Source organism: Peromyscus leucopus, chromosome 6 (assembly GCF_004664715.2).
Source record: "Peromyscus leucopus breed LL Stock chromosome 6, UCI_PerLeu_2.1, whole genome shotgun sequence".
NCBI classification, from domain to species: Eukaryota; Metazoa; Chordata; class Mammalia; order Rodentia; family Cricetidae; genus Peromyscus; species Peromyscus leucopus.
The window spans coordinates 76,670,402-76,814,580 of NC_051068.1; the positions used below are offsets into that span (position 1 = coordinate 76,670,402).

The 144,179-nt window shown below is 45.5% G+C and overlaps 1 protein-coding gene and 1 long non-coding RNA gene across 2 annotated transcripts; both read left to right on the forward strand.

Annotated features, from left to right (window-relative positions):
* The first annotated feature begins 17,895 nt into the window (after positions 1-17,895).
* Positions 17,896-24,107, forward strand: LOC119088207. Its single transcript, XR_005091819.1, has 3 exons — positions 17,896-18,493; positions 20,090-20,146; positions 20,672-24,107. It is a non-coding gene; the product is annotated as an uncharacterized LOC119088207 (long non-coding RNA).
* Positions 24,108-39,869: 15,762 nt separating this feature from the next.
* On the forward strand, positions 39,870-92,868 carry Ngf (nerve growth factor). Its single transcript, XM_028877310.2, has 3 exons — positions 39,870-39,939; positions 85,905-86,028; positions 91,968-92,868. The coding sequence occupies exon 3, from the start codon at positions 91,980-91,982 to the stop codon at positions 92,703-92,705; it is 726 nt and encodes a 241-aa protein (XP_028733143.1). The 5' UTR covers positions 39,870-39,939; positions 85,905-86,028; positions 91,968-91,979; the 3' UTR covers positions 92,706-92,868.
* The last annotated feature ends 51,311 nt before the right edge of the window (positions 92,869-144,179 follow it).

Genomic DNA, 144,179 nt, shown 5'->3' on the forward strand with positions numbered 1-144,179 from the left:
CAAAATGTAGATCTTTGCATTTGAATTCTGCCTCACTTCTTCCTTCATATTCGTAGGCCCAGGACTGGCTTTTTAAGGTATCATCAGCAATCATCTTAGCCCTCTCTCTCTTCAAGCTTGATTTTAGATGCAAAGCTGAAAACTGTGTTTTTCATGTCACCATTTAAGCCATGAGTGAAAACGTGGAGTAGAATGAGGCTCCGTGGGGAATTTCTTGACATACCATTGATAACTCCTAGCCAGATTTATGTTGCTTGGTTAATGGACAACATTCAGTTTCTATGTTAAATGCCCCCTCAACTATTTGTTGATAGTATTTGGAGGTGGAGTCTACAGGAGGCAGTTAGTGTTGGATGTGGCCATGAAGGCAGAACCAGTCCCTGGGGGACTCAAATGTATAGAAAAACTGAGGATCGCACACCCTGCCTCTTAATCTTTGCAGTGCTGTGAACAAGCAAGACTGTCACCTGACACTATTGTGGGAGTCTCTCTGGAATACAAACTCCGACACCCATGAGTAGAAAAGAGGAGATGTCACGGCAGGGAGTGGGGAGTGTGGGGCGGGAGGGATGAAGCCAGGATAATGCCTAGAGACTTGGATGCCAGGCTCAGTTTCTATTCTCATTTTATACTCTAAAACCACAAGGTGGGGCGGGCAAGCAAGCAAGATTTTACAGAAGTTTATGTGGCAGTCAGGAGGTTGTTAAGGGCAATGACCCATTGCTTGAACTATTTCTCCAGGTCACTCTGTTCCAGGTAGCAAGTGAAGTCATGCTTGGTAAATGGCGGTACAAACAGCGCTTTAAGTAAATCACTAATAAATCAGTATCTAACAGTTGATCTTTTCTATCTTACCAATCTCCAGACCCATAGGATGAATAAAATTCTATTGTCTATCATTCACCCAGTCTCAGATATTCTGTTCAGTAACAAGAAATGGACCAACATACCCTTTATTCGTCTGTCTATGGATAAATTTATTTTTTCTATGTGAAAATTTATTACATGCTTTACTCAAATTATGCTATGTCAAAACAGAACTTTCTTGGCCTGAAATTTAAAAACTCAATCAAAGGTGAATTAGATGTCCCACCTAAGTGTGCCAATAACAAAGTACACTCACGTTTGTTATCACAATTAGTATGTTGCATTATAATGATCTACGTCTTTGACCCAATTAGGCTGTGGGCTCTTTGATGATGGGAGCTAACTTGCTTACTCACAACTGTATGCTATAATGCACACTGGTGTGATCTAACAGTTATTAGGCACTCAACAGATATGAATTTAATTCATAAAGCCAGAGTGCACTGATTGAAGACAGCAGAACAAGAGTTTTAGAAGAACATGGAGCCTGAAGTACGTGTGTGTGAGTCATGAGTAGGGTTGATCTTTCTGGATTCACCCACAATTCTCCTCTTCAAGAAGAGGTCATCATTGATTGTATGCCACAGAGTATATAGAGTCAACCTGCCACTCCTCACTTACCAAGAGGGCTTCATACCCTATTTTCTTCTTATTATCCTACCCTAGGATTATCTCAATATCTGCAAAACACTGATATACAAAGATCAGTACCATAGCCCCCCTTAACCACACTGGGCAATGGTACTTACAGGGTTGAAATTTAGAAGGGAGAGTTTGCACAACAACATGGATTTTAGAATAGTCAGAGTAATGAAGGAAATTAAAAGCAAAATAATGAAAGAGGTTTTTTAGGGAGACTGTGTTGAACAAGAAAAAGGAAGCAATATGGCATATGAAATAAATAAAAAAAAAAACAGAATGCTTGCAGTTAAACTGACTGGATATAGTAACTTCTGTCACTTTTCTTCGGCAAGGAAGAACTACATGGGCTTTATATGGAAAGCTGCTTCTGTCAAGATGGGAACCCACCACCCTCTGATTGGACTTAAGTTCCAGTCCATGAGATGAAATCCTTACCTGGCATCATTGTCAGGCCAAGAATCTATGTCTAGACAGGTCATGGGCCCCAGGGGAGAGCCTCCCCCTACTACTCTGCTGAATGAGTATAGTATTAAGCAAACTCCTAATGACATCATTATAATACTGTATCAATGTATGTTTCCATCCTTCTCAGAGAAACTTCGATTTGCAGTAGATGGTGTTCAGCACAGAGACGCACAGCTGGCACAGGGACAGAGAACGGGAGACTGAGAACTGCTCAGTCTTACATGGGACGTCTTTACCACATTCCCTCCTCCCAAGACTCAAGGATCACTGCAGAGGGGGCAGAAAGACTCTAAGAGCCAAAGGTGATGGATGACCACAACCAAACAGATACCACGGGGCAGCTGAGAATATGAGCTCACAGCAATTGTGACAGCATGCCCACCCTTCCTCATGTGAGCTCAAGCCAGCCCAAATCTCAGCGTGGAGTAGGCAGGGAGCGACTCCTGAAGTCTCAGGCCTAGCTGAGGAGCTACTGTAATTGATGGATGCTGGGAAAGGGCAAGTCGGTTTTCTTTAAGAATGTTTCCCCTAGTCAGCTGATCATCCTCCAGTAGGCCACACATCCAAGAACAGATAGTAGTAGTACAAGTTAGACTTGAGGGGTTAGAAAGAGAGGGGTGGAAATGACACAAAGGTGGTCAGGCAGGGAAGAAGGGTGGATCTGGGAGGAGCTAGGGAAGGTGAATATGATCAAAACACATTTATGGAATTGTTAAAGAACTAATAAAACAAAAAGATCGAGCAGATGCCAAGGAGAGAGGCCATCCTGGGAGACCCTCTACAATGAGGCCCCTGGGCCAGCAGGACACTCAGCTAACCCTGCCATCCTTGAGAGTCTAAGCCAGTGAAAATCCTAGACCCACTGACCACACAGGGAACTCAAGCTGACTTGGCTCAGACCAGTGATTGCTAATGTATGTAAGTGACAATTGTGGCCTATGGACTACGCAGAGGAGAGCCGTAGGCAGGACTCCTGAGCTCTGAAGAGCTCACGGATGCAAGAGAAAACTGCCCACTAAGACGCCTATGCAAAACAAACAAAAGCAGGTGAGAATACAAAAACCCAAACATAGAAGAGTGTGCCCACACATACCAACAAAGACAGACAGACTGACAGAAAAACCACCACCAAGAAAAACCCTCCAAAAGTTCATAATTCTTAAACCCAAGCCAAAGTTAATGAAGTGGTTGAAATGCCAGCCATTCAAAACATATTTTTTTTAAAAAAAGTGATCAATGACTTGGAAGAGGATTCAAGCAAGCAGATGGATGGAGTAAAAAAACTTCAGAATCTGTATAAAAAAATCTATAGCATGAATGAAAAATTTGATAATAAGGAAGAGAGCAAAAAAAAGTTCAAAGTTATGAAAATAAAAACAGACAGAAATGCTGGAAATGACTGAATAAATTAAATATGATATACAGTGAAGAGCATCACCAATAAATTCGACCAAACCAAAGAATATCAATAATCAAGGACAATGTCAAGGAAATAATACATTCAGAAGACAATAAAGAAAAAGACCTAGCCAAGCACACTGGGTCATGATCAAGAGAACAAACCTCATAAGTAGCAGTTAAGACACAGTCTAAAAAATCATAGAAACACTCAATGAGATTATATCAGAAAAAATTCCAAATATAAAGAAAGATGGAAACATGAAAACAGAGGAGGCATCTAATTCCAATTAGACAATTTCACAGAGCTTCTCCAAAATGTTTTGTAGCTGAAATGCCAATGCCAAAGGACCAAAAAAATCTTAAATATTACAAGAAAAAAATTCCAATTTGTATCCAAAGATAAACACATCAGAATAACATCAGATCTCTAAGCAGAAACCCAAAAATCTCAGAAAGAAAATATGTAGTTCAAGCCCTGAAATTAATTATCCATTGGCAAAGATTATGTCTGTCTGACCAAGTACTCTTTTTAAGCAGATGGAGATTAAAAAAAAAAAAGTCTGAGACGAGTACAAACTGAAGCAATTCCTGACCACCTAGTCAATATGATAGAAGATAATAAAGGAATCTCACATACCGAGGAAGAAGGCAGACGTTCAACACACACAAGAGTTCCAGAAAGAGTAAGTTTCATGAGAGGAGCAGAGGAGCAAATGATCACTAGCAAAGAATCAACTCAGGAAATTGGCAAAATCCCAAGACAGATAAGGAAGAAAAAAACCAAATAGCATTGAGTCAACCATGAAATCAAACAAAATCACAAAAATAAGTAAATACCTGTCTCTGTTATTTTGCTTGTTATTTATTTTTTTGCTTGAAAATGTATATGCATATATATATTTGAGGGTATCAGTGTGTAGCTCTGGTTGACCTAAAATTTGCTATGTCGACCATTCTGCCCTTTAACTCACAGAGATCTACCTGCCTCTGCCTCTTAAGTGCTGGGATTAATGTGTGTGCCACCATGCTCAGCAAAATAAACAAGTATCTCTTAGTAATAGCCTTAAATGATAGCTGCTTCAACTCTCCAATGCAAGAAAAATTCTCAGAAGCAAGTTTAGAGATATGATGTACATCAAACAGTCAGTGATATCCCTAACAAATGACCTAGTAATGAACCTTTCCCAGGGGCTTAGAAACACAAGAACAGAACAGTTCAAACATGAAGCAGAGAGGGGAGGGTTGTTATCAAATTCATTCCATGAAGCCAGGATAACCGTGGTGTCAAAACTGGCTGAGTGCACAACAAAAACAGAAAACACAGCCAATTGCCCCAATAGACACAGACCTGCAATTCTGGAAGAAAATGCTTGCAAACAAAACCCAACACACAACACATTTAAAAAGTTACTGTGACAAAGTTAGCTTCATCTTAGGAATGCAAAGGTGGTATAAAAAAATAAAAGTGTAGTATCACAAAAAAATAGAGCCAAGAACAAAAATTATATCACCATCCCACAAGATGCAGCAAACAGCATTAACAGTGCTGGTGAAAAGGATTAGTAGATACAAGCACTTGCTTGTGGCCTCGTAAACTGAGTTCAATCCCCAAATTCTACAAGATTGCAGGAGAGAGAACTGGTTCTTGGGAGTTGTCCTCTGACTTCCATGTGTGCACTGTAGAAGTCTCTCTCTCTCTCTCTCTCTCTCTCTCTCTCTCTCTCTCTCTCTCCACACACACACACACACACACACACACACACACACACACAAATTAAATGACGAAAATAAAAACTCTTCAATAAAGTTCAGTATTCTTTTATGATAAATCCTGAGAAACTAGGAATAGAAGGAACATATCACAACATATCACAACATAAGTGGGCCATATGTGCTAAATGAGAAAAACCTAAAGCATTTCTTCTAAAATCAGGAATAAGACAAAGATATTCACACTCTCATCTCTTATTCAGTATTTGAAGTCACAGCCAAAGTAATAAGACAAGGAAAAAAATAAGAACACAAATAGAAAAGGAAGAGGTGAGATAAGTTATCCCTATTCGTAAACAATATATTTCTGCACTTAAAATATCGCCCCAAAGACTCCACCAGAAAACTCTTAAACCTGAGCAACCCCATCAGCAAGACCTCAAAACACAAATCAACAGAAAGATGAGTATCGTTCGTATGCACCAGAATTGTTTGTGCTAAGAATTCAGGAAAACAGCCCCACTAGAAATAGTCTAAAAACATAGTCTAGGGCAAATGTGACAAACAAGGGAACAGCCGGTACAAAGAAAACTTCAGAACCAAAGAAAGAAGCCAAAGAGGACACTGGAAAAGGCATCTCTCCTGTGTGCTGATTGGCAGCATACTGTGAAAACGGCTACATTACTAAAGGTGATCTACAGAGTCAATGCAACTTTTATCAAAATTTTAACAGCACTATCAGAAATGGAAAAGAGACAATTGTGAAATCCACATGGAAGCACAAAGCACCCTGAACATCCAAAGCAACCTTGAGCTAAAAGAGAAACATTGGGTATCACATTATTTCAAATTACACTACAAATCCAAGTAATAAAAACATCATTGTACTGATTCTGAACCAAACACAAACATCAATGGAATAGAATAGAGGATACAGAAATAAACCCAGTCGTTACAGCCATCTGATTTTTGACCAAGGTGCCCCAAACATTATCCAGTGGACAGTCTTTTCAACAAATAGCACCAGGGAAACTGGATCTCCAAAGTCAAAAGCCACAGCAAGACCTCTGTCTCTCACCCTCTAAAAACAATTAAAGATGGATCAAAGGCTGCAATGCATGACCTGACATGGAAAATGCTGGAAAGAAACACTTAGAGATGCAAAAATAAACCAGCACTCTCGAAAGTGATTCCAACAGCCGAGGAGACAGTATAGCAAGAATTGAAAAGTGGGATTGCACAGGACAGGTAGGGACCTGGCAGAGGTTAATATGGTCAGACTCCATGATACATTCATATAAAAATCTCAAAAAAATGATGTTTATTTTATACAATTAGTACAGTCTAAAAAAAAGTATCAGAAAAGCTAGAGCAGAAGGAGTGAAGAGACAGCACACATGGATGGAGTCTCTCGGTGACTGACTGCAGAGAAGATGTGCAGAGCCTACAAGGAAAGGAGTTTCTTGGCTTGTTTTTGAGGCAAGGTTCCACATACACCTGTTCTGAGCTGGGGAGATGGAAGCCATTTGGGAAGAAAAGATTCCAGCATCACAGAAAACAAGGGCCTAATTAGGTAAGAACAGAGTCCAAGAACAGAAAAGAGATGGAAGAGGGCTCAGAAGAAACCAAGGGAGGCACTCTCCTGCTCAATGGTCCATCCATCTCTCAGATGAAAAAGGCAATATGGTACTAACCCAGGTGCTAATCTTTGTACAAGTGGATAAACGTCTGGCCTTTTATAACACGGAGAGTGAAGTATAGTATGATCGGATATTCGGTAGTAAGGAAAGCAGGCTGATAAATTTTACTTTCTGTGGTATCAGAAATGGCTGACATCTTGTCAGAAAGAAGACCTGAGGTTAAGTAAGGAACTTGAAGGGAACAATCGACAGCAAACCCAGAGGGATCAACCCAGTGTACGGATAACTGGTGGGAATGAGACGGTGGATTATTCAAAACCCAGCCTGCTCTCATAGCATCTTCTACGAGCCAGACCATGTTCTGAGTGCTGATGATGTCTTAGTGAATGAGTCAGACACCTTCCTCCCTTTCTGGAGTCCCCGCTGCAGTGGGAAGACAGGCCACTGAGGAACCACAAGTCATTGCAGCAGCGTAAGTATTAAGAAGGATGGTGAGTTAATGTGGTACCCAAGGACAAAAGGCAGGGGGTTAGGGATGTCATTCTTTATTTAGGGTAGTCAAAAAAATCTTTACTGAAAAAGTAACATTTGAATGCAATCCTGGAGCTGGGAGAAAAGCACATATTAACTCTGTAGGACCTATAGAGATTGTTTGCAACACACACTGAGAGAATGTTCCAGGCCACAGGAGAACAGATAAACAGGCACTACAGCAGGAAACTCAGTGCCTAAAACCAGGGAAAAGGCTGTGAAGCAGAGGGTTTGTAGAGCCAGAGAAGGGACCAAGTTCTCCATGTGAAGACTTGGATCTTACTTTTCAAGACACAGGACGAGTTCTGGTTCACATCGAGAGATGATTCTCATTGTTGGGGGAATGGGCTGGAACAGGGCAAGAATAGAAACATGCAGGCAGTGAAAAACTGTGAAAGTTGTCCAAGTAGGAATTACGATGACAGAGTGAAGATGAAAGGAGGTGGATAAATTTGGGAACTTGATTTGGAAGCAGAAAATAGGACTTGCTGGTGGATGGGATGCGCTGGTTCAGGAAGGGGACACCAAAGAAGGGTTCCAAGGTTTTATCTCCACTGACAAGCAAGTTTATGATGTCATTTACTGAGACACTCAGGAGTGGAGGGAGAAGAGAACTGGGTTTTGGAAATTAATTTGAGATGCATATTAGGCATCCAAGTAAAAATGTCAAGTAAGCATCTGGATATATGAATTGGGAGCTGAGGAGAAAATATACATTTGCATATCATTTCCATAAACGATGACAGTTGAATGGTAGACCAGTTGGAATTACTGCCAGGGTATTGATTGAGAAGAACTAAAGCATTCACTAGTCAGCAGAAAAGGAGCACTCAGAGGGGAAAGCAGGCAGCGTGGCTGTGGGAAAGAAGCACACAGGTCATGGTATGGCCACAGAAAACTGAAGAAGTGGCTCCTGAAGGACGAAGTAGATGGTGTGGGGATACTGCTCAAAGGCCACGTTCCAGGCAGGTGGAGCAATGCAGGAGGGATCTTAAGAAGAGACATCTGAGACCCTGATAATGTAGAATGATTCAGGGTACATGGTGGTTTGAATAAAAATGAGCCCATAGCCTCATATAATTGAATGCTTAGTCATCAGGGAGTGAAACTCTGATAAGATTAGAAGGATAAGGAGGTGTGACCTTGTTGGAGGAAGTGATCACTGGGAGTGGGCTTTGAGGTTTCCAAAGTCCATGCCAGGCCCAGTCTTTTTGCCCCTCTGTCTACAAATCAGGGTAGCTCTCAGCTGCTGCTCCAGTATCATGAGTGATGTCATGCTCTCATCCTGCTCCCACCATGATAATAATGGACTATCTCTCTGAAACTGTAAGTGAGCCCCAATTAAATGCTTTCTTTTATGAGAGTTTCCTTGGTCATGGTGTCTCTTCACAGCAATAGATCAGTGACTAAGACAGAGTCATGCTACCATTCTGATATGGGACAGGGAGAGCTGACCCCTTCCCAAAGTTGAGTCTCCTCAGGAGAAGCTGGTGTGATGGGTGAGGAAAGAAAGCAGGCATCCATCGGGCTTCTCTGTTCACCCACTCATTAGCTGTGCAATTCTAAACACCAAGGAGCCTCTCCAGACTTCCCATCCCTGATGAGATGCAAGCCTCCCAAGTTCTGTTTATTTATTTGCCCATTCAGCAAATAAGTATCAAATTGCTACGCTATGCCACGTCCCGAGTTAGAAAAAGACCAGAACCCTGCTCTGAATCCCTCCCTCTGACTCACTGAACCTTTCGCGTGTACCTGTAAGGATGCTCTTGATGAGATAGGGGAGTGGGGCTCCTGATCCTGTCTCCTTCCCAGTGCAGTGCTGGGCACAGACTACATTTTATACTGGGGCCATGAGCACAGAGGTGTGCTATTAAAATCAGCATGGCTTAGTCTCTGGTTTATGTACAAATCTTGATTCTGCTCCTCAGTGCTTGAGCAAGTTGACTAACTTTTCTGTGCCTTGTTTTCCTTGACTGCAAAGTAGACCTGATGACAGCACCTGCATCATAATGCATTGGGAGAAAAAAGATGTGTGCCTGGCAGCTAGAGGGCCGCTATTCTTAACTTTGCACGCTGATGGTAAAATAGTCAGAAAACTGTCAGGATTTATGAGGGAGTAATTAAATTCATGTATTACTCCACAGCTAGAGGTAGTGATTGCCAACATGTTGATGAATATTCTCCTTCTCTCCACGTGATGCAAAAAGTCATATCCTGAAGTCAAGGTGTTCAAGTGGCAGGTGTAACATTGCCTCTTCTTGGAACTACTGTGCAGATTCCTTAGATTATGCCTTTCCTTGCATGAGAAGTGCTGTAGAGTTGGATTACTACATGATAATATAATATAATATAAATAATAAAAAATATAATATAATATAATATAATATAATATAATATAATGTTGGAGGGAATAAAAACCATTTGTTCATTGGGTGTTTTGTTATTAATTCTAGGCATTCTCTATACAATATTGTATTGACTTATCATAATACCCTTTGTGGTAGATTTTCTCTCCATCTTATTCTTGAGAAAAATGAGGGTCAGAGAAGGTGGCATTAGCATTATGCCCCAGTAGCAAGCTTTTTTTTCTGTCTCTATTCACATAGAAGTATTTACTCTCTATCATATTGGTATTAGCTATGGTCATACAAATTGAGGCCAAGGAAATGTGAGCCGAAGGAACACAGGTCATTTCAGGTTTGGTTCTGCTGCTTAACTCTCCATTTGAACTCCCTCCCCTCCCTCCCCTGCCCCCCCCCCCCCCCCCAGCACCATAATGATCCTGGCAAACAAGGCAGATATGGAGAGCGGGACTGAGCCCTCAGGAGCATAACTGCTGAGCTGGCAAGTCCCCAGATCTGTATCAGACAATGCTTGAATGGATGGGTTGAAGTCACTGAAAGGTTGGGGTTACCTGTTGCTACAGCATAACCTTGCCTATATGGACTGAAGCAGTTCACCTGAAAAGACCACCCTAGGCACAGGCTCACCAGTGTCATAAGCAGGATTTGGAACCTGGGTGCATTGGTCAACAGCATATGTAAGAAAGGTCACGTGAAGATCCCGTGAGAAGTGGAGAATATGTTAACCATGACAGCTGCCACCATATCACCAGCTTTCTTAATCCACCTTGACTATGGCCCCAATCACATTATCTTTGAAGTCACATGGTATTTCTCCAGATCTGCACATGTTGGTGGAAAGATGATCAAAACAGGATCATCATACTCAGCAATGTGTGTACTAGACATATGAGAATTGAAAGAGATCACAATAAACACAGAAGGCACAAGAAAGGTAAGTAGAAAGGATTGAGAAAGGGAAGCACTAAATAGAATAAGTTCAAACACCTTTTCCTAGAAAAGACTTCCAGCAATAAATACTTCAGAGCAATCTGTGGGAGGCAAATCCTAGGGTTGATGGGACACAGAGGTGATAAAATGTGTAAGCCAAGTGGCCGAATGGAAGGCTTTAAGTGCCTAATTATGGACACCCAGGCATGCTGAGCAGTTAAAGAGGGTAACCAACAGAACACAGAAAACACGGTCTGCAGATTACAACAGACAGAACTGCACAAAACCCTGAACTTCAGGAAGAGGACCAGGAGGAAGTCACTACTGTAGGAAAGTCTGGACCACCTGCATCTCTCCCCCACCGTGTGTGTGTGTGTGTGTGTGTGTGTGTGTGTGTGTGTGTGTGTGTGTGTATGTGTACATGTGGGTACATGCCCATGTGGGTATGTATGCACCTGCATGCATGTGTGTGTGGAGGCCAGAGGTCAACATTAGGTATCTTCCACAATCACTCACAACCTTATTTTTTGAGACAGGGTCTCTTGCTGAACCTGAAGCCACCAATTTGGCAAAAACAGGCCAGCAAGCTCCAGAGATCCACATATGCCTATCCTCCAGTACTGGAGTACAATGTACTCTGCTACCCTGATATTTTTATGGAGGTATCTGGGGAGGGGAGAGCATCTATCCTAGTTTGCTTTCTATCACTGTGATAAAGACAATGACCAATAGAAACCTGGGGAGGATTGATTTCATTTTATAGCTTATGGTTCATTCCAAAGAGAAGTCAGGGCCAGAACCTGAGGCGGGAGCTGAGGCAGAGACCATGGAATAACACTGTCTACTGGCTTATTCCCCATGACTTACTCAGTCTGCTTTCTTGCACCTAGAACTATGTGATTAAGGGTGGCATCACACAGAGAACTGGGCCTCCCACATCAACCATCAATCAAGAAAATGCCCCACAGGCTTGCCTACAGACCAATCTGATGGGGACATATTTTTAGTTGAGGTTCCTTCTTCCCAGATGACCTAAGCTTGTGTTCCGTTGACAAAAAAAAACTAACCAGCACAGATCCAAACATCAGATCCTCAGAACCACACTGACTGAGCCACTCCCCAACCCTCTTTTGGGTGAATATTTGTAAAACTAGAAAAACTTGCAATAGACACTTATGCCTACTTCTATTGATTTCTTCCTTCATGACAGAGGATCTGGTGACACTTACTATGACTCCCAAATTACTCAGAGAAGTCAAAGACAGCATCTTCTAAACCACTGCTAACCCATCACCACAATCTCATAAGCTTAGGCATTTCTTAAAACCAAAACATTGAGTAAGAAGGCAAGGTCTCTCTTTTAGGCCAACAGAGATAGAAATGGCTACAATGAAGCCGGGTCGCACTAATCAGCATCGGGAGAGAGCGATCTTTGGTTCGAGCAGCCTCTACAAGTGAGCTCCAGAAAGCAAAGCTAACAGAAAAGTGAAAAAAAAAAAAAAAAAAAAAAAAAAGAAATGGCTACAATGGCCTACTTCCTCCATCCCAGGCACTCTCCCTTAGGAATAGATGTGATGGATGACAAATGAGGTGTTAATGGGTCCCACTAGACCAGAGTTCATATGCTTGTAGGACTCAGCCAAGGCTCTTGTCTGGGGAGAACTGTAGGGAGTGGCCTGGGCCCTGGAGCATTATCTAAACAGAGTTGTGGAGCAGCAACCACTGTGACCATGGGCCCTGGCCAGGCTCCAGCATCTTCTAAGGTTCCCTCCAGACTCCATTCCTGAGAATTAGGCTCCCCCTCACAGGATCACGCCTACCATGGCTTCTTCTATCCTGCCTTAATTGCTTCATCTAAGATACTTGTAATTAACAAATCATTCATATGGTCAAGTCATACTGAGCAATATAATTCTTTCTCTTATTTCCTGATATCTCAAATCAATTCTCAAATGCTAAATCTTAGTACACTCAAAATAATGTCCACTGTACCTTTTCCCTGTGGAAAATCATCATATTAGAAAAGTCATTTGTCTTAGTTAGGATTTCTATTGCTGTGAAGAGACACCATGACCATGGTGACTCTTACAAAGGAAAACATTTAATTTGGGTGGCTTACAGTTCAGAGATTGAGTCCATTGTCATCATGATAGACAACATGGTGGCATGCAGGCAAATGTGGTGCCAGAGAAGGAGCTGAGAGTCCTACATCTTGATCCACAGGCAGCAGAAGGAGACTCCACACTAAGCCTAGCTTGAACACATAAGATCTCAAAGCCCGCACATACAGTGACACACTTCCTCCAACAAGGCCGCACCTACTCCAACAAGGTCACACTTTCTAATAGTGCCACTCTCTATGGGCCGAGCATATGAGTCTATGGGGGCCATACCTGTTCAAACCACCGCAGCATTCTTTACAATACGGATGTGTTTTGTTATTTTGTTGGTGTCACTTATAAAAGTATTTTTCTTTTATCACCCTCACTCAGGTATAATAAAGAGAGGCTTGTGTATATAAAAGTTTGGTTATAATTCTATCTTGGTGACAGCTTTAGTTTCCAAGGACACTATGTAGGCCACTGAGCAAAAACTGAATGGCATCAATTATCCCCAGTTAAAAGTCAAGTCTTCCATAAAAGCTCTTGTATTTCTCACTCAAATCTCAGAATCTCTCTGATTTTCTTACAAAAGGAAAACACCCACTTCTATGTTGGAAGGAAGTATATAAATAACCCATGTTGCCCTTCTGACACTTGCCAAATGCTGAGTGTTGGCCTTGTGCTAAGTAGTAAGGACTCTAACTCAACCATGCTTCCTTCCAAGGAGGAAGATCAACTTGGACTTGGACAGAATATGCTTAGAACTTTGACTCAAATGTTACTAGAAGCTTAACCTCCCTAAACTTGTGTTCTCTTATTTCTAAAATGCAGACAAGAGCACCTATCTAATGAGGCACGTGTAAATATTTAATGAGTTAACATGAGTTAGATTGGTGATTGGCACTCACTAAGATCACAACACATGCTCACTCTTCATGTTCATCTTTATGGGGAAAGTGAGATTGAGGAATTTGCTGGTAAAAAAAAAAACAGAGCTATAACGTAAACTAAGTCTATAAAAAAATCATGCTACATTTTCCTGAGAGGCATCGATGTCTTGGAAGGTCCACCCATTTGTCTAGCAATTTCACCATCCACAATGATTGTTTCTTCTAAGTCTGTCTACAACATGGCTGCAGAATGGCCGCTGTGGAAGTCAGGCCCTCGTGTTCTTTGGTTCTTGTCTACTTGGAGAAAAAGATCAACCCACTGAAAAGAAGAAACTGTCTCGGGAAACCTCTGCTTTCCTTCTGATCAAAGCTGGGTCACACAATCATTGAACTACTTAGTCATCTGTAAGGGAAACGGAAAGACTCTTGGAGCTGGGGGCCACTGAAAGTTTTCTGCTACCTCCCTTACCTATGCCCTCCCTCCAGCCCTCCCTCTGTTTCTCACCCCCCACTCCCTCCCTCCTCCCTCCCTCCCTCCCTCCCTCCCTCCCTCCCTTCCTTTCTTTCTTCCTTCTCATTCATTAAAACCTTCAGGATTGAAGAGAATCAAATATTTTTAACATTACATGTCTCCAGCTGATTAGTGGTTATAAGAGAAAGATGATAGAAGTGGATGTCACGAAGAAGGAGGCAGGAACCAGAGCTCAGATAAGGAGCGCTGGCCCAGGGAAGGGACACAAGAAGGAGCAAGTAGGTCCCAGGCTCCTTCCAGAAGCCAGTCACTGCCCTCTGCTAGCCACCTGGGTTTCTGAGGAGCTATTTCTCTGCCTTCTAGGCTTTCACTGGGCTCCACCAGAAGAAGCCATTGAAGAATGTGTCCTTACCTGCAGAACTTAACATTCCTAGCTGGATGTTTTAAAAAAAAAAAAAACAGCTAAGGGTTGACATTGGAGAACGCGTGAGAATCAAGTTTCCTCATAAGCAATTCTTCTTGTCTCTTCATGATAAGCCCTAGCTAGGCTGTGCTAGAGGAGTCCATAGATTGAGCCACAGGCTCTAGTGAGAACACTCCATAGTTCTGAACATTCTATGAAGGAAAGCAGCTTCCCCTCCCATGAGTTCATTACAAAGGGGGAAATAATATTGTTATAGCAGGGGGAAAAATCAACTACCAAACACCAATTGTGATGGCTAGTGTTGATTGTCAACTAGACAGGATCTGGAACCATTCAGAAGACAAGCCTCAGGCACACCTGTGAGGGATCATTCAGCCTCTGGGCAGCCGACAACACACACAGATACAGATACTCAGGGTTCCCATGGAAATTGATGAAATCTGAGCAAGGTGCTTGTGTCGCTGTGCCACAGATGTCCCAGTTATGGCCTTCTGTAGTTTTGAAAGATTCTACCACTGGGTGCAATTAGAGGAAGAGTGTGGGATGTTTCTGTATGTACATCTACAGTTATCTCAAACTTAAAGTTTTTAAAGCATCCTAAGAGGACTAGGGAGACAGCTCAGTTGATACAGTGCCTGCTGAACAAGCCTGAGGACCTACCTGAGCTCGACTCTCCAGAAGCCGTGGAGAAAGCCCAGAATACCAGTGCACATCTGTAACCAGACTGGGAAGCAGAGACTAGAAGATGCTTGGCGTCCACTGGCCAGCCAGTTTAGTCAACTGATGAGTGCCGGTTGAGATTCTGTCTCAAATTAAATAAATGACACGGACAGCTATCGATGAAGACAACTGATAGCAACATCTACACTCTACGTGCATATATACATGTTGCGTGACATTGTTTCTGGCGAGACATCAACAAATGTTTACTCACTCCAAGACAGGGAACTGAGGACAAACCAAAATACGGATACCAGCCCAGGCCAGCTTAGGAAACCAAAGAGTTTGCTTGGGGCTACTTGCAGGAATATGGGTGAGGAGTTACTTACAAGAGCAGAAATGACTCAAAGATAGCTGCATCACCAAAGCCCACCCCAGGAGAGGTGACAGCTCACAAAGCTGGGAACCTGGAGCACACTGCACAGCCTTCAGGCAGATCAGCAGGTTGGAGGGTGCCCACCCTTCCAGGTGGCTCAGTTGTTCTGGGCCTCTTTCACGCAGCTCAGCTGGTCTTCGCTTCTCCCAGGTGACTGGGCTTGTCTGGGAGTCTTTTCTCAGCAGTCTTTACTATTTATATACTCTTGGGAAGGACCAGACTTATGAATCTGGTTAGTTTCAGGGACTTCCTGAAGCTATTTTGAGTTGTTTATTTCCTGTCTTAATGAGCTTCCCTGCAATATTTTATACCCCCTCCTCCAACTTAGAACATCCTGTTGTTTTACCTCCCTGTAAACATCTATTTTAAGAACATTTCCTCAAGATGGGATGTTTTAGTCTCAGAGGAAACTGCTACACAGCTATACACATGTGTGTGTACCACATGAACACATATGCATACCATATACACACACTGAAATAAAAATATATGTTGAGGCTCTAAAAGTTAATTAGGAATAATTCCACACTTACAGACTAAGGTGCTACAATAACTCAGTGTAACTTGGGATCCTGGACACCAGTGGGATGGAGTCTGTAGTTTATTTCATAGTATTGCACCCATGTTCGTTTCTTGGCTTTGATTAAATGTATTATTATTGCTGTGGTTTTGCGGAGAAATGTGCCCCAAGGCCCATGTGTTTGAACACCTGGTCTCCAGCTGGAAGTGCTTTTGGAAGGTTGTGGAAGGTTGTGAATCACTGGGCGTGGACCTTGGGTTTTACAGCATGCTTCTCCTCCCTGGCTGCCCTCTGCTCTCTAAGCAGGAGTGCTGTGTGAGCATCCACTTCACGATATTGCTGCCACACCTTCCCTAACGTGATGGACCAGATCCCTTTGGTAACCCTGAGCCCAAGGAAACCCGTCCACCCTGAAGTCACTTCTTATCAGGAATCTTGCCACTTGACACAATTGTGTTTGATGGTAACACTGGAGAGAAGTAGTGGAAGGAAAGATAGGACTCTCGATACCATTTCTGACACCTTTGCTATGCTCAAACCAAAAAAATCGAAAGAAATTTCTGTAAACGAAGTTTTCCTTTATGCTAATTACTTAGAAATAGCTTTAAACCTCAACTGGAAAGGTAGAAAATCAGTCAGCAAAATTTAAAACAGAGGAAAACAAAGGCCACATAGAATCTCTCACTGTTCTTTTCTACCTGTGTCTCCAAGTTCAGGACCACCCACACAGCTGGAAGACAAATCCCTGGAGTTTAAAAGTTGAGTCAGTGCTCTTCCGTACCAGAGCCTCTCCGAGCCTCTCTGCGCTCCCCCAATCTGGTGCTTGTTTTTGGCAGTGACAGCCTTTCCCCGTCCTGTGCTGTGAGAAAGCCATCTCCTGCCCTGACCTGCGCTTAAGTGAGGAAACCAGCTGGGGGTGGTGGCACAAATCTGCAGTCCCAGCACTCAAAAGGCTGAGGCAGGAGGATCATGATTTCATGGCCAACTTGGGCTATATAGTGAGTCTGAGGCTAGTCTGGGTTACATAGTAAGAACCAATCTTAAAAGAAAAAAATCCAAGTTTGATTTTTTTTTTAAAAAAAGAGAGAGAAGAAACTCAAGTTGGCATGTAACCTCTTTGGCCAGTCTCAGTGAACACATCTTGGCTCTATCATGTAGCCTAGATGGATGGGTAGGCATGACTCTCAAAATATCTTTCAAATAGTGGTTGAAATCTTGTGCATATGATTCTCCTCACATCATGCATATGAAATAGATTTCTTCACACACATGGTGGAGGTGTCACACTTCAGTCCAGGAAGCTCAGAAGCGGCAATGGATTTCCACCGGGCAGCATCAACTGTGCGAGCATGTTCTGGGGCTCTCTCTGCTGTGTTCATAGACCAGGTCCTTCTGAAGAAGCCAGATTTTGTTATGTAAAGTTTTCCCCCTTTCCTTTAAATGAGTATTTTTCCAAGCATGGAATTCAGAGGAGAGGTCACTTTCTGCCTGGGAATCTGTCTGCTTTCTTTTTATGGCCATTTCTATATTGAGAAGGTCCTGGGTCCAGTCGGCCATGAAGTATCCTGATAAAACTTCCCTGAGCAAGTGTCCCCATAGTCACTTGCTGGTTGTCACCTCAACTGTCCTTCAGAAGCCACGCCCTTCTAGCTCTCTTCAATCCCTGATAGTTCTGCTGGAGTGGAAAAATATCTAATGATAAACTATTTGTTTCTTCTTTGAGTTCTTATCTATGCAACTCCAGTCCAGGCTCAACTGATCTGGTTTCCATCCATCTAACTGGAGAGGTTACAGCAGGATGGACAGAAGTTTGGACATAACAGTCTGGGAAAGCTTCTCCCATAAACCTGACTTGATACATCTGTCCTGCTGGCAGCCGGCGGCCACCAGGATTCCAGCTGGCTCTTTGCCTCTTCTGAGAGACTCAGTCAGACAAGGAGCTCCCAAAGCCCTTCACTCACACTGAAGAAGGCATCCTGCCCAAGTCAGCCACAGAGAAGTTGGCAGACAGTAGGCCCAAGTTCGATATTCCAGGTGCCCAAGGAAGACACACACATCCAACAATGAGAACAAGATCGGAGAGAGCAGATTCCCTGAGCCCTAGCTCTTCAGAATACCGTTCTCCTACAACCACGTGCAACAAAGTCTTCACTTTCATCCTGATCTGCTTCTGCTAGCCGAGATGATACAACATAAATCTAAGTTGCTGATCTCCAGATTCCAGAATAATATGTTCATTTTTTTTTTTTTTTTTTTTTTTTTGCATGGGAGATCCAGCCTAGAACATCCTGTACCTCCCTTTCTAGCTGAAGCACTTTAGCATCACCGACTTTAAAGGAAGTTCACCAGCATCCAGGAGTATGGACCCCTCACCCTGTTCTCAGCCCCTGCACTCAGTTCAGGCTGCTGACCATGTGGAAGGAGTTCAAACCACCTCTGGGTAAGATTTCAGGCTTCTTCAAGGGTCTTTGTCATGTGGGTGAGGCTGCTGTACTGAGGAGGTTTCAGGGACTCACGAGGGGTGCAGCATATTCTCTCGGTGGACTTTTGACCCTCGACGGAGGGTGCCTAATGACCATTGCACAGTTTTAACTTCTGTGTTTCCTGGTCCTGCAGCGTGTGTGTGTGTGTGTGTGTGTGTGTGTGTGTGTGTGTGTGTGTGAGAGAGAGAGAGAGAGAGAGAGAGACAGAGAGAGACAGAGAGAGAGAGAGAGAGAGACAGACAGACAGACAGACACAGAGAAAGAGAGACAGAGACAGAGACAGAGAGTGCCCAGAAAGGGCTGTGAGTCTTAACTTGCCTCTCTCTATAACATGTCTGGAAGGTTCTGGAAGATGCTGGGAGGAGGGGCTGCAGAACCCTGGCTGCCATAGCACTGGCCTCTACTTGATGAGGGGAATAATCCATGGAACTTGGTGACATTTTCTTTCTATTTATTCTTTATATTTTAATGGAATTCTGTGGTCCAGACTTGGTTTCAGGCTCTCTGCTCTCGGAGTCAGCTAAAGTACAAGGGGGAAAGAAAGTAGTGGGGGGAATTAGATTCTTGATTTGTGTCCAGATGGTCCTAGCCGAAAATAGACTCAGAGATTCTCACTGCAGACTTGCCTCTGGTATGAAACTCCCCACCCCCTTCATTTGAGGTCTTCTTGGTAAGAGCGGGAATGGGAAGGCACTGGGAACATTCATTTCTCTTTTTCCCAGCCATGTATTAAAAGGCCTGCACAGGTTCCAGTCCAGGGCTTCTGTGGAACACCAGGAGCTGCACCACACACAGTGATGTGATTTTAACCAACTTGGCCTGACGGCCATCCCAAGTGTGTGTGGCAGCAAGGACGCATGTGTGTGACATGCTGGGAAGCATGGCAGCGGCTGGCCCTCAGTAAAGGGTTCATTCAAGCCTGCCACCAGCACAGTGGCCTGCCCACACTCCCCTGGCACCATGTCCAGGAAACTTAAACAAGGAGACAGACAGGGCTAGCCTGTGCTCTCCTGTTGCAGCCATGTTCCAGAGGCATTCACTACCTGCTTTCCCCAAGGAGAGGTGTCCAGGCTTCCTTGTCCCCTGCCCAAAGGTCAGCTTAGAGGTGAGGGGATGAGGGTCATCTGTGAGGGCAGTGCAGAGAGGACATTCATCCATTAGAAATAGAAAAATTGAGATTTCATGGCTCACCTCAGATTCTACAAGGCATGGGCTTGATACCAAAAGCCAACCTGACCTAGAGTCTAGCACCAGCCAGCTAGAGGCCACATACCATTTTGGACAACCATCCCAAATACTATCACAGAATTCCCGTCATTTCTTGGTGTCTGTTCATTGGGAACCGTATCCATGCTAGACACTACACAAGGTTGATGTCTGTCATAAAGTCCAGGACACCCTCCTCTGGCAGGCAGCATAGTGATTGTCTTTTGGATGCTGGTAAAATGAACAGTGATCAGGTGGGAAGAGCTTTCAAAAGAGACAGGAAGAAAGAAAAGAAAGAAATCCCATGAGTCTTTCTCAATTAGATTTCCTTTTTAATGTCTGAACAGCCTCAGAGGTGGTCCTCTCAGAGAAGAGCACACCAATTGGTTGCCCAGTGCCAAAAGGTCAGTCCTGAAAACACACACATGTAAGTAATGTTATATGGACTCAATATGTTATATTTAGAAATATATATGTATATACATACATACATACCCATACATATGTGCAGGGAATAACAATAATGAAAGAAGAGGTCATGAATTTGAAGGAGTGGGGAGAAAGTATGGTAGGGTTTGGAGGGAGGTAAGGAAAGGGAGAAATTTTGTAATTAAATTAGAAAGGGACCTCTAATGCTGACCTCTGACCTCCACATACACATATACAGATGAGTATATCACACACATGTGTACTCACACATACAACATACATACTCACAAGAAGAGATTTGGAGAGAGAGAGAGAATAAGTAAAAATATGCCCTTTAGAGAAAACGAATGCATTTCTGAATTCTACCTACAAATGAGTGGTTTTGTCCAAGTTTCTGAACTTTATTTTTGTCATCTACAAAACAAGGATAACGATGTTGCTTCTATTTTCATGTTGGAAAACAACAACAACACCAAACCCGGATTTGTTCGGCATCACAGATGTGAGGAAAGGAGCCGTGGTTGGAATTGGCACCACTGATTTCCAGGCTGCCGATCGTCCTAATGTGTAATGGAGAAGGCAAAGGCAAACTCTTTCTGGGTGTCCCTGTAGGGCACTGCTTAGAAAAGGCAAACACATTAGACCATTTACTCCAGAGTGCTATCATGGTTCTCACATGATAGACGCCGAAATGAGATCTTTTGGAATCAGAGTGACATGCCCAAGCTTCCTCAGTTGAGTTGGAATTGGAGCTCAGGTTCGACTTCACCACCTGTTGCATCTTCGTATTGACTCACACCAAGTCCAAGGTCAGAAGCCTCCCGTGATCTCCATCTGCCCTGGAAACAGACTGGCAGTGCCTGCCAGAGGGTCTAGTCCTGAACTGGCACCATTGCCACAGTTTGAACAATTGACTGACACATACAAATGACCCTGCAGAGTTGGACTAGCTGGATGCAAAACATGGCTTCCCAGGAACACATTCTAGGCCATCAAATGCTCTCGATTGTCCTTTTCTGTCTTCTTCTTCTTCTTCTTCTTTCAAATTCCAGACAGTCTGAAAGCCAGCGAGTCATGGCACCCTTTGTGAGACAAACCCCTTGGAATTGTTTATGACCCAAAATAAACTCGAAGTATATGAAGAGCTGTTATGAAAGGCACTGTGTAGGAAGATCTGGGGGAAATGAAAACAGCTTACTCTAAGTCTTTCCCTAGCTTTCTCTTACAGTAATTGGTGGAGTTACCTTCTAGCAAAGAAGCAAGTGTACAAAGCTACTTAAGACTCTGATTCAGAATGTCCCGATGTGGGGCACACCTGTGCTCGGGAGGGAGGGAAGGCAGGGGGTGGAAGAGAAAGAAAGAGCTCTCAAGCCGGAACAAATGGAAGCTCTTCATGGGTGGGGCTCAAAATGCTGGTCTCCAAGATAGATATCTCTGTAAGCTAAGGCTCAGCTATGAGAGAACGAAGGACCCAGCCTAAATTAGTCTAAAGCAAAATATTAATGCATGGATCCTGTAATTCACAAGCCTAAAAAGGAGTTGTTGAAACTTGAATGTTTGTATCTTCTTCAAATTGCTGTTGAAAGCCTACCCCACAATGTGACAGCATTTGGATGTGTGGTCTTGGGGAGATAGTTAGGATTTAGATGAGGGTATGAGGTGAGAGTCCCGCGGTGGGCGTAGTATTCTTTGCCTTTATAGGAAGAAGTCAAGGCTTCCTCTCTGCCTCTGTTTCCTGTCCTCTCTACATCTTCGTCTTCTTTTTTTCCCTTCAACCCCTTTCCCATCTGATGACGTTGTTGGAAGGCAGCTATCTGCTGAGCAGGAACCACCAGAACCCGTCCTTACTGGCACACTGATCTCGGGCTTTTTAGACTTCAGAATCATGATAAATAACTATCTGTGGATTAAGCTACCAGATTTATGAGATATTTTGTTATAGAAACCCAAGCAGATCTAACTTTATCTTAGTTTAGGCACGACTGACCAGGGGGCTTCTAAGCTTACTGTTGGATAATGTTGTGCCCCATCAAACCAAATAGTTCTGGGGTACATTGCCTCAAATCCAGACTAGAAGAGTAGTTAGTCTAGGCAGAGGCATTTCCTCATGTCTCAGAATTTGCAGAGACATCTCACTGGCCGCATGGGGTCATTGCCATCACGAACTAATCAGTGCCCAGGGAGTGTGATGTATTGATTGTCCTATGCCCAGACCACACACTTCACCTGATATGAATGAGGTGAGTGGATTAAATCCCCAGGTGACGGTGGTGAAAGCGGGCGCTTGAGGCAGAAAAGAAATCATGACTCCAGACATTCCACAGAGCTTGAGCCAGGGTCAGGCTACATCTCAAATCTAGTCCCCAGAGCTAAGCGTTCTGCAGGATAAACAGAGGGACACCGGCAAGTAGCAGGCTGATGTGGCCAATCGCTGGGAAGCCGAGTTTGTGATCAAGGCTTGAAACATTTGACACCAAACCCTAAGTTGGAAGGAAGGGTATTAGATGAAAATTCCTTCCTTATGTCTCTTAGCTCCAAGTCCAGTGCCTCAGGATCTGCAAATGTTGCTTTCTCCCCTAGACCTGCTTCCTAATGAAATAGCTTGCAGGTGGCTCTCTCTTTACACTGTGCATCCAGTCCTCAAACACTGTGTGTGAACCGAGTTGAGGAGTTTGTTGTTGCCATTGTTTGTTTTTCCAGACTTGTGGCACAGAAAGGCATTCCAGAATCTGTCTGTGGTATGAGAAAGAAAACTTTATTTTCTCTTTCAGTCTGAGTTGTGGCCTAGTGTTTTAGTTTTGTTTGTGTAAAGTGGATTGTGTTAGGATCCTTACACACACACACACACACACACACACACACACACGCGCGCGCGCGCGCGCGCAAATCTACCGCCACCTTTATCGATTTTTTTTTTCCTGTCTGAGTTCACACTTGTGGGAGTGAACCTCCTTAAGTTCACTTCCCCTGACTGTTCCTCTGACAACAAATTCCATAAACAAATGGCCTTCCAGCAACTCCACAGCAGAAAGATGCCGGCAGCCAACAGGCCCTGAGAAAACAAACAAAATTCTTCTCAATGTCTGTTTTCACTTGATCAAAGTTTGGCCTCCTGACCAGATCAGTGGTAGCAAAGTCCTGCTCAGTGAGGCAGATTTCAGCCTGGATCCTAAAGCGTTCTGGCCAAGGGACTCCTTTCCTGCGCCTGTCCTGAAGTATTGATTGGGAATGGTTTTTGAATCTGTTGTTGAAAGCTGGTGTTCAGCTCAGACTAACAGGAGGAACTTTCCAGTCTCCTGTCCCTTCCTGTGCCTCTTTGACTAGTTACAGCTGGAGCTTCCTGGCATGGGGCAAAGCCAGGCAGTCTTACTTTGCCTCATGACCTGGAAGCCATCACCCAGTGTGGAGGTAGGAACCACTCCCCTCCTTACCACCATTCAAATGAGTGTTGATTTGGAAATGGCCACTGTGTGTCACACCCAAAGGGAAGTGTCTTGGCTGTCACCTTGACAGTGTCTAGAAGCAACTAAAACATCATCTGCTGGGGCCCTCATGTGAGGGATTTTCTTGGTCAGGTTGTTAGGAGCCGGTAGACCCACCCCGAATGTGGCAGCAGCCTAGCTTGAAGGACGTGAAGAAGAAACTTGGTCTTTGTCTGTTTGTCCCCACTCTTGCTGGGAAGTTCATGTGTCCTGTTGCTGTGTTCTTTCTTCATCAATATTCCTACCATCCTCTTCCGGATTCCAGCGGAGACTGCAGACCAGGTGGTCTCCACGAAGTCTCCAGTCTTTCAGGGCTGGATCAAGACGGCTGAGACATATAGCCCTGTGGATTGAACACACTAGATTCTTGGCCTCTCCAGTGTGAGGCAGTCATGGCTGGTCTAGCTGGACTGCATCATATAAGCCAGTCTAATAAATCCTCTTTTGATATATATATTTAATGTTGATATTCAATCAGTATAGGCCTGAAGTTGTGCTTGTTAGGAATTCAGCAGCAGGCTGGGAACTCAGAATGTCTGTCAGTTAGGAAGATGCATGCAACCTCTTGAGAACAGAGTCCACCCACTGAACTTCTGGGCTCCTGACTGTGACCATGACATAAACTCCTCAAAGCAGGGTGACAAAGTTGGATGCTCAATCTATGTGGGAAAGGGAGAGGGCACATTGTTAAGGACATGCTAACCTGTATTTCCCTTCTCCAACTGTTCTTTCATGAAATGGACAGTCTTTCCTGGAAGGAGCAGGACTCTCTATGTGCTTCAAGGGATGTAAACCTCAAATACAACGGATCTCCCTAACTACCTGCTGGATGCCAAAGCTCTTCCCACAGAGTCACATGGCACTGACCCTAAGAAAGCCAGCATGGATGCCAGACTCTTTCCTGAAAGACATTATCAGGCACTAGACATTCATTACAGAACTCTCTCATCTCATGTTCCAAGTAGATTTATGGATATAAATGCTATTTTGATGTCCACACTACTAGCACATGTTGGTTGTATATACTAATGGACTGTGCATTTGTCCCAGCACCTAGTAACTACTTCTCAGGTTTCTCCCCCATTCCTCTTGGTTTCCACATTCAGCACATGAATGGATGTAGAAGATAGGACTCATATGCAACAGCATATTTTCATCCATGAGAAAATGTGAAATCTTTCCATTTGCAGCAAGATGGATAGAACTTGAGGACATTGTGTTAAGCAAAATAAACCAGGCACAGAAAAACAGGTATCAATCTCATGCTCTATTGCATTGTGGGAACTGTTTCCACCATGCCTGGACTAATTTATACCCCAACCCTTTTCTCCATATATTATTTTAAACAAGCAATTGCTTTTCTGTTTTGTTTTGTTTCTTTAATTATGGCCGTTGTAATTGGAGTGAGATGGCACCTAATTGCATAACAAATTTGCATTTCCCTAACGGCTTATGCTATCGACTTGTTGTATTTCTTGTTTTGAGAAGTGACTCTTTGGATTATTTGCCCGCATTTAGTTGGAGCCTCTATTTTTATTACGCTTTTTGAGCTCTTTATATATTCTGGATAGTAGTCCTCTGTCCAGTGACGAGCTGGCACAGGTTGGCTCTCATTCTGTGGGCTGGGTCCTCACAATGCTGACTGACTCTGCTGCTGTAGGACATGTTTGCTGGGATCCTGTTTTTCCAGTTCTGCTTTGTTTCCTATGCATTTGGCATTCTGTCCACAGCCATTGCTCATAACAATGCCTTGAAGAACTTCCCCTACGACTTCTTAGTTTCCTGTTAAAGTTTGAGTTTTACACGCTACCATCCATACAGTATTTTAAAGACAAGAAAACTGGCCCGCAAACATTGCCTGGGTCAAACAGGGTTTGAAGGTGCAAAGAGCTTGGGAAAGGAGCAGAAAAGTGTGTGAATAGGTAATTCACACGCTTAGGCCTCATGATGGTTATGAGGCCTAAGCTCCAGAACAAGTCACAAGCATAACCATCTGTGTGTGAGCATTTGTTTTTAAGGAGAAAAAGGGGGCCCAAATGGCATGGGGTGGGGTTGGGTGGAGGGTTCCCAACTAGTGAGGTACCAGCTCTGCACCCATATGAGTAAGCAAGACAAGGAGCATTTTCCCACGCCAGGTTCCAAGGAGAAAAGGGAAGCAACCATATGACCCTCCCTTCTTGCCTCCTGTCAATCATGCTGTGAGTCCATCCTAGAGATCTTTTACATTGAAGCCCTAAAGGTTGAGTAGCCACAAACAGGAAGGTGATACCCCCGTGGGCCTTGCACAGAACCTAAGATTAGCAAACAAAATCAAATCCAGATCTGAGAGTTAAGGTACCTGATACTCTCCCTGGCTCTCTTCTTACCCCTGCTCACCTGAGGGACTGCCATATGTAGTGTATTTAAAAGTATGAAACACCACACAACCTTACTGTCAGGAATTTCCTATGGTATCTGTGCATTGCTTTGTAATCTTAAACCGGTTTCACAATTGGAAGCTCCAGCCAGCTTAGTTGGGACCAATCAGGAAGTTGCTGAACTCATCGAGGTCCCCCAGGCAGCTGGTCCACCTGTGAAGGTCTCATGCTGTCTGCACAGCATCACGAGGTCCCAGAATCACAGAGGCTCCTTATTAACACATTTCATGTCTGTGATATTAAAAATGAATTTGTCCAACTGCAAGAGGGAAAAGGGTCTCGGATAATCAGCTCTCTTTGCAGTTTCCCATCCTACAGGAGATGAAAATTCCTTTCAACATAGTCGAAGGGGTCTGTGCTAGTTGACTTCTATTTGATAGGCTTCTAAAAAGCCATCAGTGCGGCCATTTGACAAGCAGCTGCTGTGTGCCTGACCCAGCGGAGACTGCCGGGCTCTCATGCTCCCCACGGGGGACAGATCCCAGACAAATCCCAACGTTAGCAATCGTCCACTTTGCAGTGGAAACAGAGATACGTGATGATGCCACAGGAGCAGATCACAGTTCCAAGGCCGAAACTGAGGCTGAGCAGCCAACGAGGTACTTGTCACTGCAGAGCACTCTGCTTCCCCCGGCTCTCTGGGGTCCATTTTGGACTCAGATTGAAAGTGCAGCCGCATGGATGCTTCCTGCTAGGACAGAACCATGCCACCTATCATGCACTGTTACGTCAGGGGAAGTCCTCCAGCAGGTGTTTCAGGGACTCTGTGCAGTCTGGCCTGACAAGAGATCTGTCTTCTCTGCAGTCCTTCCCCACTAAGGCCTGGAGACATTGTGGGGGGCGGGGGGAGGGGGGAGCCGGAGCAGAGCACATACTGGCCAGTTTGTCCGACACAGCTATCACTCAACCAGTCACTCACCCATTCATGCGGTAAGTAGGTGCTCCCGCAGTCCGTTGTAGACTGGACACTGCTCTGGGGATTCGTGCTGAAAAGATCAGAAATCGTTGCCTCGTAGAACTCAGATCCCAGTGTGGTGGTGATTCAGATGACAAAGCAGAACAGCAAACATTATCACAGTCACGAGGTGCTTCCTGTTCCCCAGGCTCTATGCATTTCACCTTCACCACCGTGCTGGAAGGTAGGCACCGTCATTAACCCCGCTTTATAGACAAGGTAACTGAGGAAGAGAGAAAGGAAGTGGCCTCCCTAAGGTTGCCTGCTAGGAAGCAGAGTCGTGGGTTTGCACGTCAGAGACATGGGAAACATGGGAAACAAGCAGGAGGGGGGCTGTGGGAGTGCGCAGGGGAGAGGGCAGCATTCAGATCTAGTTCTGGTGGTGAAGGAAGTCCTCACAATGGGACACTGAGCAGGGACTCTAGGAAGGAATGGATGGAGCTATGCAAACAGCTGGAGGGAGAGCATCCAGTGTCGGGGACAGCAAATGTAAATGTCCTGAGGACGGAGGGTGCAGTGAGTCCAGAGAGGCAGCGGCTGAAGGGCCCCATCATGCAGGATCCTAGGGCAGCCTCAGCGCGTGGCGTGTCTTCTAAGGGAAGCACAAGACTTCCGGTTGTCATCGTGATGGTTTCTGTGAAGTATTTCCAATCCCCATGCCGTATGATAAGATCGTCCTGCCTGGCCCCCATCGAAAGACACGTGACTTGTTCTCCCAACAGAATAGAAGCATGGATAGTTGGTTTCTTTCCCCTCAGAGTTTTAAAACCATGGTGTGTGGATTGCCTTGTCTTTGTCCCTCTTTGGGTGATTGAGGGAGGCTCTCTCAGGCCAGACACCCGGTGACCACCATGAACAGAGTCCCTCCAGCCAGTCCCACTGGACCACGCAGTTTGAAGGAGAAGTAAGTAGGTTTTGTTGGGTTAAGCTGCCGAGGCTGTGTTGCTGCAACCTTGATATGCTCCAGCCCCAGTTGACTAACATGGAGTCCAAGAATGGGTTGGGGAAAGGGGCGCATTAGAAGCATTTGTTCTGGAAGCTGCTGCCGTAATCTAGGGACAGGCAGCAGCCATGGCGGTAACAAGAGTCGAGCACATTCTACACGTGAGAAGGATCAACAAGGGTTCGAGAACTTCCATGGTGGGTGGAGAAGAAAGGAGACAGAGATGACCCCCAGAGCTTTCCTGGAAGATGAAAAGCCCTCAGCTCTCCGAGCCGTACCCCTCCACGCCTGCCCTCCACTGGGGAAAAAAAAGAAAGGAAAAAAGACAACCTTTGATGTGGCAAGCAAAATGACCCAAATTTCACCACCAAAGAGTTATTCCCCTTGGCTCAGCTCTGCCATTCTCAGATGTTTTATTTTGAAATAAAAAGACCCAGGATAGAGGGATTGCCCTCATAAGGACCAATTTATTTTAGCCACTTGCACTTCCAAGAAACCCTTGTCCACATCTCTTGTTTAATTTGGAGAAGCCATGGTCCACAGAAGCAAGCGAGCCTGTACAAGGTCAGGTAGAAACATGACTGAGTTCCAGAGAGGAAGGAGAGCCCTGACTCAGCAGCCTGCCTTCCTTCCTACACCATGCCCGGCCTGGATGAGGGTGCCCTGGGCTGGGTATGAGCTTCCCCAGGAACACACAAGGGGGACGCACTTAGGGGCCACTGCCTTACTGTTTTATGTAGATCAGTCTCAAACCGAACTTGGAGAGCACATTCAGCTACACTACCTTTGAGTTCACTGGTTCTGATCCAATGACCAAACCAGAGCAGAAAAATTATTATAAAAGGAATTGGGGGGAAAAAAATCCATCCTGCCTTTTTGGCGTGTTTCTGACATCAAAAGGCTCGGGGCACATTCGGGTCCCTTCTTCAGTCTGTCCTGGGTGGTGTTTTCCTTCATGGCAGCTTTGTGCCGTTCTTTTTGCAAAGCATCCTCTGTACTGCTCCCCATGGGTCGGGCACAGCTAAAAACAGACAGTGGCAGCCGCCTCTCCGTCTCCTAGCATACTGTCTCCTAGCACACCAACTAGAATCATTTGGTTATGCATCGCTGTGTCATACTTCAAATCTGAAAAGTGCCCGACTGTGATTTTTATTGGAGTTTTATTATTCGTTGTACCTTTTAAAACATCAATTTGAAATCATTAAATTGGAAACCTACTCTGATGTTTTGCAAACTTCAGGCAATGCCCATGTCCAGTCACTTTTGTTTGTCATAGACCTGTTCTGGAGTCCAGGGGAGCCAAACTACCATTTTAGGTAGATTGGCAATGGCCCAGGGTGGCAGAGTGGGGAACGGGAAGCTTAGATCACAATCTCTTCTGGGATGCTGGCAAAAGAATCACTTGAAGAGAAAAGCACAGCCCCAGAGATTCACAGCCTTGGAGGCCAAGTAGCCACCTCAGAGCCATCAGCACTGGAGGGACAGTTTGCAAAGTGGACTGGCCCCAGTGTTTGAAAAAACTGTGCAGGATAAACTAAAACTGTGTTAACTTTCTCCTCTGAAGCTTAAGCAAATATCTGCATTACATAAAAAAGCCGAAAAGTGCATGGAAGTCTATAAAAATGTTAACTATGGCAGGGTGTTTCCAGTGAATCTGCTTTCATTGGAAAAGAGATGTCCCCATAAAAAGGCATGCTCTGTGCTCCATTCCTCTGCAAATACTGAACTCGATGTGCTGGCTAAGCCTCCCTTTCTTCCAATGCAATTTTGTCTTTCCATGCACACGTGCAAGGAGTGTGGAAAGATCTCTAAAGCCACACTTGGAACCGTGCGACAGTGGGCTGTTCCTGGACACACGGCCTGTTTCATATATTAACTGCATGCTAAACTCCGTTAATGGCAAAGCCATATGTGCCGTCTTCGGTCGCGCCCCCCGCCTCCATTTATACCTTTATTCCAGCCTAACTGGTCCCAGCTGTTATTAAAGAACACAGTTTAAGCCCCCGTTACAACAAAGACTTCTCTACAATGAATGGTCTAAACAATGGCCCGTTCCTTCAAATAATTTTACTCAGTTCAATTTTAATGACTATTTTTGAAGACAATTCTTCCAACTCCTGTCTTTGGTTCTGCTGATGCAGACATGAAAAGAGCTGAGTCCTCGGTCTCAGAAGGCTTGGTATTTGAAATGACAAAATCCCGGCACAACAAAGAACTGTGGTTATCCCTTGAACTCTGCTCAGACGGGACCTAATGTAGGGTGGCAAGTGGGGATGGTGGTTTCACCCATAGGAATCTGAGAACATTATTATTCTCTTCTTAGTTTTGCAGCTCTTGGTTGGGCCAGTGGCTCCGAGGTTCTAGCAGCAGGTTAGAAGTCCTTTACCTCTAGCCTGTCTTCTGCATTATAATAGGCTCTTTCAAGAACAGAAAAAAAAAAAACATTTTCCGGTCACTCTAATCTACCAGTCAGGTCTCGCCATATGACATGGACACTGACATCATCAAATAAATCAGGACTGATCTGCACCGAAGTGTACGTGACATATAAACTTTATTCCAGGTCTCTGCCCTGTTTGGGTAGCAAAATAACTTCATCTCTGTCCAGTATACATACATCACATGTGGGAGCATTCCTTTTGGGGACCTCTTACGCAAACATATTTTCCTTCACCACAGAATGTTTCTCTTAAAAAAAAAAAAAAAAGAATGAACCTGTGGCTCCAACTACTTGGTATCTGGCTCTGGGTGCAGAGCTTGAGGGTAAAATGGTGAAGTTGTAATGTGTTTCTGGGTTTTGTGGTTTCAAAGTGATTCCTCTTTTCAAAATTAGGTGGCCCTCTGCAAAATGTGGCACAGTCGACCTCTTCCCATCATGGGACTTCTCTTTGGGCACCTCTGGCTTGTCTGAGCGGAAGGCAATGCATCAAGTTAGAACTGAGTAAGTGTTCTGCTGAACACTCACTGTGTGTCAAGAACCGTCTTGACTGACTCACATAATGGTCTTGGTTAAAGCGTTCAGCATCCTATGTGAATCATCATGGGCATCTTCCTTCTCTGAGAAGGTGATGCCCAAAGATGTTCAGTAATTTGTCTAAAGACATAAAGCTCGCAAATGGCTGAGGCTGGGTGAATTCAGGCCTTAGATAAAGCAGAAGACCATGGACTCAACCAGTGTCCCTTAATGTCCCACAAAAACGCCAGCCACATTTTTTAAATCACAAAGACATGCTATCTATTTTAAAGACAAAGAAGAAACACTGTTGGAAAGCACATAAGTCAACTTCAATGAGTTATTCACATTCAGGAGGCTGCCTCACAGCACCCCAGGACCCACTTCCTCCCTGGTGCTGTGCTAGAGACAACAGGATGGCAAGCAGCGAGCATACACCTGCTTGGTGGGCCCAGAGAAGCCTGTCTGTCAGGAAAATGCCTTCCCCTAATGCACTTCCTTCTTAATTAAAACAACATTTTTGAAAGGAAGATTATGCAGTATGTAGCATAAACAGCACAACAATAGCTGTGATTGATCTGTCAGGGATTGTATAATGGGATGCTAATAGGGAGAAATGAACTCCTGATGACGATCAAAGTCATCTCTGCACATGGGGAACTTTTAAAATTAGAATGATGATAAATGAATCTCCATCCTGAACAACAACAACAACAACAACAACAAAAATACCCACCCCTTTAGGCTTGCAGAATGAGGGCAAAAAGAAGCCTGAGGACATCCACAGCCCAGGAGCTGGGAGCTGGGGAAGAGGAGCTCAGGCCTGGGTCCTCGCCTTCTGCTCTTCCCGAGCACCTGGGGCCCACTTGCCCACTTGGGATGGTGACTCAAGTCCATCTCCACCTGCCCAAGCCCACTGGACGCAGCCTATGACAGGACACGGGTACGTGGGGAGGGACAGTGTATGCAGGGGTTATGTGTGCCTGGGAATTCAAGAGGAGAGGGAAGGCACCTGCCTCTATGCAGCAACCTCTAAGCAAACTCCCCCACAGGCCTTGGGAGCAGGTTTGGCTTTAATTGACAGGTACTGGGCTCTGCAAGTTTCCTGGTTCTAAGGTCTGGACTTTCTGTCTTCTCTCGGTAAGTTATATGATAAGAAGAAAGTCTGATCGTGACATTTTCTCACACAGACACCAAAAATTCAAGATGGAACTGGAGAGGATGCATGTCAACAGACAGTTCTGCTGCAGCTAAGAATGGAGAACCTACTGTGTCCAGGCATGCAGCTACTATGTGCAGGCATGGTGCTGGGATTGTGGACAGCATGCACAGGGGAACTTGCTGGAGTTTGGGAGGAGAGAAGGAACAGAGAAAGCACATGGGACTTTATAATAGAGTCTGGAATACTGTGGCGGTCTCATCTAAGGAATGTGGTCTCACAGACAGAGGACCCCTAACCGAGACCAAGGCAGCTGGTCTACCGACTTGCAGGTTGTGGTCTGCCTAGGGGTGAGGCAGAGCTGAAGGAGGCCCAGAAAAGAGGGGGTGGCCCAGGAGGAGGGGAGGACATGTACAGAGGCATAGGAGAGAGGGGGAGGGGAGTCAACGCAGTCTTCCTGTGAGCAATTTTCCAGTGTATACAGATTGATTTTAGTGTTCTACTCCTGAACCTTGTGATGCCCAAACCGCCCACTCAATTCATATGTCAGATCTTTTGAAGTTAGCGCTGACCCCTATCCCCTGAAATATGATTGCCCTGAGAAACCAATGGACGGTCCATTGAGAGTAGAGTTAATTGAGACTCTGTGGTGCAGTGTGGCTGAGGTTCCCTGGACCAAGGGAGTTTCTGCCAGATTTAGAACCAGGCAGAAGGTGAAGTTCTGTTTGAACCGGGCCTCTTGTTACCTACGGGGAGAATATGTGTCTGCCATCTGCAGTACAGCAGCTAACCTCGCAACTTTGCACCAAGGAGACATGCTGCCAGTACCTTAGAGGAGCCCCAGGAATGCCCCAGGTCCCAAGCTGCTGCCTACTGCTGCTACTGAGAATAAAGACAGCCCTGGACAAGTGGGACTTAGAGGGGGGCCTTTCTCTATTTCTACCATGCTGGCAAAACCTGATTTGAGCCACCTGACTCTTGCCTGGTTCTATAAGAATCTCCCCAAATATTAGTTAGTAAGGGACAGTGTCAAGAGCAACCTATGGGCTGTGGAGACCAACAGCATAGGCCTTGATGGTTTGCTGGTGTATTTTAAGGTACTCAGTCAACCTGGTGAACACCATTCATTCTTTCCTAGAATGTGTACTTGCTGAAGATGTATAACACTCCAGGTGTTATGATGGCTCCCAGGAGTTTGAAGTTCTTAAGGGTTTTAGAGTTTAGTGGAGAACGTATTCTGCTGCTCGGCCTGGTGGCTTGTTCTTGTAATCTCATCACTTGGGAAGCTTGGGAAAGAAGACTCTTGTGAGTTCAAAGCCACCCTGGGTTGTAGGGGGAGAGCATGGCTCAAAAAGAAAAAAAAAGGAAAGGAGAGAGAGAGAGAGAGAGAGAGAGGGAGAGAGAGAGAGAGAGAGCCTGTTGCCTACTGTGTGGACATAATGAGATGGACGTATATTCTCTCTTACTTTTCCCAGCCTGTGATCTGCCGTCATTCTTCCAGAAGCATGTGGTTTTCATAGACTGCTTTTAGGATTGCTGCAGTTAGAACACAGAAAAAGAGCCAATATTCATCTTTCCACAGCAAGAATAAAATTTCTGAGTCCACAGCAAGACAATGTTTTTGAAAACCAAGCATTCACAAGTAAAAAGAAAAACAAGTTTTCTGAATTCCTTTAGCTCCCATAAAGTATTAAGAATGAAGCTTGAACCTTGGTGGTGGAGCATGCCTTTAATCCCAGCACTCTGTGAGTTCGAGGCCAGCCTGGTCTACAGCATGAGTTCCAGGACAGCCAGAGCTACACAGAGAAACTCCATCTCAAAAAGCCAAAAAAAAAAGGTGAGGCTTGGAGGATTTGATCACAGAGTCTTACTGTAAACTTGGGGGTAGAGAGAGCTCACGGTGTGATTTAAGAGGGTTCTGGTTTCAAAGAACAGGAGAAAGAACTTCCTGTGAGCCCAGAGAGAAGTCTAGGATGGGAAGGATGGGACAGGTGAGGTGCTCGCCTGCCAGGGTCTTCATTTTCCCTGTCTTTGGCATACACCCCTGTGCGTGGTTGAGCATTCCAGGAATAACCAGGCAGGAGAGAAGCAGAGAACTCTTGAGCAAGTGATCTGTTTCCCTGAGCTCTGGCCTCTGACCTCTGGGAGGATACCCCATAGTTGGCTTGGCACTGACATGGTGGGTGGGGGACAGTGTAGCTCCGTCAGGAGGTGAGCCTTCAACATAGATAGATTGGAAGACGGTGTTGAGGCTGCCTACTTCAGCCTGTGTGCAGTATGCAGAGACTGCAAGTCTTGGCATTGCTCATAAATCTCTCACTTTTCTTATGTCACGCATTTTTATGTCGCACATGCCCCACAAAACTCCAAAGACCTTTGCTTCCCAGACCACCACTGCATGAGCTCCCTCTCATGCCCCTTCTCCACAGCTGGTACTACCATTTACCTAGTCAGACAAACTAAGAATACAAGGACATCCATGAGACCCTAGCCTCTCGATCACTGCCATTTCCTATTGCCGAAATCAATTTACACCCTAAATTTATCTCGAATGAGTGATGGTAATGATCAGCTCCCAGTGCCTGGGTCAGGCAGGCATCATTGTGGATCTCAACTGTCACTACAGGAGCCAGGGAGTTTACCCATATTTGGTTTTACCACCATATCCCAGGCCTCCCCGGCCCTTACACTCACACCCCTGAAGCCACCTCATGCCCCATCAATTCTAGACTGGTTTTGACCCCTGGTTCCAAGACATTCTTTCTGTCTCACGTGGCGCCCTTCCCAGAATTCTTTTAATTCTTACTCATGCATCAAAGCACAGACAGTATCTCATTTGCAAACGTGCATTAAGTGTGTGCCCTTAGGCATACAGACTATTATAGAGTCTTCTAGAAAGAGTGTCAGTCTTGACTTGGGGGATCAGAGAAACCTTCCAATCAGAAGTGGATGAAGAGTCTAAGAAATGTGTCTCAGAAGAGGAGGAATGAGCTAGAAGAAGAAGGGATCAGGGCAATGGTCTTTGAAGCCTTATGAACCTATTTAAAGGCCAGAGGTAGTACCGTTACTTGGGAAATTAACCAGAAAGAAAATTCCCAAGGCCAGAGCTAGACAAATTAAGTGGCGAAGAGGAGGCTGTAGGGACAGGTGACACAGAGTCTCTTTAAAGAATGTGGGATTTAGGCTAAGGACAGCTAGGACAAGAATGAAAGTTCCTTGAAACTAGAAGGTGGTCAAATTCTGTCTCCTCTGAGTGTCCACATCTTTCCCTGCAGGTTTCCCATTCATTTATGGGTCTGTTTTTGCAATGCTTAGTGGATACTTAGATGGCAAGAACATTCCTTCTTGACCTCTGTTTCTTTTCCTGTAAGTCCTGCTCCAGAACAAGATTTTATGAAATATATTGAGCTGTATTTCTAAGGTTGTAACATTAGGTCCTGTTCTAATGCGCCTCTTTGGTGGCCCCACAAGAATTTCCCCACCCAGGACCTGGATAGAGGTATATTTGTTTGGACCACAGACTCCTAAAAGACTTGAAGACCTGCTATAGAGGCTGAGGCCTCTGAAGACAGTACCAGGGGCATCATCATCTGATCTAGGTGGTCCAAGTGGTAGCCATGAGTCACTAGGGACCTTGGGGGGGGGGCAGAGTCGATCAAGACTGAGAAGGTCCCCGGGCAGTGGTGGCACACGCCTTTAATTCCAGCACACAGGAGGCAGAGCCAGATCTCTGTGAGTTCGAGGCCAGCCTGGTCTACAAAGCGAGTTCCAGGAAAGGCACAAAGCTACACAGAGAAACCCTGTCTCGGGGGAAAAAAAAAAAAAAAAAAAAAAAAGACCAAGAAGGTGGAGGCTCACAGTGGTCAGGGACAGGATTTGATTCCCCAGGGACACACTTAACTCTCCTGTGCCTGGGGAGACTGTGGGGGCTTCTGTGTCATCTGAACTGCCATCCTCTCTTGGCGACCTGCTTTGCTTTGCTCTAGCTCTGGCCTTGGGAGTTTTCTTTTCCAGTTCATTTCACAAATAATGGTACTCCCTCTAACACGACTGCCTGTCTTCTCTTACGCTCTCCTGACTTACAATGTACATTCAATAATTTACATTATCAAATATTAAATAGATGATGGGAATTTTTAGAGCTTAAATTCCATGTGTCTAGAGGGACTTTATTCCCTGGCCAAAACTTCAGTGCCTAGAATGGAACTGGGCAGAGCAGGAGCTCAAAAATTACTTATTTAATACATTTAATCAATATAATTATAGTTTTATAGTGATTATTAATCACTACAAGCATTGATTCTCAACCAGTGTGTCACAGCCCCCACAGGGATCACATGTCAGATATTTACATTATAATGTATAACAGTAGCAAAGTTACAGTTATGAAGTAGCAGAGAAGTAATTTTATGGCTGAGGGTCACCACAACATGAGGAACTATATTAAAGGGTTGCAGCATTAGAAAGGTTCAGAAAGAACCACTTGGATTATAACTATTACGGCCCTAACAGGTTAGATCTTTCTCCCAGGTCCCATCAATGGGCCAAAGCTTGCCTAATCTCAAAGTGATGGTTTTCTGAGCCACAGTGCCCCTACAGGACAAGAGCGGAACTGCCCTGTCGCCAGCCCAGGAGCATCCCATGATGAGACCTGCAGGAATGAGGGACAAGGGATGCAGAGCGCTTGCCTAGCATGCATGAGGTCCTGGGTTTGATCTCCAGCATTGCATAAACTGGGTTGGAGGGTACATACCTATAAGCCTGGCACGGAGGAGACAGAGGCAGGAGAATCAGAAATCTAAGGTCATCCTCAGCTACGTAGTGAATGTGGGACCAGCCTGGCTGACATGAGACCCTAGCTTAAAAAAACAAAACAACAAAAACAGTAGAAGAAAGAAAAGAGCAAGAAGGACTGTGGATGGAGGGTTTGAGAGTCAGAGCTGAGAAATTAGTCCTTGCCAGTGTCCATGCAGGTGGCTAAGACAGAAAACTAGTGAGCACTGTACATATAATGGACACTGGTGACCAAGGGAGTGTGTCTGAGAGGTCAGTGATGAGAATCTGACTGGGATCTAGAAATCAGGCCAGGACACTGGAAGAACGAGTGTGGCAGCGAGGCAGAGGCAGAACAGGAGGTCTGTGCCAGGCTGTGTTGCTGTTGATGAGGCTCTCAATGGATGCAGACTTCTGCATCCTCAGAAATAACAACAATTACTGTACACACCACAAGCTGTCCTCCAAGTCAGCAAATGCATCAGCTGCTGGTTATTTTGATACCCTGGATAAAAAGCTCTTTCGAGAAAATCTAGTACATCAAAACATTCTTATTCTCTGCCTGCCGGCACCATGCCTTCTGGCCACTGCCCTCTCAGTTGGTTTTCATGCCTATAAATGTAACTGGTCCAGACCTTAAGGTCCTTCTCTCAGTGACCCACGAGGATACTTCTGTTGGAGTCCTTCTTGAAAGTGAAAAAAAAGCAAAAGGAGAAGGCACCTGACCGCGGTCATTAGAACGGAGGCTGACCTATTATGAAAGCTGCTGGAAACCAGCCCAGTATGGATGAACTACTTGATACCCACACATGGCTCTCACCGTTTTTGGATCCAACATGCACATCAGGTCCCTATGCTAGGTCCTGGGGAGACTAATAGTGTGATCAGGGTCTAATAATCCAGCCATCATGGGGACAACTATGGGAGCAGTGTCCCGGTCACCTCCTGGTACATAGCACAGAGTAAACCATTGTTTGTGTTTACCTATTCTTATTTACTCAAGGGCCTTCAAATTCGGGGACATAAGCAGATCTAGTTAGAGCTGGCAAAACAAAATAAACAAACAAACAAAAAACCCACCTCTCATTAAACCAGAGAATGTCTGAAGAATAAGATCGACAATTTGGGGGCAGGACAGCTGGGCTTAGATTTTACTTTGTTTTTAAATTTCCCCTTGAAAAAGAACCACAAGTACCTCAAATTCTTTTGTCCTTCAAGGTTACATACAAAAGCCCCACATTTAATAACCAAATTGAGCTATTCTGTAATTTTTCATTTCACCCCTAAATTCGCAGGCAGTTATTACATGGAGTTGGTGCTTAAACAGCGGAGTTATATATGAAATGGTTAATGGATAAATGTATTGTATGGTCTGGAAATGGTTAGTTGTTTAATTAACAACGGTAAGTTTTCTAATAGACCACCACGACCATGAGGCCACTTCTGGTGTCCCCTGGCCTCTCACCGCCACTCCTAAAATGTGTTGACCTACCAGACTGTGTCAGGACCACACAGAACACGCTCAGCGAAGTGAAAAAGTTCACTTCCAAAGCCAGTCCTTTCTTCTTCCTTCATCCCGCTGGGTGTCTAGAAATGAAATGAAGGTAGATGTGGGTGGGGACCGAGACGAAGACGAAAGGGAGTCGAGATCCAGATGGCTGGAAGTTCCTTGGCAGATCCTCTCCTTATCCAGGTATCTCCCATGGGGATGAAGGACCACTTCTCATTGTTACTGGAAGCCTGTGCCTAACTCCATCCCAGGTGCATGGAGCATGATTCTGGCCTGGGCAGTATTGGCAAGGCGTCCCCAGCAATGGGGAGACTCAGTACTCCACCCTCTCTCCTTCACTGTCCTGCATCCATTCCTTCCTGTGGCATTCATCAGGATGTAAGTGGGGTGGGGGCATACAGCATGCTTTTTTCAAAGAAAGAAAAGTCATTTCACAAGTTCAACCAGCAAAAAGGTGTGTGTGTGTGTGTGTGTTTCAGAAGACCTTTATTGCATTGTTCATGCACATTTGGTGAGAAATCTGACTTTAGGTGTATTTCTGCCTTATTGGTTTGAGGCTGAGATGAGGTGGAAATCTACCAGGGAAAGGGGAGGTCTGAGTCAGGCCTCTACCAGCTCCTGAATATATCAGATCCAAGAAATTTTGGAGGGCCAGCTGGAAGACCCCCTTAAGTAAGTAGAGAAAAGGGATCAAAGGGAATTGGGGTGAGGTCTGGGGGTGGAGCAGCAGGCTTGGCCTTCTACTGAGTATGTGCTCACCAACTCTTAAAATCTGATGAAAGCCGTTGACCCCCTCATCTAGAAAAATGGAGACAGCACACACAGATACAATTCTATCTACAAATATTGGAGGGATTTGAGCTCCTGCGAGGCTCCTGGGATCCCAGGCCTTAAGACTGACTGTGGAAGGGAGATATCTGGACACCTAAGGCCCTCTTCCCTGTGACTGCAGGCAGATACACCCCTGTCTGGACAGTCTAGTTAACTCGGCTTCGGCCTGGTTTCAGAGAACCCCCTAGCACTTTCCAGTTCTTGGGAGCTTCCTGGGTGTTCCCTTCAGCTCTCAGATTTGCAGGGAGAGGAACACCTGATGTCCAGCCCCCAAAGGAGACCTAAGCCAACCCAGAAGGCTAGTAAGGCGGTGAGTCAGGGCAGAAGGTGAAGGCCCTGCTCAGTCTGTCTGCTCATTGGTGGCCAGGGCCAGCTACCCTGCCTGGTGCCCTAGAAAATCTCCCTCTGCCACTGCGAACCCGACGCATTTTCATTTGACCTCAGAAGGTTTGAATCCTTCCCTGGCTGTCTTTTCCTGACTAGGTCTCACCAGCCCTCCTGGAGCTATCCATCCCTTGTCCCCCAGGACCCCTGCAGTCTGACACCTTGGGTCCAGTCACAGCAGGTGCGGGGCTGGGAGTGGGGGTGGGGCAGGGAGGGAGGGGTGGGGTAGGTGGGGGGCAGGATTTGGAGAGGGTGTGACTCGAGCGAGGGAGGAGGGGCTAAATACATTCACGAAGCCTGTTACAGCAGCTCTGTGCTCTAGCGCGGCAGAGAGCGCCGGGAGCCGGAGGGGAGCGCATCGGTGAGTCAGGCTGCATTGAGCCGAACCCCGGCAAGGGTGCAGCGCGGTGCGGCGGGCGGGGGTTACTGGTCTTCTTGGGATGGTATGCGCGGATCCCTGTCTGGCGAGATGTTGTGGGTTGAAACGCAGCCCTGAAAGAAGTGTCCGGAATAGAGGCAGGGACGCGAGCTCATGGGCAAGCAAGGGAGGCGAAAGGAGCGAGGGTCTCTCTGGTCGTGAAATTCCCTGTCCCAGGATATGTCCAGAAGTCCCAAAGTCAACACTGGCGCCTGCAGAAACAGCACTGCCTTGCCTGAGCTCTCGGCTTAGAAGGGGACAGCGCTCAAGAGAGCCTGGAGAGAGGGATGCGCACGCTGCTAGCGCGCTGGGGTGGCGGAGCAGTAGCCCGCGCGGTGGAGGGCGAGTGCAGAGTGCGCCGGCTGGGGAGTGCGCAGAGTCCCGAGAGTGCCACGCTGCCCTTAGGTAAGAGGGCCAGCCGCCCAGGGCGCGCTAGGCTTGGTGCTTATCGCGGGGCTCAGAACATAGATTGTGGGTGCCTGGGGTTGATTCAGGGAGCTTGGGTTTCAAGTGCTGAGGTCCCGAGCGCCAGGGCCCTCAGTGGGGCCTGCTATGTATCTCAGAGGCATAACCCCGCTGTTTGGGTCACCCAGTACATTCAGCTGTCTGCTGCCAGGTGTGGCAGAGGCTGGCACCCGGCATTGGGAAGGGCAGCGGGCGCTCTTGGGTTCAGACGGAGAAGCTGCAGGGGAGGGAGAGAGAGGACTCTGGGGTCAGGGTGTTGCAACTTGAAGCCAACGTAAACATGAGGTTTGGTTAGCTCCGTTTGATTACAATGTTCTAGCTTTCCTAAAACTTTCTGAGATTCTTAAGGAAGGTGTTTTGGGTTTGACCTTTCTCGTCAGGTTTACTTCAGAGATTCAAGAAGCGCCTGCTTGCTAGGCTGGTTTTTCCAAGTTGTTCCAGGCTGGAAATTGTAGCAGTTTGAAGGATAATTTATGGGTGTTTCGTGCATTAAAGTGTATTACAGCAAAGTCTTTTGGTTGCTGTGGGTATTAAGGAAAACTCAGTGCACGTTCCCAGCTGCAAACCAAAATACTGCTCTCCTGGGTGCCGCTGCCCCATCTGTCATGGGAGGCCAGTGGAAACCTTGGAGAAAAGGCACTTGATGTATTGCCCTGCATCCATCCTCCTGGTATTGCTCTCTCTGCCCGTGCCATCCGCTCTCCCCATAGACATGACCGCCTGAACTTTGCAAAAGCAGCTGGCCTGGAGGGCCCCCCATTAACTTCTCCCCAGGGTCCCGAACTTCCGAAACTGTGTTATATCGGTTGAAAATGTCTGTTTCTCCCTCTCCAAGCAGTACAGAGGTAGTACAGGTGGCCCGTGCCACCCTCCTTCACTGGTGTTACAGTTTCCCACCAAATGAAACTTTCCCTCCGCAGAGTCACACTCCACATTAAGCCCGATGGGTTTCATCTGTTGAGTAAGGCATGCGTCAGCCTGGCCATGTGAATACTAATTCATCATAGATAGTATTCCCAGAGGTTGACAGGGGACAAGCAGCTGGAGGAGAGCATGGCCGGGAGGATGAGGCCAGCATGGCTGGTGCTGACATACAGAAGACTTGAACTCGGTAGTGGAAGGAGGATAGAGTTAATGCCATATTCTTCTGTCCCTTCCCTCATCATTTCCCCGGATGTAGACAGGTGGGGGAAGAAGAAGCCTCCAAGAGAAAATGTTAAGGGGTACCACACATAGCAAGTCGGGGTCTCTGGGGCACGGGGCACACGGTTTGACGGAGCCATAGGAGTGAGTCAGAGGGTTTTAGAGCCAGCTGAGACCACTGCCATCCCTGCAGTCACCCGAAGCAGGCCAGAGCCATCAGAAAGTCATCCTGAGGCTGGTGGCCCTCAATTCTCTGCTCTCAACCTTTAGCAAGGAATGGGTTTTTCCTTTCTCCTCACACCCACCTCACAACCCCCGCGCCCCGAGGACAGTGAGTGGAAAGGATGAGGCCCCACACTCCATTCTCCTCCAGGGAGAGCTCTGTGCCCAGACCAGAAAGGGGGCCCCAGCTGCCAACATCAGCATGGAGACTAGGGCAGGGCAGGGCAGGGCTGGAGCCCCAGGGAAGTTTCTCATCCTTACTGAGATTCAGCTGATGAGAAAATCACACACTTCTAACCGAGTGCGGAGCCTGACAGCTGCTCACTTGAGGAGCACGGGGTCTCGGAGCTACCGGGAAAACACAGAGAATATAGTTACTGATCTTTTTTGCTAGGAATGTAACCGAGCTGTGCCTAGACGCCACACAGCCGTAACGGACAGAGCCAGAGACCTGGCCACTTGCCCTCTCCTAATAAGAACTCCAGGCACCTCAGTGTCCGGAGCAGGCTTCCACAGTCAGGAAGCAGTAGGTGTGCTGAGGGTATGCACCAAGTCTCTGGTTATCTGAGAAGCAAAGGACCCGTGTTTCTAGAAAGTGTCTCTTTTCTTTCTTCGACTGGCACCTTTTTGTCTTACACACCGTGGCTCTCAAGCTTAGCCAGTTCTAAGATTAACTCTGAGGGAATTAGTGTTGTGTCATAGTGATGTCAGGCAGATAAATCAAGAGGAAAGAAAACTCCTTCCTGACCGGTTCCTGGATGTTTGCTAATTGACAGGGGGATATGGTTATGATTCCTGATTCCAAATAGTGAGACTAAGATGACTCTGAGACCAATGCATAAAACACAGAAAATGAGGCTTTGGGATCACTGGCCTTCCAATGGGGTGTGCATAAGGTAGAGATGTTCTTATTTGAGCTAAAGGGAATAGACCTTCAGTCACAAATTTTAGACGGGACTGGAAAAATGAGGACCCATCACAGAGGACAGTTGCTTGGGGGCTATTGTGTTTTCTCTGCTCTTCTGTGGACAATACAATGCTTTTGGGGGAATCTCTGTAGATTGTTGGCCTTAGACTGTGAGATAGGGAGAATCAAATTTAAATGTTGAGATGGTCTCTTGATTAATTTCTCCTGTATTTTGAGTAATCTTCCAATGGTGGTTTTTCAGTTGTAAGAAAGGAAAGGCAGCAGCCGCCTGTGGCTGTGAGCAAGTCATTAACCTCATGAAATCTGAGTAGTGAATTGCATGATGCCATTTGTCAATGGAGCCATTGACACATCAGGGCAGTCCTTGGTTAAGTGTGGCCACGCCATACACACAGGAAGTTGAGTGTCCCTGCCTTACCTACTAAATGTCGGAAGTCATGACGGCAGCTGAGATTGCCTCCATGTGTAAATGGTGCTTCCAGTGAAGAATTCCCTTGGGAATGGAATAAAGGTCATTCTTCCAGGCCCTTCTGTTAAGGCATCTATGAGGCAGTCATAGAATTGGGACTTCAGAAGCCCTAGTCCTCTGAGTATCAGCATATCAGACTTAGTGCCTCCATCAAAAGGGACCTCAGTGTTAGGATCCTGCCAGGTGTCACCTTCTGCCTTCAGTGGCTGGAATTTCACTGCAAATGGCCCATAGGAGAAGAAAAGCAGAAAGAGGGGGGGGGGGGGGGGGATCAGAACCGGGCACCTTCTTCCTCAGCCACATGCTGTTGAGAGCACAGGCAGACCACCTGCTCAGGGAGACCCCAGCACTGAAGAAAACCTTCCTTTCCTTGTTAAAGGGATGATGGCTTTGGCAGTAGGGGGTGCCGTCCCTAAGGCAGGAAGCCTCAGGGTCCCCTCACCCCTGGCACTGACTTTAATACAACATGGGCACATGTTGATAGTCAAGGGATACGACTAGGCAAGCCGTGAGGGTCAATGGGAATCAATAATGCTCCATTTCAAAGAATAAGCTAGCCAGGCTCCGTGGAAGGGATGCTCCCGGAGGCACTGTTGACGTTCTCCAACAGAACAGCTCGGTTATCCTCACCTGTTGCCCCAAGACTTCCCTTGGGGACAAAATAAAAATAGAACCTCTTGCTTATTTATAGTTCAGATGTATAAAAAGAATGTTTTTGGAGGGTGTACTGGAACATACATTTGTTACTTACCCCAAACTTAGTAGAAATAGAAGAGAAAGTTAATGTGGAGGTACTTGGATTTCAGAGTCAATTCTGAATGAGATCAAAAGAAAAAAGGAGAAGGACCGGGAGATGGGTGGTTCAGCTGACCAAGTGCCTGCTCTGCAAGCGTGTGGACCCAAGTTCAAATCCCCAGCACCCATCTAAAAAAACCAGGTGAGGTGTCAGGAGCCTGGAGTTCTGGTACCAGGGAGGCAGAAGCAAGTGAATCCTGGCAACTTTCTGGTTGGTTTAGTCTCGCCAAATAGGTGACCTCCAGGTTCAGTGAGACACCCTGTTTCAGAAAATAAGGTGAAGAGGGAAGAGGAAAACTACACACACACACACACACACACACACACACACACACACACACACACACACACACACGCACACGGTGTTTGTGTGGGGTATGGGATATTTAAAGGATGATAAATGAGGCTAATCCGATGACAAAAATCTGTCAGGTAGGGCTAGCTACAACGCTTCCTGAGTTGCCCAAGAGTTTGGCAAACCTTTTGCACGTGCAGCAAGTCTTTTTATTGGTAGGGGTGTGAGTCAGAGTCAGACAGTCGGGACTTATGTGAAAAGCTAGCAGCTTGAGAAGCTTTGGCACGGCCTGGGTGCCTTGTGCAGGTGGAATCCCAATGAGTGACTGAATCTGGCTATGATTGACTGGAATGCACAGGCCGAGTTTGGCCCAGAAGCTATCCCATGCTGGGCAGTTACAACCCACTGCTACTGGAATAGTTTCCCAGTAACCACAAGGTATTTGCTCTCTTGGAGGATATTAAAGAAGCATACCCTCACTGCTCACCCCTAAGTCACTACATGGGAGGGAGCCTTCCTGCACGGCCAAGGCCGATTTCTCCTGTTTCTTTTGGCTGTTCCTTCAGTAGTGAGGGTTGGCCCTCTACATGTTGTTCCTAAGAAAGCTCAGAGACAACAGTCCCTCCTGGTAGAGGCAAGAACTCAGCTTGCCCGTGGTAGAGTAGGGGAAAGTGTCACATCAGTCCCGTGGTTTACAGCCAGCTCTGTGGTTTAAGCATCATTACTCATGAAGTGACTTGCAACTCTTCCCTGCTCAGTCTGGTGAAATGATAGCCCATTTTTGGATATGAGTAGACCTAGCTTAGAGGTCAGCCAATGGAGATACTATCTCATCACTGTGAATAACCATGTATTAAATCTTCTGGGGCAAGTGGGAGATCCCAGGATCCCAGGAGGGACAGGTTCCCTCTGCATTATGATCACGAGTTCGACAAAACACACACACACACACACACACACACACACACACACACACACACATATGCGCGCGCGCGCGTGCGCATTGCCTGAAAATGCTCAGCTAATTAATCAGAGAAGGAGGTAGTACTCTATGGAGCGCAGAGGCCCAAAGGACCAGTTTCCTCCCATGTGTACAAGGTTCACATCACTGAGCTCCACCTGCTGAGTCCTGCTGGATGGTGTGGCTGGAACACCTAAAGAGCCTGGCACAACAGGATCCTCCCTCCCTAAAGCTTTTGCTCTGTGTGGAGGGTGAAGAGAGCCTGGACTTTAGGGAGACTGCCCCCCCCCCTTTGTAGTGCCTTCATTTTGAGTAGGACAGCATCACCTCTGAGCTTCATGTGTCTCCATATATATAAAACAATTTTATATATATATATATATATATATATATATATATATATATATATATATATATATATATATATGGGGAGGGGGAAGAAATCTTTTGATGGCCTTGAAGCCTTCTCTAGGAATTTACTCATTTGTATCGTTGGGTTTGAAGGGACGTTGTGTAATTAACATTCTCACTTTGATGGAATTTCAGCCAAACAGTTCATCTTCTGAATTCTGTCTTCCTCATCATATCTGGGCAAAAAGAGGCTGGTGGGTATTTGTCTGGAATTCTCTCTTGGAGCCAAACTTCTCCTCAGACTTTGCTGTCAGAAAATGTTAGACTGTTCTCTCGAAATAAAGCATTTTTTGAGAATTGCCATGTTTTCCGGCAGTTTTGGTTCCCTTCACTGCATAGCAACTCCTCTGCATGTTTACAATCGTAAGTGTCTTGTCACAGTTACAGGGGACGAAGGATATGGCAGCTGAGCACATGCTCCCAGATGTAGGCCAGGGCAGGCAGCTGCTGCCTCCACAGTTACCATTTGGTTTCCTCCTCTCAGCTCGCCTTTTTGATAATATGCTCCTCACAGCAGGGCACTGTGGGAGACGTGTGACAGGCACATGATTCTGTAACAAGGAGCAAGAGGAAACTTGCTCCCGGGGCTCACCAGGCCATACACAGGAGTCAGGCCATAAAGGACTAGGAACCACAGAAAGTTAAAAGCAATATGCTCCACTGTGAGGGGACAGGCCACCTACTATTTTGCGGGATTGTAGGTCCAGTGCAGCCAAAATTTGCAACTGGTTGAATAATCAAAACTTGGAGTCTGAATGTATTATTTTCTCTTCGTCTAAATGTCCCCACAAGGCTGCTGGGTTCATTACATTTCTGTTGCTGTGATAAAACACCATGATCGCGGTAACTTATAGAAGAGTTTATTTGGCTTCTGGTTCCAGGGGGCTGAGTCCATCATGATAGCGGCAGCAGGCAGCAGGCATGGCGATGGCAGCCGGAGAGCTCGAGTCTCCAAGGAGGAAACAGAGAGAGTGAACTGGGATTGGCCTGTGGCTCTTTAAACCTCAAAACCCATCCCCAGTGACATATTTCTTCCAGCAAGGCCATATCTTCTAAACCGACCCACACAGCACCACCAACTGGGGACTCAGTAAACAAACATCTGAGCCAATGGGGGACATTCTCATTCCAACCACCACTCTGGGCCTGGTGGCATCAGCCTGTCATTTCAGCTCTTTGGGAGGCTGAAAAAGAAAGGCCTGCCTGGGCTACGGAGTGAACTTAAGGCCAGCCTGGGCAACTTAAAATGACTTGAAATTTGGCAGGCCTTAGGTTCAGTCTCGAGGCCTAGGGGGTAAAATAAATCCCGGTGGCTCAAACAAAATCCGTGAGAAGGCTCTTATCTTTTGATGTAAACTCTCACCTTTGGAGTAGTTACCATCGCCTCAAAAGTACGAATGTGTAGTCCTAAGCTCCAAAAGGGGAGAGAGGTGAAGGGTTAGGAGAACCCTGAAGACTCTGGAGAGGTCTATAGGGTTTTATGGAAGTCCAGAATCAAAATCCATCAGAATGGGCTTTGTATTGTTCCACCTTGTCTGAGTTCTATGGTCACATTTCTTAACCACAGTGAGCCTCAGTTCCCTCATCTGAGAGAAAATCAGAGTTCCATCTATAGAGGACAGGCACCGGCTGGGAGGCCCCTGCGACCTCAGCACTTTGCTGCAGATGCTTGTGTGGGGCAGCTGTGAGAAGCTGAGGGTGGTGTGAAGACAGGGCTGGCTTGACTCCGAAGGGTCCCTCTCAGAATCCAGCATTCAGCTAGCTGCTTTTCCAGGACCCACACTGCCCTGCCTTTTCTGCCCCTGAAAGCACGAGAGGTTGTAGGCTCTCTTCCCCTTTTCTACATCTCTCCAGGGCCTGTGGCTGCTTGCCTAACACCCCCTCAGAATCCCACCCTTTAAAAGCCAGGCCACCACAAGAAAAAAAAAAAATATATATATATATGTAGTATACTAAGTTAGAAGTTGTGCCCGGGAGTCTGTACAGACATGCACAGAAAATATTCAAGGAATTCTTAGGAATAAAAAAAAAAATCGCAAATCTGGATTTTTGCGTGAGGACATCACAGGAACATGTTTTCTCAATTACTGCGCACATTTCTTAGAGTGAAGTCACCAGTCCCCAGCTCATCGGGCTTGACGAGCGCTCAGCCACACCTGACCTGGAGTTCACTTTCCATGACTTAATCTGATTCGGCCAACCCAACCACTGCCCCTCAGCATCAGACAGAATCATCCTCAAATCCTAAACCAGGGTAGGAGGTGCACACCCCTAAAAAGAGCTCAATTTCAGATGCTGAGAACTGAGAGAGAGAATTCTGTTCCTGCCGTGGAAGGACCGAGTTCCACAGTCCCTGGCCTCTTGTTGTCCTTTAGCATTTCTTGTTAGATGGTGACCGCACGTGGCCCGATGGAGCAGATGAATTCTTTAGTTTCTGAAAGCAGAGGAAATCGTCTCTTTTGCAGAAAAGCATGCATCAACTGCCTAAAATATCACCCACTGGAGCCTGCGAACAGCAATTGTGTCCTCTGGATGGTTTCCTGGGCTGACTCTTTTCCAAGCAGTGGCTTTGTTAGATATTTCTAATTTCTGAGATATTTTATTAATGATGTGCCCTTGGCAGAGGGATGATCAGAGCACACAATTAGCAGTCTTCTTCAGTGCAAGACCCTGCCCACACCCACCCAGACCAAAAGAAGGCCGAGGGACAGTTCAGATCAACTGTCTAGAGGAAGGAGAATGTTTTTCAAAATACAGGGTGAGACCTGTTGGCAGACTGGAGATAAATTTAGTAGTACCATTCTCGTTAATGTGAAGGGAGGTAGGGAGAGAAGAGAGGGGGAATGAGAAGGAAAGAAAGGGAAAGAGAGAGAGGAAGGCAGGGCAGGAGGAAGGATGGATAGACAGATTTGGGTAAACGATTTAAAAACCAATACACACTGGAAGAAGCAATGAAATCTTGTTTTCGGTTGTATGTTCCTGTACACGTGCAAGTGTTCAGACAGGCTAATGATGGGAAATGTTTTCTGTTTAAACTAACTATAGTTTTTTAAAAAAGAAAAATGTTGAAAGCTGCTGGTATAGAAGACAGTGTCAGAATGTTAGAGAAAAGGGCAGGGCTCTGAAACAGCCAGCCTGGGGGTTCAGTTTGTGCTCGTTTTGTGGTCTTGGGTAGCCTCGCTTCTCTAAGTGTTGATGTCTTCTACAAGGTAGAATAGTCGCCCCAGCACAGAGATGCTGCGCAGATTAGAACAAAAGTCAATGAGGTACCGGGTGCTGTGCTTGCTCCTGGCAAGCGGGGACGTGTGTAGCTCTGCATCATCTCCTCTTTTCCGTTCATCCCCTCCTTTGTCCCCCCCCCCTTTCTTCCATCTCCTTCCGTCTCCTCCTCTGTCACACCCTCCTCTGTCCTTTCCTCTGTCCTCTGCTTTGGGACCACTCATCTTCATCAGAGCTGGGATGTTTTTATCCCTGGGGTTTGCATTTGCTCTGCGAACCTCTCAGAGAAGCACTAGGGATGACCTCACTTCCTCCCTGCTTACCCCACTGCACATGTGCAGAGCCATCTTACTTGGACTCTGTTCCTCTAAATGTGACCATGACAGTGATTGTGTGAGAGACACCAGGCACCTGTCTGTCACCGGTAATGGTCAGAGGGATGCTGTGGCCTTTCCTAGTCCTGTGACTGGGATAAATGCTTTGGTCCTGGTGTAGGTGTCGTGATTTTGGATGGAGCTTCTATCCTTACAAAACCATCCTTAGCCTCAATACATATATTTAAATAATATCAGGGCTGAAACACTATTGCAATGTTAGTAGTTGTCAAATTTCTAAAGAAATCCCTGACCAGGGCAGAGGGCTGAAGATTTTCTCATAACTCACTTGGAGGGTTTAAGTTTCTCTCCCAATGGAAGCAGCTGGAAGGTCAATTTGAACACTGGAGGTGACTCTTCAGGTAAGGCAAACCTAACCTTGCCCTCAGACCAACCAGCAGGTGGTCCTTGACCCTGGCTGCTCAGGTTCCCAGTGGAGGGCGCAGGAGAGAGTAACCCCCCACTGTGATTGGACTCTTGAGCCAGGAAGGTGACTGTCCCAATTCCCTGGAGAGCCTGTAAGATATGGCCCTGAGGGCAGATCAGTGGTGACAGACTGCCAGGCTCTGCTTGTAGAAGTCTTGCTCTCCTCCTTCGGCTTTGCTCCCCTGGGGCTCATTCCCGCTCTTCTAGTAAAATGCTCTTCCTCTAGGCACTGTTTTCACCACGAAGACTCAAGGAGGATTATTTGTGACATCTCCTCAAAGGCTGCATTCCTGCCCAGAACAGACACCCACTCCTTCCAAGCAGTTTGAGGTTGCAGGACAATGGGGCAGGCAGGGAGGAAAGAAATGGACCTGGTCCTTGGGGTGATTTTGATTTCCATCAGCGTACCCAACTCTTTTCTTAACCATTCACACATCAGTCCCTGCAGAACTAATGGCACTAGCATTAGTGACATCGTGCTAGTGCTAGCAGCATATCACTAGGTGATAATCATAGCAAAAGACGGACGCTTGTCCCATGAGACCCAGATCCGCCCGTGGGTAATACCGAGCCAAGCACCTGGGAGCTGGCATGGAGCGGGCCAGGCGGAGGATGAGTTTCGATTCCTGGCTGCTGCACCGGGGTTTAGGGGAAAGCAAAGGCTGTCTGACCTCTTCTGTGCCACAAGGAGGAAAGGAAAGTCTGTTTCTGCAATGTCTAAAACTTGCAACGACAAGTGGAATCACTTGTCCCAGAAATGACATGCCACCGAGAAGGAAACAAATAATCTCTCTTTTTGATCTGGATTCAAGGGTGTTGCTTCTGGGTTGTCCACAGTGAAAGTGTGAACACTTGGCAACGTTTCCCCTTTGAAGAGGTCGGGCCCAAAGCCCAACTCTGAATTTCATGCGCATGCGTCAGCATCCCTGGCTCTTGGAAATATGTTAGGGGTGGGTTACTTCCTTTCTTTTTCTTTTTTTTTTTTTTCTTTTCTTTTTTTTTCTTTCTTTCTTTCTTTGTGTGTGTGTGTGTGTGTGTGTGTGTGTGTGTGTGTGTGTGTCCTTGATCTTGATTTTTTCCAAAAAAGAACAAGATATCTCAGGAAGCATGGATCCTATAAAGCAGCAAATACATCTCAAAAAGTTTTTATAAAGTATCTTTATTAAGGGAAAAATTAATTTTAAATCACCATGGTATGCAGAATGCTCACTTTTGGTCACTTCGACTCTGTTGATGGTTTTCAATTGTAGAATTATGTATGATGGTAGAGTTTTGACTGCATCATTGGTGTTAGAGAAAATTAAACAAACCTACCTGTAGCATTTTCTGTATGTTGGGAAAAATTTTACATGAGAAAGAAAATTTCTGATATAATCTGAGTTTGGTAACACATTTAAATGATTAGAGATTAGTGCTTATTCTTTTTTATAAAAAAAAAAAAACCTGTTCTTATCGCATACCATCTAAATTGGGCAAATCGCAGAACTTCTCTAAGCCTGTTTCCTAATCCACAAAATATTTACTCACAGTCCTGGGGCCTCACACTATGAATGTACGAAGCACCCAAGCTATAGAGTAGGACTCCGGTAGATGTTGACTCTGCTCATGGTTGGGTATCACCGGCCCCAGAGGAGCAACTGTCCATCTCAACAGCAGGAGCAGATGTGGAAGCCACCCCCCAGGAGCCTGGGAAGTAGCGGGATGTTCTGGCAGCAGCTGGGCAGAGCCTGTACTAGCCAGTAAGCAGGCCCTGGGAGGCAAGTTCAAGGGCCCTGGGGGAAAGGCCAAAGAAGGAACCAGAGTCTCCAGGTTCTTGTACCAGGGGTGGGGTTTGAGATGCCCAGGTTGGATGTACATTGCTGTAGCCTGTCAGTGTCCCACATCTGGAGTGAGACTGCTAGCACACATTCCTTCACGTACGGGTCAAGAAAGGCGCCTGTCAGTCATCGGTTGCTCTGCAGCGTGGGTGCCAGGCATTACAGTGGTGTGACGTGGATACAGAGTGTGAGGAACTCCACCAGTACCTGGTGGCTGGGCTGAGGATGTCTCAAGGCAAATGTGACCATGGTGCCAGGATGACCTGGAGACAGAAGCATTCCTATTGTCCCTCATCCTTCATGCGTCTCCTCCTGTGTCTCTTTTCTGCCTTCTCTGTCTCTTCCCGACCTCTAGATGAAAGTCCCTGGAGCTTGCTTCAGGATCTTCTTTATTTTCCAGATCATTCTCTTCCAGGATGATGTCATCCTGCCCATCATTAAACACAACCTAAGATCCTGGATGTCTGTTTGCTCTGGACCTCTCCCCTGGGCCCTAGGCTCTTCTGTTCTACAGTCAGGCACTGGGTGAACTAATGGACAGCTCAAATTGAGAATTTTGACACCCCCCCCCAACCATTCCCCTAGTCTTATTTTATTCCCACGGAATTATGCAGAAATTATCCTGAATTCTATTTTCCTCCTCACTTTTCCTATCCAGTTATCTCATACGTCTCGCTGGATCACCCTCGTGGTTTCGCCACTTCTTGCCACTGCTGCCACCAATTTAGTCTGAGCCGCCACAGCCGCTCATCCCTAGTAGCCCCCCTCTGTGGCTCTTGTCCCTCTGAATACGACATTTTTGCAGGTGGAAGTCCCGCTGTGGTCTTTTTCAGCCCCCAATCGCTTTCCATATACACAGACTAAATCTGCATTCTTGGTGCACACCTGTAATCTCTGTACTTGGGAGGTGGAGGCAGGAGGGTCAGGAGTTCAAGGCCATCTTTGGTTACCTAGTTTGCAGCCTTCTGGGCTGTGTGACCTTTTCTCAAAACCATGTCTTCACCATGACCTTACCGCAGGGCTCTTTCTCTAGAGCTCATTTTCCTCCCATGGGGACAGTTGACAATACTTGGAAACAGTCTGGGTTTTCACAAAATAGGGATATTACTACCTCCAGTGGGTAGAGACCAGAGACAGGTCTAAATGGTCCAGTGCACTGGACAGTCCCCCAAATAAAGAGGGGTCTGGCTCCAAGTGCCAGTAATGCCGGTGGGAAGAAATGGTGTCTTAAATGAGTCAGACCGACTGTCCCCAGTGTCTCCTGTCACTCCTGCCTTTACCTGCCACACCGCAACCGCAATGACCATGCTGTGACTTAATGCTGTTGTGTGCAACCAATCTCAGGATCCTGGCAGAGGCGGTTTCTGCCAATGGTCACCCATACCCATTCATCTGTATATGGTTAGCTTTGCGCATCATTTAGGTCTGCCTAGATGTCACTCACTACCCACTCAGATCTGAAATCTGAGTCCACCCCCACCTAATCGGGCCACTCCCTTCTGCCGTCTGCTTGGTTTATTTCATAGTACTCTTAGAATTTCCTTCTTTCTTTCCTGCTCCTTCCAGAAGAGTAGAGAATGAGGGCATGGGATTTGCTGTATTCATCAAAGAGTTCATCACATGGTAGGACCTCGGAAAGTATTTGCCAGATGAGTTTAACGGATAATTGATAAGCATGCCGCAGTTGTGGCTTACTGCAGAAGGTCAGGAAAGGAAGCAATTAGTGATCTCCAGCTGTTTGAGGAGGTGGCCATGGACGGCAGTGCAAGCTCTTGGTTATCTTTCCCTCCAGATGCATGCAATGCCCTAAAATGGAACTTGACAACCATATTCCCATCCCCACCCCCAGCTACCTATGTGTCTGTGGGCAGCTCTCTTATAAGTTAGAGACAGCTTGGACTTGAGTCTTTAAAAGGCTACAGAGCTAAGCTGGAGGCCGAGGGTGCATGACACCATTGGGGAGAGGACTCTGGAAATGGGTGGGGACAAATCAGAACTAACAGGGACAATCTAGCTCTGGGTGGTTAGGAGACGGGGAAGGGAGGGCCGCAGAGGAGAGCAGGTGTCTCTAGGGAAGAGCCTTTGGTCCACTGTTCCAGGACCACAGAATGGATGGAGGTGTTGCTGGTACCTGTCTGTGAGGAGTCAAACCAAGGAGATGGATTGGAGCTGAGATCCTGGGAAGGGAGATGAGGAGAGGGCATCCAGGCAGAGGTCTGCACTGTATGTCACACTGACCTCTACGGAGTTGGTAGCTCGCAGTATTATTATATGAAAAACAGTTCCAAATGCTTGGACCCACTGTCCAACACTTGTGCTTGAGTGTGACCGTCATTACAGTAACACATGAGAGATGGCAGTGGACCTTGCCAATGATGGGCAGAGTGTCTCCCCCTCCGCCCAGGTCAGTTCCCTGAACTACATGACAATGAAGACACTTGAGGAAGAGGAAGTTGGAAAGGAGTCGATCAAGCTTACCTAGCCAAGGCTCCAAAATCTAGGGGATGCAGATTCTGGGATTGGCAATAGTGGGGCCCCCATTAAAGAAGGGTGCTAGCCATGGGCACACAACACAGCACCAGCCATCCCAAAATCCTATCCAAGAAATTGTGTGGCCAGGGTCTGTGCTTACGGGGCCGCTTCAGGACATGCACTCATGACTGGTTCATTTTGCTGCCCGGATACTTCTGAGGAGATGACTGTGTGGGATTAGCTGGCCAACACCTCGTTTTATTGGTCTGTTAATGCAGATTTAAAGTAACACACCTCAGATGGAGACAGCTTACTCCAACTAACCCAAAATATTATTATGAAAATTTACAAGGTCTAAAGAGTGATATAATGGTGATGAAATTCAGATGTGTTAGGAGACTCATGCCTAATTTGGTCCTGACTCAGTCCATAGAAATATGGATTTTTCCCCGCAGACATGGTCTCATAGTTGCCTGGGCACTGTGTGCCTTGTAGGGCAGGACAATGAGGCTGTCTGTCATCCTTAGGCTCAGAAGGTACAGGTCCTACCCTCACAGGAGAACTATCCATCTCTGCTTCCCCAGAGCCTGATTCATCACTGTGGCTTCTCATTCACAAGAACCCATCTCTGCCAGTTTGTCACTGGGCTGTCTCCTTCTTGGTACACACGGGTTTGGTGCTCTCAGACTTCTCTATCAGCATACCACCCCTGAGCCTTCATCCCCACTCAGAACTAATGTGGCTGGTAAAAGTAAGAACGCTGCCTACCCCAGCGGCACAAGCTGTGAGCAGCCACCACATTCTCACCATCAGAAAAGGCAACAAGCCATTCCCTGACAGGTCAGCCAGCAGGCCGATATTAGTCTCTTTTTTTCCTGTGTAACATTAAATGAATTATATAAACTCCTTCAATCTCATTTCCTGAGCTGTGGAAGTGCATTAATCAAAGTACTTCCCATATAAAATGATTAAAGGAGAGGGGTCATGTAACACTCAGCCCGGTACTTGGTGCATAAAAGCTGTCCCACAAATGGCTGTCTTCCTCATTACATTCGTAAAATCTCAGAAAGTGAAATGCAGACATCAGTCAGTCACTCCTGAAAAGATTTTGGAGCTGGAGGTATTTTTAAGGTAAAGGAAATGAATGGGATGGGAAGAAATCCTCAGACAAGTATTGTAGAAGGTTCGTGTCCATGTTTCAACACATGACTTGATGTTCTTTTGTGGGATAATCCTCAATTACACCATCTGTAAGATGGGGAACCTTGTATCGCTGTGATGAACGAGGACCACAATGCTTATAAAGTGGTTAACACGGTACACTAGCCTCAACGAACAGCTTCTCTCCCGTTCTTGCTGCTGGTATCACACCCAGACCCTCTGCTACCTTTTGGCCCAGACCCAGCACGTAGGTAGAGACCATCCAGCCTCTGCTCCAAGAGTCTCTTCCTTTCACAGGGCATTTGTAGCCACACAAATCCTCATAGAGTTCTAGAGACCACAGAGACCGCCTGCCTCCAGGAGGCTTTGTCACGGGGAACAGCGGTGTTCACGCTGATTCCTTTCTTCTGAAGTTGAGCCCCTAGCCCTCACCCCCCGTTCCTTGGTGGGCACAGGAGCATGGGAGCTATGCCCTCTGGAGGAAGTCTAATTCAGCCAGCAGCACAGGGCACAGAGCCAGGTCACATCTTTTGCTGCTGGCCCTGCCAGGGAGTGCTGGACCAGGACAGGAAGGAATTCTGGCCATCCACCTTCCTTGAACACAGAAATAAATCATGGGGATTATCATTTCAGATGAAAACTACCAAAATAGATATGAGAGCATTTTTCCCTATGTCCCTAAGCACCCATTAAAATGGAGAGAGTCTTTGGTCCTATCAAAATTGGTAATTATAAATAATTTCTGCTGCGGGGGAATTGCCTATCTTAACCCCAGCCATTCACCAGGATTGCCCTTCCTATGTGCACACACTGTTCTGGGCTTTAAACATCAGAAGGACATTTAAGACTTGCACCCTTGCACAAAGGGCTGAAGGCTTTTCCGTCTGGTTGGCATTTCTTGTTTTTGCTTGAATTTCAAGGAAAACATTATCCACAGGGCTGGCCATCAGGTAGATTCTTCCTCGAAGAATGAGAAACAGTGGGGGGAAAGTACTTCATTAGATGTTTCCTGTCCCTAACACATGCTTCCTGGACCATCTTGCCATCTATCTATCTATCTATCCATCCATCCATCCATCTATCTATATATCCATCTATCCATCTATCTATCTGTCTGTCTGTCTGTCTATCTATCTATCTATCTATCCATCCATCTATCTATATATCCATCCGTCCATCTATCTATCTGTCTATCATCTATCATCTATCATCTGTCTGTCTGTCTGTCTACCTACCTACCTACCTACCTATCTACCTACCATCAAGACAACTGCCAACACTGAAGAACTGCAAAGGTCAATGGAATTGTAGTGTTGAAAGAATCAGAAGAAACCACCAAGTCCTTTTGCTCATAGGTAGGGAAAAATAATGTCACCTGTCAGCTGCCTGAAAGTTCTTTGGCTCTAGCCACCAAGTTATCAGGGATGTGCAAGGAGATGCTATTTCAGGGCTGGTGTCTGGCAACTTCGTTTTCCTTCCATTCCTGGTAGCTGGCAACAACTACCTGCGGGCAGAAGCTGTAAGTGGCACCCCCTAGTGTTGCAGTTCCCTAGAGCCCAGGGTGTCAGGAAGCTGCCAGTATGAAAGACCCACACCCTGGCTTTTAGACTCTTGGCCTTGAACACTGGACAGCTCCTGCAGGAGGTTTGCTCGACTTCCACAACTCAGCTGTGGCTGGGATGGTCTGGGATACCTGCTGGGACGACTTAGGAGGTGAGTCTACTTAGTAGCCAGGATGCCTAGCAGGTCATTCCCAAATCAGGCACCAAGGTGCCCACCATATTGCTCAGGGATTGAAGTGCTTGAGAGCCCAGGAAGTCTCTGGAGTGCTGCTACTTCCTGAACCACTGAAGGACACCTTGCTGTCAAGCAGTCATCCGCCTCGCGGCTTTGACAGTGTGGCCTGCACCAGTGAACTGGTGTGACCATGCTGCTGCCCCTTCTCTGCTGTCCCTGCTACTTCTTACGTTACCAGTTCAACACATGCTACTGATCGTAGACACGAGAAGACACTTGAGAGAAGCCTAATTATGCCTGATGTTCAGAAGAGCATCCAACCTACTGAGTGAGCCTGCAGAGTCTGCTTCTATAACCTAATGATGGATGTGTGGACCCGTCACCGCCAGTTACTGGACCAATTACAGCCCCGCCTTTTAGGACCCTACAGCAGTCTGTCTGTCGAGCCAACAGGGGAAGAGGCTCTCTCTTCTGGCCAAGGTGGAAATAGTTAAGAGGCATCTACAGTGGAGGCTTGCCACAACAAAAGGTCTGATACAGTGTTGCAAACAGCCCTGGCTGGGGCTTTGCCATCAGGAGCCTGGGTGATCAGGCCATCTGTGCATAGTTGTCTCAAGATGACCATGGAGTGTTCTAGACTGCCAGTGCTGCAATAGGAGTAGTCCAGTTAACAGTCAGACTGGGAGTTCCCTTGTAGCAACAGGAGAGCAAGGGCAAGTCCAGCATTTGCTGATATGGAGTCAAACTGTCCCATCCCAAGTATCTGCTTATTTACAGGAAAATGAATTGCTGGAGTGCTCGCAAGAAGAACCTGTTGTTAACACAAAAAAGCAATTTTAACAGTGTTTAATGCCTGCCCAGTGTTCTTGACAGAGGTGGGTCCTCCTTGTCTGTCTCAAAGGCCAAAGCTAGTGAGGGAAACGCCTGGCCTAAAGCCAGTGTGAGTAGCAGAGGCCCGCTAGGTCTCAGCAAACTTCTTCCGTTCCTTCTTTACCAGCTACTTTGTCTTGATAGCTGGGCACCCGCGACATTGGTGGACAGCCTCGTGTACTTCCTGCCCTCCTGGTGGGCTTTGGAGACCAGTCGAGAAGGCAGTCCATGATCAGCAATGCCACAAAGAAACCCAGTGTCCATTCTGGATGGCGGCAGCTTTCCCGAGAGAAGACATGATTCATCTAAGATCTGAAAGGTGGGCAGAAAGAGGCGGAAGACGGCTGTTCCAACGATGAAGGGAACTCCTCCTTCCTCATCCGGGAAATGTTCTCGAGGAGCGCCGACATGAGGCTGGCATACAAGGCTCACACCTGCTCCACCGTGAACTTCTCCACCACCTCCAGGCTTTGGGAGGTCACGTGGTGACTTGAAATTGGCTGCGGTGGATGTACTTAACCACAGAAAGCTGCCGATGTCACACCTTAGCGCTCCTCCTCCTCCAGGTTTGGAAAGGCGCTTTACCAGTACTCTATAGGCTTCATCCGCACCACCTGCTTCCTGCCTGTAGGCAGCACCAACACTGTCCCTTAAGCCTAGGGCTTGATCTCCCTCCTGCCGAAACCACCAAGTGCTTGTTCTCGTCAACAAGTGCCTTTGGCCTTGGGGCTGTGTATTTCAGGCCCCAGGGCCATCTGGCTTCTGCTTGGATCCAGGACATCCTAACAAGTCCGCACCAAGCTGCTAAGAAAGGGCCTGTTCTTGTGGTCTTCATCACCCCCTTGCCATCTAATGATATTTATCAACCACCCACGCCTGCCCAGCACTGTGTGAGACTTAGCCAGGCAGATCTCGAGTCCGGTTGTGACCCCTGAGGAATTCGGGCCTGGCTGAGGCTGCGAGGCTGACATTGTTCCTCCTTAATATAACATGGGCTTCTGAGGCACGAGAGTCAGGGCTGGGAGCCCAGGCGAGGACACAGGACAGGAGTCGGCACAGCTGTTGTTTGCCGTTTTAGCCCTCAGCCCAAGTCGTCCCGGGTGAGTAGGTGCCCCAGGTTAGAGCACGTGTGATATCAAAGCTGTAAATCAATAGCATCTACCACCTGTGTACACCCACTACTGTCATAGTGCTATAGAGGGATTCCCCAAAAGAAAAAGCAGATTGTGAGTTCTTAATGAAGCCCATCAGGAAGTAAGGACGGGCAGCACCCCGCCCCCCAGCTGCAGTGGCTTTGTTTTCAAAGGATGTGGTACCTATGAGGGGTATGTGTGTGCGCGCACTCGTACGTGCCTATGTGTACAACTATGTGTGTCTACACGTGTACATGCATGTGCATATGTTAGAACTTTGTTATTTCCTTGTGCATCTCCTGTAGATTTCCACTCAAGCAAATTCAGAGAGTAGTCAAAGCAGCGCTCTCAGCTAACTAACGCCTGGTCATCTCTTCAGGTCACGAAGCATGAGCCTTCATGCTTCAGGGTGGAGAGGGGAGGAAGTCTCCCCCACACAGGAACTGTTGGGTGAGTAAGGGCCAGCCGGTGATCTGCTAGGGTGGCTTGGAGATTAGAGGCAATGATGGCTGCCGTTTGAGGGTTCTGTGTTGTTGAAGGAGACAGCAAGGAGGAGAGTGTGGCTAGAGAGCCTGGAGTCTAGAGGTTGCCCAGGGTGGGCAGTAAGCCGGGCAGCCAGGCCAGTGGATAGGAAGGCCATCCCAGCTGTCCCAGGCCCCCTCTCTGTTTGCTGCACTGGTGGTCCACCACAGTGCCCTGGAGCATCCTTTCCTGATCCTGCCCTGAGATCCACAGGCATCCCTGCCCCTTTTAGCAAAGTACACTCATTTGAGGTTCGCAGTCCAGGCACAAGAAGTCGGCAAGATGGGCTGGAGAGAAAGTACCTGTCCCATCAGTAACGGAGAGACAGGGAAGTACCGTCCCATCAGTAATGGAGAGAGAGTAGAATCCCATCACAGATCATGCTTGTGCAGACTGCCAAGGCACCAAGCCAAGGGGACAAGAGAGGATCTGCTCTCCAGACCGTGCCCTGGCACGGGCTGCACCTGCCTGAGGAAAGGGCCCTTCTAATCCACACAGTGATTCTGTGTGGTCCTGACCTTAGGAGCCCCTGCTAGCCAGAGAAGAACTTGAGTTCACAATAGTGTCTGGGGGAAGGGCAGCCCTCGGGGAGAGAAAGGTGACACCCTTGTTACCAACTTTACAGTCTCGCCTAGGGACAGCTGAAATGTCTGTGGTCTGAAGATGAAGGGGTGCTTCCCTTATTGACATTGAAATAATTAGCTTGTTTAGCTTACTGTCTTCATTGTCCAAATAGTGTTCAATAAAACATCGTATTGCTGATAATTATCCAAACATTACTGGCAAATGGGGGAACTCCTGCCAGGGCCAGGGATGCCTCTCCAGTTACACAGAGTGCCAGAGTGTTTTCTTTATTGCCACATAGTCACCTGGCTGGCCTCCCTGGGCTGTGGCTCAGCAGTGACTCCTTATCAATTCCAGGTGAGGATCACGCTGATAAAGAGCAAATTCTTCTCTGTGGTCAGATCCCGAAATGCGGGGGTGATAAACACAGTGGCATTGTTTCCTTGCCTGAGTCTTGTTTTCCATGTGTGGGAGGAATTCCAGACTTGAGCATTCTGTGGCCAGACTTCAGAGATTTTCTTTTATTTTTTTCTGATCAAGACAACACGACTAATGATAAAGAACAATACCAGCCTGCCTTCCATGCTCCCAAAGGCTCAGGGTCAAAACGTGACCTCCATGGGGATTGGAGAGGATCCAACAGCAACTACTGTCTTCTGTTGTCGAGTTGGACCGCAGGCTCCACCAGACCAGCTTTCTCTTGGCTTCTGTGGCATGAGGCAGAGCAGATGTGCCTCCTGCTAATGCGCTGGAGGATGGAACTATTCTTCTAGCTTATTGAAATCAGATGCACGACACTCAGAACTGCCCTACAAACAGATGGTGGCTCCATGCAAGCACCATCAGAAAGTTTCAAGAGCTTTGCCTCCATCTTCAAATGCTCTGACAACTGTGTTTTTAGCCAGGCAAGCACGAGGAAGAAAGACCTTCTTCCCTCCCTGTGCGCACAGTCTGAGGGGCAAGACCTCTGTCAACTAGAACACTTGCAGCTCTAGCTAAAGTGGCACCTTTGCCCCTTGATCTAGTTTCACTTTCCACGGCTTCAGTCATCTGTGGTCAACCACAGTCTGAAAGTATTCAATGGAAAATTCCAGAAATAAACAGCTCAGTTGTAAATTGCATGCTGCTCTGAGTAGCTCGATAAAAATCCTGCTCCATCCTGCCAGGGTATTAATCATCTCGTTTGCCTGGCGGATTCACACTGTATGGACTACCCCTACCTGTGAGTCACCTGGTAACTGAACTGATTATCGATTACTGCTGAGGCACAGCCATGAGGATGTGAAGTACAGAGAAACCTAATGTAGTGTCACAACACCTGGGTCCCCCCGTCTTTCATCTCATCCTGCAGGCCTTGTATCACGGCATCACAAGAGGGGTGAGTGCAGTACAGAGAGAGAGCCAGAGACAGAGAGAACACGTCAAGTATCACAGTACATTGTTAGAGCTTTCTCTTTTATTTTTAGCTCTTGTTAGCCTCCACTGACTTGATTTGTAAGTTAAACTTTTTCATAGTTATGTAAAAATAGGGAAAGCATAGTATGGCAGGGAATTCAGCATTACTAATCTTTCAGGCTATGAGGCAGGAAGTGGGTGTCTTAAAACCGATAAAGGATGATTACTGAATAAAAACTTGAGTATGATAGATATGTCTGGAAGAAGGTACCCTAAATACTAATATTAGTTGTCTCTACAAAGAAAGGATTGGAAGAAAAAGCAATATGGCATTGGAATGAAAGATAATAAGGATAATGGAAGAATTTATATTTAACCTTCAAATATGTAGCTTACCATAAAACATTCTGAGGTTGTATGGAAATATATAAAGTATTTTATTCTAGCGTTTCAACTTAATTTCAAGGAAATTTTATCTTAAAATGTTAGAGAAGTAACAAACTAATTCAGTAGCTCTGAATTTTACATTTTAATCTAGATCACTTTGAGTTTCTTTTGCTTTTTCTAAACTAAAAGCACGGCATCTGAGTAAAAGGTTGTTAGAGTAAGTTTACTAATTGATTGGGATTGGAGATTTATGTAAGGAAATCCATTAGTTCCCTCTTTTTGTGAGAAGTAAATAATTCGGGCCTATTGTGAGCATCAAGTCAGATAATGCATTTAAATATTTACCATAGCAACTAACACATACTAGATACTGGAAAAATTTTAGCTATCAGTTCAGCATTCTTTCTTTCTCTGTATATAAATACATGCATATGTGTGTGTATGTGTGTGTGTTCAACATATGTTTCATTTTTTATCATCCTTCAAAGATAATGCCAAGATCTAATTTTTTAAATGTGTGTATATGATGTGTTGTATGGTGTGTGTGTGTGTGTGTGTGTGTGTGTGTGTGTGTGTGTGTGTGTGCCTACCCATCTGTGAGTGTGGGCATGCACACACCACAGCATGTGTGTGGAGGTCTAAGGATAGCCATGGATGTCAGTCACCTTGTTTGAGACAGGCTCCCTTGTGGCTCACTGCTGTGTGTGCCAGAATCTCTGGTCCAGGAGTTATCAGAGATTCTCCGGTCTCCATCTGTCATCTTCTCGTAGGAGCACTGGACTAGAGATACGTGCTACCTCACCCAGCTTTACTTGTGTTCTGGGGATCTTGCATGGTCAACACGTTACCCACCCATCTCCCCCAACTCTCCCGAGAGATGTTTAAAAGGGGACAGGAGGGCTTCAGCTGTCTTATTTTCTGAGTCTATGAGATAGATGTGATTGCAAAATTAGCATCCAAGGGCCAGTCAAGGTCATCTAGCTTCCGTCAGCTCTTAGCTCTCTTCCCAGCTACCCTTCAAGTTCTGCTTATGATGGCATGGCACGTAAAGACGGGAAAACCTTGGGAATCACCCCAGGTCACTTTACCTCCCCCATGTCACAGAGAAGCAAAGACGTGACTGGTTCCAGCCCTGATGCTTCTCCCTCTTTCCACTCGACAGATGGTCTTGCTCCTGGCTAATCTATAATGATGTTGACTTCCTAGGTGATCTCATGATGTCACACATGCAGTAGCCCAGCCCTGGGCCTACAGGAGGTACTTGATTATGGCTAATCAGTCCGCTGATGTGCCAAGTAAATACTGAACAGTGTAGATTGGAAGCTAACAGAGTCCTTGCCCTCAACACGTCCCCAGAGACTTACCAAGGAAGGCACAGCAGGGGTGTGGGATTTTAGGGAGGGGAGATTTGTGTTCTTTAATTTACAGACAGAAAACAAGAGAAAGTAATTGCCTGGTGAGCTTTAGTGCTTCAGGCTTCTTACCACAGAGAAAGTTAATGCTATGCATTAATTTCCCTTGCTTATATTTATAGCCTTTGACTTCTTTAACTCCAAATTTCTGTATTAGCCACTTCCTCGCACTCATGTGTCCAATATGAGCTATCTCAAATGTAGGCATGTGAATGTATAAGCTTTTGAATTTAGCATGCCCGGTCCTAGCTCTCGATTCTGCCTCCCAACCCTGCTCCTTCCCCAGTGATTTCCACCTCGGTGAATATGCCCTCCATCTAGCAAGGTGCTGGAACACTTGAGTGTCTTATTCCCCACAGTTTCTCATCCCTGCACATCACAGTCCATCAGAACCTCCCACTGACCTTCTTCCTCCAACACATCCCATGCACAATGTTCTCTTCTTCCCCTACAGCGTCATTACAGCCGGACTGCAGCCCACCACGCACTCAGATTATTGTGGGAGCTGCTTCAGGCATCCCTTCCCCCATTCTACGTGCTCAGTTGAAGTGCTCCCTTCAAAATACTCCAGCTGGGCCATGTCCTTGCTCGGTACCTTCTCAGGGCTTCCTTACCTCCCTCATAATGAAGTCCAAACTCACCCAGGACTACAACACTCTAAGAGCCAACGCCACTTGCCCGTCACATCTGACCTCTGACTCCATGGCTCTCAGCCACTGCCTTTGCTCCCACTTAGAACTTCACTCAGGCCTCTTTGTAACCATTACTGCACAGAAAGACCAAATTAGCACTTTTCCAACTTATAATCCTAAAACGCTTTCTATAGTTTGCCTTTCCCAACCGTATCAGCAGCCGGCATTTTGCTGTCTACTGCTTTGTTTTGTTTGCTAGAATTTAAGCTCCCTGAGAGCAGAGGACTCTTCTATTCTGTTTATACCTGTATCTCATCTCTAGGAGAGTGCCTTGGCACATAGTAGGTGCTTAGTAAGTCAATGATGAAATAGTGAGTCAGCAGTGTACTTTCTAATCATAATTCACTTGAGTGGTTGTGCTCACCAAACTCCCCGCTTAGGTCAGGTTGTTAGCCTCTGCAGTCCCTGTGGTGGCAAGCTTGGTGTGCCCTCGGGACGGCAGGTGCTCCTTACATGAGTGTTAGATTATGTCAAACAGTTGTCAAGTGCTAGTCACAGGTTTTGTGGCTTCAGTCTGGCACACTTTGGCTCACTATTGGTGTGATGAAACATATGACCAGGGCACCTGGGGAGGAAAGGGTTTCTTTGGCTTATACCTCCACATCATCATCATCATCGTCGTCGCCGTAGTCCATCACTGAAGGAAGTCAGGGCAGGAACTCAACCAGGACAGGAACCTGCAGGCAGGAGCTGAAGCAGAGGCCATGGAGAGGTGATGCTTACTAGATTGCTCCTCGTGGCTTGCTCAGCCTGCTCTCTTATAGAACCCAGGACCACCATCCCAGGGATGGCCCCACTCACAATGGGCTGGGCCCTCCTCCATCCATCACTAATTAAGAAAATGCCCTACAGCTGGATTTTATAGACACTTTTTCTCAAATGAGGTTCCCTTCTTTCAGATGACTCTAGCTGTGTCAAGCTGACATAAACCTAGCCAGGAGACACATCATCTGCAAGAAGCATTGTACTCAAGGGTCAGTTTTTTAAAGATAGTCCCTGGGTTCCATTAGAACCTGGGACACAGCTCTGGAGAAAAGGAACAGCACAAAATAGCCTGTCATGTGGTTGAAAAAGTGGGAGGCAGCGGGGCCGCACTGTAGTCACTGCCGTCTGCAGTGACCTTTTGCTGGGCCTGAACGTGCACAGCCAAGCTCTGGGGAAAGAGACAGAGGCCAGTGTGACCAAAGAGTTCACTGGGTCTGAGCAGCCAAGGTCAAAGGGTCTGTCTTACAGGAAGTTTATGTCATTTGTCTGCTGCAGAACCACGCAGACAAACCACAGTGAGGCAGATACACGAAGAGTTCTGCTCCTGTCCAAGTCTGCTGCACTTCACCAGAGTTAGACAACTTGGTCCCTGGACTTTGGGTCCATGCCCATCTGTCTGTGGATGGGTGGGGGTTCCCACAGTGCCATTCTTGGGGCTCATGCCTGGTGTTGGGAAGACTGTGATACAATAAGGTCTTTCCGATTAACTGGTTCCTTTGGAAGGAGGAGAGTTACACAAGACTCAGGGTTGTGCATCTAGCTAGAACACAACACAATGTACTAAAATCATTTTTACAAATTTTTATCTTAAAATCAAAGCTTCTTGAAAAAAAATATGACTTAGCTCTGCATTCAACTTTTCCCCAGGCTCAAATACTTAAATAGAAATAATTCACAAAATGTGTCACTGTCTGTTTATATTTTCTCCTGATGACAATAGAATGTTTTCAACTCCCCAGGTCACCATCACTTATTTGGGGACAGATTTGTCTTTTAATAGAAACCCATTGGCGTCTGGAAGACATTTCAAAAGTTGATCAAAAAAGAAAGAAGAGAAGAGAGAGAGAGAGAAAAAGAGAGAGAAGTGGGGGAGGGAAGGTGGAGGGAGGAAGGAAGGAAGAAATCATACATTTGAAAGATAAATGAAACTAGCTGGGCGGTGGTGGCGCACGCCTTTATTCCCAGCACTTGGGAGGCAGAGCCAGGAGGATCTCTGTGAGTTCGAGGCCAGCCTGGGCTACCAAGTGAGTTCCAGGAAAGGCGCAAAGCTACACAGAGAAACCCTGTCTCGAAAAAACCAAAAACAAAACAAAACAAAAAAAGATAAATGAAACTAAAAGACAGAGGGGGGGGGGGTTGAATAGGTAAAGAAGATTGATATGATGGGGAGTTTTGCTTTTGCTAAGTGGGTCTCTGCTCACCCCAATCCCTATCACTGGACACTGCCAAGAAGCCCACCAGGATCAAAGTGAGGGCCCCGTTAGAGGATAACAGACTGCAGTAGTCTTGGATCACCCGAGGGTCTAGGGCTAGTGATCTGCTGAGAACTCATCTGGCCCAGTTGAGTGGTTTAGGGCAAATGACATCTAAAAAACAAAAATAATACAAATCCAGTAAGACTATTAAGGAAAGATTTGCCAAGAATTTTTTTTTAAAAAATATGCATCAAGGACTCAAATCATTGCAAAGCATTTATCTCTCCAAACTAAAAAGAAGTCATGTACCAAAGCTGCTCAAGTGAGACAGCAAAAGTACCTGGGTCTGTTCTTCACACTGACCTGGCTGAGAGGGACAGACAGTCTCCCTCTCTCCAGGAAAATCCCAAGATTGCAATTTAGTGTACACATCTGTATTTTTCTCCAAGCTCTGATCAATGCAAAAAGCCATTTTCTTGGATGATTTAGATTACTATCAAAGCGAATTTCTTGGTGTATTGATTCAAGTATGCATTTTCAATTTTTCATCAATAAAAAAATTGACCCCATAGTGAAATAAGTTTGACTCCAAGTAAGTGAAATCTTAGAGAGGCCAGTGCCAGCTGGTGTATGGGAGTCTCTGAGCAATGACAGCCGTCTCTAGCCCAGGAGTTCCTAAATGTGTTCAACTATGGAGCCAGTGTTAGCGACCCTTTTATTTCGGTGACAAAAATACCTCCCAAAAACAGCTTAAAAGGAAGCATGATTTCAAGATTTCAAAAAAAAAAAAAAAAATGAATTCCAAGGTCAGTTAGAGCCATTGCTTTGGGCCTGAAGCAAAGATGTCCTGGAGGTGGAAGTGTGTGGAGGGAGAGATAGCCAGAAAGCAGAGAAGGGATTGCAGACAAGCCTTAACCTTTAAGAACATGCCTCCAGTGACCTACTTTTTCCAACTAGATTCTATCTCTAGAACTTTCTATAACCTCCTAATAGTGTCATCAAATTATGATTCCATTATAGATTAATCCATTCATGGAGGCATAGCCCTCATGGTTCAGTTATCTCTCAATGATTGAACCCATCCATTGGAACCAAGTCTTCAACATGTGAGTCTTTGTGGAAGATGCTTCATATGAAAACTTTAACAGAATCTTTGCTTCACCGAAACTTTTCTTTAGTATTCCAAGCGTGGGGAACACTGGGGAGACACTCCTGTGGTGTTCACTTTCTGTTGTTCGTTCATTGGCTTATCCCATGGACACTCTTAGCTTCTCCAGGACAGATCCTACCTAGATACCAAGACAAATAAAAAAGATGGAAATGCCAAAGTCCTGGCTGCTGGTAGCTGTTAGTGTAATGGGAGAGATGAACATTTACACAGTAGCCGCTGTATCATATGATCCAGGCTTTTCTGAACCCTTCATTTACAACCTAAGTGGTTTACTAACTATCCCTGTGCGTTTTCCTTACCCTGCCTCCATGTTGTTTATTCCTAAGGGCAAGACTCATACCTGTTCTTGTCCTTCCTTCCCTCGGTTTCCTAGCATGGAATAGCTCTATAAAATGATGCTAATGGGTACTTATGCTTGATTCAAGACTAAACTACTAAACTGAATGGTCAATTTTTTTTTTAAGTTTTGTAATGATAAGAGTCTTTCTCGAATATTGGTACAGTCCTGTGCTTACAAGACTATGGTGGACCACAGAATTATTGAGTAATTCATTGGCTCTACTTTTCTAGAATCATCTTAATGCCACAGAAGTAACAAAATCAATGCACCATGCTGTCCCTCCAGAGGACAAGCCACAGCAAACAGAAGCAACTACTCTGCCATGGACACAGCTAAAGTGTTAGAACGTAGAACACATAGTCAACCTGACCTTGTAACCAGAGAATAGCCAAGTTTCCGATTTTATATATGAGCGTCTTGGGAATCAAGTGAACATTGAGTTATTCATTGGAGAATTTAGTACAGATTAGGACTAGCCACAATTGGTAACACTTGGGGAGCTGTTAATTTCTTACTGGCAATTTCACTGAAAACTCCCCACATAAATTTTAGATTTGTACTTGGCATTGTCATCTAGATTTTATGCACATTTATTTGATTTATATATGCTGGGCGGTTTCTAATTGTACAGCCATTAAGCACCTCTGATGCTTTAATGACTTGAGAATTCTTCACAGCCACAAGAACTTAGTTTCAGAAGTGGATGAGAACGTGAATTTTGAGGGGCCTGGTTTCCATTGGGTTCCCTTATGAAATGGCAATATGGCATTCATATTGTCTGTGCTACTGACATGTGGGGTCAGATGGTTCTGTACAGCAAAAGGTTCTCTGGGTGTTAGAGGAAGTCTGTAGCATCCTTAGCCTCTACCCACTAGATGCCTCTAGCATTCTGCCTGCCTGCCTGCTTACCGGAATGAAAGAATGTCTCCAGACATTCTTGTAAAATGTCCCCTGGGGTGGGGAGAGGTGGAGGAAATATCTCTTGATTGGGAATCACAAAAGAATCCTGGGAATTGAAGTCTCTTCTAGACTGCTAGTGTGAAGTTTCCATTCCATGGATGAGCCAGTGGTTTGTGCTGAGAGAATGGAAAGCATTGCTTTGAATGCTTTGGAACCAGATTAGTCCCCCTTTCCAAGCCTTTGTGGCTTGGGACAAGTTATCTCTCTTCCCAAAGCACAGTCCCCCAATCCACATGAAAGGTGGAATACCTGCTCCTCAGCCACAGCAAGCAGCAGTGAGCCAGACCCTAGAAGAAACATCTTAGAATGATGCCTGGGAAGCAGACGGCATGCAGCAAGAACGAGGTTCCCTGCCTCCTCCTCCTCCTCCGGCTACCCTTCTTCCCCCTTCCAGCCCTTCCCCTGATGTCTGCAATGAACACAGCCAAATTCTATGCTCTACAAATGTCTTGGTGGTTTATTTTCAATTTTCCCTTCTATAGAACAGACCTGCAGGAGCTAATATTATATCCAAACCTTATGTGAGCTTTGGAGAACAGAACAGCCTAAGTCAGCAGTAGATGAATGAGAGCCTGAACCCGCAGGCCTTTCCACTCACGTGCTCAAGACCGTTCTAATATGAGCACTGTACCCACACGTTGTAGTCATTCTTCAATGACTCATTCTGTACTCAATGTGATAAGATTGTAACTTGCCTAAACAGAGGCTCAAGTACTGTCTTCCACCCAAGCCCATCTTAAGTCATCACATAGACTTGGTTACTTACTCAGCAGCACTGTCTAAGCCTTTGCAGAACGAAGCAGCCCCAGCTAGGCACCATGGGGAGAAGGCTAAAGGTGGAAACATATTTGTTGTAGTCCTGAGCCTGGGGGACCCAGAGAGAAGACATATGGAAAGGCTTACGGACCTTATTTTCATTATGAAGGCATTATAACAACATTACTAGCCACTTGGAGAAAGAGGGAGGGGTGGAGGGTGGGACTCACCAAGAGCTCTCACACTCAATACAACTGTTTTCATTTATACACCGACTTCCAGGCCTGACTCCCATGTGCATGTGATTTCCTTGGCTGCCATGATTTCATACGTGTTCTCCTCCATTCCCTTGACTCTGTACTAGATTACAAGTGCCCCTTTGTGCTTATGGTCCTCACAGTTTTCATATTTAATGACTGCACAGATGCTCATGAAAAAGATAGTCAATGAAGTAACTAACTGTCCTTTGATTGAAGAATTAGTGTCTGGCTTCTGTGATTTAAATTTTCTAGAAAATTGAGAAAAAGAAGTGAAACTTTCCCCCTATGAAGACAAAAATCACAAAGATGGGGCTAACAGGTAAAAACCATGAATGTTTCATAGCTTAAATATGAAATTATAAAGTTATTTAAGAGATATGTTTTGGATTATAAAAGCTAATTATGGAATATTACAATAAAATACATATGAAATATAGAAAAGCATAAGAAATAAAAATTTACTTATAGTCCTTTAATTCAACTATTAACTTTATTTCCTTCCAATTTTTTTACTAACTATTAACTTTTTTCCTCCAAGACCATCTTTTCCATATGTATCTATCTAAATTTAGTTTTATTAGAACATTTTCAAGACTAGGGTTACTAAATGTTAAGCTACAGAGCTTACTAGTCTACAAGGCAGTCAGTGATCAGATCTACTTAGCAAAATAAAGTGGTCTTGTTAGAGCAAAGCGTGGGTGGTTGTAGGCTATTGGATCTCTTCCACACACACAGCAGTCTCCTCATAGCTTTCTGTTGCAAGTCGTCTGTCCATCCTCCCTGCCAACAGGACATCTACAGTAGCCCCATCCAAGGGAGCATGGCAGGGCTTCACTCAAAGTCAGAATATAAGAGGTCTGTGAAGAGCATCCAAAGTTACCTTGCACAGTCTTCAGGAGGGTCCAGGCTGGAGCACAGCATTGTAAGTCCAACCTGCCCACTTTATCTCCATTGTGGGGAAGGAGCATGTTCTTCAGCTGGGCACCAGTTGCCTTAAAGAGACCATATTGTCTAAAACATACAAATCATTAATTTCAATGTCAGACAGGTTGAAGGTCTCATGGGAACCAACTCTAATGGAAGAATGTGTTGTATGAATATGTATATTTGTATATTCAAGTCTCTACCTTCCGCATTTGATGGAATGATAAGTTGTTCATTTTTTTCCCTTTCCCTCTCTCCCTCTTTCTCCCCATCCCTCCCTCTTCTTTCTTTCCTCTTCTCTCCATGTTTATTCTTTATGATTCGATGTAGTTATGTGCACACAAGTTTGATTCTATAAACAGAGCTATTATCTTTATCCATCTCATACAGGTATTCCCTACTCAGAACCGGAAGTCCATAATCTGTGGCCCAACCTTTTAGCTGCATGTCAATGGAGTTGAGGTAGCACCTGCCTCTCTTTTAGTTCTGCCCACTCCTCCCCATGTGTCTCCTGCAACAGTGGGAAGAAGCTCTTCTCCCTTGCCTTGGACAGCTTTGCTAAATACGTAACATCCCCAATTCCAGCCATTTCTGTCCCGGGGTGCCTTCCAGTCACCGCAGTTTCCCAGTTGACCATTAACGGTATCACTCTGGGAAAGGACAAGGGGTCTTGAGAAGATGCTGTGCTTCTCTCAGCCCTGAGCAGCAGTAACAGGCCCATGGCTTGGCTCGGAGGAACGGGCGAAGGTTCCTGAGATGGCCCCTCTGCAACCCCAGCTCCCGCAGCCTGCATCCCAGATTTATGGATGGCACCTGGTGGAACAGTGATGCAAACCCAATCTGAAGTCCAAGTACATCCTCCTCTATCTCTGTTTGGATTTGGTTTTGAGTTTTATTAATGACAGTGGATTTGATTAAACAAAGTTTACACTGTAACCAGCTCCAGCTGGACCAGAGAGAGCATCAGTGGGAAACCCCAATTCCCCTGATGTCCTTTTGTCCTTTCTGCTCATTTCTTTCCAAAGCATTCTCTCTGAAGCTGATAATGGTGAGGTCATACAATCTCATTTATTTTAAGGGCCAGTCTGGCTCACCCAGCCCGGCGGCCCTGGGATGAAGGGCTTTTGTGCTGGACTCACAGTGTGTCTGGGAGTGGCCTTGCCCTAACCTGTGTGATGAAATCAGTCTGCCAAGGCACTGACTGCTATCACTGGGTTTGGGCTCAGATGTGGGATTTTCCCAGCAGAACTCACACTGTGATAGACTGTTCATTGAAACATCACCAAGACTGTCTTGTAAGGTTACCAGAAGCGGATTCCATGAAACTTGGTTTGTTGGCAGAGTTGTTACCCATTACGAATGGTTGTGATTACCGACCCTTTGGACCTTTTCTCGAGGGACATCCAGAAATCACATCTCACCCGCACAGTCTAAGGAGTGAGGATCTGTTTGTAGTTTGTGCAGTTCTTTCTCCCTCTCATCCTCAAAGTCTTTTCTCAGTCTGGACCACACTCTTGAGTCACCGTTTCTCTGGCGACTCTTCCAGGATGATCTTCCTTCTCTTCCTGCCTCTCCATCTTTGGATCTTGTCCTCCACTGTCTCTTGAATTGCTCCCTCCCTTCTGCCTCTTCTCTCACTGATGTTGTCTCCTCTCTCTCTCTCTCTCTCTCTCTCTCTCTCTCTCTCTCTCTCTCTCTCTCTCTGTGTGTGTGTGTGTGTGTGTGTGTGTAGATGTACATGCATATCTATGCACAAGTATTTACAGGCCAGAGATGGATGTCAGTCAGAGTCTTCCTCAGTGGCTCTCCATCTTATATTTTGAGACAGGCTCTCTCACTGAACCTGGAGTTCACCGATTGACTAGACAGGCTGGCCAGCAGATCCCAGAGATCCTCCTGTCTCTACCTCCACAGCACTAGGATTGTAGACACATGCAATCATGCACCTAGATTGTTATATGAGTTCTGTGGATCCAAACTCACATCCACCCGTGTGTGCTTACACTGTACTGCAGGAACTTCTTCCCAGATCTCTTGATTGCTTCTTCTGCTAGCTTCATCCTGCTCTTCCTGATTCTTCAACTTCCTTCTATGATGACATCATGTTTCCTATGGGTGGGCCACATATCGAGTGCCAGGTTAATCTGATTCCATGTGATCAGGACTCATCCATTCTCGCCACTCCGCTCATCCAGCTCCAAGCTGATGGGAAATGAGATGGGCAACTCTCCCTCTAGCCCCCATCTGGGATCAGCCCCAACCTGACCACTAATTAAAATCAGCAGATCCAGTACCAGGGGCAGGGCCATCTCCAATGCCAGCATTAGTCAGATTTCCCATGGTGCTTGTGAGACAGGGCCAAGCTGTGTGATTAACGACCAGCGTGTGTCCTTCTGATGTGACTGCCCAAATGCCATTGTTACTCTGTAGGTGACAGCCATTTCTCACTGCTAGAGAGCCCTCTGATTGTCACCTTTGTACTCACAAGTGACTCTGAAAGGAGACCATTGCCAAATCTCTTGTAGCAAGTTTCTAGAAGCAGCAACCCGCTAGGCTAACTGAACCTCCAGATTTTACAAGGCAAGTGCTTGCAATAAACACCACTGATTTGCTGTGTGCTTAGCAATGTGACTTCTACTAGGAAACCTCCTACTTAATCCAATATGACAGCTCAGAAGGAAGCGCTCTCTCTCTCTCTCTCTCTCTCTCTCTCTCTCTCTCTCTCTCTCTCCTGTTAAGTGACCTGTGTGTTTTTTCAGGGTATGAAAATCTTATTCTTTTTGGAATAGAGTATTTCCCTTGTTCAGAATGAAAGCATCTACATCTTCCTTGAGAGAAAATTCTTGCTGGGACCTGAACACTTCTTTTTGCTTTGTGATCTTCTTCTGGTAAAGGAGGTCTCAACTGCAGAGCACGAAGCCTGGACAGTTGATTCCTGCTGGAGTGTTTCAGAGGAATAAGGGGGCGACAGTTCAACATCCAGACTGACCCGCATCTGCCTTGCCGTTTGCTGTCCAGTATCTCTATGTGTCGTTCTGTTCGCTGTTCTTGCTTCCCACTCGCCCCTCAAACCAAAGGCACTTCTTGGTGGCTTCCTGTTTTAGAAAGTGACAAACAGAGTGAGGAAAAACTGTATGTTTTGGACTAAAAACGAAATCATTAGGATGAATTTCTATTCTTGTCGCCTGGAATTCTACTCTGGTTCTGATTAAGCACAACAAAGATATTGTATTTGATGCTTTCCTGTAAATGTATGAAGTGGCTTGCTATTGCATGTCCATGAATGGAAATATTAGCAGACTCTGCTTGGCTCTAGCCCCTGGCTTCATCTTCACACCCAAAAAGCCAACCAACAGAGAGCCACATCCCCAGCCCAGAGCAAGGAGCTCCCATCTTGCCTGTGGTTTTTCTTGATGGACACAGAAAAGGACTCGATTAAAAAAAAAAAAATGAAATAGCTACATTCTAATTTCAATATCACTCTCAATAAAGAGCAGCTAACATTTCTAAGTCACCCATCTTCCATGACTGCCTTTCTATCAGAATAGTGGGTCCTCCCATGCCCTATTTCTGGTGGTGGGAGTATTTCAGTGAGAAGGAGATTTGTTCTCTGGGCTCCCTCAAGGAAAAACTCATGACAGAGAAGTGGAGCAATCACAGTGTTCTAGCAACCTGTTCTACATTTGTTTGTTTGTTTGTTTGTTTGGAAATTGGGTAAATTTAAGAAAAGAAAATATACAAAATCCAACTTAACCGTTACCCATATCACAGAAGCAGAAATCAACACTCCACAGAAATCTTTGCTCCTGTGAGTCGGTCAGATGTGGGAACAGGGTGTGGTGTGGCGGCAAGAGCTATCACCGAGTGATGGTGTGAGCTCCCACTTCCGTAGGGTGGGAAAACACTGACCTCAGAAGAGTTTTCTCATTTTTACAGATGATGCCCTTGTGTAGTAGCAGATGATACACAGAAATCATTTATCACTAGGAGTCTTCGATATCCCTGCTTGTAACCCACAGTTTATGCCCGTGTAGCACTTAGCATGGTAACACACCACACTGTTTTACCTTGACTCTCACATCTACAATTAAGCTGTAGGCCTTCCGCGACTCTCTGTGGGATCTCTGTCCCCTCCCTGTCCTCCCTTCCCACGGGTTCCAGTTCAGACCCAATTGGTGTACTCATCATAGTGACCAGAAGGAACAAATGACAAGAAAGGACAGTAGTTCAGGGCCTCCTCCAGGGGCAGCTGGCCGGCCACCGCACACATGAAGAGGGAAAGGCCTGGCCTTTGCTCTCAGGAACTTCGCTCCCCTATTTCCAGTGGGAGCCAACTACTTCCGTGGGCCTTTTACGTTCTGGAGGATGAGGGGAAGATTCACAGAGAGATTTCCTTTCTGCAGGGTTCAAAATGCTAGATCTACTTGTCTGCAGCTAGGAGAAGCCTCACTCACAATGGCCTACAAAAACTGCACACTTATTTAGCAATTGCATCAGGCAAAAGGAAGGCCCTGTCTCATTTGGAGATGTCAGGTACATAATTCCTCATTTGGTTTTCATGATACTTGTATTTCTATATTATAGAGATATCATAAATCTCTCATGGCAATTATAGGTACTAATATTTTAATATAATTCTGAAGTTTATTAAGGTCTAAACTGAAAATTGTCATAAAATATGTATTTTGTTAAAAGAAGGAAGAGAAGGGGAGGGAGGGGAGGAGAGGGGAGAGGAGAGGATGCAGATAAAGAACAGCTTCTAGAATGAAGCTAGAAAAGAATGTAACGGAATGTGTAAGAAATAAGAAAGTCGATTTCTTGTTCCTGGCCTGATTCACCACTCATTTGGGACTTATATGGACCTCAAGAATGCACTGGAGCACTCTGGGAATAACTAACTGGCCTCAGGAGTTGACTCTCTCCTGGGGCTATAACTGGCCTAATAGAAGGCCATGGAGAACCTTTATCAAACTTGGATAGCTCCACAGGCTTCTTCATGTGTGTGTGTGGGGGGGGGGTGCTGCTGCTGATAATGGTGAAGACCGTGATGGTCATAACAGTGATGGAGCTATTGATGGTGGCGTTGGAAATAGTGATGGCTAAATGGTTAATGGGGCAGTGCTGGTTTGGCAGTGTTGTCTTGGCCACATTCCTCATGGTTGTGACAAAAGCGACTTAAGGTGGGGAGGGAGGGTTGATTTTAACCTTACAGTTTCAGAATATGGTCCCTCAGGGCAGGGAAGTCCTGGTGGCAGGTGCATGAGGCAGCTGGTCACTTTGTCTCTTTAGACAGAAGGGAGAGAGAGATGAATGCTTATGCTCAGGTTGTCTTCTCTTCATGCAGCCTGGGATCCTAGCCAGTGGAATTGTGCCACCCACTGTAGGCAGATCTCCTTACCTCAATTAACCTAATCTTGATAATCCCCCAAGGCAAGTTTAAAGGTTTGTCTCCTAGGTGATCCTATGCCCCTGCATGTTGATAATTGGTAGGGAATAGAGTAGTGGGGAATGGATGGTGGTGGTCAAGATGTGTTGGGGTTGGTGGTGTGATGTTGGGATGACCATGGTGGTGATGCTGGGATAATCATAATGGTAATGCTGGGATGATCATGGTGGTGATGCTGGGATAATCGTAGTGGTGATGCTGGGATGATCATGGTGGTGATGCTGGGATAATCATAGTGGTGATGGTGGGATGATCATGGTGGTGATGCTGGCATGATCATGGTGGTAATGCTGGGATGATCATGATGATGATGCTGGGATGATCATGATGGTGATGGTGGGATGATCATGGTGATCCTGTGGGATGATCAAGGTGGTCATGTGGGATGATCATGGTGGTGATGTTGGGATGATCACTGTGGTCATGTGGGATGATCATGGCAGTGATGGAGGTGGTCACAATGCCCCGGTCATTGGAAATAGTGCTGCTATGCTCTATGAATCTGAATAAATGCTGTAATAGGTTTGAGAAGTGAATGGAGAAAAGTAGAATCACTTGGGTCTTAGAACTTGGAGATCACAAAGGCACAGATGGTCTTTAGCACAGTTCTCTGCATGGAGCCACCTCATGTGTCTGTTGAGGTAATTCCTCTCAGGGACAATGTAGGCAAAATAAGCATGCTTAGGCTTGCACTGTTCTTCCAGTTGTAAGTTTCTGGAACTTTGTTAAGATTTTGTTTGACGTTACATGTTTTCTTCATTTTTGTTTTTTAGCCACCCCTCCTCCCGCAAAAAAAAAAAAAAAAAAAAAAAAAAAAAAAAAAAAAAAAAAAAAAAAAAAAAAACCCTAAAGCTTTACTTTGGAGGTGCAGAAATCAGGTCTGTGGGAGGAAGGAAAGGTAGAAACAGCTCAAAAGTCATTTAAGCACCCACCTTCCTGGGGACCAGGGTGACACTTCTTACACCAGGCATGGGTCATGGGTGGAAGGCCTTGAGGTACAGCTCTCTTAGCACAAAGGCCTGGTGCCAGGAATTTGGCTGATTTACAAAGACAGGATTGAAATGCTAACAAATGGTTTCCATTATCATTGTACAATCCCCACCCTCATACAATCTCCACCAGCATACATATGTGTGTGCTGGGCTCTCTCTCTCTTTTCTTCGTCTTCTCCTGGGGTATAACTAAACAGTGAGGCGATTGCCCATCCCACTGGATTGCATGACATAACCAGTGGCCGGACTGGAGTACAGCCTTCTCCAACAAAGTGCTGGGCAAGAGGAGATGGAGATGAGCACACTGGAAATACAAAGGGAGCTCGTTTTGCCCAGCACTGTGTACACTCCTGTAGTGAAGGCAGGATAGCCTGTAGCCTACTTCCCTGGAAGCACGCCTGCCAGCCCACAAATGTGGCATGCTCCTGGGGCATATCACCCTAGTGCACAATATCCAGAAATTGTGGGTTTGGACCACATTTTATTTCTCGATATAATGTGAAATAATGATTCACTTTGGTTGAATAAACTAGAATAGCTGCATGAAGAGTTTTCCATTCTGTTCAATAAACATTCATTAAATGCCTACTCCAGGACATCCCTGCAGATAAAAATACACCTAAACTCTCAAGAAGTTGGTAATTCAGCAGGAGCCTAAATTTGTCCCAAGCCTCTAATGACTGTGACTTTGACCATGACTGTCTCTGGTGCCTTCTCCTGTGACTCACTTTCCCTTTAAGGTAGCAATTACCCCCAAGCAAAGGTGCTCCCAACCTTACAGTGTCAGGCGAGCTCAAGCAACTGCTCCAGGTCACTTGTTCCCCGAACCGCAGGGGTGACTAAAGCGGCGGCTTCCTCCCACTGACTGGATCGGAGCTGGGGAAAAGGCGTCACTTCAAGAGCAAGTGTTTCTGTCCTCTACTAAGCATTCTCTTGGCAGATGACTGACTGCCATTCACTGCCACAGCTGCAAACACTGCTCTGTGGTCTCTCAGGCCCACTGAGCATGCACGTGGCCAGCAAATCCCAGTCACAACTGGTACAAAGCCACAGGTTCCCCACCACATTCTCCTCAGGAAAGGCCCTGATAGGGGCGTGGCATGGACACTGCATTATTTCTCTTCTATACCCAGATCTGCCAATACTTCATTGCCCTATTTTGGCCAAGCATCATTAATAATGTTAGGAAGAAGACTAAGTAATATTTATAGTACTAACTGGGTGTTGTGTGCTGGGCTAAGTGTTTATTCTGTTATTCCTCTCCACTCAAGGTGGAAGTGGTATTTGTTCTGATTTTTTTTTTTCTGGTAGCATTGAGAGGAAACTAGCTTTGGGTCTCTCAAGAAAACTGAACTTTGGAGGCTCTAGCTTCCCTTTACAGTTAGGGTTACAGACTGAAGCAGATGCTAACGCAAGTTAGTTTCTATTGCTCAGCATCTTAATCACACAAACTAGTTCTTTAGGAGCAACAAATTGAGTGTGTATGCATGTGTGCGTGCGTGTCTGTGTGCATGCATGCGTGTCTGTGTGTGTGTGTGTGCATGCGTGCGTGCTGAGTGAGTGAGTGAGTGTGTGTGTGTGTGTGTGTGTGTGTGTGTGTGTGTGTGTTTACATGGAGTGCGGAAAATTGTCCTCCTCTCTGGAATTTCTACTTACCCACAATGTTCTGGGTCTCTGGAGACAGATGCTCTCTGTGGCTCTCTTGTTAGTTCTGGAGTGAATTTCCTCAGTGAAGTTTTCCCTTCGCACATGTTGTCATGGTCAAATAAACCCTAAAAAGAGAAACACTAGAAGATGGGAAGTGTTCTAAAACACAGTTAGACGAGAGTCAAGTGGCCTCAGCAGGCAGCAGGTTGTCATCACCCCTGACCTTTCCTCCTGAGATCCTGAGTGACATGAATCTCCTTAACACAGCCCGAGGATGCCCAAGAGCCCTTCCCTAGAGTAAACCATTCACAGTTTGGGACTGGGGTGTTGAAGCGAGACACAGGAAGTGGCTCAAGCAGCACCCCACACCCCACCCCCAACACCAACAAACACACCCGGGAATCAAGTCCTCATTTCCAGTGCTCATCTTAGCCTCGGGTAACTGAGGAGCTTCACGTGGGGCATGCCTAGGCAGAGCTGGCGGTTATCTATTTCATGCCTTGAGTGGGATTTTCTGGGTGTGAAGTCAGCAGACAAGCTAGGAAATGCCAGTGCAGAAGAGTGAGGGGGTTCAAGATCGGTGGCAGTTGTCGTTCCGGAATTGTGAGGAGGTGTCCATTTTGAGGTATTTGGTCCAGGGCATTTGTGATCCCTGTTTTCTTGAATGTGGGTGGCTAAGTATAATAACTCTTGCAGTGAACCCACAGTCCAGCTTCTTAAACCAAAATGCCCTCAACACAGACACTTTACCCACTAAGGTGACATTTTGCTAGAATCCATACAGCCAAGTCTCTGGGCTCTCTGCTACTCTTCCCTAATTGAAGGGGGGCTGGCCTTTTAAAAGCCTCAAAATCCTCCCAGTGTATCTCTTAAGCCTGAATCTTTCCTGATCTTTCCAGAGCTATGGATATTTAGCTTAATTCCTGGAGTTACATCTGACTTGCATTAGAGAGTCATGTGTTGTAACATTTCTCATCCTACTGCTTGGAAAACATGCCACACACTGAGAGGAAAAGACCAGCTCAAGAAGAACTGAGGACTTGGGCTCCTATAAAGCAAATCGAATAAAGGGCTCCGGTCTGAGTTAACATTCACTGGTACCCTTTGTTTTCATTCACATCTTCTGTCCCAGGTTGTCATCCCTGATCTGCCGTGACCTGGAGACTGCTATTATTGAATATGAACTTCGACTCCAAGCCACCAGAGTCCCCTTTATTCCAAGCACTGCTGTCTGTGCATAGTTAGAAGCATGGAACAGACCAGGCAAAGACCAAAAGCATAGTTGAAATAGATCTTTTTCTTGTGGTTTAAGGATCAGCCAGTTGGAACCAAAGAGATGTTTTCTTAAGGTTGCAGAGAAGTTTGCAAAACTTTTGGATTGTTTTTGGCGCTCAAACATAGATTATAGATATATTATTAGTGTTACCAACCTGATGGGCTAGGCTATACAGACTGTACTTACCAGTACATTCTTGTAAAACTATTCTCCCCTCAGCCCTCTGTCCTGGAAGGCTGCTTTGTGTTTAGATAACTTATCTACCACACTAATGTCCTTGTAATTAGCCGTAGTTTAAAAGCCTCTCTGTGGCATTGTGCATTACAGAGCTCATGAATTACTGGAGTCAGGTAAACACGATGCAGGCTGTGGGCAGCTGCACACCATGGAAGGCCACTCACAGTCCCAGCAAATGCTCTTTCAGGCTGAGGGGCAGCCAGCCACAATGGCGTCTTCTCTGATCTGCTTGGCTCTGGGGGAATGCTGAGATGGCTTTTGTAATTTACCTCAGCATCTCCCAATGAGCCATAGGGCCAGATCTCTTTAAGAAACTCGACAGGACTCTTGAGAATTGTCAGCATCAGGCCGTTTGGTTGAAAAGAACAGTTTTGCTGTTTCCTAAGTCCTTGGTGCCAGATGCACTATTTTCCTGTTGGATCTGCCAAAACCACTAAACAGTTAAAAGACATCAAATCATCTCAAAGTGACCCGAACTGAAATTTGTTTTAAAAAAAGAAGAACAAAAGAACTCCTACTCAGCAAACCTTACAGTCATGTTCCTCCCTAGAAAATGTCTGATTAGGCTAAGAATTAGGAAAAGAGATTTACAGCAAAAAAGACCTCCAGCTCTCCTCTCATTGTATGGGGCCTCCGCATAAGAAATGACGGACAGAGGATAAAATTACAAAGAATTGTTATGGCAATGAAAAAAAATTACAACAGCAACACCAAAACATACTACACCCCAACAACATGCTCTTAATGCTTGACCGTGAAGGAGTTTTCTTTACTCAGATCTCAACCAGGTGGAGGCTGAAGGAAGCAGGAGGTAACTCCCTGGCACCCTTGAACAGTGTAAACTGCTCTAGGGACCAGCCATTGCTTCATTGGGGCACATGAGATGTATGGTCCTTTGGGTTCACTGTCTCCAAATCTTTGGAAATAAAAAATGTCAGCAAACAGTCTTTGAACTTTTTAGTACTAAGCCACCATAGCTGCAGCACTGAAGTTTTTTTTTTAAGTGGCTTGCAAAACATCAAAAAGAAAACCTCCCAATTCACAGCTGTTGCTTGTATCTAGACAATGACGGGTCGCAAAGACTACCTTCCCCTAGTCTGCCCGGTATATTCTCATGTCTCCTTGCTCCTTATAAGGTGGGTGCACCTGTATTTTCTATTTGCTAAGATATATTAGTTTCTTGATAGTGAATTTCTCTTAGTTGGCTCATCAAAGCCACTGCCAAGCTTTCTCTTCCTCCTCTGCATCGGTGGCTTTGGCTCTGGCCTTACATTTGGATCTCCTAGGGAGCCTTGAGAACCCGTCGTGAGCAGGTAGCACCCCAAGCCAGTTGGAAGAGGCTCCCTGGAGACAGGACAGGAGGCAGCAGAGTGGTTTGTAAAACCGGCCTGATGAGTGGCCATGTGGCCGGGGATGAGAACCACCGCTACGGAGAACCAGAGGGCAGTGGAAGCAGAAACCAGGGGGCTAGGCAGAGTCTTGCGTAAAATTCAAGTATGAAGGACTTAGGGGGATGTCTACCACTCTCGACGAATTATCAAAAGGAGCAAAGTTACAATCACATTTTGATTGGACCTTTAACAGTTTGCCATTGATCCAAACGTCTTAATGAGAATTGACTGCAATACTTTTGAAAAGGGGTGGGGGTGGGGGAGACGGAGCAAGCAATGATCAGAGAGCCGGATGAACAACCTTATCTCCAGGGATCTTCAGAAGAGTCTTTCCACCGTGCAGCTCTAGAAGACGCTGGGCTGATTGTTCACGGGTTCTAAGGATCCCATGGAGAGGTCCAGTCATGTAGACAGTCCATAGCAGGAGGCCACCTCTGAGTTGTCCTCTTTGGCTTGGATGGCTCACTCTCTGGGGACTGTATTAGGCAGGGTTCTCTAGTGGGACAGGATAAATAGGTCATAAATAGTAAAGGAGGGGGGGTTGTTAGATTGGCTTACACAGTAGGTGCTGAGTAGCCCAACAATGTCTATCTGCTTGCTAGAGAAGTAAAGAACCTGGTAACTGTTCAGTCCACGAAGCTTGAACTTCAAACCAGTCCCAAACCAGAAAGTAGAGAAGTTCCCTGGAGAGCCACTGTTATAGAATCAACTCTGAGGTCAGCATAGGGTCACACGGCTGTGATGGACAGACACACTTACCCTGAAAGAGAAAAGGAAGGCAGGTCTTCCCAACTGCTGTTTCCTTAGACCTCTTTACATCTGGACCCACCCTTGATAAATGCCCCCCCCACACACACATTAAGAACAGATCTTCTACTTCAATTAATCCTCTCCAGAAATTCCCTCACAGATGTGCCCAGGGGAACATCTCAGTCTCCTAGGTGATTTTCATCCAGTCAAGTTGGAGATAGAGGAAGGCCAGCGTGGAACCTGATTATTCTTAAACTTAGAGGATAAACAATATAATAACAGGGTTATTAAATCACAAGCTGTCTTGTTTCTAGCACTCAGGACAGCTGCCCAGTACTTTGCATTTTTAACCAGTTTTAAGACACTATTACAGTACTACGTGTTAATGCACCAGAAGAGGCCAGGGTCTGGCAGAGGCGTATCTGATTTCTATAGTATTTCATTGTGTTCTATAAGAAGGAGCATAAGGTGGTCTGTAAATGACCTGTGATCTATTTCCATACATTTCTCAAACATGTGAGAGCCATCTGATGTCTTCTTAAGTCATGATGAGAACAGTTAGGGGTTTAAAAATAGACGTTCATCTTCCTTGTTCGGCCCTGGTGTGTTCACATTAGAAACTGGCACTATTTAGATTGGATTTCATTTTAGAGCTCCAGCCTTCCCTGGAATGAGAACGAAGCAGCAACACCTATGAAAATCAGTCAGTATTCTTGGCAGGAAATCCTCTTTCCAGCAGCAAACGGCTGCGGCAGCACTGTATGAGAGAAGACCAAGGGCATGGAAGATGCTGGGAGGAGCCTCAGAGAGCCAGGAGGCACCAGGGTGGGATGGGCAGGAGACTGGCGTTACCTGGGCAAGCGCCTGTGGATATATGGCTAGGAAACTTGTGGTTGTGTGTACTCCATCCCCCAAGATGGCAAGTCTGAGAAGCTGTGGAATAAATACAATTTAGATCATCAGCCTCTCTCACTCCATTCGCTTAGATGAGAAGGCATCCAATAGAGGAATATCCAGAATAATTACACAGAGTCACTTTTCCTTCTCTGGTTGTTCCGTGGATTAAAAGCAAAAGTTTGTTGTGTGTTGTGGGCAGCAAGCGAGCAGGCCACAGCAATGGGATCACCAAACTCACTGTCCTCTGCTGACATAAAGGCCTGTCACATCCTCCTTTTGCTCTCCCCAACACTCTGACCTTGGTTAGACCTCCAGCCAGCTCTTGAGCTCAAAGGCTGGGCAGTGGTTTTTCTCTCCATTCTTCTGCAATACGCGCCTGTTCCTTCTTAAGAATCCTGCTCAGGTGTTACCTCCTTCATGAGCCTGTCACTCTGACTAGCCTGAAGGGACAAACGAGGTTCCTGGGTCCACTGTGCTTCCCTTTCATGAGTAATATACACTGGGATCGTCACACTAATTTAAATACTTAGCTTGTGTGAACCCTTCCACCCCTCTAGGAAATATTGTGTCTTACTTCTCTCCCGGTCCCTAGCACCTTCCACCGTGTCTGCCACAGGGCCTGAAATGTCAGTGTTTAACAGATGAGATTAGTGAACTTCGGTGTAAGGGTAGGAAAAAAGCGCTGCTTATTCGTACTGTCTTAGAATTACAGAGGACTAAAATCAGAGCCACCTGAGTTATCACCCATTCCAGCAACTTTTCCTTTAGGTGAAAAACAGACGCTCGGAGTGATGCCTTACCCAAGAGTTGGAGAGACTTGGGTCAGGACACGGGTCTGTGGCTTCCAACCCTGCAAGCTGCACAGTTCAGCCAAGCCCCCCGGCAGAAGGGCTTGTGGAACAGACGAGCTCCCCTCGGAGTGATGAGACCAGTAGCACGCACCCCCTAAGCCCAGAGCACATGCCACTGTTCCTCCTCCAAACGAGCTCAACCCTGGAGCGCATCGAGATGTTGTCTGTCACAGAATCTCACTGTTTGAAGATCATTACAGTCAGGTGTTCTCCGTGCCTGAATTCTCAATTGTGTATCCGGTTTTCTGTTAGTTTTTGAGACACAAAAGGAGCGTGGTGAGCAGGGTGGGGAAGGAAGAGGGACCGGAACATCCCAGAAAGATGCTTCCCAGCCATGCAGAAGCCACTCCAGGGCCCCTCCACCCCCACTGCTCTTCAGGCCCCTCTTCCCCACCAGGTATTTGGCTTCGGGCACCATTCTGTGACATCTGCTGCCACAGTCAGAAGGCAGCGATGGTGGGGTCACGGCCGAGCAAGGCACGGCTGGACGAAGGGTTTGTGGGACTGGAAAAAGTGCAGACAATCAGGACAAACGTGCGATTCTTGAACTTTCTGTACAAACTTTCTTCATAGACTTAGTCATTCATCCACTCATCCTTCAAAATTGCCACGCCACTGTCCAGCTGGAAGGCCCCCCCCCCCTCCCTTCCTCCTGTCGGCTCCAGGGATGCAGCTGTATCCCAGCTTCATCCCTCAAGGCCCGGATTGTTCTAGCTCCCCAGCTCACCTCCCAGGTCTCTTCCTTCACGCTCAGTCGCTTTGACTTATCTCTAAGGCTTTGGCATTTACTCTCACCGGGAATGCTCTGTCCTCCATGCCTTGTTGTGAACCCGAGGGCGGCTTCCAAATCGTCCTCCATGCCTTGTTGTGAACCCGAGGGCAGCTTCCTCAAGGAACTCTTCACTGAGCACGCTGTCTACATGACTTCTTATTCTCCTATCTCTCTCATCACACCATACCTGTTCTCTTCATGGCGTGAAGAGTCAAAAGTCATTTATTTATACTAGACTATGAAGTCCACAAGAGAGGTCAAGAACTTGCCTGTTTTATTTACTGCTGTGCCTCCAGCACCAAGAATAGCATTTGTCACATAGTAGATGCTCAGGAAATGAATGAATGAATGAATGAATGAATGAAGCACCTGCATATACAGAAGTGAGAGGAAAACAGCGGCTCTAGAAGCTACAAGTTAAAGCATAATATTTTTTCTCAGTGTGTATTGCCATAGCTTCTGATTTCTGAAATTTGACTTTTAGCACAGTGCCCCAAGACCTCTGATGTATGTGTCTCTGTGAGAGATCTGAGTGATGTGTCAAGTGGTCAGTTTGTCCTGTTCCCACTGCTTATCTTGTATTTCCATCACAGAACTGGCTTGTTTGAATTACCAGGACTTTTGCATTTGTAATAGTGCATCACCAAGGCTGGATGGAGTTGGGTTTACTACATCTGTGCCTGGGCAGTGTGCACAATGATTTTCATTTTAGTTTAGGCATCACTGGAGCAGAACTCCAGTATGGATCTGGAAGCCACTACACTGGGTGCAGTCCCACTGTGGACTGTGACCAAGTTGAAACTAGTAAAGGCAAGAACCACTGCAGGGTCCTGCAAGACCTAGGCCATGCAAGACCAGAGCTATGCAAGACCTGGGACATGAAAGACCAGAGCTATGTAAGACCTGGGCTATGCAAGACCAGAGCTATGCAAGACCTGGGACATGAAAGACCAGAGCTATGTAAGACCTGGGCTATGCAAACCCAGAGCTGTAAATGCCCAGAGCCCTGGAAATCTTGGCAACTGGACTCTTGCTCCTTCCTGGGCCCCGGTGTTGCTAAAATACTGGAATTGTGGATGTAGGGCTTGCCCTGTTGGGACATTCCTTCCCCTCTGTCTAGGGCTCAGGAGTCTACCCATGTGCTAGGGAACATGGTAAACCTTGTCTAATGTCCGCTCTCCCCCACAGAGTTCTGGCCTGTGGTCGTGCAGTCCAGGGGGCTGGATGGCATGCTGGACCCAAGCTCACCTCAGTGTCTGGGCCCAATAAAGGCTTTGCCAAGGACGCAGCTTTCTATCCTGGCCACTCTGAGGTAAGTGCCTGTGGGACAGCTGCCTTCTTGGGGTTTCTAGCTCTGCGGTTGCAAGGCTTGGGAGCTCCCCGGGAGCTGGAAAGGCTGAGCAGGTTGAAGGGGAGTCAGACCTGATGGGGCAGTAAGGGCTACTGCTCTTTGTGGCAAATGGGGCTTGTTCAAAGAAGTCCTCTTGCTCTGCAACTTCTGGGGACACATTAGAGTCACATAACACAAGCTCCTGAGTAGACAGATAACATCAGACAGACACTCCACACACTCCCCCAGAGCAGTCTGAGCAGGTGACCTTGTAAGGCAGAAAGTCTGTGGTCACTCTTTGTGCCTAAATGGAAGAGTAGGGAAGAGTTCTGTATCTGGACACTGGCAGGCCTTACTTTACCAGGTGTCCAGGACCAAGTGATGTAATCTTCATGTCTTCCGTTCCCTCAGTCATAAAATGGGATGAGCACAGGCCCACTCCCGGGTGGTTGTGATGACTGCTGAGACATAAGATGTGACTCTGGAACTCAGACCAGCACATTCTCTTCCTATGACCATAGCTTACACACCTGTCCTGGAGAATGCCAGCTAATCACAGGGTCTAGAACCTTCTAGAGCTCTCTGGCCACATGTCACCATCTTGGCCATCTTATGCACTTTTTGATAAAGACATACTTGGATCAGGATCATAGATAGCTGCATGACACTCAGAAACCTGAGGTGCCAGACATGAAAGCAGTCAAATATCAGTGTGTTCCCTTGTGTCCAGATTTGTGGTACCTTGGAGGCAGAACTCATAATCTGAGAATTTCCTTTGGATGCTGGAGAGAGTATGTGCGTCTCAGGATGCACTATCAATCACAGAGTGCAGGCTGCCTCAAGCCTCCCTCCTCAAAAAGATGCAGAGGCTGAGCAGCAGGGTGATCCTGACACATACTAGCCACATTACCCCGAACATTCAGCCTCTAGTCTCGTAACTCAAAACGTGTTCCCCAGATCAGCAACATCAGTGTCATCTGTCACTTACCTGACATGTTTCCTCCACCCCTAAGCCTAGAGAATCCTAAGCCTAGAGAATCAACAATTCTACAAGTAGAAAAAGCTACCCAGCTTAACAGACCTCCAGGTGCCTCTGATGCCTGGAAGTTTGATAGCCTGGGATTCAGTCTCTGATGTCACTTCAGAGCTGTGCTTCCTCCTCATGAGTGCTGTGTGGGCCATGCCAGCCGAGGTGCTGGACTCTGTTCCATTACTGCTCATCTGTGTTCATCCCAGGACTCCTCAGAGATCCCTCCCTCAGGTGTTAAGGAGCCACAGAATTCTTAGACCCCACGCAGGCTCCAACAGCTGGGAGTTCCTAAGTTTTAAAATGGAATACAGCAGCCAATTTACATTTAGGGCAGAGGCCAAGTATAAAGCAAGAAGTGACCCCTTGAACCCCCTGTCAGAGGGTAGCCAGTGAGATGGAGGAGGCTGGATTTCTCTGGTCACAAGAATTTCCTCTCTGGCCAACAATTGGTGGCCCGGGTTCACAGATCTGATCTCGAGCCCAGGAACTGTGAATAGCTCTTGACGCCTCTCTCTAAGACAGATTTACCTTGCTCCCTTCTGTCACATGCCTCTGCAGGCCTGGCTGGGAGGCCTCCTGGCAACTGGAGACGAGGACTAGTTAGGATCAACTCTTAAGCTCTGTCTGGCAGCTTTATCAGCTCGTCAAGTAGGGCCAGACATGTGTAAAGATCATTCACCCGGTATAGAAACATCTCCTACTATGGAGGTGAATGCTGGTGATCCATAGACAATTCTGCAAGCCAGGGAGAGGGTCCTGGTGGAGGCTGCTTTTGTCAAAGCCACGCTGAGAGTGGTCCCCTCTTTCCCAGGCACTTCCCTTCCCTTATAATAACATAACAAAATGAAGATTCACGCCTGAGATGGACATGTTCCTTCACGTGAGCCCTAGCTGCTCTCCTCAGCTAAATGTCCCACTTAGACACGTGCTGTGACGCTACATGGAAGGCTGTCACCTGCTCAGGACGCAGGCTTTAAAATTTATAAGTAAACCAACTCCTCCCTGGCTCACTTCATCCAAGGAGAGGATGCTTTCCTACACCATGCATTGTGTCACTGGAATGGGAAACAGTGTGGATCGTGTCTCTCTTTTTTCTATATGTTCTGATGACTATAAAACTTTTCTAATAAATTTTTAAAGATTATAGGAACACATCATTATGAGTAAACAATATGGTTTCCCCCCAATTAGATTTTAATCAAACACTGAAGAGATCTGTTTGAGACATTTTCAACTCTTAATGAACTGTCCATCCATGATGCAGATCTCTATTGCCATTGAATGACCGTGGGGACCGCGGGTTGACCCAACAGCAAATGCACAGATAGCATTAGACTTTTAGAACATTGTGGGGTTGTTCTGTGGAATAAGCACGTGCTATACAGAGTCGAAGACTTAACAATCCCTTAAAATATCAAAGTCAGAGTTTAGAGACACCTTAAACGTCCACACTCAGGTGGGGAAGTCAAGGAACTCAGAAGGAAAGAGGCATCCCCACACGCGGTGGTTTCCGGAGGTGGAGGTGCCACGGGCAACAGGAGTACGCGGACAGTTTCTGTCTGTGGGAGTTCTCCCTCCGTCAGAGAGCGTGAGAGACCACACCTGCCACAGGACAGGTGTCTATGGGAGCTCTCCCTCCGTCAGAGAGCGTAAGAGACCACACAGGACAGGGGTACCTGCCACAGGACAGGTGTACCTGCCACAGGACAGGGGTCCCAGGGAGGGGTTTCTGCCTAGAGTCGGGTGCTATTGGAGCGATGCCACTGAGGTTGGTATATTGGGAGACAACAGGATGGATTCTGACAGGAGATAGGGAGAGCATAAAGGGGCAAGAGGGTGCAGGGGGTGCTGGAGGGAAGATCCCAAAGCCAGGGCAAGGGTGGCTAAGCACAGGGCAGGCAGGAGCTCTTGTGCCTGGAATGAAGAGAGTGAGGTCATTGGAGGAGGTGGGGCTGTTGCCTGGCTGAGCTATCCATTCCGGATCCATAAACTAGGGCTCCCCACTGGCTCCTTTGACCAAGGCCCCGAGGCCAGAGCAATGCATTAAGAACCTGAATGGGGAAGTCAGGGCACTGGAATAAGAGAGATGAAGGTCCAGAACATCAGGTCGGAGGCCCCACGACCCGAACCAGGGACACGGAAGTGAGACGAGAGAGGAAGTTACAGCTTCGAGGACGGCTGCTCCCACAGAACTCAGAGATTACTCCCAAGACTAGGTGAAGGGCTGGGAACAGAGTCCAGGGTGAGCTGAGGTTTGCAGCTGGCAGAGGAAGGCATAATGGGCCTAGTAATAGACAAGCAAAATGTGAAGATGCCATTGAGGAGAGTGGGAACCAGGAGCAGTAGTGACAGTGAGTGTGGAACTAATTTGGAAGGCACCAAGTGGTCCACAACTGGGCGGCTACCACTGACACAGAAGACAAAGATGGGTTGGTGGTGGGGTTGAGCATGAAGATTTTGCTCAGTGATGTCTTGCATTGAGACTGCCAACATCCATGGAGAGGTCCTGTCGGCAAGTTGAGGGTCCAGAGAGTGCTCCAAGGGACAGCTTGGCTAGGGATGTAGCTATGGGGCATCAGCAGCCTCCTCCGGAGATGGTGAGCTTCCCCAACAAAGCCTGTGGAAGGAGACCATGGAAACCATAGAGCGAGGCTGGCTTTATTTCTATTGAAACCCTAAACCCCAGTCAACTTTTCCTCAGTTCCCGATCCAGTTCTAACAGGTGTTACCAATTTGGGTATAAAAGTCTGGGTTTCAGTTCTGTGTCTTCTGCCTTAATTCACCTGATGAAAGATAATGTGTACCGCGAAGACAGAGTGAAACAGGAAGAGGAACAAACATAAAAGGCTGGATTGGCTGCCAAAAGAACCATCAATCTTCTCAGAGCTGGCGAGACCATCGTCAGCAAGACCTTTAGCCATCAGATCTGGTAGGGGAATCCAAAGCTCAGGTAGAGCGCCTCATCCTCTGCACGGATGGCTGGAGAAGTGGAGCGACCAAACACTCTTCAAAGGAAGCCGAGAGAAAAGAATGCGGTTGTTTCCTTCCTGGATCCCACCAAGAAGAACAGCATTGTATGGAATTCACTGGCCGGGTGCTGATTGGAAGGCAGCGTGTAGCCTTGGGCACAGTCAAAAGGACCCATGTCTATAGTGGAAATCGAACAAAAGGCTGGGCTTTTCTGACACCTCTCCATTCAATATTTTCCTCATTATTCTCCTATTTCTTGAGAAACTGTAACATCCCAGACATTGTGCATGTCCATGCAGTGATTGAAATGGAAGTCACCTGACTTCTAAAGCACCACCAGGGAGGGAGACAGATGTGTGAATGAATACCCACATCACCAGGTAAAGGTAATACAGTCTGCTATGAAAGACAAGAAAGATGTTCACATAGTGATGGAGGACCTTCCACCCAAGTGGGTTGGAAGACCCACTTCTAAGACCACACAGCCAGAAGTGGACAGGCCCAGATACATGTTTTAGAGAAGTCTGAGAGAGAGAACACTGTTCTATGAAAGCCCAGGCATGGAAGGTGCTCAGAGAGAGAACAACCAGCAGCAGAGCTAAAAAAGAGAAAGTCCTTGTCTTAAGAGACAACAATAACTCAGAATCAACACACACATAATCTAAATATTCACCCTGGAGAAGAGGGTTTACTGCCCACAAGGAAACCAAGCTGCAGTAGATTAAATGGCTTTTTTTCCTGCTAACAAGTATTTGGGTTGGATGTCCAAGGTTTTCTCAATCCTAAGGCTATTTGTTCATTATATAGATTTAGCAGGAAAGAATACACACACATACATGCATGCAGACACATGCATACACACACATACCCACATAGAGAGACAGAGACGGACAGACAGACAAACAGAGGGAATATTTATGCTAGAGTTATCAGAGAAAGCGTCAAGGGGTAGGAAATATACAAACTAGGCTGAAACCATGGAGGAGGAGGAGGAGGAGGAGGAGGAGGAGGAGGAGGAGGCAAAATGATCCCCCAGTGCAGGAAGATGAGAGAACAGAAAACACTGTACAGGAGAGTCCTGAGCCAACCGAGAGCTGGAGGAGCTTCACCTGGGATGTGTGCGGCCTTTGAGGCACCTCTGCAGATGTGAATTGGTGTTCAGTATGGGAAGACAATGGTCCCCGGAGCAGAGTTGACTCTAGTGATGCTCAGCGTGAGCCGATGGAGCCTGGTGTTCAGTCTCTGCGCTCACCTACAAGCAAGCAATAAAAAGAAAGGAATTGCTTAAAAAATGGAAGAGATAAAGGAGGGAGGAGGGAGGAAACACAGACTGGCTCTGTAAGGGATGTTTTGGAGCTGCCCTCTGGGCTAGTTTCTGGCATGATTCCCTGTGGATGGCCTCCTTATATGTGAAAAAAGATGGCAGCTCCTACCCATCCTAACCCTCAGAGACTTCAGTAAGGGTGGTGCTTTGTGGAAGAACTCCTAGTCTCCAGGCTCAGAGCTGCTGTGTGAAGGAACAAATTTAGTGACGGGGCTTTGGGACATGTTCCCTGCAGCGCTTCCAGAACCTTCCCAAGGGAATGCCATTCAGGGTACAGGCACTACCACCCTCCAAGCTGGCAGTCAGGGAGCCCAAAGGACTCTGTGAGGGAGACCCCAACTTCCTAGGCAGGATTTCAAGGGTCCTGTTGCTTCCCAGAACAGAACCACCACGCAGGCTGCTCTGGTTAATGCCAGCCATGCCAGCACACATCACTCTCCTAAGTGCCGCACTTACGCGTCCAGGATCTCCTCACCCGTAGCCCACCAGCGCAGCCTCCTGGCTGCATCCTCTCGGGAGGGCCCCTGTGAGGGAGCCGGACCCTGACAATGCTTAGCGCAGCTCCCCTGAGTAACCTATCTGTCTTTGTCATTCCAGGTGCATAGCGTAATGTCCATGTTGTTCTACACTCTGATCACAGCTTTTCTGATCGGCGTGCAGGCAGAACCATACACAGATAGCAATGTCCCAGAAGGAGACTCCGTCCCCCAAGCCCACTGGACTAAACTTCAGCATTCCCTTGACACAGCCCTCCGCAGAGCCCGCAGCGCCCCTGGGGCACCAATAGCCGCCCGCGTGGCAGGGCAGACCCGCAACATCACTGTGGACCCCAGACTGTTTAAGAAGCGGAGGCTCCGCTCGCCCCGCGTGCTCTTTAGCACCCAGCCCCCACCCACCTCTTCGGACACTCTGGATCTGGACTTCCAGGCCCATGGTACAATCTCCTTCAACAGGACTCACCGGAGCAAGCGCTCCTCCACCCACCCCGTCTTCCACATGGGGGAGTTCTCAGTGTGTGATAGCGTCAGTGTGTGGGTTGGGGATAAGACCACAGCCACGGACATCAAGGGCAAGGAGGTGACGGTGCTGGGCGAGGTGAACATTAACAACAGTGTATTCAAACAGTACTTTTTTGAGACCAAGTGCCGAGCGCCCAACCCCGTTGAGAGTGGATGCCGGGGCATTGACTCCAAGCACTGGAACTCATACTGCACCACAACCCACACCTTTGTCAAGGCCTTGACGACAGACGACAAGCAGGCTGCCTGGAGGTTCATCCGGATAGACACAGCCTGTGTGTGTGTGCTCAGCAGGAAGGCTGCAAGAAGAGGCTGACCTGCCGGCAGCCCCCTTCCCCACCTGCCCCCTCCACACCCTCCTGGGCCCCTCCCTACCTCAGCCTGTAAATTATTTTAAATTATAAGGACTGCATGGTAATTTATCGTTTATACAATTTTAAAAGTCATTATTTATTAAATTTTCAAAGCATTCTGTGTAACCGCACTTGAGTCCTTTTTCTCGGTAAGAAGACCCACAAGTTTTGGGAGAGTGCAGAATGATCTGTCCCCAGCCTCTCCTGGTTCCAAAGCCCATTTGTAACCCTCATTCCCAGCCAGCGCTGCTCTAGGGCCAGCTAACTGGTTTCAGACATGATTAGCAAGGGGAGTCAGCCTGCAGGCTCTACTCTACATTCCAGAGCCAAGTCTGCCAAATCCTTGGATTATCTGCTCATGGATCCATGAACCTTGATTGCCTCACTTGAGGAGGGAGGGTATTTGAGACTGGTAAGAAAGCAGGTTGCTATGTGCACAGGCGGCCTCCCACCTCTCAGAGACCCAGGCTAGTTTTTGGAGGCTACTGGGAACTCCCTGTGGGGGTAAGTGGAGGCTTCTCGGAAGGCCTTTCGGCTGCTTTCTGTCAGGTAGGCAGTCTGAAGGAGCTGTAACAAAATCATCTCCTGAGGCCTGACTTGGCAGATCTGATTTCATGTTAAGATTACCATAGCATGGTGGCTGTTTCTCCGCTCTTCCCCTGTGGCTCCCTGCAGAAAGGCATCCCTACCCCAAGAAAACAGTAGGGCTTCCAAACTTCTCGTCCCCATGAACAGCTCCGGCAGCAACTGTCAGTGACCCTAGCACCCCGGCATCTGTTTCCAGCTAGAAAGCCAGAGACCAGTCAGAAATGAACTTTTGAAAAATTTTCATTCTGACTGAGATGTTTTCCACAAGTGACCAGAGCTGGCTGGGACCACAAGACCTATAGAGACGAGAGTTGGGATAGAACAGACAAAGACAAATGTAGTAAGACTAAAAAATCCAGGAAGATGGAGGGGAGAGAGGTCAAGCCAGGTGGGCACAGCTGCTTCCTGCTCCTCCCAACAGGAAAGGAAACAGACAGACAGAAAGAGATGCAATGATTTGGTGTGTGTGTGTGTGTGTGTGTGTGTGTGTTGTGTGTGTGTATGTGTGTCTGTGTGTGTCTGTGTTTGTCTGTGTCTGTGTATCTGTGTGTGCTGTCTATCCTCTACCAAAGCCCTTGCCTCCAAGACAGCCAGTGCCCTGGGTAGTTTTTGGGAAGGCATAATTTTTTTTTTTAATGTGCTCGTGACCACTGTCTCAAGAGCAGAATCCTCCGTTGAGCAGGGTGTGGCCTAGCTCTAAGTCGTCACCTTCTCCTTCAGCTTGTTTTTTTTTTTTAATTGTTGTTGTTGTTTACCTCAAGCCACAATTCTGTCCCTAGAATAGGAAACATCACACAGAGATTTTTAACCATGCCTCTCCTCCAAGGGTGACAACACTTACTCTGATATATATACATACATATATATCCCAAAGTGTGCATTGGCTGAAAAGGGAACCGGTTACATTCATTTCCTCCACAACCGTCACTGCCCTGCCCTACCCCCACCCTCAATCAACTAGGGCGCACTGGAAACTCAGAGAGCTTTGGAGTGAGAACCACTTGATCAGGGTAAAAGCAGGATGAAATATGCTGGATTTTCCCCTATCACAGCTACTGCAATTCAAGAAACACTAACCAGAACATTCCGTGCTGAGATGCTCTGTCAGATAAAGGAGGCCATCCCACTGGCCTGTGTCTGTGGGTTTTGCAGGGTTCCAGTTCCATGGCCTCAGAAGTTCCAGGACCCTCTCATGAACAGAGAGATTATAAAGGCCTTTCTCTTAGGGCCAGGCAGACCTGCTAAGTGCTGGACATGAGGAGAGTGATGATGAGGGAGACATTCTGGAAGCTTCTAGGCCGAGCAGCCATGCCTCTGAGTGGCTACACCAGCAAAGCCAACCCTTGAGATCTGTGCCCAGTGCTGACAGATTCTCTGGGGTATCTGAAGAATGCCATTGGCTCCCCTGGCCTGCTTACAGAGCTAACTTGGCATCTGAATCTCCAATGAAAACGAGTTAAGGGCACCCCATTTCCACGAAAGAAGTTCTACATTATTGGTAGATCTAGGCCTCCTGCCCTACTGCACCACCGTTCCCCTCAAGGCAAACTGTGCTTGAGGTAAACACTGGAGTCCTGATATGGAAGCAGTGTTTGCACACAGCACGAGGGCCTGTCAGTTTGGCTGAACAGGGTAAGCAGGGCAAACCCAACCCAGGCCCAGGCCTTGTCACAGCTTGAACACTTCTCCTGTGTGGAGTTCCAGCAGTCTATTTTGGCTTTCCCCGAGAGGTCACTGCATGGCCAGGGTCCCAACCACTTGAGCATGAGGAAAAGGCAACTCCAAATCTCCTATCGTGTTCCTAGAGAAGCAGTGGCCCATCCCATGTTCTTCCCTCCATTTCTTCCCATGGCTTTTCTACCTCGGTTTCCCTCTTCTCTTGGCCAGCTTCTTCCACCTGAAGGCATCCTCTAACCTGCCACAGAAAACTAGCACCAACCCACTGTTCCCCAGCCTAGCCTCTCTCCAGGATCCTTTTTCGACACCTTGCCTGGTTCCAGGAGATGACAGACAGCACTGGGTGGTCGGATTCTGCTTAGAGTCCCAGTTTGTCCCTTGGTCTTCTCCCCCACCCCAGCCTCTTCCAAAGGTGGCTGCACTCCTAACAGAAGGCAGGGATAGTCACAGGTTTTCAGCACCTCCAAATGGCTAGGTTTGTTCCTGTGGACCACAGGCGTGCACCCAAAATTTTTAGCACTGCAGGGGAATTCCTACCTCAGTCCTGCAGTAGAGGATAGAGGGCAGGTTCTGCCACATCTGGGATGCCTGGCCTAACTCTGGGGAGAGAAGAAAGAAATAGACAAGAAAAGCAGAACTAAGGGGAAGCATGGGTTATCTGGAATGCATAGGCCTACCTCAGCATTGACCTCATAGTCTTCCTACCAAAGGTAGAAACAGAACAGTGGGAGGCACTGGGCCACACAGTCAAAGTCATCAGCTGCCCATGGTGGAGAGGAAGTGCCCCCCTCCATGGGACAAGTTCTGGGATGATGGCAGCAGAGTTGAGTTCAAGAGCTGGCTCCCTCAGTCCTGTCTGTAATGCTGGCAAGGCACAGCACCTCTTAAACTGGGCAGCTATGAAATGAAAATAATCGCAGGGCTGCGAGCATGAAGCAAAGCCATGAAACCAGTTAAGTCCCAGGCAAGGGTCAGAAGCCGTAGGTGTGAGCAACCCTGTGCTGACTTAGGAGAAGAAGAACCATGCCAGGGCTCACTGGATGTTTGTTTACTGGAGGGTGCACAGATGGGGAGAGACGCCCTCTTCTTGGTGGGCATCATGGCATACAGATGTGTACAGCTGGGCTCAGAAGGATAGGAGCAGAATGGCAGTTCCCTCAGCAGATCCTACCTGAATCTAGGTTCATGGAGATCATGTAGGCTCCAGAAGTTCCAGAGTCTGTGTGTTAAGTTCTCAGAAAGTCTAGAAATAACTAAGATTATATATATATGCTTGTATGTATGTACATATATGCATGTTAAGGACTAGCATTTAAGAAATGTGTAACAAATTCTAGTTTTGAAAACTAGAGTCATATGAACACTAGAAGGCCCTTAGAATATGGTGGAATGGTTCTCCATGAGGCAGGTAAGTTCATCAGCTACGAGTGTTACAACTATATGGTTGGTTTCTTCCAACTAGTAATAGTGAGTGGTACTAATAGTGCCTCTTAGAACCTACTGAGAGCTTGCTCACCGTGTACCAGGCCCAGGACTCAACCCCTTGTACGGATTAGCTATGATCTAGCCTCCAGGCTCTGAAGCTAAAATAACCACCTGATGAAGCCAGGAAGGCTTGCATCCAGCTCTGCCTTCTCTGGGATGTTTACTCATCAAGGCTGGTACATTTGTCAACCACTGGCTCCTAGAGTTTCCACGTGTCAAGCATGCAGAGTGTGTTTTGCTGCATTTCACTTGGATTGCCAAATAAAAATCTCTGACCTCCCCAAAGTTCTTCTGGCCTTCAGAAGAGGCTTGTGGGGCCCAGGGGCCAAAGTTGGGTAGACTTAACCACAGCAGTGACCTGAGGAGACCCCTCTAACCCAGGCCTTCTTCCTGGTGTTAGGGGTGTGGTCCAGCTGCCTCTCTTCCACACCAGGAGCCAGTCTTGCAGGCAGCAGGCAAGTGTCTGCTTAAGCAGTGTCACAAGGCAGGTAAGGCATGACTTAGTCCTTGTCTTTTTCTTCACAGCTGCCAATCCTACAGTCTCTCCTCTTCCTTACATGCCTCTGTGTCAGCAAAACATGGAATAATAGTCCGAGTGACATTTCCTGGGTACACAGCATGGGAGACAGCTGAGTGGCTTTCAGAAGGAGATGCTATGAGGATTGTGACCAGACTGTCAGAGTCCGAGCCTGGCTTCACCATTAGCTTGGGTGAATGGCATTGGCAAGCTCCTCCTTGCTCTAAACATCACTTCTCTTACATGCGAAATGAGGGTGGCAATGGAAACTCTGTGTTGTCTTATAAAACACTTAGTCAAGCACCAATTATTGTATACAAAACAGGTAAAAACGCACAGCTACAGGTGCATACATGTACATATGTAAATATAATATATAAAGATACAACTATACACAAAATGTATTTGTAAATATGTGAGTATGCATGCATGCATAAATAACTTTGGAGAGTTAAGAAGCCAGAAAGTACACATTCTACCCTCCCACCCCCCCGCATGCCTCTACAAACTTACTTAAAAGCACAGAGTAACACATGGGCCAGTCAAATAGCCGTTCCAAATGATGAGCACGTCCTAAGAGGCAATGGTGTGGAAGGGGTATGCCTGGGAGACTTCTCTGAGGAAAATCTCTAGGTCTGTGTTTGGAAAGCAAACTTGAGGGCAATGGTCTCCTGGGCGAGGACTTGGTTCCCAACGAGAAAGAGGCAAAACTCAGCCTAGGAACGGCCAGCCCTGGCGAGGAGAAGGAGCTGTCTATTCTCTTGCCTCCTGAGTTACATCAAGCAAAGGAACCAACTCCTGGTGGAAATACGAACTTCGGAGAAATTTAAGAAATAACCTGAAACCCTGTGGCCGGACACAGTGGATGTCCCTGTGAGGTTTCCACAGGACCTTATCTGTGGTCAGACTCAATACCAAAGGGATGGTCAGGTTTCCGAGAGACATGGCCTCCTGTGGTTGTGTCAGCTGGATCTCCTCCATCCTCAGAACGAAGAAAGAAAACAAAGGCTCTCAGAGTGGGTGCCACACACCTCGGGCTCCCGGACGGACTTACGTTGGAGGCTCACTCTGCGCCCGGCTACCATTTGGTGCCACAGCAAAGCTCCGTCTCCAGCCTGGCGGCCTCTCCCCACTTTATCTCACCCTCACCCTTCCTTTCGCTTTGACATAATGAAAGTGCAGCTTGCACACTGCCTCGAGATTGCATATGATAATTGGAAACATGTGTCCGAGCTGGCATCCCTTCAAAGGGCTTTGGAACTCTGACTTGGGCTGTCCTCTGATTGCAATAGCAATTCCCCGAGCTAGCTCTCCAGCTTCACATTCCTGCAGCTGCACCTTAGTGTTAACTCTTGCCAGTTGGAGGATGCTGTGCACGGAGCCCGCTCCTGAAGGCCGGAGGTGGCTGGCCATTCTGTCTCTCCAAATACAAAGCACACCTCTGAATTTGGCATCTGGGCACTGGCTTTTCAGACAGCCATCATGGGAGCTGGCAGGTTCATTGGCTTTTCTGCACAAATTGCACATGAGCAGATAAACTCTCATGAATTCTTTTGGGGCACTGCCTGAACTCTCAGGGGACGTGGTGCCAGATCCTCTGTGACCCGGTAGGGCATTTTGTTTGACTCTGACTTGTGCTAGAGAAAACACCCAAGCATTGTTATTTCACCAGGAGATTCCCGAGGGAAATACAGAATCAAAGGTGAGTGACTCTCTATGACAATAAACTCAAGATAGACGACTAGTGGGGTTCCTGGGGAACCCTATTCAGTTCAACAAAGAATGTCTTGGAGCTATGGGATGTCACGGCAGGTCTGGAGCAGATGAAGGAGTAAGATGGGTCTCTGTCTTTTACAGTCTCAGAAACTGACTGGAGGATTCAGACCCTATCTAGAGTCTAGATATATCTACATACTATATAACCCCATACCCACAGCTTGTGAAGACAGCTTCAAATATCCTGGTGTTGGCAGTCATCACCCCTGCCCCCTCCCATGTCTCTCCCTGCTTCCTTCTGACCTGCTCTCATCCCCAACCCTACTGGGATCCAATCCCTTAACCAACTCTGACTTTGACCTTGCCTCAGGTTCTCTGAGATGTTCTTCTCAAGATTTTAAGTTTACCTAAAGCACCCAGAGGTCTAACGTGTCAAGTGGGGACTGGAAGCTGAGCGTCTATATTCTAAACACCACTCTCAATGATGCCAATGACGTTGCTCTCGGGCCCACACTTTGAACAGCCAGGCCTGGGACCCTACCTGGTCTCTCAGTGGGCTGGTCCTCAATTCTCACCCAGGGAACTTTGGTGAGGTTCATTTTCCTTGTTCTTAGAGTCTAGGTTGGACTTCGGTAGCAGTCCTGGAAATCTAATCTTAAATCTCCTGGCCCATGTCCTCCAAGGTCAGCTCTGCTGTCCTTCCTGGAAAGGCAGGCATCAGAACAGGGCCCATCTGACCAATAGCACACCAGGAAGAATATGGTGGTGAGAGTGACAGCCAAGTTCCCCCAAAGCAGAAACTCATAGCAAATGGGAACTGGAGGTAGACTCGGGTTATAGGAAACAGCGCGGGTCAGGAGAAGGAACCTGCCGCACAGCACCAAGCATGGTCCTACTCGGAGGGAGCAAAAGACTTGGTCACAAACAGAATATCACCACGGACACATTGCATAGCTCTCCATCTTTACATGATTCTGAACAAGTCGCTCTCTTCAATTTATCTTCTAGATAACCGGATGAAATGTCACCCTTTTCAGATGACTTTTGGACCATCCTACAGCTTCGCAGAAGGGTTGTTTGCACTGAACCCAGGACAGTTTACACAACTCTTTCTACAGACACCAGTAATAGCTGTAAAAATGAAATATGCCACATTTCAATGTATGAAACAAGTAGTTTCCATGCTCTGAAAAAGTCTGTCTTCTGAGGCTTGAAGCCGAAGAAGTCCATAGCCAGACCATATCTAGAGTCCCTTGGAACATTCGTAAGTCCCACGCCAGACCTCCTGATGGCCATATGTGGTGTTTCCACTTCAGGCTCTTACCCTCAAAGGGCAATATACAGTTTATTTACAGTCAGTCATATTTGAAGCATGCCATTTAAAAATAACCCACTCTACCCCTTCTCTCTTTAGTTGGCTCCTTTCTGGTTTCATAATGGTCCCTGCTATAATCACAATCTTTCTTTGATCCAGTACATAAAAATATCACTATTTTGGGTAAGAGATCATGGACACAATAAAAATGAGCCTTATGACTGCCCTAAGAGGAGATTTGCTGAAGAATTATTGCAAAGAATTCAAACCACCCAAAGTTTATCAGACCAGATGGCCAGTGAGTACTCTGCATTAATAGTTTCTCATAGCATTAGAATCAACGTAAACATGCCTGTGTGTGCCAGAAGTCATGTATTAACTTTGTGGTTTACATGCAGGTGAATGGTGCCATGGACCATAAGCCCCATTTCTGGGAAAATATGTTGTTTCAGAGACTGGAGTTCCACTGTTGTTGCTGCTGTTGTTTTAAATTTCACAAAGTAGTTCTACCCAGAGCAAGAGCCAGAAGACAAAAATGTGGGTAAAAGTCCTTCCCAGTGGCCTTCGATCACTTACTCCAGCAGCCTTGGAGCCAACACGGGCAAGCAGTCCAGCTGGAAAAGCCACGAGCTTGCCGATAGTCTTCTTCTGGGCTTACCTTCTTCACTTGGGTCATTTTCCTGACTTTGCTCCATGTGCTCCAGGAGGCCTTCCCTCCACCTCCTGTTAGCCAGGGTTGTGCTGAGCAATCACAGGCCTGAGATCTGTGGAAGGGAAGAGTGATGAAAGAACTGGGAGCCCTGAGCAAGAGGGCCCAACATACATCAAAGGACTCGGATGACTCGTGAAAACAGAAAGCGAAACCCCATTCATTGAGAGATTTAGTCGACATCCACTTTAATCGTGGCTTTATTGGGTTGTGGTTTATATGGGGTGAGTCACAAAACTGTTTTTTGTTTCTTTTTTTTTTCAAGTGGAAGAAGTTTTCAGTTATTTTATTCATTGTGTAAGGCTTAGTCCTGCTGAAAGCAATAAAGACGTGATTAAAGTGGAATAACCAGACCCCAGTGAAATAGGAAAGTTAAAAACAACACCAAAAAACGACCTACCATCCATCGGGACTGTGGGATGAAGCTGGGCATTGCTTTCTTTTCACCAAGACACTCTGCACAGTTCACTATGCACCATGACACGTGGTGCCAGGTCCTAGGGATACACTTAACCCACTGTCTTCAACATAGCCAGGAACCCACGTGCTGGCTTCCTCCTCCCTCATTCACTAGGAAAATACCCTACTCCGTCAGACCACCAATCCATATGTTACTTGTCCCCCCCCACCAAGGGATAAGTATTTTAGTGATGGAGGGGCAAATGAGGCAGAGAGATCAGGACAATAGAGTTAGAAGCAGAATTCCAGAAGACCAGCCCAGACACCTTTACTGGGTTATCTAAGTTTTGTTTCTTCACCTGTCATGTTGGAGGAGGCTTTGATTAACAGTTAAAGTGTCACTTCTGTAAAGTGTTCGTCCTAGTGCTTTTTGTCAACATTGCCCATCATGGACATAGAAGGAGACTCTACAGTTTGGTTCTGTAACAGCGTCATGGAGGGCGCAGAGGTATGAGGTCACTAGGAAAGAAAAAGAAATCTTCAAAGTTCTTGTCCCTGGGAGAGGAGGCAAAAGGGATGAAAGAATATGAAGTGCTGAGCAGTTTCTGCTCATTTTGAACTAAAGAGCCTCTCCACCCATTCATTCACTGCTGTCCCAGGAGTACTCTCTGGACAGTGCAGGAGTTGACTCATGCTCTTATCAATATAGCAAACCTTTGAAAATAGGTATCTATCTCCCATCTAAGTCTTTATTTCCTAGACTAAACATCACCAGGTCCTTCAGTCCCCTGTATGATGACTTCCAGATCCTTTGCTATCCTGACCAACCCTCCAATTTGTTCCTTTAAAATGTGGCAAATGTGGTGTCCAGAAGAAAACACAACACTCTAGCTGCAGACTGACCAGCCCTAACTATAACCAGACTATTAACTCATTTGAACCACATAGCATACCTATTTCCATCAACATAGACTGATAATACACAGACTTTCCAAGTTGCCACATCACACTAGATTTCCACTTCAAGTTAATAGTATATTATAATGCTCTTGATTTTGTTTTTGTTTCTTAATATTACAGTCAGGACTCTTTCATCTTACCTTTTTTTCCACGATTGTTTGATCTTAACAAAGTCATCTGGCTTACTACATGGGGAGGTTTAAGATCTGTGTGGCCAGGAACCCTATCTGACTCATTGTAATAGTCCAGAGTCTAGCACTGTGTCTCATCTGCTGACACACGGCTGTATTTTCTGCTAGGTGCTCCCCCCACCATGATGCACTGAGAAAGTGCCAAGCAAAAGGTCTATTTCTAGTCCAAAGTAAAGTATAAGCTACCAAACCTTACAGTGACAACCCTGGAGGAGAACGGTTCTGTAGAACTTTCAGGAACTCCTCCGGACAATCCCACCTGATGGCCCACTCAGTAGGGAAGAAACAACGATGAACTAGAAGGCACTGTTCAAATCGAGGGATGGAGAAAGGATGCCGGCTCAGCCCAGCACCAGCTTGGGTTGCTTCATTTCTTCCTCACGCTAAGACACGTTCTTTCTCTTCTGGTTATCCTGAAAGAGAGGAGGAACCTCTGGGCTCTCTCTAAAAGTTAGAACACAGGGTAAGTAAGAGGTATTCAACAACATTTGTAGAAACTGGTCTGGTGTCTTTCTGAATCTTGATCTGGTGATCCCACACATTGTTTCTGTCGACTACCAGAGAAGTATCAATCCAGACAGGATGAGGCTGACCTGAAGCTAATAGAAGTGACAGCAATATATGTGACCATGGCCCATGGCAGTCACTGAAAGTTCATTTTGACTGTGTACCAGTGTCTGGGTGCTGTGGGATAATGCTCTTGTATACTGTAAAGATTTGTCACTCGAATTGGTTTAATAAAATGCTGATTGGCCAGTAGCCAGGCAGGAAGTATAGATGAGGTGACCAGACTAGGAGAATTCTGAAAAGAATAAGGGCAGAGTCAGACACAATAGAAGCAAGATGAGAATGCCACTCTGAGAAAATGTATCAAGCCATGTGGCTAAACATAGATAAAAATTATGGGTTAATCTAAGTGTAAGAGCTAGTTAGTAATAAGCCTGAGCTACCAGCTGAGCATTTATAAGTAATATTAAGCCTCTGAATTAATTAGTTAGGAAGTGGCTGCCAGGTGTTTGGGAACTGGCAGGCAGGAGAGAAACTTCTGCCTATAGTATGTGACCATGGCCCATAGTAGTCACTGAATGCTCATTCTGACTACACACTAAGTCCTTTACCTTGTTGGCTTTCCTGCCACTGTCTGAACCAGGGTTTCATTTCACATACTTCTGAACTTTGTGTTCGCTGAAGTTGTACTTCAGATCTTTTGTTCATTCCTTTGTTCATTAAAGCCAAGGGCTATCTATGTAGAAGTTGAGAATACATTTGTATGGGGAAAAAATAAAATATGGAACTTACAATCTAGCGGTGGATAAAAATAATGCAGAAATAAGTGAAAGTGTGGCCATGATGGACACTGGAAATAGAAATTCCTGAGGTCCTGAGCACTGCAGTGATGGATTCTGACCTTGCTGGGGAAGAAAAGCTGACGTGAAATGAGAGACAAGCGCAATCAGTTGTGTAAGGATGGGAGTGAGGGAGCTTCCAAGCCAACGCCACGGTTTTATGTGAAGGGCCTGATGGAGAGGGAGTTCAGCAAGTACCAGAAGCAGCGAAGAGGCTGGTTAGCTAGACCGTCATACACAGTGGAAGCCTGATGGAAGATGAGGCAATGGAAGACAGTCACCAAGAATAGTTCTGAGCTATAGCCAATGTTCTTCAAGCCTAACTATCCAATAATGTTTAATGCGATTCCCTACCCTGTTTGCAAGCACTTCATAGATTATGGTGACAATTCCTTGTCCATGTGTAGGTATGGACCTGATGGAACAATGACCATCACACACTTGGGCATAGTCTTTCAACAGAAATAAGAGGGTTCTTGATGGTTCTCTTTGTTAAAAAGGAAATGCTTAAGCACCTATGAAAGTATAAGGATGGAGACAGGAGAAACTTTAAGTGCTAGAGAAAACTAAAGTGGATAGAAAAGCCAGTCCTCACTGAGGAAAGCTAGGAGCTACTTCACCACCTTCCTCTGAATAGTTCTGCTTAATCTGTAAGGACCCTTTCACTCATCAACACTCAGCATGTGTCAGTGTTCTTCCTTACTAGAAAATGTCAACAGGTGACCACGGAACATGACGCCTCTTTCCTGTCATTCCAGGACCACTGAGCACTGTTTACAAACTTTACAGCCCTGCACAGTGCCTTCCTCTACTGTGTTTGTTCATTGAGTCACCCATTCTTTTAACAATGGGATTGAGTTCCTACTACATACTGCACTGAGTGGACAAAACACTAGTAATGCTAATTTTGACCTCTGTGGGCACACTGACCAGCTTGAAAACTAGACACGACACAGTTCATGAACAGTGAACAGACAGGAGGATGAGAATGCTGATCTGGATGAGAAAAACTGCTTAATTCTGCATATGTAAGCACAGAGTTCCAGAAAGGCATGTTGGAGCAGAAGGGCAAAGTAGGAGAAGCAAACTGCTGTTCATGGCAGGCTATCTGTAGCAGAGAAGGTATTGTCTACAAGAAATACAACTGACCGTTAGATACATTAAACATGCTTAATTGTCAATGGTCATGGAAATACAAATCAAAATGACACTGAGATTCCATCTCACCCCAATCAGAATACCTATCATCAAGAAAACAAAACCCAACAAATGTTAGTAAAGACACAAGGCAAAAAGCCATCTTACATACTGTTGAGGTGAATATAAATTAATCTATCCAATTTAGAAATCAACATGGAAGTTCCTCAGAAAAACTATGATCCAGCTATACCTCTTTTGGGTTCCTACTCCAAACAATCAAAGTCAACTTACTAAAGAGATACTTGCATGCCCATGTCTACTGTGAGACTGTCTGTAATAGCCAGGTCATGTAGTCAGCCTGGGGGCCACAACAGATGAATAGATAAAGAAAATGTGGCTTGTGTACACAAGGAGTCATAGCCAGAAAGAATGAGATTACATTCTCTGTAGGGAAATGGATCCCTGAGATCATTGTGTTAAGCATATAAGCCATACTCACAAAGACAAATATCACATGTAGAGTTGGCCCTGAGGCAGAGGGCATGAAAGTAAAAGGATTATTAGGGTGTGGAACATGGAAAGAGGTGTGTGGAAGGGTGATAAGAAAGATAATAGGGGAAATTTTGAAGTATAATATGTGCATTGTGGAATTACAATGAAATCTCTTATTTCATAAAATTTCCTTTTTTGATTAAAGAATGAAAAAAGAAGATGGATGGCCATAGAGACTCCAGGGCTAATGGAGATTAACCAGGACCACTAGGAGGAGGCTATGTGGGCCTCCTTACACCCCCAAGGCTTTGCTGATTCATCCACATTCCTTTCTTGGCTCACAGCATGTGTTGGGGTCTGGGTGGAGCTGTTATGGAATACAATGGCAGGCAGAGACTTCTACACATTCACACCCAAGGTCTTGTCCTCAGGAGCTCTGTTATGTTTCTCCATGGGAAGGCTGTCTGAGGAGTCTTCAGCCCAAGGCACCCCCTATCCTGCTCCAAGACAAAAGAACAAGAAAGACAACACACTGATCCTTCTGTGCATGCCTACCAACCTGCCAGATCTAGCCCAGGTCCCACATACAGTGGCTCAGCCTAGTCTGGATACCTTTGCTTGGGCTACAACCAATCTCTAGGCTTCCTCCATGACCTTCCCTGACTGCCTCCCCAACCCACAGGCTCCTCCTATACCATATCCAATCTCTGTACCCAGACAGATCAAACCCCATACTTCAGGCTTGGACCAGAAGGTACAACTTTTACATCTGACTTTATTCCACCTAAACCATTTCCAACTTCTAGGCCCAACCTGCCTACACATCCTCTCTTCTGCCCTATCCTTCTCTGTCCATATCAGAAACTGAACTAACATGCCCAGTTCTCACTAAAAACAATACAAACACATGAAAGATTAAGTCAGCATCTCACCTCCAAACCACCAGTCCTGCAAAAATGTTTGCCAATGACAATTACCAGGACACAGAATTTAAAAGAAAAATCACAAACTTTATCCAAAACTTTAAAGAGTTTAAGAAGACCAAATAAAATCAAGGAGAAATAACTTAAGAATATGCATGAGCAATGCCCAAGAAAACACAAACATGGGCTGATGGGAAATAACAAAGTCAATCTAGGACTTACAAATGAAATCAGTAAACAAAAAGAAACATTGAAGAGACTTAACCAGAAATGAAGATGGAGCTGAAGAACCCAATAAGCAAACTAGAAGCTCAAAGGAGAGAGGCTCACTAGTAGAATGAACTTAGCAGAAGACAGAATGTCAGGACCTGGAGATAAAGTAAAGAATCTAGACCAAATAAACAAGTAGTGTGAAACAAAATATAAATACAGGAAAAGAACATATAGTAAAAGTAGGATATAATGAAAAGTCCAAATCTTCAAGTTATAGGCATAGATAAAGGAGAAGAACCCCAAGTCAGTGGCATAGACCAGACTTCAAAGAGATCATCAAAGAAGACTTCACCAAACTAAGGGGAAACATACCCATAGAGATACAAGAAGCACACAGAACATCAAATAGACAATACCAGAAAAGAAATTACCCACAGCATATTCTAGTTTAAACACTAAGTATACAAAATGAAGAAAGTGTATTGAAAACTGAAAAAAAAATCACATTCCATTAGAATAACAGCTGATTTCTAATAGAAACTTGGAAAGCCATAAGAGCCTGAAGCAATGTATTCTAACACCTAAGGCAAAAGACCATGGTGGCCAATTTAAACTTTTATACCCAGCAAAACTATCCACCATAATTGAAGGAAAACAAATTTCCACAATATAAATAGTGTAAAAAAAACTTCATATCCAACAAACTAAACCTAAAGAACATAAAAAGAAGCATTATTTTAGGCTGAAGAAATAAATGAGCACAGCCAAAAGACTGTGGAAAGAAGTAGAGAGCCATAATTACTAAAACACAAAGTATCACTGAGAATACAACATCAGAAATCAACAACGCAATGACAACAACCTATAAATTTCAATAATAAATTTAAATACTAATGGCCTCAATTCTCCAATCAAATGACAAAGGCTGACTAAATGGATCAAGAAACAAAATCCGGCCAGGCAGGACAGGCTGTGGTGGCACACACCTTTAATCTCAGCCCTCGGGAGGCAGAGACAGGTGGATCTCTGTGAGTCTGAGTCCAGCCTGGTCTACAGAGAGAGATCCAGGACAGGCACCAAAACTACACAGAGAAACCCTGTCTCAGAAAAAAAAAAGAAAAGAAAAGAAAAGAAAAGAAAAGAAAAGAAAAGAAAAGAAAAGAAGAGAAGAGAAGAGAAAACAAAAGAAGAGAAAACAAAAGAAAGAAACAAAATCCATCTATCTGTTGTCTTCAAGAAACACAGCTTTAAAGATGGGCAAGCCCTTAGAGTAAATGGATGGAGAAAAAAGAATTTCAATCAATGGGACCAGGAAACAAGCAAGCATCCAATTAAAACTAATAAGAAGATATTTTTTTAAAAAAGAGCATTTCATTCTAATCAAGGTATCTTAAAAACATATGCAGCAGACTCTGATGCACCCAGTTTCAAAAAATTGTATTTCTGGATTTAAAGACACAGATTAACACCAACCCATTAATAGTAGGAGATTTCAGTACTCTACTTTCTCCAATAGAATGTTTATCTGAACAAAAAATAAACACTGGAGTTAAATGGCATTGTGTATCAAGTGGACTTAACATATATGTACATAATATTCTACCCAAATACCAAAGAACGCATATTCTACTCAGCAGCACACAGAAGCTTCTCCAAAATAGACTACATCCTAGGACACAAAACTAATCTTTACAAAGTCAAAAAGATTAAAGAAGTAACTCCACATAGCCTATCTGACCACAATGCAATAAAACTTAAAATTGACCACAAACGAATCTCCAATAAACATAAAACTCATGGAGATTAAGCAACTCATTACTGAATGATGAATGGGTCAAAGGATAAATCAAAAAAATAAATAAAAATTTTCCTGGAACTAAATGAAAATTAAAAACAAGCCAGCAAAACCTCTGGGACACTTTGAGAGCAGTCCTTCGAAGGGAATTTACAACTCTAAGAGTCTACACTGACAAATCAGAAAAAACACAAACAAACGGCTTAATGATACAACTCAAAAGTTGGAAAAACAAGAACAGACCAAATCCAAACTCAGGCAATGGCAAGAAATAACAAAAATTATAGCAGAAATTAATGAAATAGATACAAAACAAATACAAAGAATCGAAAGATCTAAGAGCTAGTTCTCTGAGAAAATAAACAAGACTGATAGACCCTTGGCCCAGCCAACCAAGAAAGAAAGGTCCCAAATTAACAGAATCAGAAACAAACAGGGAACCTTTACAACAGACACCAAAGAAATTCAGAAAGGGAATACTTTAAAAACCTATACTCCATTTAGTTGGACAATTTAAAAGAAGTGGAAGAATTTCTAGATTCAGTCCAACCACCAAAATTAAACCAAGAGAAGGTCAATAACCTAAACTACCCATAACAAATAAGGAGACTGAAATTGTAATAAAAAGCCTTCTAGCTTAAAAAAAAAAGAATGGAGAGTGGAGGGCATGGTTGTACACGCCTTTAATCCCATCACCTGGGAAGCAAGGGCAGGGGGATCTCTGAGTCTGAGGCCACCCTGGTTTACAGAGCAAGTTCTAGGACAGCCACAGCTACACAGAAAAAAAAAAAAAAAAAGGCCAGGGCCAGATGGATTCAGAGCAGGATTCTACCAGACTTTGAAGATCTACAGTCAATCATTCTCAAACTATTCAGAAAGGAAAAAAGGGAGGGGAGGGAGGGAGAGAAGGGGGGTAAGCAGAGGGAAGAGGGAGAGAGAGGGGGAAGAGGAAGGGAGGGAGGGAGGGAGGAAGAAAAGGAGGAGGGAGGAGAGAAGGAAGGAGGAAAAGGGAGGGAAAGAAAGAGGAGGAGGGGGAGGGAGGAAAGGAAGGAGGGAGGAAGGAAGAGGGAGAGAAGAGAAAGGTAGGAAAACAAGCAGAAGGAACACTCCCAGACTCCTTCTATGAAGCCAGTATAACTACAATGCCAAAAATCAGATAAAGAACACAACCACCAAGAAAACTTCAGACTAATATCCCTGATGAACATAGATTCAAAAATGTTCCATCAACTACTTGCAAGGAGAATACAGACAGATGTCAAGATTATCCACCATGACCAAGATGGTTTTATCTCTAAAATATAGGGATGGTTCAACAAACACCAGTCAATAAATGTAATAAACTACATGAATGGACCTAAAGCAAATTAAAAAAAAATCACAATCATCCCGTAGACTCTATAAGATATTTACGAATTCAATACAATCCCAATTAAAATCCCCATTTCATTCTTCACAGACACAAAAAGACTACCCTAAAATTCATGTGGGATCACAAAAGACCCCAGATAGCCAGAACAGTCCTGGGCAAGAACAACACTGGAGGGATCCCATTCTAGATCTCAGGATACATTACAGATCTGTGAGTAATAAACAGAGTGCTGGCGCAAAACCAGACATTTAGACCAGGAGACCAAAGATGAAGACCCAAACATGAGTACAGACAGCTTCAGCCATTCTCTGTTTGACAAAGACAAGACCCAAACATGAGTACAGACAACCTCAGCCATTCACTGTTTGACAAAGACAAGACCCAAACATGAGTACAGACAACCTCAGCCATTCACTGTTTGACAAAGATGCCAAAAACATGCTGGAAAGAAAGAAAGCATCTTCAAAAAATGGTGCTGGGAAAATTGGATGTCTACATGCAGGAGAATGAAAATATACCTGTGTCTATCACCTTGCACAGAACTAACTCTAAATAAATAAATACCCAGTGTGAAATATGAACCACTTGAACTTCCAGAAGAAAACACAGGCAGTATCCTACGTGATAAGTGTAGGAAACTACTTTCTGAACAGCACCCAGTTTGCCCAAGAATTAAGACCAAGAGTTGACAAGTGGGGCTTCGCAATATACAAAGCTTCTGTATATCTAAAGAAGCAATCAGGTGAAGAGGAAGCCATAGAACTGGAATCTTTGCCAGCTATACACCTGACAGAGGATTGATGTCTGGAATACATAAAAAGTTAAAAAAAAAAACCAAACAACTCATTCATAAAATGGGCCTAAGACCTGTTTTCTATGAAGTCTAGAAAGTAACACTAAGTAGGTGTTTGAGAGATAAATTGATTCATAAAATTTTCTATTCTTTTTTTTTTTTTTATTGTCCTGAAGAAAACTCACTCTCTTGGCCTTATAATTCACGGGCCCTTCTGGGAACAGTCCCATTGGCCAGCAAGTCATTCACAAACTTAAATCCAACCCTGTTTCATGCCTCCTACAAGGAAGGAAGACACGAGCAGGCTCCTGGGACTGCCTACTCCGAGGCTGTGTTTCCTGTTGGAGAGGTTTCATTCTTACTTAAGGAAATACGACCATGTCCAAAGAAAACCTGTCTTGTTGTTGTTGAGAATGATTCAGTGTGTGATACTATTCCCTCTGCTGAGAGTTCAACTCTCTAACCTCTGACTCTGAGTCTCCACGTGCTCCTCCACAGAGCCACCAGTGGCTTCAGAGCCCTGAGTCATGGTTCACAGAAATAAAACACCATCCCCATGGGCTTTGTCCAGATCAACGTCAGTAGTGTCCTTTCTAGTGGACCCTCCCAAGCCTTTTCATCCTACGCCTTTCCCTGGGGATGAGGCAGGGTCAGTGGCTGGATGTAACAGAGCCAAACCCGTGGCTGGTGAGGTGAGTAGCTCCACATGTTTTTTGTGGCTCTTGGTTGAGGCTATTTTATCACATCTGAGGGAAAAGGCCATGGTGTCCCACATTGTGGAGGATTTGTCCTCAAAGCTTGTAATCACAGAGCTTGGGACTTGGAGAGGGCCAAAGGAAAGATCTCCTTCCCTGATGACTGTGCTTCAGTTCCAAGACTGTTTCAGCATCACCCGAGGCCTTTCAACTGCCCCTGAACAGTGGAGGACTCGGGGTGGGTAGAGGTGAGGGAACTGGCCCCTCTCCTCTGTACTGTACAGAGGTGGGCTCAGGGCCAAGGCTCCCAGTTAGAGGAACTTCAGACTAAGGGGAGGGTACCACATCTAAATTAATCTTTGATCTCTATAAGGCTAAAAAATTTAACATAATTTTCTTTTCAAGTTGGTCAAGTTAACTAGAAACAGAGTGACCTCCCTGTCTCCAGAATCATCCAAGCATACTACATACAGATGACTGAGTGCTGGCTGTCGATGGCCTTGCTTACCCCCTTGAGTCTCTGACTGCTGGGATTGAGTTAGAGCCCATTTATTTAACAGGTAGTAAGAGCCTGATATTGAATGAGGCCCTTTTCATGGGGGTAGAGGTGCATAGAGACCACCTTTGTACTTAGCTTCACTCAGGTGAGTGTCCTGTTAGGATCAGCTAGCTTGCTAGCTTCAGAAACTTCGAATTCTACATGGTTAAATTTCCCTTATATACAAACTGTCATAAGTCATGAATGACATGGGGGTTATGCTCCAGTCATCCTCCTTTGGGGGACCCAGGCTACCAACAGTTGAGGTTGTTGCTCTGGTGGAAAAAGAAGAGACCCCCACACTCCCACCTGCAGCAACGCCTGTCACTTCTGCTTACTTTTGGTGGACTGAATCTGCATGAATGACTTCAGAAGGCACAGAGTGCTGTTCAATCTCTCCCAGAAAGGGGGCCAGAAACACAGAAGAGTGGCATGAAAACTCTGTCACCGATGGACGTGGTGATGGGACCACAGTGTAGTACAACTTACACCAAGAACTTGATGGAGGAAGTGCAACATGAAAAGTCAGCGTCTTCATGACCAGATCCATGTGAATGGATGGGAGGTCCATGTGAGGTGAGATGGACCAGAAAACTTAGAGTATGGAAACATTACAAGAGGAGGAGTGAACAGATGAGAAGAGAGAAAGGAAAATGTCTAGAAAAGGTAAGGACAGCAGTAAGAGTGGGGAGAGGACTCAGATGTAAGCATCACCGTTGTGTCCAGTGTGCTCTGGAGGTGCCTTTTCCACGATCTAAGCCCCATTTCACATATGAGCTGGGGCCTTAGGAGATTATGAAGCGTACCCTCCTACACTTGTGCTTCCAATAAACGTAGGCAGCACTTGCAGATTAGTGCGCTTGGCTGCACAGTCTGTGGAATTCTCTGCATCCACAAGAAGACAATGAGCCTGTGTCTTCCCAGGACTGTGAGGAAGATGAACCTCTACAGCAGCCCTGGGCTCATGGGGTGGAATCAGTGGAGTCTCTGGGCTGCATTTGATGAGACACCTCATGGTGCATCACTACATCCACTGTGGAAACCTCACTACTGTCACACCACAAAAGATACAAACATCAGTGACATATTCTCAGTCTTCTAGAAGCTTACATGGCCCATAGGACAAAAATAAAAGTGAGGGACACTAATACAGGCAGATGCTCTACGGTTTCTTAGCCAAAATAGAAGTGCAAATCATAAAGATGGAAAACACTTAGTGTCAGTGCTGGTGGCCGGGCCAAAAAAAGGAGACAGAGACAGGAGAATGACAGGGAACACAGCCAGAGCCTTAAGTGTATTAAGGCTTGAAGCCGCATTAGCCACCACAGGCCTTCACGGAAGGATAGATGTATGTGTGTGTCCCACCAATACCAGTCAAATTGTTGAGTTGCCAGGGGAATTTCCACCTGTGCGGTCACATGTGGTCTCCTTGGGTATCATAGGAGCCTACCAGCTCCTCCTCGTATGCCTTGGCTGAATTTTAGGTATTCATCATCAATAATAACAGTAACAATAATACATCAGGCATGTATAGGACCCCAGTGATGGGAGTTAGCTCATCACTTACTCCTTCTACTGCCAGGTGAAGACACAGAGCAGCTGTAAAACAACCATGCCTCTTACCCAGCATCACCCAGGTAGCAAACGCTAAGGCCAGGGTTTAAAGCCAGACCTTTGATGCTACTGAGCACCACACAGAAAAATGAGGACACAGGTCTTGGAGCACTTTGACTGGTTATCAAAGTATCTGGCAGGGGAAAAGAAAGAACGGAAAGGGTTAAAGGGATCAGACGCAAACATTGGAATCTCATCTCTGTGGCGGCATTTGGAGACATTTTCTTTTAAAGAGTGAGGGATCCGTATTGATGAATTAGGAGAACTGAAGCGTTCAAAGCGTGGGCTGAGAAATGCAAATGGTGACCCCGAAGGTCGGGAAGCAAGGCGGGGTCTGCTGGCATCGGTAGCAGGCAGTTACCGAGATCACCCGAGCAACAGAAGGAAGGCAGGAGGTGAGCGAAGTGGGAGGCATGGCTGTGGAAGGACAATCTGGACTCGGAAGGGGATGGTACAAAGAAAAACATCAGATACCATAGTATGCAGGTGCAAGATTGGATGTAAGGGATGAGAAATGGGGAGCCAACTGTGACTACACATTTCCCAGATCGTATGAATCTAGCAAGAACTTCTTGACTTCATGACATTCCAAGAGCACACTTCATAAAAAGGTCTTGTATCCTTATAACTACATATTCTTTCTGACAAGCCTGTATACCAATCAAATGACCCCACCAATCTTACGAATGAAGACTAAGACTCGAAGGGCCTCACATTTGGACATTCTTCAGCCCTAAGCTCTGTTCACTGGTTCTCTTGTGCAGACAGCTAACTAGGAAATTGAGGCAGCTCGTGTAGCTCATTAACTTAGGAAGGGAGAATGTTCTGGGGAAAGGAATCAAATGGTGTGTGCCTTCTGTTAAAGCTGTGTAGTGTTCAGGGCGATGGATCCCAGGAGAATAAAGACAGACCAACGGACTCTCTAAAAAGACATGTGTCCAGACTGAAACCACAGACTATGGTCCTAGCACCCTGGAAAGTGAAAAAATCAAAGTGACAGAAGAGCAACAAGGGATACCTAGTGGTGCTACCTTTCACAAAGCATCATGGTCACATGTCATTAGATTACCAAACCCAACATCCTTTTGTAATCCTTAGCTGTCAATGCAGGATGCAGCAGGAAGTTTTCAGGGTTGAAGGTGTCATTTTTTGTCCTTAGTGAGGCCCACAGAGACTGAACGGCTAAGGGCTTTGTGCTGGCTAGACTTCTGTCAACTTGGCACAAGCTATGGTCATCTGAGAGGAGGAAACCTTGAGAAAATGCCTCCATAAGATTGGGCTGTAGGCCAGCCTGTAGAGCATTTTCTTAATTAGTGATTGATGGGATGACCCAGCCATTGTGAGTGGTGCCATGCCTGGGCTGGAGGTTCTGGGTTCTATAAGATAGTAGGATGAGTGATTCAGAGGAGCAAGCCAGTAAATAGCACCCCTTCATCAGGTCCTGTTTGAGTAGCTGTCTTGGCTTCCTTCAGTGATGAACTATGATGTGGAAGTATAAGCCAAATAAACTCTTTCCTCGCCAACTTGCTTTTGGTCATGGTGTTTCATCATAGCAATAGTGACTCTGACTAGGGCAGGCATAGTCCCTTCAGATGGATAATTACCACCAGAAATACAGATGCATTCTTCATTCCCCAGTGCTAAATAAAATACAGGCAGTTTTGATTAATTCCTGTCATTGTTCGGACTTTTCCTCCTCTTTAGTTTTTGTTTATTGTTTTATCACTGTGTACTTATTTGAAGTTAAAAACTAGGATACTTGTAAGTTCAATTTGGAACATTTCATAAACAAAGCATCCCTAGAGAATTTGTGGACTGTGGTTTAATTCTTATCTAGCATTTTGGAATTATTATTCACAAGTCTATCTTATCTATAGGAACAAGGCCTTAAAAGCTAGAAACAACAGAATCCTCTAACGTTGAACGAGAGTAGATACCAATTCATCTTTTGAGCATGAGTTAACCAAGATTTCTGCCTGTGGTTGCCTGCTCTTACTTTCCATTCCTGCCAAGTCAAGGTGAAGGCAGAAGCCATGTGCTGTTGGGAACTGCATGTGAGGTCTACTTTGATTCCCACCAAATGCCTCCTGAAGAATGGAGGCCAACTAGGGTAGTCCCATTAGTGATGACTTTGAGATTTATGTAACGGACTTGGTAGCTTACCCTTTCTATAATTGGTTTCCTAAAAAGTTTTCATAATATGAGGCATTCTACAAAATTAAAAATGTAAATATTTTTCATATTGCATTGGTAGATGAGGTAGTGAATGTGACCGTCTCCAGCCCTGCCTGGACTGCCCTGCCTGGACAGCCCTGTCAACTGTGGTAGATTGTTACCTCACCACTTTGAGTGGTTATTTCCCAATCTGGATAGGAAGCATTCTGAAGACCCAGGCTTTTCTTTTGATTAAGTGTGGTATCCCTTAAACAAAAGAGCAGGGACAGAAACTTAAATCCACCTTGAGAAGAGAGTGGAATCCATTGTCTGTGGCCCTGAACATCAGTAGCTCAAGAGTGTTGATCATCTTCGTTAAGGAGCTATGGTCAGGTTAAAACCACTCTTTATACTTAGTACTTTGCTGAAATGAATTGCCACATTAGTTGAAAAGAGCTCTTTTAAAAGTAGCATCTGACTGTTTTGATTTCTAAAGCACCTGTTCATAACGCCTGGAAACTCACCATCAGACGGACACACAGAAGCCAATGGGGCTTCTGCGAAGCCACTTGAGAATTATGTCTGTGGGCCGGCTGGGGGTGGCTTCTCCGAGCAAGTGTCCCTTGTCTGCTGCAGCACACCTGCTTCGTTTCTTTCATTTATTTTCTCCAAACACAGCTTTGTTTGTGAAGCGTCCTCCACACTGTGGCAGCCCTCGACGAGAGCGGGCTGGGGCGTGGAATGGAGTGGACAATGTCTCTGTATGTCTCTGTAGTCTCTCCATCCCACTGTAGGGGTTCACACGCCCCAATCTCCCTTCTCGTTGCTTCCTTGCTTTTCCGTCACAGCACCTCCTGTAACTGAACGCAGTGGGCTAGTGTCTTGGCGAGTGAAAACCCAAACAAGCACAGCCAAGAAATAAAAAGTGTTTATTATCTGAAGCAGATTAAGATCACAGGAGTTATTCCCAGAGCAGTGCCCTCCTCTAACCTAGAGAATGTGGAGATTTTATTCCAGGAGCTGCTGCACGTTCGTAATGGAAAGCAACCAGACCAGGCACGTTCCCAAGCACGCTTATTAACATGCATCTTGAGTTAACACACATGTTGATGAACATGCTCGGTTCAAGGTCACAGCTCAAAAAGGAAAGACAGCAGACAGGAACACTTCTGGACACGCCTAGCTTGTGTCATAAAACATGTCATACAGGAATATTTCTGGGTACACTTAGCTCTTTTCCAAAAAAGGCTTCAGCTGCTTCAAAAGCAAAGAACACTTTGAAGGTGCATTAATATATGAGTTTGTCCCTTGGGGTACCTGCCTGGCTTAGCTGCTAACATCATCACATCTCACAATTGCATGTATATTTGTGCGATTGTTTTACTATTTCCTCCATGTTGATCTGTAAGGATACGAACCTTGTTTTGTCCTAGACACATTTGTTCATTCTCGGCTGAGACCAGGCACTCAGTAATGAATGAATAAGTTAATGAAACATTGTTTTTACTTTGAAATTTCAATGCCAAGTGCAAGGGTCAAAGTGCAGAATGTGCCTTGGCTAAAGGCAACCAAGCACCTTGGGCTCAGTACAAGTCACACAGCTGATTCTCTTCACTTACACCGCCGACACCAGCCAGACCAGTTCCATGTGATCTGTCATGATGGCCAGTAGTGTTGACCCAGAGCAAAGAGGGAAAAGCAGGAGAACACAAGCCCATGCACTGGCTGGCATCAAGGCCTGAGCAGAACTCTCAGGATGGGGTGGAAAGTTCCTCCATTTTAGTCACAGGATGGAATGGAAGCAAGAGTGGGATGGGCTGGACAAGGAGAGGAAGGAGCCACCTGGATCTAGGGCTACATGCATACATGCCTGCCTACACACACACACACACACACACACACACACACACACACACACACACACACACCAGGAAAGAGTTCAGAAGAGAATCCAACACTCCAGACATGAGACAACAAAGTTCTGTTGGTGTATGGTGCTCACTGTGGCTGTTCTAGCAAATCAATACAGGTGTCTTCCCTGGAAGAGCATTCCACAACTCCGGTTGAATATCTTAGTCACTGGAGAAGCTTGACAATTCCCCAACTTTTGTTGAAGAGAGAGGCTTCTTTAATGAGGGTGAAGGCTACACTCATCTGTGGGTATCCAGATAAGCTTGAGAATGTAGTTAGGAATTATGTTGGTCTAGTAAAGTATCGGCAGTAGATGCTCTTCTAAGATCCATGTCCTCACTAGCCCAGGTACTTGGCTAGGTATCTAATATCCAACATGGCTTCTGTCCTCTTGAGTGGGCTTTACATCCAATTAGACAGCTGTTGGCAACAATATGGCTACCCAACCAAGACCTGAACAATAATGCTACCAATAGACATGTTACCATGGCAGGGGGAGAAGGTCCATATTGAGGTCCCACCCCTAGACAAAGAACTACAGGCAACCAATGGCTGCTAAAGAGGGAGAATTAACCTTTCCCATGACTGTTCCTCTTAATTGGTTATTCAATACAAAGTAGTCAGCCCTGAAATCATATATACCCAAACCACACTGAAAGAACCCTGGAGGTTGTATTTATATACTTAAATGTTTATACATGTAACAGTAGCAATCAAGGAAAAAGAGGCCATCAATTTGAGAGGGATGAGGAGAATGAGGGCGGGGGAGACATGAGGGAACTTGAAGGGAGGGGACATGTGAAGGATTGGAAAGAGGAGAGGGGAGAAGAGGAGTAATTATATATAAATTTTAAATTTAAAAACAAAATAAAACTCCAGAGGACCAGGAGAAAAAATCCAAGACAAAACAGATTCGCTGAAGATGTCCTTAACATTTATATCTATTGCAGAGGCAGGCTTGAGGAGCACAAGCCCCAGATGGCTCTGGATATATAGATTCACCACTTCCGCACATATTTTGTTAGTTGGTATCTTAATCAGGGTCACTATTGCTGTGATGGAGCACATGACCAAAAAGCAAGCTGGAGGAAAGGGTTTACTCCACTTACACTTCCACATCACTGTCCATCACTGAAGGAAGCCAGGACAGGAACTCAAACAGGGCAGGAACCTGGAGGTGGGAGCTGATGCAGAGGCCATGGAAGAATGCTGCTCTCTGGCTTGCTCCCCATGACTTGCTCAGACTGCTTTCTTAAGGAACCCAGAACAACCAGTCCAGGGGGGTGGGCACCACTCACCATGGGCTGGGATCTCTCACATCAATCACTAAGAAAATGCCCTGCAGCTGGATCTATGGACACATTTTTCTCAATTGAGGTTCCCTCCTTTCAGATAACTCTAGGTTACGCCAAGTTGACAGGAAGCTATCCAGCACAGTTGAGATGGAACAAGAAAGGCAAAGGTCCTAGGACATCAGGGACTTTGACATCCTCCTGGGTGGAGCTGTTACCCTAGCATTCATAAGCAGGAAAGGTCAGACTCTCTTTCCCACGGCTTCTTCATTAGTGGATACTTGACTTTTTTTTTTTCTTTATCTTTAGATTGGTAAGAACATATAGTTAAGGTTGGGGAGATGGTTCAGTGGTTAGAAGCACTTGTAAATTCCAGGGGATCCCACACCCTCTTCTGACCTCCTTAGACACCAGATATGCATGTGGTACACACATATACATGGAGACACTCATACATGTGCAATAAAATAAATATAAAATATGTAAAGAAATTGTTTTCCAGGAAGGTAGAGATACCTTTCATTCAAGTGATTGATACAGCAAATATTTCTTGAGTAAAAGTGTACACCATTGGCTGTCTGCTCAGAAGCCATTTCTTCTGCATAAATACTCACAGAACTCCAAGTTTGAATCTAGTATCTATTCTTGCCATGATTCATGGAAAGTCTGCTTGGTATAGACCAGTCATGGTGCCAGAATAAACTTTGGCAATAATTAGTTTTGGGAGTAGTTTAAGGAGTGGCTTATGGATTCAGTTTTGACTGAATTCTGGAGATAGCATAGGACAGACGTTAATACCTTAGAAGAGACACAGGGACAACCCCACCTGTGGAGACCCACAGAGGCAATCTAGTGAGAAATTACTCAGGGTCAGAGAATCTGAGCTTGCTTTCCCTAGCAGGGCTGCATAATGGGATGATTGGCCATGGGTGTGTTTACCAGGTGTTTGGAAGGGTCTATACTTGGCTGTATGGTGTGCTTTGATCTTGCAAGGTCTTTTGCCTCTCCCCTTGGCATATTATAAAAAGCCCTTTTGAACAGACCTCTGGGCTGTTGGGTATGGACCCAGGCCCTCCCGAGCTATCTTGTGTCTCTGTCTTTCTCCTCATCCTCTAGGTCTATCTTTCTACCTAATGTTTGCTAATTCCTCTCTCCTCCACCCAAGAACCCTTCAAAAGGAGGGAACAGGCTGGAGCTGGTCTCCCACAGACTCCCACACCCATCCCTTTCCTTTTTGTCCACTTCTTTCTGGAATTCTGACATACTATGTATATAACCAACGTGCTGATAATACAGAGACAAGACGTAAGGAACTGAGTTCTCCGTGATGACACTGAGACACTCAACACAATCCTGGAACTACATGGCCCCTGAAACTCCTGATGTGTAAAAATAACAAATGGCATGGTTGGCTAAGCCTGGGTTTGGCAACCCTATTGGGAACATGAGAGAAAGCACATACTGTATGTTTTACCCCGCCTCTCAGCAGCTTCTCAACATTGCTACTGTAGCCCATACACAGCTGCCGACGGCATCATGGGAATGACTCTGTAACCATTCAAACACTGTCTTAGTGTACTTACACTGCCACAACCAAATACCATGGTTTATAAACAACAAGAACATTTCTCATTGGTCTAGAGGCCTGAAGTTCAAGATCTAAATGCCTGCAGGTTCAGCACCCACTTCCTAATTCATAGACAGCTGCCTTTTATCGAACGATAGAAAGAGTGAAAATCTGTTTGGAATCTCTTTTATAAGGTAGTAATCCCAGAATCCCCAGCCCCTAATCCTCTTACCTTGAGGATTTGAATGTTGCCACATATATGTAGGGAGACATAAACATTTGGAAATGTTCAGATCCTTACAAACATTATTTACAAAATGGACAATTTGACCCATGGGCTATTCTTGGCTGACCTCTGTTCTAAGGGTGTGTGTGTGTGTGTGTGTGTGTGTGTGTGTGTGTGTGTGTGTTTGTGTGTGTGTATGCAGGCATGTGACATGAAGCATATGAGCAGGTTAGGGGACAACCTTAGGGTGTCAGTACTCAACCTTGTTTGCGACAGGGCTTTCTGTTGCCTTGTAAGGCAGACGGTCTTCATGCTTCTAGAGAAGCACCTCTCTTCTCCTAATGTGGTGGTATTGTGCTCCCCGAAATACTGTGCATGCTAATAAACTTATCTGGGGTCAGAGGACAGAACAGCCACAATATTAAACATAGAGGATAGGCAATGGTAGCACATGCCTTTAATCCTAGCATTCCAGAAGCAGGAATTTGTCTGGATCTCTGTGAGTTCAAGGCCACAAGGATACAGCCAAGCATGGTGACACACGCCTTTAATCCTAGAAAGTGAGCCTTTAATCCCAGGCATCGATGGCAGAAAGCAGAAAGGTATATAAGGCTTGAAGACCAGAAACTAGAAGCTTTGGGCTGGTTAGGCTTTTAGGCTTTTAGCAGCAGTTCAGCTGAGATCCATTCGAATGAGGACTCAGAGGCTTCCAGTCTGAGGAAACAGGATCAGCTAAGGAACTGGTGAGGTGAGGAAGCTGTGGCTTGTTCTGCTTCTGTGACCCCAGATAAGTTTACTAGCATGCACAATATTTCGGGGAACACAATACCACCACATCCTACCATTTCCCATCAGGGTGTGCTGGGATTATAGCTGCTTACACTATTGCATCTGGCTTTTATATGGCTTCCGGGGATTGATCTGAACTCACGTCGTCAGCTGTACAGCAAGTGCCTTACTCATGAGCACTCTGCCTTCCCTGTGCCTGTGATCTAAGTTGCTTTGACTAGGGCTCTCTGCTAGACACAACTATGTCTAGAAAAAAGAAAACATTCTGTTCATACACTCTGTCTGCACTGGGCAGCCAATCCTAACCAGGACAGAGTTTGGGGAATTTAGAAAGTGATCTCCAAGACAAGAGATAATAACCAAGTACTACCTGTCACAGTGTGGTGATCACCTTAGGAGAGGTAGCTAGTTGCTGTTGGAACTTAGGAAAAAGAACCAAACCAATTCCAGAGTAGCCCAGGACTGCATGAGGCAGCCTCCTCTACCCACATCAGGCATCTTCTTGACTGACAATTGTTTATGTCTTCCACCTGATTTTTGGAAGATCTTAATTTTGTTCTCCATATTATAGCATTGATTTCTAAACTATGTAATGGTCTCCTTATCACTTTCTATATGGTTTTAAACTCAGCTATTGTGTATCAGTTTTCCATAGGTATTTCTGACTTAATCTGCCCTGTATGACTTGTCTGTCTATCCCAACCTACTGTCTGTCCATCCTCTCCTGTTGCCCCCTTAGTGTGTCCTGGTCCTTTGATACACAAGCATGATTTTTCTATGGCACTTGAGATGTCAAGTAATTTTCTGGAGTTTCATTCAGGAGATTTCAGTACATCATTTTCAGAGGAAAAAAATCATTCTTTAAATATAACATACTGTGAGTATGTGTAATTTTTGTGCTACATAAAGAATGTGTGTTAAATAAGCACACTTGCATGCATTACCTCATTTTAAATATAGAACAGAACGGATGCCTTGGTCTGCTCCTGATACCATCGAAAAATACCTCAGAGTGGATAATTTACAGTGCACAGGTTTGGAAACTAGGAAGTATAAAATCATGTGCCAGCAGATTTGGTGTCTGGCAAGAACTCATTTCTCACAAATGACAGCTTCTACATGTCCACACATACCAAAAGGGGCAAACAGACTTTCTCCAGCTTTTTATCCTATTCATGAGGATGCAAGATTCATGACTAATTACTTCCTAAAAGCCCTGCATCTACTTCTATCACACTGAAAGCTGAGTTCCAGCATATGATTGGGGTTGGGGTTGGGGACAGAGATACCGACCTTCTAGCTTTTAGCAATCAGTAGCTTGAAATCTCCATGAGACTCCTATCTACCCCCAACCTGAAGATGACTAGAGTTTGCCAAAAATCATCATGCTCTTCTTTCTTCTGTTTGTCAATGGGCTACCAACAGTAAGTTCACTTTCATTATTTTACCTTTACATAAATTGAATGATACGTATTTTTCTGACTTTTTTTAATGCAACATGAGATTCTTCCATATTGGTATAGAAAGTTAACCTTTTTTTTTTAACTGAGCCTTAGTATTTCATTCCATGAAGCACTGCAATTTGCTTATCCATGCTAGTGCTGACAGATTTATGGTGGTGTTCCTAGTTTTGCTGTTTCAAACAGTATGACAAGCACAGTCTTGTCTGTGTATCCTGGTGTACCCGTGGAAGTTCTCTAGGAAATACACTTAGTGTGTAGCTTTTAGATAAAAGATATTCACATCTTCAACTATACCTAGAAATGACAAAGGCGTTCCAAATTCCAAAGCTGTATTTTTTTTCTCTAAAACATACAGCTTTATCTTTCCAGTTGAATCCCTGCGTCCATTTAAATGGTAGAGAAGCGTGGAGACAGCCCCTTCTTCACACGGAGACACACCCTTCCCCCCCTTCACACGGACGCCCCCCCCCCCCCACCCCCTTCTCCACGAGACACACCCTTCTTCACACGCGTGACCAACTGTTGCAGTCTTGCCCTCTCCACACTTGTAAGCTCTCCCAGTTGGGCTTCAGTGGCAGCTCTTCCTCTAGAGATGTCTGTTTGTGCCAGCTGTACGTGAGATCTCAATCCTGCTTCACGGGGCTTTCCCCCACCTGTGTGCCCAAACCACACTGTTTTCAATCAGCGGCTTGTAATTGTGTTGAGATAGCCCAGGCTCAAAAACACAAAAATCACATCTTCTCTCTCACACAGGCATTCTAGCTTTAATGTCTGCATGTCAATAAGGGGCCCTGACTGTGGACACAGACTGTGAAACTGGATATGCAGGGGGAGGGAATGCTGGGGGGGACAAGAGTTTTCAAGAAAAGAGAGAGGGCAAACATCAAGAAAAACAAAAAGAAATTTTGCTTGAAAATTGCCCCAGTGAGACCCAGTTCTCTGAAAGCTACTAGAAATGTGATTTGAGCAATACTTACTTAATTGGGCAGGGCAAATCCTTTTGCTTGGACACTTTTGCATAGTGGTGTCTCAGCTACTTACTGTATCCTCCCCCCCCCCATACATCTTCAAGATAGCTCATCACATTCTGCGTAAAGCTGGATGGATTTTTATCAGAATTGGATTCCATCTGTGGATTGGCTTTGCAAAGATCAACAGCTTGACCCTGTCCAGTTTTCCCGTCTGGCCTGTTGCAACGGCAGCAACATTGTAATTTTGGGTGAGAAGGGAGTGGTTCCTTCCCCACTTGCCCACACTGAGTACAATCACCATCCTAGTCACAGGTTCCACATCAATCAACCAGGTTCTAGACTACTCAGGAAAAAACAACTGTCTGTTCATGTCATCATTTGTTAAACAATAGAGTAAAAGGCCTATACTTTTTTTTGCATAGCACTTGTGAGTATTTGTTATGATGAATAGTCTAGAGACAGTTTTCAATATCCAGGAGGATGTGTGCAGGCTATACACAAACACTGTGGATTTTAGATAAGGGACCCAAGAAGCCACAGAGTTTAATATAGCCGCAGGGAGCCTGGACTCAGTACCCTTGGATGCCAAGGGATGATTGTTTTTCCTTGCATGTGGAGAGGACTTCACCTGTGAAGTGATCCTGGCCTGTCTCTGCCCCTCACTCACTCTGGCCCTGGAGGAGAAGAAGTGACATAATCTGATTAATGCCTTGGAAGGATAAACTTGGCTTTCATGCCCCTCCTTCCTCTTCCTGTCCTCCTGGGAGCCGCTCTAAGAGAACATGTGCTCCTGATTACTCTAAGCCCTGCGGAAAGCCTAACAGAAATGACCCTTCCTTTATAGGAGACTGGTGTTCCTGTGATTCATTGGGAGGGCTGTCTGATTCTGGAATCTGGGATTATGAATCTCTCTCTTGCACAGACAGAAGACACATTCTGAAAAATCAATGTTACGGATGATTTTAAAAAATGTTTCAGCAGCCACCTGCCCATTCTTCTTTTGTAGCTGAATTGACATAAAATGACAAGCAAGAATTATGTAAGTTATAATAATTAGTGAAAAAGGAAGCCATGAATTTGAAAGAGAATAGGGAGGGAAGCATGGAAGCATTTGGAGGTGGGAAGGGAAGGAATAATGTTGTAATTTTGTTATAATCTCAAAAACTAATATATATATATATATATATATATATATATATATATATATATATATATATATATATATATTTAAGGTACCTAACACAATGTTTTGATATTTGCAAAATAACTACTAACATCAAGTTAACTTACATATCTATAACTTCATATAATTACCTGTGTGTGTGTGTGTGTGTGTGTGTGTGTGTGTGTGTGTGTGTGTGTGTAGTGAAGATCATTTCTGGCTGACTCAGCAAATTTCAAGTCTACGATACACTATTAATAACTATACTTACCATACTTTATATGAGGTCTCTAGTAATTTTTCATCTTGTTACTGAGGACTTGACCAGTACCCTTTGACCAGTATCTCCACTTTCCCCTCATCTCTTGGCCTCCAGTAACCACCACTCTACACTCTGTACATGAGCTGATACAAAACCTTTCTATGTCTGGCTTATTTCCCTTAGCACAATGCCCTCAAGGTTTGTCCACATGTTTCAAAGAGCACAATTTCCCTCTTTCTTTTTAAATGCTGAGTGGTAATCATGTGTGCATGTGAGGAGTGGGTGTCCCTTTCCCTATCCACTCACCTGACCATGATCACTTAGGTTGTTTTGCTACCTTGGGTATTTCAAATAATGTAGTAAAGAGCATTGGAGAGGAGATAGCTCCTTGAGATAGTGGTGTTATTGCCCTTGGATCTATGCCCAGATGTGGGCTTGCTGGATCATATGGTAGTTCCATTTTTAACTTTTTGAGGAATGGTTTTGTATAAGAGCTATTCGACTTTCAGTTCCCACCAACGACATGCTACTGTTCTTTTTCTTCACATTCTCACCAATACTTGCTGTCTTTAGACTTTTAATTAGCAGTCATTTTAACAGCTAGGATGTTGTTTTGATTTGTGTTTTTCAATGATAAATGAGGTTAAGCATGATTGTTCATATATTTATTACCCATTCACTTATTTTCATTGGGGGGGGAGTGTCCACTTAGTTCCATCAGCCATTTTAAATTAGGTTATTTGAGCTATTTTTTTTATCTGCTTATTTTTTTTGTCGTTCAGAATGTTAGGCAAGGAAATAAATGCAGTTAATTAGGCTCCCTTGAACTTTAATATAAAAACATCTTCCAATTAGACACTACCATTGTACAGACATATAATAAACTTTATATATATTTAGGTACAGAAATAAATAAATATATATTTGGCAGACTTAATGAATCTACTAATAAATTGCCTAAAATGACTTTAGCTTTCTGCATGGAGAGCCATATCATCTACAGGCTATATTTCCATGTCACTTTTCCTTTCTAAACATACATTTCATTTTCTTGTCTTACTGGCTGAGTTGGTCCTTTGATGAAATATTAAATACTGTAGCAGTGATGACTGGAAGCTTAAAGAGCTTTAGAAGACTTGTCTGGGCACAACATTTCCTTTTAGGAAGATCATCAAATACTTCACTTGTATTTCCTTTCCTGTCTTTTTCTAAGAACAGCTTTAGAAGAGTCTTTCAATAAAGAGTCAAGGGAGTCTTCCATTTCACCTGTTTTCAAATTTTGCTGGCATAGATTTTTCACTTTATTCTTTTAATGTAGTAAGAACTTCCTATTTCTGTAGTGTGTTATTTATGAGGGCATCTCTCCTTTAATCTTAATTAATCTTATTGGAAACTTTTCTAGTTTTATAATTCTTAAAGTTTCTACTCAGGCATCTTTGGTCATCTTTATTTTCATTGTATTAAGTCTGGTTCCTCACTTCGTGATTTTCCTTATTGAACTGCCTGGTCTTGGTTTTCTTTCTTCTTTTTTTTTTTCTACCTCATTGGCTATTTCTCATCTAACTTCTCTTCTAATGTAAATGTTTAAGACTACAAATTCCCCTCTGAGTACAGCTTTAACTGTCCTTCACAAAACATGACTATTCATTTCTTTTCTGTGTTTAACCATTTTATTGTAAAATAAAACACAAATATAGAAACTTACATAAATAGATGGGTTAGTAAAATATTATAAAAGTCAACATCATTGCAAACACTTTTAGAAGTCAAAAAGTAGTATTTTGCCAACTACCCAGGAGGCATCCATTGCTGGACCAATCTCAGGCCCCTCTCCCTCCAAAAAGCATTTTCTGATTTTTATGATAATCAGGTGTCACCCATGTCATAGTCCTTAGACACTATAGTGACTATTCTCACCCACTTAAAAACTGTCATTTGAGCCTTCAATCTTTTTCCTACTCTACAGTTTCCCTCCGTCTTTTTCTTCTCCTTCTAATTTCTCTGTTGAGTATCTGAGTCTGGCCCCTAGCATTTCCTACCATCTGGATTTTGCTAATCCACATGCTCATCGTGGAGTTCAATACATTCCTCTGTCCCCTGGATTTCTTTAAAAATGGCAACAGGTTCTGAGGGCTCAATCAGACTTAGGTTTGATCTTTTTGGCAAGACCACAGATGGTGTAGTGTTTGTTTGCTGAGGGGCATGTAATGCTTGGCCATGTCTTTTGTTTGTGGTATTGCTATTGAGCAGATCCACTGATTTATTGCAGTCACCATGTGCTGGTCTTCTAATGCTCAGATTTTGTTTTCATTTATTAGCTGGGAGTCTGTTACAAAGCGATGTCTCTCTTGTTTACCGATTGGCTGCCCAGAGGTCCAGTTCATTTAGGAAAGCAGACTAAATGCTGCTGCTCTTTCCCCTTCCTTGCTAACCTTTAAGATAATGAACTGATTTCCTGTCTTCACTCAAAGATAAGTGATCAACTTAAAGTCTCATTATAAAGTCAAGATGGAAATGTACTCTATTTTCTTATTGCTGCCTCAGTTGTCCTTTCGCTGGTCATAAGGAGCATCTTTGAACTTGCTCTTGAGTCTTTCGGCATGGTTTTAGTGTCCTTTGCTCCATTCCTTGGTAGTCTGCAGTACAAATATTACAGGTTGCTCAGATTCATTTCTTCCCAGACATTGAATCAGACTTCCCTCTAAGATGTCTTAGTTTCTTTTAGTTGAAAAATCATAATTCAATAGTACATTTCAGGTTCCACAAATGCTCCTTGCTGCTGATCTAGCCTTTCGAAGATCTTTCATTGAACACATGCAGATATTATTTTCCTCAATGGTGGAGGATTTAAAAGAATTCAGTCTTTGTTTGAACTCACATTTACACGCCTCCCCAGAGTAACCTTGCAGTACCACCATTGATGACCTCCCAAGATGTATGCACATACTGTTCCTGTTTGAGTCCAATATTTTTTATGCTTATACTAAACATACATTGTCAAGTCTGTAGCTGGTGTATATAAAGTGTATAAAGCAGTCACAGGGATGTATTGCCTAGATATTTCTTCAAGGAAAAACCTGCTACTTGGCCACAGGAGTCGGGCCAGTGGAAAGTCTACTCCTGAAAGGCTCTTTCTGTATCCAGCTCAGCTGCAGAGAGCTGCGTTCCTCAGATTTGTCCTCAGCGGTAAAGCCTTTGGCAGTTAAGCAAGGTGAAAGTGAAAGATCCAACCTCCTGGGCCCCATGGCAGACATTCCAATGATCAAGTGTTTCCAAGCTCCCTGACACTCACTGAAGGTTTCATCAGATTTACTTGATAATCAGACTGTTTTTTTTTTTGTCCAATTCTACTTTCTTTTTTTTTCCTTTTGCACAAGTTGATTTGTTGATATAGCTTGTCGCCTATTTCTGAAGAACCCCAAAATGAACATGTAGAAGCAGAGGTGATCTGAGAAATATGAGCCAAAGGTATTTTGGAGTTGGATCACTCAAACATCCACCTAGTAATGAAGGCTCATCACCAATGGTAGGTATGATGCCCCAGGCCCCAGGCGTACGTAGACTGGTGGTCCAAACACTGAATTTTTAAAGAGCAGTGAATTGAGAGAACATACTGAGGAGTGGGACTACAGTAAGGGTTTTATATCAGCCTCTCAAGGTCTACGGGGAGAGGCTTGCTCGGGCACTGCAATCTACCAACATTGGAGATGTTGGGACAGAATTAGAGTGCTAAGAAAGCAGGATTAGATGGTTACCACTAAACATCATGATGCTCCCAGAAAGATAAGAAACAGCTGAGGGTAACAGGCAATTGGAAGCCTGCTCTGAAAGCCAATGAGCCTCTTGGGGTTGCCTACAAAGGAACTTTCAGTTCTGCCAACCACTAATAAATAGTCACTGTGGCTGAATGTCAAAGACAATTGAATGCACAAGAATTCGGTCAGTAATGATGAGATCAGAGCCCTGCTGGGAAAATTTCGGACCTTGAAATATGGACTAGAAATCCCAGTCCTGACAGTTTTGACTCTGAGACTCTTCTGAAGCTTCTAACCTTCAAACATGCTCATCTGTTCTTACTAAAAGCCAGCAGGGCCCATCCTCCTGTCTCCCCGCACCCAACATCCCGGTGGCAAAGAGTTGAGTAACTTGTGCTCCTCTTAGTAAACCACTCTACCTGAAGCCACTCACTGGCCCTGTAACTAAGCCGGAAGGGCATAAGCGGGGTCTGGTCATGGAGAATGAGTCTGTTGGATGCCTACCAAAGGAACTTCAAGACTTCATCAGTGTATACAGTAAGAGCCCACCAAGCCCACAGGGCAGGGAGCATTCTCCTGAGACATGGGGCATTATACATGGAAGGATCCCACAGATGGAACAAATACCGGATTAGAGGAGTTTACAGAAGCATAGCAAAGCAGTGACTTACAGAATAGAGCTGATGGAGGCTAGATGAAAAGATGTCAAATCTTTGGGAAAGGGCAATGGTTCAGTTGGTGAGGTCATCTACAACACAAGTATGGCGACTTGAGTTCAAATCCCCAGAGCTCACATAAAAAGCTAGGCATGCCCGTGGGTGCTATGTATGCTTGCTATCACAGCACGGTTGAGTGGGGGGGGGGCAGAGAATTTAGGGTCTTAGGGGCTTGCTGGCCTCCAGCGAAGCTCCGTGTTCGGTGAGGGACCCTGTCTCAAAGAGATATGGAAGAGCACGCTGCAGCAGATACTACAACATTTGTGTCCCTGTTGTGCCAGTTTACCCTGCAGGCACGTCCCTGTCGCAGGTCACAGGGACTGCAGCTGGGAGAGACGACCTCTCTCCTCCTGCAGTGTGCAAAATACCTTCCAGTCCATGAACACGAGTCATGGGGGGGGGGCACTTCTAGTTAGGCACCCCTTGACTTCTCCGCGTCTGGTGAAATAAGTAAGTGTTGTCTTCAGAAGCCGTCAGGCTGTGGAGAAAAAACGATAGACCTGGTACAGTAATAATAATAATAATAATAATAATAATAATAATAATAATAGCCTGGGATGGTTGAGGCTCCCCAGGAGGGCCCCTTTGGCCAACAACTCAAGAAGATGTGACATACTCCTATGACTGGGGCTTTTACATGGTGACATAAGCTGTCTAGATAGAGCACAGTCTCCCTGTTCTTTGGTGACTCCATGTAGACATGTGAAGCCTCTACAGTAATAGATTTACGAATGGCTTTTCAAATGGTCCTTAGTGTTAGTTGTCCCTGCACATAGTTCCTCCTCTATCCTTCTCTCAATCCCCTCCCCATTTAATCCCCCTATTCTAGTTCTCCCCTTGTCTCTCCATAACACTCTATTCTATTTCCCCTTCTTTGGAGACCCTACCCCTTGCTGGCCCCTTACCAGGTACTTAATCTCTGTGGTTATCCAGATTGTAACAGTCAGATTGAAAGCTTAAAAGTAACATCCACATGTAAGAGAAAACATATTTATCTTTGGGGACTTGAACTACCTCACTCAAGAAGATTTTTTTCTAGCTCCATCCATTAACCTGCAATTTTCATTTTTCTTAACAGATGAATAATATTCAATTGTTAATGTACCACATTTTCACTATCCATTCATCCATTGATGGACATCTAGGCTGTTTCTGATTTCTGGCTATTACAGAGCAGTAACTATCATGGGATGAGCAAGCATCTCTGTGGTAAGATGTGGAGTCCTTTGGGTATATGCCAAGAGTGGTGTAGCTGGATCTTGTGATAGATCTATTCCTGACTCAGTTCCAGAGGAACTGCCACACTGATTTCCATAGCGGCTGACAGGTTCACATCCCACCAACAATAAATAGGTGTTCACCTCTACCTTCCAACATGGGCTGTCATTCATTCCATTGATCTTTGCCATTCTGACTGAGGTACGATGAAATCTCAAAGTAGTTTTAATTTGCATCTCCCTGGTGGTTAAGGATGTTGAACATTTCTTTCAAGTGTTTCTCAGTCATTTGAGACTCATCCTTTGAGAATTCTCTGCCTGGTTCTGTACTGCATTTTTTAAATCTGATTATTTGTTTTCTTGATGTTCAGTTTTTTAGTTCTTTATGTATTTTAGATACTAACCCTCTATCAGATGTGTGATTAGTGAAGATCTTTTTGCATTCTGTAAGCAGCTGTTTTGCCTAAATGATGATGATGATAACATTCTAACTTTCTTTTCTTCATAAATAAAAGGATTGCTCAATCTAGATGCCTAAAGATTTTATTTTAAATCAATAATTCTATCTGGATATGTTTTACTGCTGGTTACTCTGTGGTAATATTCTGAAATGTATTTCAATGTTTATTTAGATAAACATTGAAAATGAGTAATTCACAGAGTAGAGCTGAAATAATAAACTCTGTGTGTGTATGTGTGTGCATGTGCACATGTGTGTGTGCCTGTGCCTGTATGTTTAAGAAAATTTATTTGATTTATAATTTTCAGTACTTTTTCATTTGTTTGCTTTGGAACTATTCTAATTACATTGAGGTATTTTGGTTGATTGATTTTTTTTTAACTACAGTTTTCTTAATTTGTTAGAAAATCCATTTTCTAAGAAATTTTTACCTTTAGGTAATATCAAGGTTATAGAAAAGTTGTGAGTGCTATACAAAGGAAATTTTTTTCAAGCTATTTGGAAGTAAATTGCTACCCCAAGTTCCATCATACCTAAACACACAAATTTTCTTATATTACTACAAATAATCATCAAAATCAGGACATTAACATTGCTTATTAACATTAGCTCACTGTGTAATCGTAAATTACAGTTTAAGCTTTTTTCATGGGCATATCTCTCTGGTGTACATTCAGTGTCTATAAGTTTCTTATTCTGCTCCATGTCTTGATGGTTCCTATAATAACTTTGGATGACTTTTGACTTGGTTGCTTCCTTCTTGCTTTGTGTGTGTGTGTGTGTGTGTGTGTGTGTGTGTGTGTGTGTGTGTGCGCGCGCATGTGTGCGTATATGCATTTGCGTGGGCAGTGAGTATGCACAGGTGTGTACATTGACTGTGGAGACCAGATGTCAGGCTTGGCTGTCATTTCTCACATGCTGTTTACCTTGTGTTTTGAGTCAGGGTCTCTCCAATTTAGGCAAAGCTGGCTAGCCTGTGAACGCTTCTGCCTAATTCCCTCCTCCCAGCACAGCAGCACAGGCACACACAACCTCACTTGGATTTGTTTTAAGTGGATTCTGGGGATCAAACTCAGGTCTTCGTGCATGTATGGAAAGCACGCTACCATCTCAGTCGTCTCCCTAGTCCAGCATCAAATGTTGCTCCTTCATGAAACACAGAGTTGAACTAAGGGGTATATATATCCTGTTGCTAGTTTCTGGGAAATGCCATTCTGAGACATGCAGACTTTCTAATTTCAGGGAAGTCTTTCTTCTACTTTCACATGTGCTGAGAGATTGCCCCATTCACTCCTGAGACTTTCATTTTATGTCCTGTCTGGGATTCTTTTTTCCTTTCTCTCTTTTCTTCTTGAAGGTGAGACGTTGTCTTAGAAGAAGATGGGCTAGTTCACACACAGCCTGCCACCTGTCCCAGACGGTCATAGACACACGTACCTTGTGACTGCTGGTCCTGCTCCTAACTGTTCTTTGCGAGGCTCCCTGTGCTTCAAATGCCCACAAGTTTCTGGGTGCCCTGTAATATGGATAATCAGGAACTTGCTGCCTCCATCTTCCCATGCCCCTCTCTCCCTCTAATTTTAAGGGGTGTTATTTCAGTTTTTTCAGCTATACATTGATTTGTCCTTTCCTCTATGTTTACTCTTTGCTCCACAGACTTATTTTTCACTTGCAAAGAAAAGTACTTTGTGACTGACTTCTCAGTTATTTTCAGGAGTCGGATTCTGTGCTCTGTGGGTTACAATCCTTTTGGCTTTCTTGAAATTTACCTTAGAGACTGTGATCAAACTTTAAACAACCCATTTATATTTAAAAGCAATTTATATTTTGTACTTCTTAATTGCTAACTGTGCTATACAAATATTCCACATCTTTGATTATTTTAGGGCTTTGTTTTGTTTTGTTTTTTAATAAATAAGAATTGCTCAAAAGTATGTGTTTCAATCTCCTGTCAGGAGAGTTTTACAGTTATATTTAGTTGCGGGTTGTTATTAAACACATATTAATCTAGAGTTTTATAACCTTCCTGGTAAGTTCAACATTTTATATTATTATGGCAACCATATTTACTTTGAGTAATCTTTGTTCCTGAAAAACTGTATTACCATAGCTAGGTCTGTGTCCCCTTGTTTTATATTTACCAGTATCACAGTTCACTTTCTGTTGCTGTGGTAAAACCTTGGCCAAAATGATCTTGGGGAGTGTCTTCATTAGGGTTTCTATTGGTGCGACCAAACACCATGACCAAAAACCAAGTCAGGGAGAAAAGGGTTTATTTGGCTTACACTTCCATATTACTGTTCATTATTGAAGGGAGTCAGAAAAGGAACTCAAACAGGGCAGGATCCTGGAGGCAGGAGCTGATGCAGAGGCCATGGAGGGGAGCTGCTTACTGACTTGTTTCTTGTGGCTTTCTCAGCCTGCTTTCTTTACCCAGACCACAAGTCCAGGGATTGGCACCACCCACCACGGGCTGGACCCTCCCCAACTGATCACTGAATGAGAAAATGCTTTACAGCAGGATCTCATGGAGGCATTTCCTCAACTGAGGCTCCTTCCTCTCTGATGACTCTAGCTTTGTATCAAGTTGACACACAAAACCAGCCAGTACAGAGAGGAAACATTTTATTTAACTTGCAGACTACAGGCCATCAACAAGGGGCGTCAAGACAGAAACTTGAAGAAGGGACCTGGAGGCAGGAGCCTAAGCAGAGACCATGAAGGATGCTGCTCACTGCTTGCCCCGGCTCCCCCTCTGCCTTGCCCCCTCTGGCTCGCCCCTCTGCCTTGCTCAGCGGCTTTTGTTACATAGCCCAGACCCAACAGGGCCTAGGAATAGCACTGCCCACAGTGGGCTGGGCTCTCCTTCATCAACAGTAAATAAAATGCCCCAACACATGCCATACACCAATCTGACGGTGGCAACTCCTCAGCTGAGGCTTCCCCTACCCAGGCATGTCAAGTTGACAACCTTGGTGAACCATCACAACAGATTATATATTTGTCATTCTCAGAAGCAAGGAGATCTCTGTGAGTTCCGGGCCAGGCTGGTCTACATAGTGAGACCCTACCTCAAGTAAATAGTTATTATTCTTCTCTTTTAGTGTTGCTGAGTTCTTACATCCAATGCACCTTTTGTAAACAGTACATAGCTGATTGGCTTGGACTGGTTGGAGATCCAGTGGTGGGCTTTGCATGGGAACATGTGGCTCATGGATTTCTACTGTGAATCCATGTACATTTTTATCCATTTAAAATGTCATGATTTTTGCTCTCATTTGTCACTTTCCTAACCTCATTTAAATTGTTGCCTTATTATGTCTGATTAATTGAATTTTGTGTCTGTTTTCTTCCCCTTTTCAGTTTTCCGTCTCCTAATTTAAAATCCTTAGTTTTTTACTCTTCTGTTGGCTACTCTAGAACTTTTAACATACATAAGCAGATTTACTTTGTGGACACACATCAACAAATATATCATATATATAAATATTTGTATTATCCATATTTTATCGAAGTGTGGAGCAATTATCATTACTAGCCTCTGGAACAAAAGACACTTTATTTCTCACCACAATAACATCCTTCCTATTTATAAGCATTTTTTCTTCATGGTTTTAGTTTCATAACTTTTTATTCTCAAAATCAGGTATTATTTTAGCTATTTTATTTGCCTAACGACTTTTCGGATTTTCCCACAGGTTTCCCCTCGGTTCTTCTTTTTTCTGCTCGCTCTCTCCCTTAACTACACTCCTCACAATGGGCCACCCTGCGTTGTGGCAAATTCTCAGTCCCTGCTTCATTTTAGTCTCAGTACTGCCAGACAGTCCTGCCGGGTTTGCAGCTCCAGGTTCACAGAGGGACGATTGAGGGAGACCAGCTCCCTCCTTTCTCCCCAGGGTACTCTTGAGAAATAAGGAATATGTAGATAGATGTATAGAGGAGAGAGACAGAAACACAGGATAGCCTCGGGAGGGCCTGGGTCATTATCTACCAGTCCCTTCTGTCTCTACTAAAGGGCTTTTAAAGGAATGCCAAGGGGTGGAGCAAAAGACCTCCCCCCAGCACAGCCAAGCACAGACCATCCCAGACACCTGGTGACCGTGCACGTGGTCCAGCCATCCCCTAATGCAGCCCTGCTGTGTAAAGCAAGCTCAGATCTCACTAGGAAGCTTTTGTGGGCTCCCACAGATGATATCACCCCATTGCTGTCACTGTCCCTTCTAAACAGTAGATTGGAGAATAACTGCCACTCAATGTGGTCATGAATCTCTTACGGTGACTTTCTCACTTTTCTGTTCTCATCTTCACTGTGATGTATGGGCGTGGGGTGCTATTTATCCTATTGGTCTTCCTGTCATGATGGGGAAACGTACAGAGACAACCAAACCAAACTAGTGGGAACTCATGAACTGTGGACCAATGGCTGCGGAGCCTCCATGGGACTGGGCTAGGCCCTCTGCATAGGTGAGACAGTTATATAGCTTGATTTGCTTAAGGGACCCTCTGGCAGTAGGAGCAGGACCCATCTCTAGGGCATGTGTGGGCTTTTTGGAGCCCACTGCTTATGGTGGGACAACTTACACAGCCTTAGTCAGGAGGGAGGGGCTTGGACCTGCCTCAGCTGAGTGTATCAGGCTCTGCTGACTCCCCACAGGAGGCCTTGCCTTGGAGGAGGTAGGAATGGGAATTGGGATGGGGGGAGGCTGGGTGGAAAGAGGGAGGAGATGGGATCTATGGTTGATGTGTAAAATGAATAGAAAATTTCTTAATAAAATAGAAAAGAAAAAAAGAGTTGGGACAATTTGTTAATGATGGAAAATTCAGCTGCTATCTCTTCCGAGGCCGCTCAGTACCATCAACCTACTACAGTTCCTTGTGGAACTCTGATAACATCTGATATTGACATAGCCTTGTGCCAGCGTGTACAGCTTCCCCTTCCCATTCATGGTTTAGAGAACTGCTTTATTTTTTCTCCTCTCCTGTCCTCTCTTTTTCTTCCTCCTTCTCCTTTTCTTCTTTCTCCTCTTCCTCTCCTCTTCCCCTTCCTCTTCTCTTCTTTCCTCCCTCTCTCCTTGCTCCCATCTCCCCTCCACACTGTGATCTGGGTAATGTTTCAGTCTCTTTCAATTCATTGATTTTTCTACTTAGGCCAATCCGGATTGCTTTGAGGCTCTCTAATCTGCATGCTGAATTTGTACATCAGCTTCGTCTTCCATCCAGGGGAAGTCTCAGCTCGGCTGGGGAGAAATCACACAGCGAATCAGACCACAGCTTTCCTGTTATTTTCAGGATTTGAGGATTTCTTTAAAATATTTACCTTCTCTGCAAAGTGTTTAACTTAAGGCGTTCTAGATGTCAGGGTTTCTCCAGTCTCTGCCGTGTTAAAAAGCAGCCTCTGAGCTCTCACAACGATGTTATGCTGTTATAGGAGACGTTTTTTGTTGCCTATGTTTAATCTCATTTTTATCCATCCTCTTATATGGCAGGATCTGCACTCTCTGTTTGCAAGCAGTGGGGTGTGCAAAATGTCCTTGGCCCCAGTTTAGCTCCAAGGCCCATTGTGGACTTCCTCATGTCTGAAGATGAAGAATAGATCCACGCCACTCAGGCTGCTGCCATTCAAGCAGAACGGCCCGTAATTCAAAGTCAGCGCCACCTTCTCTTCTGCTCTCCAGGATACCGGAAACAAACATGATCAATAAACACTGAAGCTGAGCACGCACTGGTAACTCTAGCACTAGGGAAACTGAGGCAGAAGATCAGAAGTGCAAAGTGCGCCTGAACTACACAGTGACACCCTGCCTCAAATAAAAAAGAAGAAAGGAAAGGTGGGTGAATGAATCCACAGTTCCCAGCATCGTTTTCTGCCCAGTTTTCTCATGGGAGCTCACCTACGCACACAAGGTCCTCTCACCAGTTTTCTCAACTCTCCCCGTGTTCTCTTCCTTATATTTTTACATGGGATTTTTTCCAGGAGCGAAAGAGCTTTTTCCCATACACTGATCCTACTTTCATAACAGATGAGGTTCCACTTCTGTGACTAGGAAAAGATGACTGTTGAAACTTTAACAGGGAATTTTAGAATAATCTGCCCTTTACCCTAAAGGAGTGCCCCCTTGTTTTCTGGTTGGTACAGAGTCTCAACCTCTGACAATGACCCAGGCACCAAGGGATTATGAGGTGACCTTTTGTTCCTTAGCATTCTGTTTTGCTTTGGTTTTTAACAATTATATTTTGCTTGGTTTTTTTTCATTTATTTATTGTATTTTTGAGATTATAACATAATTACAACCCTTCTCGCCTTCCTCCAAACCCTGCCCCCCATATTCCTCTCTGAAGACTAGCTTTCATGGTACCAGCAGGTGCCATAGAAGCTTCCAAAGAAGGGAGGCAACCAACAGTCCTACCCAGCTATGATCCTATGAACCACAGCAATGACCAGCATGGTACAATAACCCTAAAGGCGCAGCAGTGGCACACAGACCTTAGTGGGACCCAACAGCTTTCTATTGGACTTAAGATCCACTAAATAAGAGAGAAAACATACTTGGTACTGGAAACCTCACTAACTACTACTCCATGCTAGTGAAGTCATAGTTATTGGAGGAGAATCTACAACCACTAATTTACTAAAAGAAAATAATCCCCAACGACAATCTAAACATCTGTCCTTACACCCACAGGTAAGTATAGTCTTTACCACTCATCAAGAAAACTTGTCTTAGAGACCTAATGGATCAACATGAAAAAAATCTATCCTTCTGATGTCAATGGAGATTGAGAACCCAAAATGGCCAGCTTTGGCGAGCATTAATGTAAGCCTGTTATGTAAGAAAAATGTAGGAACTGTAGCCATGAGATTGGATTCTCCAGAAGAACACCAGTCAAAGTCATGCTCGGATCAAGAAAAACGGGCCTTGGCGGTTCGTGTTACTGGAGTTGTATCCATGCCAGTGGATGTCCACACAATCCAGAAGAGAATTTGACATTGCTGCTGCCGCTGTTGCTGTTATAACAATGGCGCACACAGCTGCTACTGTTTCTGGGATTACCATTTCATAATTGCTTACTATAGCTAGCACAGTGGAGACCCTGGCAACAAAAGTAGCTACTACAGTTAGTTAATCTTTCATTCTATTGGGCATGATAAATTTAATTCAGTAGTTATATACATCTCAATTGGCTTTGAAAATTATAAATTTATAAATTCAAGTTCCAGTTGCTTTTGGGATACTATCTGAGACCACTACTGAAAACTATAACCAGACAATATGCAGAGTTGTGGAGCTCAGTACTAATGAATCCACATACACGTACAAAACACTTCTGCACCCAAGGCCCAGGGAACATTGTGGGGGAGGGGGAGAAATGTAAGAGCCAGAGGATCAGGGAGTTTGCTGTGAGACTGTGTCTTCTAGAAATATCAGAAGCAACACCTGGTGAAAGGGGGAAAACTCAACTCAACCGACCAAGCTAATCTGTGGTGTCAGACCCCGGAGATTCGCACAGCTCCCTCGCAGTGTGCCTGGCCTGCTGTGGTCCTCTTCTTCAACGTGGAGCCTGCTGCATCCCTCCCCGGTCACCAGGCTTTCTTAGCTGGTGAGTGCAGATGCTGCCGATCAAATTTCTGCTGTTCTTTCTTGTCCTGTGGAAGAAAGTGAGAACAGAGGAGCCCTTGAAGACGGGGCATCCTGGTCTTCGGGACCTGGCAGGCTTATGTCCAGGCAGTTCTTCCTCCACCTTTGAAGACACCAGGCAAGTCAAGAACTTCTCTTACACGTTTCCCAGTACCATTGTATCCAGTGAATGACTGTCTTGCCTCTGCACCAAGACTGTCAATGTTGCAATACTCTGTGTGGGCAGATGACATCATGGGTACCCAGATGTATACTAATGGTAACCAAATATATGTCTTTCAAGAACCCCGCCCAGATCATTAAAAATGAACTTTCACTTACTAACTGAATGTGGAAACAGCTAAGCTTGGGACTTCTCAAGACTTTAGCCTCAGTGACAGAATCATTAAGTGATGCTGCAGTGCAGCAGCCTTACTCAAGGATAATGGGTATGTGTTAGCTGCAGGAAAGTGTGAGGCCGGCTAAAGGACTTTGCCATTCAGCCATGCTCCCCTCCCCTTTTCCCCCAAACTAGAGATGATATAAGGCTGGGTTGAACAACTAGAGATGATATAAGGCTGGGTTGAACAACTAGAGATGATATAAGGCTGGGTTGAACAACTAGCAGGTGGATTGATTGACAAATTAAGATCCAACAAACAAACAAGAACAAAGCCCTGAAACAAACAAGAAGCAGGGAGAATTTGAAGGATGAGTTATCTGCTCTTAGATTAAAAAACTGACTTGCCTAATTAATCTAAAATTTTAATCCAATGATGACCTAATTTCTAGAGGCTCAGATAAAAGCAACTTGAAGTCTTAATTTATTAAATGCTAAATCTTAAATAATTATATAAGTTGATAAAAAGAAAGAAAAGGTTATACAACCAGTCACCTAAATCCAGCCCAAAGAAGAGGCTGACCTTCCAACCCCACTGTGTGTCCCCTCCAGCCCCACTGTGTGTCCCCTCCAGCCCCACTGTGTGTCCCCTCCAACCCCACTGTGTGTCCCCTCCAACCCCACTGTGTGTCCCCTCCAACCCCACTGTGTGTCCCCTCCAACCCCGCTCTGTGTCCCCTCCAACCCCACTCTGTGTCCCCTCCAACCCCACTGTGTGTCCCCTCCAACCCCACTGTGTGTCCCCTCCAACCCCACTCTGTGTCCCCTCCAACCCCACTCTATGTCCCCTCCAACCCCACTCTATGTCCCCTCCAACCCCACTCTATGTCCCCTCCAACCCCACTCTGTGTCCCCTCCAACCCCACTCTGTGTCCCCTCCAATCCCACTCTGTGTCCCCTCCAATCCCACTGCACTGCCACCCTCCTTGGGTCAGGTAGAGGTGCCACACTGGAAAATGCAGGCATTCTCAGAGCGAGTACATAGGGTTAAAAATGATTCAAAAGATGTGAAAATAGCCCAATAATCCAGGATATAAAGGCAGAAAAATATATTGCTCTTCTAGAGTATTTCAAGTGCTAATGAATGGATACCTGCCTATCCTCTGTCACAGAACTCAACTCCACGAGACAGCTTTGAGGGGGTAGAACCAAAGGCTAAGGAGTTCTAGGTCAATGAATAAAGTGTTTGCCATGCAAGCCTGAAGACCTGAGTTCAGATCCCCAGGGCCCACATAAAAGACCAAGTGTAGTAATGTCACCTCAGCTCTGAGGAAGTGGAGACAGGAAGACCCTTGAGGCTTGCTGGACAACCAGGCTAGCTGAAACAGTGAGCTCCAGGTACAGTGAGAGACCTGCCTCAAAAAAAAATAAGTTGGAGGTAGTGTGATCATCACATGCATGTGTGCACATTTGTATATGAATATGCACACATGTGTGCACACAAAGATAAATAAATGAACTAATAAATAAATAAGAACCAAAATGCTACCTGATAATGCCATGAAGTTTTTTGTCCTTTTTGTCTTTTTTTTTTTCTTCATTGAGATCATTCCAGAAGATTCTAGACAACTCTTAGAGAGTTATCAAAATCATTTGCCTGGAGTTGGAGTTGAACATAGTGACTTGCAACCCTGAGAAGGGCTGACTTTGAAGTTATTTCACACCAATGTTTTAATGACTAATATGTATAGCATAAGACCCCATGGCCAAGGCAGTGACTGATAGTATCTCCAGGGGTTATCTACAGACGTTATCACAGGGCTTGAGAGATAAAAATGCTTGTCTGGTGTGGGGCAGGGAGGGTCTTGCTGCTGTTTCACAGGCAGCTTCACAGCGCAAGGCTGGCCTCCCATCCTTTGCTTGCCTACACTGGTATCTTTGTTCGATACTGGAGAAAGCTGGGCAGAGGAAGCAGGGGAGAGAGGAACATTTATGTCTCTGAAGCCCCTATGGAGGCTAACGTGCACTTTTGCACGTTACTGGATTCTCAAGACTAGAATAGTGGTTATAATGGAAGAGATGGCACTTCCGGAAGGTAAGAGCCAAAGGTCACAGGCCCAGTAAGTAGGCACACGATGGCAAATGAGGTGGAATTCCGGGTCTTGGATCTGGAATTTAGAGGTTCCATAGTCCCACCACCCATCCGGGACAAGGAAGCCCTTCTTAGCCTTAGAGAACTAGGTCTGTTTGGCTGAAGGTCTAGATGGTAAGAAAAAAATGAAGTTGAAATGAAACCCTGTCCCTGTGTGTGGCATTGGGGGCAGAGCCCACAGCATCCTGGGAGCTCTTCTTTGGAATCTGGATCCTGATGCAGCCCCAGGCTAAATCTCACCCTTTGCCAGCCAGGGAGCCCAGAGAGCTGTCTCTGTTCCAAGCCACCCCCAGGCCTGCACCCCAGGGAGCAGGCTCAGTGGGAAAGAATGTGTTCCTAACATCCGTATCGGGGATCTCATCTCTTTCTCCAAGCTTCCAGACCAGGCTGTGGAAGCCACCATGCACACCAGACAAGCCCCAAGATGAGTGCCTGCTACCTCAAACTTCTTCCTATTTCCGCCAGCCTAAGCTCAGTCTAGCCACCAAGCCTTGGGAGCTAGTCACATCCTTCTCACGTGATTCACTGACCTTCCATTTTCTACACGATGACACATCCTGACTCAAAAAAGTTTTTTAATCTATGTTAAATCTTTGAAACAAAAGCCAGGAGAATTGAGTGGCATGAGAAAGAAGAGTGGAAAGGAGAGATGAGATGGAGAGAGAAGGGACTGGATCTTTAGGACCTTGAGAGAGGACCAAGAGTTTGAACTCTAGACATTCTGCCGAAGTCTTGAGATCCTTGCGGCAGTGCAGGGCTCCTGGTTTCCTCTGTCCTGTGCAGAGATCTGGGGAGAATACGAACTTGACTAAGGGATTCTCCATGACTGTGGGAAGCATCTGGTGGAGACATTTACATCATCCAGGGGACAATGACTCCTCAAAAAGGATCCAATCACAATCTGCTGTTCTTTGCATGGAGGGAGCCTCACGCCAGGCAAGTCTCTTCAGCAGAGGGCCTTTAAAAGCAAGAACCGGATTTTAGCCATCTTTGTAGTCCCAGAGAATCGAGTGCAGGCTGGTAGATGTTGAAGACGAGGTGATGTCAAAGGAGTGTGGCCTTTCTAGGAAGATGCAAGATGGAAATTTAGAAAGCATGCATGCAGGGGTGGACAGGCCCTGAGCAAGCAGAGCTCTAGTCAGCTCATGTGGATTAGAAGGAGGCGTGTACTCTAACAGCTCACTAAACCTAAACATGTCACTTTCTCTCCCCTCCTTCGCTATTTCAGGCACTTAGTTCACGTCCATATCTTAATGAAAGGGTTGGTAAAGCATTTCTTGAGACTGTTCTAGAAAGAACTCCAAAGTGGGAGGGCAGAAAGAGTGTATGCATTAATGCCCCCCCCCAGTCACCCCTACTCTGCCCTGAATTCTCCTTTGCAGCTAAGGCTTCTGTCCTCGGTTCACACTGACTGGGTGCTTTGCTATCAGGAAAGGAAGGGCCTCAGGAGTGGGAGATGCACCTCTGGGTACTTCCTCCACACCACACCTCAAGTGGACCAGCTCACAAACACCAGCTCTTGTTCTCGTCTCCACGTGTGAGAGGATACCTTTTCTGTCATCTTGAAAACATCTGCCCACCGCCAGCTGTGGAGCACTGGAGTCCTTGATCACGTCTGCAGCTGCGCCTGACCCGAAAATGGAAACTCACTGAGACAGTCCGTGAGCTCTATTATACCTCATGCCTCTCCGTCCCCAGCTCCTCTGCATTAAAGACGGCTCTGCATCTTTTCTCCATGGAGAACGTTCCCCTCTGTAGGACAGAGAAAGCAGAGAAGTGATTGAGGAGCTCTGGTTTCTCTCTCTTTCCAACTAGCGTTTCACCAGCTGTCCGGAGGAAAGGGACCGTGACTCCTTTGATTTTTCCCTCCCTCTGATCATAGTTTTAAAAATACCCATTACATTCTTACTCTCAACACATCTGCTGCAACTGAGAAAGCCTCTCTTTCTGGGGGTCTCTGCTGACCTTGGGTACGTCACTTCCTCCCATGTCCACACGTTTGCCTTTGGAAAGCTGAACTCCACAGCCCCTAAGGGCCACCATGCTCTTTCTTTGGCAGGTCAGCCTTTCTTTATCAGTCTCGTGTGTGCTCAGTCACAACTAAAGTACTTAGACTCTCCTAGACTTAAATATACTTGATTGCCCTGGCTTTCTATTTTACTTTTGTGGAATTTGCTTCAGTAAATACAAGGAAAGTGTTCCCATCCGTGGCTCCTATGGAAGATGCCTTCTCCCAAAGTTTCTGCCATTTCTTAATCTGCCAAATCCCTCTCTTCATACTGATATGCCTTGAGTCTACAGATTGAAAGGATTCTTGTAGTAGAATATTATTTTAAGGTGTGATATTTTTGTTTATGCTGTATTTATTTAACTCTGTAAGGCTTTGTTACTGTGCCTGTGTAAAACACCTGATGGTCTAATAAAGAACTGGCCAATAGCAAGACAGGAGAAAGAATAGGTGGGGCTGGCAGGCAGAGAGAGTATATAGAAGGAGAAATCTGGAAGGAGAGAGATGGAGAAGGAGCCAGAGAAGGAGAGGACATCAGGGGCCACCCACCCAGCCACACAACCAACAAGCCATGGAATAAGAGTAAGATTTACGGAAGTAAGAGAACGGGAAAAGCCCAGAGGCAAAAGGTAGACAAGATAATTTAAGATAAGGAAAGCTGGCTAGAAACTAAGCCAAGCTCAGGCTGGGCATTCATAAGTAAGAAAAAGCCTCCATGTGTAATTTATTTGGGAGCTGGGTGGTGGCCCCCCCAAAGCAAACAACAACAGATTCTCCTGACTTCCAAACCGAAGTGGGGTGGGGTGGGGGAGGGGAGAAGCAGGAGGGACAGAAATGAGTGTCCTAAAGACACCTTCCCCTGTGTGATGCCTCACTCGTGTCAGCAGCGAAGGCACCA

Bases quoted from the DNA above. Each gene is read 5' to 3' on its own strand.
- Ngf (XM_028877310.2), top strand. From the start codon at position 91,980: ATGTCCATGTTGTTCTACACTCTGATCACAGCTTTTCTGATCGGCGTG.